The sequence below is a fragment of the Aquarana catesbeiana genome, linkage group LG06 (genome assembly GCF_042186555.1).
Source record: "Aquarana catesbeiana isolate 2022-GZ linkage group LG06, ASM4218655v1, whole genome shotgun sequence".
Classification (NCBI taxonomy): domain Eukaryota; kingdom Metazoa; phylum Chordata; class Amphibia; order Anura; family Ranidae; genus Aquarana; species Aquarana catesbeiana.
The window spans coordinates 12,864,685-13,008,863 of record NC_133329.1 but is presented as its reverse complement, the minus strand read 5'-3'; the positions used below and the strand labels follow the sequence as shown (position 1 = coordinate 13,008,863).

The following is a 144,179-nucleotide window of genomic DNA, read 5'->3' as shown; positions in this document are numbered from 1 at the left end:
CACAGATCCAGATCTCCGAGAAGAACCGCAGGTCTCCTGAGCTACACAATACCGGAGATATTCAGAACCCAGCGAGCTAACATGGCGGCTCCCCTTCCCGCCTCAGCTTCTGCTCCAGAACACAACGGGATTCTACTCACCCCGACCGATCAATCCACCCCACCTGTGGAACACGGACTGGCGTCTCACCGTCAACCTAATCTTCAAGATCTCCAGGCGGTGGCGACCGACATAAAAGACACCCTGTTCTCGGCCATTTCGGATCTGCGCCATGAATTACAGGCCATTGCAAGGAGAATGCACCAGGTTGAAAATGCTACGGCACAACAGCAGACAGCGGTAAAAAAAGATTCATCACAAGGTAGATTCACACACCTTGCAACTTAGAGATCTTCAACGTCATGTTGAAGATCTCGACAATACGGGCCGCAGGCACAATTTACGGGTGAGAGGCCTCCCCGAATCCGTAGAGCAAGACCAGATTCTCCTGGCCATTACGGATCTCTTTAACCGCCTCCTGGATCGGCCCAGACATTCCTCAATTGCTATGGAACGAATTCACAGGGCACTCCGTCCCCGAGGCAGAGACACCGATCCCCCACGGGACATTATATGTCACATCAATGACTTTGCAATCAAAGAAGAAATCCTTAAGAAAGACCGTGATAAGATACATCTGGAACACGAGGGCCACTCTATCTACATTTACCAAGATCTCTCAGCCATCACGCTGAGGCACCGCAAAGATTTACGGCCTCTGCTGGAAGTACTGCGGACCAGAGGGATCTGCTACAGATGGAAATTTCCTTTCGGCCTTCTAGCCTCTCACCAAGGGCACTCTGCACTGCTGAGAGTTCCAGAGGAATTAGTAAACTTTTGCCGTACCTTAGATATCCCGTACGTAGCGGTCCCCAACTGGTATGCGGAGTTCGCAACACCTTCTCGTGCACACCACTCACCGGAGGAAGAACCGATGGAAGCCCTCAACACCAGTTTCCGACGACGACGATCGCCGTCCACTGTCAGACCTAACTCCACCTCAAGGCTCCATCACCCCCCTTCGAGTCCTATGACAGCGCCATTACCTCGGCGGGCATGCAGAGACCACTGAACCACACTGTCGCGGCCCAAGATGTCTACGCAAGATGACAAGCCGACACCATTAACTCTCTATCCTGTCATCCCTCTCCATCTGTGCAAACAGACCCCAGAGCCCTATTCTCTCCACCGATGGATATTACTACGAGACCCAATGCTGTATGTGAACACACCTGACGTTATGAGTGGATGACCACAGTCTTAATCTTGGTCTCTGTAAAACTTGGACGTATAAACACCCGAAGATACCTTGGACTTTATGAAGAGGATGCCACCTTGCTATGGAAGACAAGCAGCTCATATGAGACGTTCTACTCTTATACCCAACTACAGATCACGGCTACGGATAAAGACTGATGCTTAAAAAAAGAAAAAAAAGGAGGAAAAAAAAAAAAGAAGAAACATATCTACAGAACTTCCTCATGCTGAGCTACGTTTTACGGGTAATATGTAATGTTCTTAAGATTATCTAAACTTCCATGATAGAAAAGTTCTCCAGTTATATGACACACGCTAACAATGGTTAGGGGGTTTCAAGATTTTAACACCTCATCACTGGCTTTTACTCCTCTAACTCATGCCATCGTTCTGTATGCTAACACACTATAGCCTATAATATCCTATATAATTTGAACATGTAGCGCCCTCTACTGGCACAGAGGGTACACTAACACTATCTATAGACATCAGACCATATCACTCTCATCACAATACTTACAGAACCACACACTACAATCACAAGCCCCCTTAGGTGGGATGGACAGGATCCCATCACCGTTGTTAGCGTTCTGCCTTATACAATATACCATAAAACACATAAACAATCCATATAGACACATGTATTCAAGCCCGGGGTACTGACATACTCCCACCGAGCTTCTACCTTGGTCCTGCTCATATCTCACACACATTGCATGTTCAAGTTAGGTTATAGGTGACTTTTTGTTCAGAATATAAGCAGTTACTGTCCTGTTGACGATTATTGCAATTTTACTACCACAAGGTTTGCTCTCCAATGAGTTCCTTTTTTTTAATGATTCTAATGATAGACTAGCACTGTTGTTAGCTCTGATAGAGCTAGTTCTCGTTATTATTCTTTATTGTTTTTTGTTTTTTTTTTTATTCGGCATTCAGGTGGATTCCTCATATATCCCCAATACATGCAGCTGCTCGATTCCAACTGTTCTTACCTATAACGGCTACCGATGACGACTCCCTACTAAGCCCTTTAGCTGTGACGTGACAAAAAATTTATCTCACACACTACTTCACTCCCTTCATCACCCTATTATGACAACAACCAAAGTACCCCCTATATACTTACACCACCATGAGCTACGGCTGTTGGTGGGAAGGACCTCAATATTCATTGTTTCTATACTCATCCAATTCTCTCAAGTGACAGACCAACTCTCACACAGTGGATACGTACAACTTTTTAGTTCCTCTTTCATCGAATAAGATAAACTCCACTGACCTATACCGGCACGACTGATATTGTGACCCCACTCACCGAGTTAGGTGATAGGGATCCCGCCTAACGCCGGATCCTTTCCCTCTATCTCCCACATTATACCCACCCCACTCCACTAACCTATTCAGATCCCCTGACCCTCCTAACCGCACTCTCTGCCACAGCTCTTAAAGTACTGACAGATACATTAATATACGCTCAATATGAACGCAGCCTGATACAACCAACCCCCTGGTAAAAATACACCAGAAAAGCGCTCCCAACTCCTCCTAACCATGTTTAGGAATACCCCACGGCATATCACGCAATCAATCCCTTGCACAGATCAAAAGGGGTCTCGATACTTATTGCAAAACGTTGACTCGCTTATGGATAAAGAGGGTAGATACCTCTTTCTGAAGGGCTCACTTCTCAGTAGGAAAGTCACCTTGGCAAATATATATGCACCAAATGCCCGCCAAGTACCGTTCTTCCGAACCATAACTGATATCTTAACAACCTTCCAGGAGGGCACCCTAGTACTTGGAGGTGATTTTAATGCCCCACTCTCTCCAATCCAAGACACATCTACCGGCACCTCATCGCTCCCATATGCAGCCCTAAAGACAATTAAATCTCAACTTCAATGTCTACTACTCCATGACACTTGGCGTACCAGAAATCCTGACGGCAAAGACTATACTTTCTATTCAGTACCTCACAACCGATAGACTCAAGGATAGACTACTTATTCTTGTCACAAACAGACCTACCCATGCTCCATCAAACTTCCATTGATCCAATGTTCATCTCGGACCACCACCCCATTTCCCTGACACTAAAGTTCCCTGATACTTCACCTCGTTCACAAACATGGAGGTTAGATCCATCCTTATTGACAGATCCCACTATTGCTGCAGAAGTTGAACAGCGTCTACAACACTTCTTTCTCGAAAATAAGCCCAGTGATACATCTCCGCTTACTAACTGGGAAGCACATAAAAGTGTAATTAGAGGCACTTTCATAGCGGCAGCTGCCAAACGTAACCGAGAAAGGCGGAAACAATATTCTGACCTAATCAAACGGATCCACAAACTCGAAAGTACACACAAACACACTCAAGCCCTAACCACTATGAAAGATCTGATACAAGCTAGAAAAGATCTGTTAAACCTAATAGATAAGCAAATTCAATGCAACTACATTCTTTCTAAGAAAACATTCTACGATCATGGCAACAAAGCAATAAGCTCTTAGCAAGAGACATACAAACGAAAAAATCTGACATGATGATACATTCCATTACAGATCCATCGGGACACAAACTGACCGCGACCCCAGACATAGCTAAACAATTTGTCAAGTTTTACAATAAATTATCTAACCTCCCTAAATCGGATCCATCTATAGATGGTCCCGCTAGGAAACAAATGATCATTAAATTCTTGGAACAATATGGCCCAACTCGAACTTCGGACTCAATCGCCCAGGACCTAGCCTCCCCTTTAACAACAGAAGAGGTAAACCTGGCACTGAAACAAATGAAAACGAGCAAAAGCCCTGGTCCCGATGGCTTAACTGCCGGATATTACAAAACATACGCAGGAATACTCACCCCTGCTTTTCTGACAGCTTTATTACTCTTTTGGCACTCCCACAGAACCACCACGAGATCTTCTAACTGCTCACATAGCAGTAATTCCAAAACCAGACAAAGACCCTTCCTTAGTTAGCAATTACCGGCCCATCTCGTTACTCAACGTTGACCTTAAATGGTATGCAAAAACCCTAGCAAACCGACTCCTTCCTTTACTACCACAACTTATAGATCTTGACCAAGTTGTCTTTATCCCGGGGAGAGAAGTGAGAGATAACACTCTTAAAGCCATTAATGTCCACCACTGGCTCACGTCTACGCATAATAAAGGATTCATGCTCTTGCTCGATGCGGAGAAGACATTCGACAGGGTGGCCTGGGACTTTATGTCAGAAACTCTAAGGGCTATAGGCCTCCCATCGACAATGCTAAACTTCATATTAGCTCTATACTCAAATCCCACTGCAAGAGTCCGAGTAAATGGACACCTGTCGGATGCCTTCTCCGTGTCGAATGGAACCCGTCAGGGTTGCCCACTCTCCCCTTTAATTTTTATCCTCTCCCTTGAACCGCTATTAAGACGCCTTAGAGCCAATCCGGATATTAAGGGCATAGATATAAAACACCGCACATATAAACTACCAGCCTTTGCAGACGACATTCTCCTCTTTCTTACGGAACCGCTCACGACAATCCCGAACTTACTCAAAGACTTCCGAACCTTTAAAACCCTAACTAATCTGCAAATAAACTTTTCAAAATCGACTGCCCTTAACGTCTCACTTACCCATGAAACATGTCAACAATGCCAGAATAATTTTCCGTTCAAATGGAACAACCGTGCAATTACCTACCTAGGCATTCAATTACCAACTTCCCTAAACGACCTATACTCCCTAAACCATGCTACATTGCTACAAAAAATAATAATTGATTTGAAAAAATGGTCCACTGGGCTTTTTTCATGGTTCGGAAAAATTGCAATCATCAAAATGAATATCCTACCCAGGATCTTATATATCCTACAAACAATCCCAATTAAACTTCCACAAGCCTTCTTCTCTACTTACAGAAAGGCCTGCACAGAATTTATCTGGGGTAAAAAGAGACCGAGACTGGACTTTACGAGACTGACCACTCCTAAACTCCTAGGAGGTTTAGGACTCCCAGACATACGTAAATACCAACAAGCATGTCACCTAGCTAGGATTGTGGATTGGAACATACACTCATAAGCATTGGGTACACTTAGAACAATCTTTATCGAACCTGCCATTGGCACAGCTCCTGTGGATCGACCCCCTGCACATTTCCTCTTAATATAAAACCCACCCACTCATTAATCCAACTCTAGTCTCATTCCGTACGACTTACAACAAATACAAAATTTCTTCACTACATGGTCCTATGACGCCACTTCGCCTAAACCCAGACTTTACACCGGGAATGCACATCTCCTTTTTAGCCGACCACTGGCCCTATCCAACCGTCCGTGCAAAACATTTTTTTCAAGAAGACCACCTTTTAACTCAATCCGCTTTGGCATCTAAAATGAATATAGACACTTTTCCCTTCTGGACATACGTTCAACTGAGACATTTTTTTAACAAACCCAAACCTGACTGGTCTAGATGCACTACCAAGTTCGAAAACTGATGTTTAAGCGAAGAAGCCCAAAGCCACCTCATTTCTCAAATATACATCCTATTATTTACCACCCATACACATACAAAACACTGGACCAATCGAAAGTGGGAACAAGATCTCTCCATAGAACTCACAGATCTAGAATGGGATAAAGTTTATACCCTAATCCACAAAGGTTCGTTGAATGTGCAAATACAGGAAAACGCTTTCAAATTACTTTCCAGACGGTACAGGACACCTAATGTATTGCACCAAATTGATCCAACAATCTCCCAGAACTGTTGGAGATGCAAAACAGAAAAGGGTTCACTCCTACATATTTGGTGGACTTGCTCAGAAATTCAACCGTTCTGGAGAGAAGTCCACAGATTTATACACCAAATAACCACATACTCCCTAGAATTCACACCTGCACAATTTTTGCTTCATCACTCAACAACTCCGATACCTGCCTACTTTCGATCTCTTGCTATGCATTTGGTCAATGCAGCTAAAATGTGTGTCCCTCTCAAATGGCGTTCCACAGATCCGCCAACCATGAAAGACTGGTTTAATCTCATACAAAAAACAAAGGTCATGGAAAACCTCATACATCAAACCAAGGACGCACCAGCTAAGTTCACCAAAACTTGGGCCTGTTGGCTACACTTTGTCACCACTGATCCCTACAAACGAATAATGACCTGAATGCAACACATGAGCTGTGGCTGGACCAAAGCAAATCTGTAACTCTCCCACCCGCATCCCCCTCCTACACCTTCATCCCCCCTCCCCCCCTTCCAATTTTGCACAGATACATAGTATATTCCCCTACCCACGGAATTCAATACTCAACTTACCTCAACACCAACGACCTGATGTGCACTCTCCCCCCACCCACCCACCTTACCTGCCCATCCCGAGGTAATCCCCATTATTCTCTTACACTTGAATTTGTTACCTTTAATACCAAATCATATACCTGATTTAAGAGTCAATCACACGCGAACTGATCATTGCCCTCCTTAGTTACTCTATACCATAAAACATCATATAGGCTTACTCTCGCATAACAGAATAGCAAATATTGACTACAAATTAATATGTATTAATGAATATAAATCGTTACTGTGTACCATTTCACTGCTTTTTCTGTACAATAATCCTTTTTTTCTTCATTTTACTGGCGGCTGCGACCGCACGTATATATTTCCATATGCTTGATTTCACATCTTTTTATTTCTGTTACCTCTGTTCAAAAATTCAATAAAAACTTAAAAAACAAAACAAAAAAAAAAACACCTGAACATATTCAAAAAATACGGGGGTCACACTATATGGTCATATGGTGCTAAGCCCACTTACTGCGACAAAGTACCCCGAATTAGTGGGTCCTACACTAGTAATAGAATGGAAGATCCTTTGTCTAAACCATGGGAGCTAAACTCCTCTATGTGGGAGAACTCGCACGTCCTGTGCACTGGTGGCCACTAAATAAGAAGTAATGAGGAGGGGGAGGGGTGCTCCAGCCCAAAAAACCTGGTTAGGGTCTATTCCAATATACAAGTACATATTTAGGGGGCACACCATACAATGCGTTTAAATTCAAGATGGTGCTGCTATAAGACCCACAAACAGTACAAAATATTTTACAGCGCACACATACAAGAATGACATTTCCTGCAGGGCTAGTTAAAAACACCTGAACATATTCAAAAAATACAGGGGGTTTGGTCACACTATATGGTCATATAGTGCTAAGCCCACTTACTGCGACAAAGTACCCCGAATTAGTGGGGAGTTGTCTCCATAGTCTCATTTGCAAATGCACGGGTGCCACTGTGCTTATCGTGTTCAGAAGGTTAAGGAGAATGAACATCTGTCAGTGAAGGCTTTGTGAGGAGTAGGTATCTATTCAATAACATTTATTTCCTGTCCTTATTCTCTGCATTTAGTTTGTATGAGAGCAAGAGAATTTGCTTGTGGTGCAACTATTTTTGGGGCCAAAGTATATATTCTGCATTGAAACAGTTACTCCAGGTAATGCTTACTGTATGGTACATTAGGCAGGCTGTGAATCTAGCTTAGTAACAATGCTTAGTAAAGGTTGCCCTCTAGTGGCAAAAACTTGTAAGAACTTCCTTGGTTTTTTTTGTTTACAAACTTTTTTATTTGGTACAAAAAAATGTACAAAAAGCTTATGGACATATGCCATAAAAAGTACAATCAAAGTAATTTCTACAAAAAGGAATAACAATATATATTATGTGGTTTTTGAATGGAGTATAAATGTATATATAAATATAGATATTACTATTATACATTAAACTCTATATTAATATAATACTCTTCAGTGAACTTCAGTAAGAACTTCTTTGTAATAAGAAAGAGAAAAATGGAGTACTGTTCGTGATACTTTTTTTATTTGCACTAAAATACAATTTTTCAAGACAAGCTTTCGGGGTGTGTCCCCTTCTTCAAGGTCCAAGCAGTACTGATTCACATTTTTTTTAGCAGAATGTTAAAAAAAAAAAAAAAAAATCTCTGAGGGAAAGGAGAAAATTATATATATATATATATATATATATATATATTATATTTTATAATTTGTTTCTGTATATTTTTTTGTGTTTTTAAGACTTGTTTGTACATTGTTACAGAATAACATTTTGTATTTTATTACTCAAATTTTGTGGTTATATCAGTACCGAGAAAGTCCATTTGATTCCCCCTGGGTGTTTATGTGTATGGGTTAGCTTTGGCAACTACCCCCACATCTTCACCCTCCCCAATCACATACGTCAACCTGGATGATGGTACTCCTTTACTGTTATTATCTGAATGTTACGTGAGGCTATAATCAACGTCTGAATCTATACAAAATTAGAATTTCGGAAGATGGCTTCTGAAATTAGAATTTCGTATAGAATGAATTTGAATTTGAATAGAAAAGATTAGAATAGAAAATAATAGAAAAGAATAGACTAGAAAAACAATAGAACAGAACAGAATAAAATATAATATATATATTATATTTTATTCTATTCTGTTCTATTGTTTTTCTAGTCTATTCTTTTCTGCTCTATTCTAATCTTTTCTATTCAAATTCATTTTATATGAAATTAGAATTTTGGAAGATGGTTATATATATATATATATATATATATATATTTTTTTTTTTTTCTATTCTGTTCTATTGTTTTTTTTTTATTATTTTCTATTCTAATCTAATCTTTTAAATATATATATATATATATAATATATATATATATATATATCCATCTTCTGAAATTGGAATTTGGTACAGAATGAATTTGATTAGACAAGATTAGAATTGAATATATTATATTTTTTTCTGTTCTATTGTTTTTCTATGCTATTCCTTACTATTATTTTCTATTCTATTCTAATCTTTTCTATATTGAATTCAAATTCATTCTGTACCAAATTCCAATTTCGGAAGATGGTGTATAACTATTTTCCAAAATTCATAGAATGAATTTGCATTCAAATAGAAAATATTAGAATAAACTAGAAAATAATAGAAAAGAATAGCATAGAAGAACAATAGAACAGCATAGAAAAAAATATAATATAACATCTTCCAAAATTCGAATTTCGTGTAGAATGAATTCGAATTCAAATAGAAAAGATTAGAATAGAATAGAAAATAATAGAAAAACAATAGAACAGAATAGAATAATATATATATATATATATATATATATATATATATATATATATATATATATATATATATATATATATATATATATATATTATATTATATTATATTTTATTCTGTTCTGTTCTATTGTTTGTCTAGTCTATTCTTTTCTGTTATTTTCTATTCTAATCTTTTCTATTCAAATTCAAATTCATTCTATAGGAAATTCGAACTTCAGAAGCCATCTTCCGAAAATTCAAATTTCGTATAGAATGAATTCAAATTCGAATAGAAAAGTTTGGAATAGAATAGAAAAGAATAGCAAAGAAAAACAATGGAACAGAATAGAAAAAAATATAATATATATATATATATATATATATATATATATATAACCATCTTCAGAAATTGGAATTTGGTACAGAATGAATTCGAATTAGAATAGAAAAGATTAGGATAGAATATATTATATTTTTTTCTAATCTGTTCTATTGTTTTTTTATGCTATTCTTTTATATTTTCTATTCTATTCTAATCTTTTCTATTGGAATTCGATTTCATTCTATACGAATTTCAAATTTTGCAAAATGGTTATATATAGTTTACTTTTTCAAATTCGGTTAAATTTTTTTAGAATGTGGTAGAATTTTTTCGAATTTGATAGTTTTTTTGAATGCGGTAGAATTTTTTCGAATGCGAGCAAATTTTTCGAATTGGAATACGAAACTAAACGAATTACGAAAACGAATGTAACGAATACAACAAATTTAACTAAACAAATTTAGTTAAATAACGAATCAAAACTACACGAAACAAAACAAATTTTTTCATCCTGCACATCTCTGGTTTTGGAGCTTCTATGGTGTATTTGACAAACGTAGGGCAGCCCATTCAAGTGAATGGACTGCCTTATGTGTGAAAAACTAGCTAAAAAAAAAAATGTGCGCAGGAACATGTGTTCCCGCTATGCTAAGTGTGAATGGGGCCTCAGGGGTCCCATAAAGAAATGTCTGGTGCAGGAATGTCTGTCAGGTGGAGGGAGAGGTGTATTCACTGGCTCCTCACTTAGGGTTGCCACCTGTCCAGGATTCACCTGGGCAGTTTGGGTTTTGAATCAAGGGTCCGGGTTTCAGACCATATAAAACCCGGACACAATATTTAGAATGGACTGTGACTCCCCAAGTAATCAAGTACAACAAATTCCAAGTTCACAGGTGTGCACAAAGGGCCCCACCCCCATACACGGACAGGAGAGAGGGCTTGATCTGCTCCTCCCACCCCTACCCCTCTGTCTGCCCACCCACACTCCAATCCCCTAGTGTTCTGTGCCTCAGGAAAGGGATGTGTGGGGCTGGAAGTTTGAAGCTCAGCAACTCAGCTCAGATACATGGTGGAGGGAAGGTGTTGATGCATGAGCCTCCATCCCCGGGTGAGTGAGCTCCCCATCCAATGTATGTAACTGAAGTCCCCCCTCTCCCTCCCTTCTCTCTCCCGCCCTTCTCTCTCCTGCCTCCACGCAAGTGAGTACAAAGGTAAGGGGTGCCCTGTGGACTCTGATGTAAAGGGGGCTTTAAGGACTCCAATTTAAGGAGGAATGCTGGGAACTCTGATGTAAGTTGGAGGTTTGGTGAGCAGTAACTCCTTTACATCGGAGTTCCCCTTTACACCAGAGTCCACCGTGTCCCCCCTTTAAAAAAAAAAGAAGCTGTGCACAGCTAAAGTGTTCGGGTTTGGCTTGCAGAAAAGGTGGCAACCCTACCCTCACTTCATCTTTGCAGTGACAGCCAGTGTCTACCTGAAGCTGCCACCTGGTACATTTGTCCCCACTCTAAATCCTGACCTTTCTGCAGCTTCACCTCCCCACCAGGGCTGTCTTTAAGGCAAGGCAAAAGGGGCAGCTGCCCCGGGGCCAGTCATTGTTGTGGGGCCCAAAGCAGCTGCCCCTTGAACCTACACTGCCTGAAAATAGTTGAAAGTGGATTCGGGAGGGGCCAAGAAAATGTTTGCCCAGGGTCCAATCAATATTAAAGACGGCCCTGCCTCCCCACTCACCCCCTTCCAGCAGGAGCACTACAACATTCAAACCCTGTAGGTTACAATGAACACAGAGCACAGTGTGGAGGTCAGCAGAGCAGAGCTCAGGACTCAGGGAGGAGGGGAGCAGGCAGAGAACCTCTTACCTCCATCTTTCTTCTATTCAAGAGATAACACTGCCGATATCAGGGGAGGGAATGGGGGGGCTTCAGAACCTGGAGGAGAAAGATTTCATGGCAAAGGCAGAGAGAGACTCTGCAGCTGTCCCTGACACACAAGAAGATACAAGAAGAGAGAAGAAAGCCAAGGGAGAAAGTCAGCAGCGCTGCAGGGGATTCCACAGGAGCCACAGGACAATACAGCTGGCTCTCATCTCCTGTAGGTGCTCGGGCCCCTCTTCCGAAGTGACAGAACTCGAGCCCTCTACAGGAGGGCTGGTTGTACTGCCCTATCTGCGGCCCTGACACTGATTATCAGTGCAGTCGATTGACTACATGCTCTGATTAAAGCAAAATTTTCCAACAAGCCTCGATTAATAGATTGACTTCTCACAAATGGGAACAGTCATAGGTGGTCTTCTATGTCCAGCTTTAAAGTGATATTAATCGCTTCCCGACCGCTGCACAATGATATATGTCGGCAGAATGGCACGGTTGGGCAAAAGGGCGTACAGGTACATCCCCTTTAAGAAGCGGTGCTGTGGGCGGCGCACGTGCGCGCCCGCTGTGTTCTCCGTGACCACTGGGTTCCGCGATCATGTCACGGAGAGGTAGAACGGGGAGATGCCTTTGTGAACAAGGCATTTCTCCGTTCTGCCTCGTGACATGACAGAGATCACTACTCTCTGTCAGTGACAGAGAGCAGTGATCGCTGTCATGTGTGTTGAAGCCCCTCCCCACCACAGCTAGAATCACTCCCTAGGACACACTTAACCCCTTCCTCGCCCCCTAGTGTTAACACCTTCACTGCCAGTGTCATTTACACAGTAATCAGTGCATTTTTATAGCACCGATCGCTGTATAAATGACAATGGTCCCAAAATAGTGTCAAAAGTGTCCAATGTGTCCGCCATAATGTCAAAGTCACGATAAAAATCGCTGATCACCGCCATTACTAATTAAAAAAAATGTAAAAAAACAATGCCATAAAACTATCCCCCATTTTGTAGACACTATAAATTTTGCGCAAACCAATCAATATACGCTTATTGCGATTTTTTTTTCAAAATTGCCCCTCTTTTTTTGTTTATAGCACAAAAAATAAAAACCGCAGAGGTGATCAACCACCAAAAGAAAGCTCTATTTGTGGGAAAAAAAGGACGTCAATTTTGTTTGGGTACAACATTGCAAGACCGCGCAATTGTCAGTTAAAGCGACGCAGTGCCGAATCGCAAAAAGTGCTCTGGTCAGGAAGGGGGCAAATCCTTTTGGGGGTGAAGTGGTAAAGGCTATTTTTTTTTAAAACATGCTATACTTACCTGCTCTGTGTAATGGTTTTGTAAAGAGCAGCCCCGATCCTCCTTTTCTCGGGTCGCTCGTCAGCAATCTTAGCCCCTCCCTCCTGCTGTGTGACTGCAGAGCAAGCAGCTTACAATAGGATCACCCAAGCAGGCTTGTTCACGAGCCTCGGCTCTTTGTGTCCAGTCGCACACAGAGCCACGGATCAGCCCTCCCCCTCTCTCTCTTTATTGGCTCACTGGCTGTGATTGACAGCAACAGGAGCCAATGGCTCCCACTGTGGTCTCAGCCAATGAGGAGGGAGAGTACCCGGGGAGCTGAGGCTCTTGTGCACAGTGCTGGAGGAAGATCGGGCTCAGGTAAGTATTAGGGGTACTAGGAGGTACTGCTGCACAGAGGAAGTTTTTTACCTCCATGCAGAGAATCTGTGAAGGTAAAAAGCCTGGAAACTTTACAACCACATTCAAATTTCCATTCCGCCTTAAAATGTTATTAAAGGCAATAAAAAAAAATAAAATAAACATGTTATACTTACCTGCTCTATGTAATGGTTTTGCACAGTGCAGCCCTGATCCTCCTCTTCTTGGGTCCCCCATCAGTGCTCCTGGCTCCTCTCTTCTGCCGAGTGCCCCCACAGCAAGCAGCTTGCTATGGGGATACCTGAGCCGAGCCGCTGCTCTGTGTGTCCATTCAGACACAAAGCCACGGTTTGGCCCCACCCCCTCTCTCCGCATTGACTCACTGGAGCCAAAGGCACTATGCGCTGCCAATGAGGACCCGAGACACTCCTGCAACATACCTGGATTGAGATGGGGCTCAGGTAAGTATTAGGGGGCTGCTACATACAGAAGTTTTTTTTATCTTAATGCATAGAATGCATTAAAGTGGAGTTCCACCCAAAAGTGGAACTTACACTTATCTGATTCCCTCACTTCAGTGCCATACTTGGAACCTTTTGGGGGGAGGGGAGAGCGGATACCTGTTTTTTACAGGTACCCTGTCCCCACTTCCGGGAGACCGGCCACGGCAAATTACGTCAGCAGCTCGATCCGCCTCCTCCTCCCTCCTCCTCCCCTTCTGATGGGCCAGTGAAAGAGTGCACCACGCTTCGTGCATGCATAGTACCAGACCAGCTGATGGAAACATCAACTGTGGTGCCGACATCGCTGGACTCCAGGACGGGTAAGTGTCCTTATGTTAAAAGTCAGCAGCTGCAGTATGTGTAGCTGCTGACTTTTAAAGGTGCAGGCGGAATTTTGCTTTAAGATAAAAAAATGTTCTGACTTTACAACCACTTTAATCTGCCATTGTCACCCACACAAGGTCCTCCACTCCTCCACCCCATGTCCCTCCTTTTCTGGGTTTGATAATGGCCAGTGTTCAAAGACCCTTGGGGAAAATGGGGGGGGAGTGGATGAGCAGTTCAGGCTGAGAATGGGTTTGGCCCCGAACATCGCCTGTTCGGGTGTTTTGCTGAACACCCAAATTTCACCTGCCAAGCGCTGAATAGAAGAAAAAAAAACATTGAAAACAGTGGCAATACAAAAATGTAAAAAAAAATGGCGTGGGGTTCCCCCACAATCCATATCAGGCCCTTTAGGTTTGGTATGGATTTTAAGGGGAACCCCAAGCCAAAATAAAAAATCCACACCAGACTCTTAGGTCTTGTATGGATTTTGAGGGGAACCCCTATGCCAAAATTGAAGAAAGAAAATGGCGTGGGGTCCCCTCCCAAAATCCATACCATACCCTTATCCAAGCATGAGGCCTGGCAGGCTAGGAAAGAGGAGGAGGAACAAGCGAGCAGCCCTCCTTCCTGAACCAAACCAGGCCACACGCCCTTAACATGGGGGGGTACTTTGGGGTGGGGCCCCCCAATGTTGACAGCGACAAGGGCCTCTTCCCCACAACGCTGGGCCTGGTATGGATTTGTGACTGCTCCGGGCACACTCCCTGACATGTTTCATCCCGTCTACAAGGGGTGACCTCTTTGACCAAGTGGGGCAAAACATGTCAGGGGCGTGGCCAGAGCAGCGCTGGCTGAGGCCATAAACAGCCATATCTACATCTGAAGCACTGGGTCGGTTTTGAGCGGCGTCTTACCCCACATATGTCCACACTTCTGAAGTGTCTGATGCCGGCTCCCACTTTCACACTTGTTATCCTCCAACTTTGAGCGGTGCTTCAAGTCTACATGTGGCTACAAAGGTTCTCATTTTTAGTATATGTGTGTTATTATATGTATTTATATGTGTGTTTTTTTTTAATATGTGCATTATGGTGCCATTCAGAATAAATAGCAGTGCACCCCAATACATGTTTATGTCACCATGTTAAGGTAACTGTACCATGAGCCCCCGATCTCACAGAGCAAGCATCAGAAGTTTGACTAAAGCTGACCATGTACATTACAATCTGATTGTACAACCTTCTTAACATTTATTAACACCAAAGCAGTACAAATACCCCCCAAATGACCCCTTTTTATAAAGTAGACAATCCAAGGTATTTAGTAAGAGGCATGGTGAGTTTTTTGAAGTTGTAATTTTTTGTCACAATTTTTTGGAAAATGAAGAGAATTGAAAAAATAATATATACCGGTATATACATTTTTTTCTACATACTGTCACCAGTGCAGTACAGAAGATTTCACATCACTTTCTGTCCCAATGACAAATGTTTTTTGAAAATTTGGGGTTTTTTAGTGAAACAAGGATTGGTGATAAAGCATCAGTGGAAAGGAGAAAAGTTTTTCCCATATTAACTCTTACAGGAGAGAATTTCCCTTCCTAGGGGTATATTCCATCTCACTTCCTGTTGTCTCCTTCCGTTTGCAAGTAGGAGTCGTTTGTAAGTTAGTTGTTTGAAAGTAGGGGCCTGCCCTATATACTCAGCAGAAATTTGGGCCTTAGGTGTTGTTGTGGCCACAACACTGTAAGCCCTCACAGGGCCCTGCTGTGAAATATTAGATCAAGAATTGTAATTACATGCCCCTGTTGAACAGGAGCTGAAAAATTGGCCTTAGACACTGGTGCTGGTGCCACAACACTGCAACCCCTCACAGATACTCTAGTGGGAGCACAGCAACCAACCCTCCTGCAAAGTATTGCATCAAAAATTGTAATTACACGCCCCTATTAAACAGGGGCTGAAAAATTGTGCCTTAGGCACTGGTGGTGGCGCCCAGAACCAAAAATGTTCTTACAAGCTATCAGCGTGATGATTGAGGAGGAAGAGGATAATTACTCAGGGATAGTCACTCAGCATCAGCATAGGCAGTCTTTGAAGGGATCTGAGATTTCAAAAAAAATTATTCGGTTACATCAGCATCAGGTGCTTGATAGCTGGTGGTGATCCAAGACTGATTCATTTTTATGAAGGTCAGTCGATCGACCGAGTCGGTGGACAGACACACCCTGTGATTGGTTACAAAGCCTCCAGCAGCACCGAATGTGCGTTCCGAAAGAACGCTGGATGCAGGACAGGCCAGTAGCTCAATTGCATAAGTGGGGGAAGATGGTAGTGTCGCTGTGATGAAGGGGGGGGAAGCTACAAAGATGACTAAAGTGGCAAAGTGAACTAAAAAAGAAACGGGCCAATGCATGAATGGATCCTACATGCTAAAAGAACATGGTGGGGATGCAGTGCAGTGCAACGTAGCTGATCAACATGACTATAATGTTACAGGCAGACAAAGCCTAATATATAAAGGTAATTGTGAAACAGTAACTGCTTGAAAATAGCAAAGCAAACATGCATATATTAACACAAATAGGATAAATAATGACATAATGCAAAAAAATATATAATGCAAGAAAAATATATGTGGGCTAGTGCCCCATTAGCAAAAACGTGCCAAATCCTGGTGGACTACAAGTGACAAATCCCTAGGACAAACATGAATATTAGTTCTACCATCCAGTCCAAAAAACAAAAACTCGTGATGAGAAACACAAAACAAGTCCAATCGTGAAGGGAAGGGGGATCTTCAGTGGGGACACCTCCGTGTTTGCAAGCCGCTTACCTTACAGCTGTAAGGTGTACAGCCTGTGTTGCAAATGACCCGCAGGTGTAGACGTTCCGTGTATAAGGTAGTGACAATGATGAACATGCCAAGCGAAATATAAAAAAAAAAAATATATACAGCATGTAAAATAACTCTGCAACGACCACAGTGGAGGGGGGGCAAGACACACATGGGAGGAAGTTGCACTCACTTTCATAAAGTGAGTGTGGGCATCAATCCACGAGCTCCGAGCTCGTATGCCTCCAGGGGGTATCACCAATCTGGAATCTGTCCCCGTGCCTGGAAACTGGAATATGTCCCCGTGCCTCTCTCCTCAGTGTTCGTCAGGTAGAGTAGTGATGTACATTGTGAGGGGGAAAGAGACGCACATAGCGTGATCCCATATAAAATGTATATTTATTTGATAAAACAAATCCAATCAACTTACATTTAAAACAATGCTGCAGTGTGTAGTAACTACGAGCGCCGAGCTCGTCTCCTGTTGTTTGTCTTCAGGTAGCTATATTGTAGGTGCAACTGTGCAGGGTACACAGTACATTAACTGTAAATACTGTAAAAACACCTGCTTGCCTGTCAGTATATTAGGAAGAGAATAACAGGAACAGATCTAGCTAAACCGAATACAGTATATATTTATATTTATGGTCATGGCCCTAAGACCGAGACAAATGTGGATCACAAACACGCGACAAGACTCACAACATAAATAGACCTGATGTGTGGCTTTTGGTCATCTGGTAGGTATGGCAAGAAAAGGGGCCATACCCAAGATAAGTAATGGATGATTGTGGAGGAGAATTTGCTGAGAAGTGCTGTAAAAAGGGGAATGGGAGGGAGGGTATCGTGCACTGAAACTGACACAGAGGAAGGGGAAGTGGTCAGCTTAAATACCCTCCGGGCTCCTCCCATAAATTCAGGCCAGCACACTGGCCTTCTAACTTATGGTCGTGGCCCTAAGACCGAGACAAATGTGGATCACATAAACACGCGACAAGACTCACAACATAAATATACCTGAGGTGTGGCTTTTGGTCGTCTGGTAGGTATGGCAAGAAAAGGGGCTAAAAATAACCAGGTAGGGAAGTATCTTTATTGCCTCTAACCTCATTGAGTGAGCTTGGAGAAAGGGCCATCTTGAGGGAATATATATCTGGTAAAGCAGGCAGATTTTCACCTGCCTAGCTTCTTGGTCACATGGTCTGGTACTCCTTGCTGAGATGTGGCTGAGGCTGCGCCGATCCAAAGGAATATCCAGAATACCGCCCGGGGTCTAGTCCTAAGTTGACCAGTAGGACCCAAACATGTTTAATAAACTGATTTCCACTCAGGGGGTTGACCTGAAAAGGCAGTAATGGGCTGGAGACTGGTATTGCACTTGCCAGGGATATGCTTACAGTAACTGTTAAATTTGGTGATGTAGTGACAATTGCAGCAGACTGCGCAGGAAGGACATGACAGGGAGCGACTTGGATCTACCCTTATTAATGATGTCAGCTGTAACCTGGTTGTCTGATCTGTCCACGTGTGGCCCCAGACTTGGGCTGCTGCCGCGATGGGGTACAGCTCGAACAATGACAAAGATCGAGGGAAGCCAGGAATCAGGCAGATTTCCGGGGGCCAAGGTCTGGAAAACCAGTGATGGCTAAAAATTGCAGCAAAGCCAGTGGAGGCTGCAGCATCTGTGACTACCTGGGGCGACTGAGCTGATACTGAGGGAAAAACATTGATATGTCATTCCAGTTGAAGAGGAACTCGTCCCACAAAGCCAAGTCTGCTATTGCTGCTGGGTCTAGTCTGAGGACTTGGTCAGGTCCTGCACTCGGGCAAGAAAGACTAAGAGCCTTGAGATGAACGACCGCCCCTGAGGAATTGTTCTCATAGTGAAATTGAGCATCCCTATCAAGGACTGCAGCTGTCTTTTAGTACATTCCTGTGACTGGTTAAACTCTTGAATGACCAACCTAACACAAGCTAGTTTGTCAGAAGGCAGGCTAGGCTGCATGGCATGCGTATCCAGGACGATGCCTGAGAAACTTATGAAATGTGTTGGGCCTTCCACTATGTGTCCATTGAGATTGTTGAAGACCTCTTAGCTTGTCTAGATCTACCGGGGGGGGTATGTCTAGGTGTTCTATAAGCAGAAAATCGTCCGGATTATGGATAACCCTGTGACATTGGGCCTGGTGTGACAGGTTCAAGTGAGGGATTGGGCGAAACCATCAGCTTTGTGAGCAAAGTGGCGACAAAAGAGTTCCGTGTCTGTGAGGCTCCAGTCAGAGCTTATCTGGAACTGGGCAAGTCTCGCTGCTGCTTTGGCTGAAAAATGGCCGTAGACGGCAAAACCTCCATATTTGTAAGCAAGATCTGTCAAGATCTGTCCCGCTCCTCCCTCCTGCTGAGGGTGGCTGAACAAAGTACATCTCTGAACATCCCGAAGGCCAGGGAGAACTCAGTGGCTGACAGCTTACGACTGAGGCTGGGGTCTCTCGACTTGACAACCACTGAGACATCCCCCCAGGCGTATGATTTGTTGTCATGGACTGAGATGAGCAGGGATGCCAAATGACATCTTTTCCCTCCAATATATCCTCCCTGATGCTGGTCGGGACAAGATGAACGGGGAGGACGATAGGTGCAGAGCCTGGTGTACCTGCAGAAGGAGAAGCTGTCATCGGGACCATGACCAGGTCCGGGAGGGCCATGGATGGGCGAACTTTCAAAGGTGTGACTCTGGTCTGGATGTCCGAACTGTTGCGGCTAAGGGGGAGACCAAAGAGTGCAGCTGGGCCCCGTGGATGGATTGTAGGGATGCCTGTTGGGCCCAGCTGCAGCTGGAGGCGGGAAGAGGAGCCTGAAAAGTTTTGCCTTCCTGGCCGTTAGCAGGAAAGGGAATATCCCTGCGACTCAGCTATGAGTTTGGGGATGTTCCGTCCCCTGAGGGACTGCAGGCAGCCGCACTCTGAGCCGTTTGGGGGGGGGGTAACAGAGGGGCGGGTGTGAAGTCCTCGCTGCCAGAAGACAAAAAGGGGGCTGGGTGCTCATATTTAAGAGGAGTCATAGCCATAGGATAGAGAGCGGAGTGGTAAAGAGAAAACTCAGAGAGGAGGAAAAAGGAAGAAGTACAGAAAAAGGAATGATAGGCATAGACAGGAGCTGACAGAGTTCTGTTGTGCAGAACTTATGTTGAGTGGAAATTTAGAAAACTCAGAAGAGTGCGTGGCGACCGAGGTGGGCCAGGAGGTGACTGGCCAGATAACCGATAGCTCGGGTGCCTGTCTGTGGCAAGCACAAACCTGGAGACCAGAAGCCCGGGGCGTACAGGAGCGAGAAGTAGAAGTCTGGTACGGCCTACGTAGGAATGTTGCGGTCTGTAGGGGGTGACGTGTGCTCGGCCTGCTAACACTTGCCCTGCCATAATTAGCAAGATTGGGAGCCTGATCCCCAGTCAGGCGACCAAGAAAGTCGGGGCGTATTGGACTATTGCGGTACGATACACATGACAAGATAAAGAATATACCAATAATATAAAGATAAAAAAAGTATAATCGATTTTATTGATGCACAAGACAATTCATGGTAATACATTACAACGAAGTAAAAATTGAATAAAAATCAAGAACATTGGGGTCATGATTTTACAGTAAGACAGATCATCTCAGATATCGAATTCCTCGACTAGTTTCGCGGACATAACCGCTTCGTCAGGAGGGGATCTGAAGATGGTAAATTCTGACTAAACAGTCTAAACCTAACAATTGGAAAAGAGTACAGTAAGATTTAACAGAAAAAAATATAGAAATAATGATAAAACTGTGTTACAGCATCAAGGTTAAACCATATAATAAGGATTGCTGGGGGAAGGGACAAATCTGCTTACCCATGTCCCAACAGACCCCAAGCGCAGGGCTCCTCCACCAAGGGTAATCTCCCACGGCGACCCGGGGGAGCTGCAAAGATGACGAGGATTGTATGGATAAATATATTTGTCAATTGGTAGAGTATGTTAAGTTGCCAAAAGGGGGCCAGTGATAGGTAGGGAAGAAATGATGAAAGAATGTAAGTGTAAAGGGTGATGGGATGAATGCATGGTGCACAATTAGGGTGAAAGTAGTGCATAGGAATGGTAAGAAAATAACCAAGGAATTGGGTGGGAAAGTGTAATAGTGTACAATAAGTGAGAGACGGTGAGTGAAAGCAAAAGATCAATTAAAAAAAGAAAAGGTGATGTGTGAGAAGGAAATAAAACCAAGGAAAGGGTGGAAGAAGAGAGGGAGGAAGGGAGGGGAAAAGGAAAAAAAAAAAAAAAAAGGGGGGGAGAAGGGAAAGGGGGGGGGGAGGGGAAGAGGGAAGAAAAGGAAAAGGGGAAGAATCAAGAAGAATAGAGGTGAGGGGGAAGGAAAGCAGAATATAAAATGTGGGGTGTGAAGTAATTGGGGCAATAATACCTGGTGCTAGTATAGCCATATGGAGGTGCCAGGAAAGGCACCCTAAAACAAGCCGGTAACGTGCTGGGCCAGAAAAGAGGTAGTATGCATAGCAGGTAGCGGGCGGAGGCATGATGCAGCGTATTCGCCCCTACCTGGAGTATCTAGAGGGGAGAAGGCAAGGTTAGGGTAGAACCAATGCAGGTGCCCAGGGGTACGGGACTAGGTAAAAAATTAAGATAAGCAAACCCCTCTTACTTACGATGAGCTGGCGATAGTGCACGGACCCCGGAACCAGGAACCGATCGTCAACTAACAGGCAGAGCCTGCTATATGTAGCTCCCAACCTAGTGACGCTGACCACACGCCGGACAGACGCCAACGCGTGACGTCACAGGGTCAGAGGTCCCACACAACGCGCGCGCGCGAGAAGATCGCGCGCACGCGCATGCGCACCTACCCTTAAACGGCCGGGGACGGAGTCCCTACCAGGACAGGTGCAAGCGGGGGGGGGGCGGCCCCGTGTAGGAAACCAACCCCCCCGCCAGGGATCTCACCGGGTCGCCGCAGAGAAGCACAGGGGGAGGGGGCCGCGCACCGGCCTCCTTTTTTTGGAACACAGAGGGGAAGCAGAAAGTCCCAGTAAAACAACACTTGTAAATAGTTAATGAAAACAAATAGTAATAAGGCATAATAAAATGAATAGGAATATAGTAATAAATGACATAATAAACCGTAAAGGGGTAAATTAGGGACTAGTTAAATACCCTAAGGCACTGATGCGGTCACCAACATGGCATAGACCCATTTAAACCTAACTACATAATACAATGTATATAAGTAACGGAGGGCCAAGACAACAACCACATGATTGGGTAAACCATGTGGAAAAATGGGGCGGGTAGCCAATAATTGGTGTCTAGCCGACCTTATGGGTGTCTGTCATGGAGGATTGCATCAGGGATAATTGTAAAAAAATAGTGATATAACGCAAGTAGTAATATATACTGAAAGAGGCCCCCCCAAAAAAAGACAAATAGTCAATGGGGGTGGATTAAAAATGAAGGGTGGGGTAATTGGGGCCAAAGAAGTGGAGGGCAAACCATTAGCCATATCCACTCCAATAGCTCACCAATCACTCCCACTCGACATAAGTGCCGGGTGTGTTATCCACCCAATGTATACAGATAAATGTATGGCCTCTGTGGTAAAATACTGAGGTAAACAAAAATACATGTACCATCATCCAAGAATCAATAATTAGCAAGATTGGGAGCCTGATCCCCAGTCAGGCGACCAAGAAAGTCGGGGCGTATTGGACTATTGCGGTACGATACACATGACAAGATAAAGAATATACCAATAATATAAAGATAAAAAAAGTATAATCGATTTTATTGATGCACAAGACAATTCATGGTAATACATTACAACGAAGTAAAAATTGAATAAAAATCAAGAACATTGGGGTCATGATTTTACAGTAAGACAGATCATCTCAGATATCGAATTCCTCGACTAGTTTCGCGGACATAACCGCTTCGTCAGGAGGGGATCTGAAGATGGTAAATTCTGACTAAACAGTCTAAACCTAACAATTGGAAAAGAGTACAGTAAGATTTAACAGAAAAAAATATAGAAATAATGATAAAACTGTGTTACAGCATCAAGGTTAAACCATATAATAAGGATTGCTGGGGGAAGGGACAAATCTGCTTACCCATGTCCCAACAGACCCCAAGCGCAGGGCTCCTCCACCAAGGGTAATCTCCCACGGCGACCCGGGGGAGCTGCAAAGATGACGAGGATTGTATGGATAAATATATTTGTCAATTGGTAGAGTATGTTAAGTTGCCAAAAGGGGGCCAGTGATAGGTAGGGAAGAAATGATGAAAGAATGTAAGTGTAAAGGGTGATGGGATGAATGCATGGTGCACAATTAGGGTGAAAGTAGTGCATAGGAATGGTAAGAAAATAACCAAGGAATTGGGTGGGAAAGTGTAATAGTGTACAATAAGTGAGAGACGGTGAGTGAAAGCAAAAGATCAATTAAAAAAAGAAAAGGTGATGTGTGAGAAGGAAATAAAACCAAGGAAAGGGTGGAAGAAGAGAGGGAGGAAGGGAGGGGAAAAGGAAAAAAAAAAAAAAAAAAAAAAGGGGGGGAGAAGGGAAAGGGGGGGGGAGGGGAAGAGGGAAGAAAAGGAAAAGGGGAAGAATCAAGAAGAATAGAGGTGAGGGGGAAGGAAAGCAGAATATAAAATGTGGGGTGTGAAGTAATTGGGGCAATAATACCTGGTGCTAGTATAGCCATATGGAGGTGCCAGGAAAGGCACCCTAAAACAAGCCGGTAACGTGCTGGGCCAGAAAAGAGGTAGTATGCATAGCAGGTAGCGGGCGGAGGCATGATGCAGCGTATTCGCCCCTACCTGGAGTATCTAGAGGGGAGAAGGCAAGGTTAGGGTAGAACCAATGCAGGTGCCCAGGGGTACGGGACTAGGTAAAAAATTAAGATAAGCAAACCCCTCTTACTTACGATGAGCTGGCGATAGTGCACGGACCCCGGAACCAGGAACCGATCGTCAACTAAGAGGCAGAGCCTGCTATATGTAGCTCCCAACCTAGTGACGCTGACCACACGCCGGACAGACGCCAACGCGTGACGTCACAGGGTCAGAGGTCCCACACAACGCGCGCGCGCGAGAAGATCGCGCGCACGCGCATGCGCACCTACCCTTAAACGGCCGGGGACGGAGTCCCTACCAGGACAGGTGCAAGCGGGGGGGGGGCGGCCCCGTGTAGGAAACCAACCCCCCCGCCAGGGATCTCACCGGGTCGCCGCAGAGAAGCACAGGGGGAGGGGGCCGCGCACCGGCCTCCTTTTTTTGGAACACAGAGGGGAAGCAGAAAGTCCCAGTAAAACAACACTTGTAAATAGTTAATGAAAACAAATAGTAATAAGGCATAATAAAATGAATAGGAATATAGTAATAAATGACATAATAAACCGTAAAGGGGTAAATTAGGGACTAGTTAAATACCCTAAGGCACTGATGCGGTCACCAACATGGCATAGACCCATTTAAACCTAACTACATAATACAATGTATATAAGTAACGGAGGGCCAAGACAACAACCACATGATTGGGTAAACCATGTGGAAAAATGGGGCGGGTAGCCAATAATTGGTGTCTAGCCGACCTTATGGGTGTCTGTCATGGAGGATTGCATCAGGGATAATTGTAAAAAAATAGTGATATAACGCAAGTAGTAATATATACTGAAAGAGGCCCCCCCAAAAAAGACAAATAGTCAATGGGGGTGGATTAAAAATGAAGGGTGGGGTAATTGGGGCCAAAGAAGTGGAGGGCAAACCATTAGCCATATCCACTCCAATAGCTCACCAATCACTCCCACTCGACATAAGTGCCGGGTGTGTTATCCACCCAATGTATACAGATAAATGTATGGCCTCTGTGGTAAAATACTGAGGTAAACAAAAATACATGTACCATCATCCAAGAATCAATAATTAGCAAGATTGGGAGCCTGATCCCCAGTCAGGCGACCAAGAAAGTCGGGGCGTATTGGACTATTGCGGTACGATACACATGACAAGATAAAGAATATACCAATAATATAAAGATAAAAAAAGTATAATCGATTTTATTGATGCACAAGACAATTCATGGTAATACATTACAACGAAGTAAAAATTGAATAAAAATCAAGAACATTGGGGTCATGATTTTACAGTAAGACAGATCATCTCAGATATCGAATTCCTCGACTAGTTTCGCGGACATAACCGCTTCGTCAGGAGGGGATCTGAAGATGGTAAATTCTGACTAAACAGTCTAAACCTAACAATTGGAAAAGAGTACAGTAAGATTTAACAGAAAAAAATATAGAAATAATGTACTTTCAGTATATATTACTACTTGCGTTATATCACTATTTTTTTACAATTATCCCTGATGCAATCCTCCATGACAGACACCCATAAGGTCGGCTAGACACCAATTATTGGCTACCCGCCCCATTTTTCCACATGGTTTACCCAATCATGTGGTTGTTGTCTTGGCCCTCCGTTACTTATATACATTGTATTATGTAGTTAGGTTTAAATGGGTCTATGCCATGTTGGTGACCGCATCAGTGCCTTAGGGTATTTAACTAGTCCCTAATTTACCCCTTTACGGTTTATTATGTCATTTATTACTATATTCCTATTCATTTTATTATGCCTTATTACTATTTGTTTTCATTAACTATTTACAAGTGTTGTTTTACTGGGACTTTCTGCTTCCCCTCTGTGTTCCAAAAAAAGGAGGCCGGTGCGCGGCCCCCTCCCCCTGTGCTTCTCTGCGGCGACCCGGTGAGATCCCTGGTGGGGGGGTTGGTTTCCTACACGGTGCCGCCCCCCCCCCGCTTGCACCTGTCCTGGTAGGGACTCCGTCCCCGGCCGTTTAAGGGTAGGTGCGCATGCGCGTGCGCGCGATCTTCTCGCGCGCGCGCGTTGTGTGGGACCTCTGACCCTGTGACGTCACGCGTTGGCGTCTGTCCGGCGTGTGGTCAGCGTCACTAGGTTGGGAGCTACATATAGCAGGCTCTGCCTCTTAGTTGACGATCGGTTCCTGGTTCCGGGGTCCGTGCACTATCGCCAGCTCATCGTAAGTAAGAGGGGTTTGCTTATCTTAATTTTTTACCTAGTCCCGTACCCCTGGGCACCTGCATTGGTTCTACCCTAACCTTGCCTTCTCCCCTCTAGATACTCCAGGTAGGGGCGAATACGCTGCATCATGCCTCCGCCCGCTACCTGCTATGCATACTACCTCTTTTCTGGCCCAGCACGTTACCGGCTTGTTTTAGGGTGCCTTTCCTGGCACCTCCATATGGCTATACTAGCACCAGGTATTATTGCCCCAATTACTTCACACCCCACATTTTATATTCTGCTTTCCTTCCCCCTCACCTCTATTCTTCTTGATTCTTCCCCTTTTCCTTTTCTTCCCTCTTCCCCTCCCCCCCCCCCCTTTCCCTTCTCCCCCCCTTTTTTTTTTTTTTTTTTTTTTTCCTTTTCCCCTCCCTTCCTCCCTCTCTTCTTCCACCCTTTCCTTGGTTTTATTTCCTTCTCACACATCACCTTTTCTTTTTTTAATTGATCTTTTGCTTTCACTCACCGTCTCTCACTTATTGTACACTATTACACTTTCCCACCCAATTCCTTGGTTATTTTCTTACCATTCCTATGCACTACTTTCACCCTAATTGTGCACCATGCATTCATCCCATCACCCTTTACACTTACATTCTTTCATCATTTCTTCCCTACCTATCACTGGCCCCCTTTTGGCAACTTAACATACTCTACCAATTGACAAATATATTTATCCATACAATCCTCGTCATCTTTGCAGCTCCCCCGGGTCGCCGTGGGAGATTACCCTTGGTGGAGGAGCCCTGCGCTTGGGGTCTGTTGGGACATGGGTAAGCAGATTTGTCCCTTCCCCCAGCAATCCTTATTATATGGTTTAACCTTGATGCTGTAACACAGTTTTATCATTATTTCTATATTTTTTTCTGTTAAATCTTACTGTACTCTTTTCCAATTGTTAGGTTTAGACTGTTTAGTCAGAATTTACCATCTTCAGATCCCCTCCTGACGAAGCGGTTATGTCCGCGAAACTAGTCGAGGAATTCGATATCTGAGATGATCTGTCTTACTGTAAAATCATGACCCCAATGTTCTTGATTTTTATTCAATTTTTACTTCGTTGTAATGTATTACCATGAATTGTCTTGTGCATCAATAAAATCGATTATACTTTTTTTATCTTTATATTATTGGTATATTCTTTATCTTGTCATGTGTATCGTACCGCAATAGTCCAATACGCCCCGACTTTCTTGGTCGCCTGACTGGGGATCAGGCTCCCAATCTTGCTAATTATTGATTCTTGGATGATGGTACATGTATTTTTGTTTACCTCAGTATTTTACCACAGAGGCCATACATTTACTTGCCCTGCCAGCAAGTCTACTGTTAAGCGACCTTGTCTGCGAGGTGAAGGGTCGCCCTTCGAAAACAGAGTGTCATGTATAGACATATGTGACAGAACTAACGCCTGGAGTTCACGTCCAATGATGTATGTGAAGTAACAGTATAGTGAAAGGGTGCTGCAGAATGATGTGATAGAAAAGCCCATGAACTAGACCCTGACCTAGTAGCGAGGTCCTGGTTATGATCGAAACTCGGTTGACCAGGAACACCTGCAGTAGGGGTGACATGAGTGCAACAAGATTTCTTTACTTTTTTTTTTTTTTTTTCTTCTTTTTTTTATGTGTCCCCCTTGTATGCGACTGGCCCTGGTGAAGATGCAAACATAGCGTTTTTTTTTTTTGTTTGTTTGCTTTTTCTTGTTTGTTTTTTTTTTTACCTGGAAAATAACGTCCAACCTGGTACAGGATGGAACCTGAACTCGACTGACCTGAGGGAGAAAAGATAGACGAAAACAATGAGTGGCTCGTACGAATGCCACTGGAGACGAGTGACCGATTAAGTGCCACTAAAAAATGAAGTGGGCTGTATGAGCACCACTGAGTGTGCTTGCAGGGATTGCAAGGAGTATATGTTGCATGTTTGCAGCGATTGCAAATGGGTATATGCTGAGATGCGTGTTTTGCAGTGATTGCAAAAAAAAGGGTAAATGCTGAACTGCGTGTTTTGTAGCGATTGCAAGGAGTTTATACTTAGATGCGTGTTTTGCAGTGATTGCAAAAATGGGTAAATGCTGAGATGCATGTTTTGCAGCGATTGCAAGTGGGTAAACACTAAGATGCGTGTATTTGCAGCAATTGCAAGGAGTTTATACTGAGATGCATGTTTTGCAGTGATTGTATACGGGTAAATGGTAAGATGCCTGTATTTGTAGCAATTGCAAGGAGTTTGTACTGAGATGCATAATTTTACAGAGATTGCAAAATGGGTATATGCCGAGATGCGTGTTTTTTGCAGCAAATGCAAGGAGTTATGATGAGATGCGTGTCTTGCAGCGATTGCAAGGAGTTTTGATGAGATGCGTGTCTTGCAGCGATTGCAAGGAGTTATGATGAGATGCGTGTCTTGCAGCGATTGCAAGGAGTTATGATGAGATGCGTGTCTTGCAGCGATTGCAAGGAGCTATGATGGGATGCGTGTCTTGCAGTGATTGCAAGGAGCTATGATGGGATGCGTGTCTTGCAGTGATTGCAAGGAGCTATGATGAGATGCGTGTTCTTGCAGTGATTGCAAAATGGGTATATGCTGAGATGCGTGTATTTGCAGCAACTGCAAGGAGTTTGTACTGAGATGCATGTTTTGCAGAGATTTCAAAATGGGTATATGCTGAGATGCGTGTTTTTTGCAGCGATTGCAAGGAGTTATCATGAGATGCGTATCTTGCAGCGATTGCAAGGAGTTTATACTGAGATGCATGTTGCAGCAATTGCAAAAATGGGTAAATGTTGAGATGCGTGATCTTGCAATGATTGCAAGGAGATTATACTGAGATGCATGTTTTTGCAGCGATAGCAAATGGGTAAATGTTGAGATGCGTGTTCTTGCAGCGATTGCAAGGAGTTTATACTGAGATGCATGTTGCAGCGATTGCAAATGGGTAAATGTTGAGATGCGTGTTCTTGCAGCGATTGCAAGGAGTTATGATGAGATGCGTAGATTGCAGCGATTGCAAGAAAGGTCATCTACTGGTAGGCGAAAAAGAAAAGGATAGCAGAAATTGTATATGTAGGAAGGAACTGCGAAGTGGCATACGTAACGAATCGTAGATTTGTTATAGGGACTGTTACGTATTGGTGTGTGGGATACTCGTGACGCGAACCGTTGTGCCGCTTGTGCGACTAGGTTCGGAGTGGACTGTGATGCATGTAACTGCTGAGTTGATGTGAATCGGACAAAAAATAAATAATGAATCGTAGGGTATGGTAAGAACCACTACAAATTGGTGTGCAGGATAAGACCGATGCAAACCGTTGTGCCGCCGAGGCGACTAGGCTTGAATCCGACTGATTCGTATGACATGAAAGCAATACGAAACAGTCAGTAGAAAATTACATAAACAACGAACCATTTGTGGGGTACAACAGGGACTAATAAGAATCAGTGAGCGGGATGCATCCGATGCGAACCGTTGTGCTGCCGATGCGACTAGATTCGAATCGGATTGTAGCAGGTATGCAATATGAATCGGTTGTAAAGAGATGGCACTGATACAAATCGGTTGTAAGATGTATGAAGTGAATCCAATACAAATCGGTTGCAGCGTGTATACCACACCTTACGTCTAAAACCGAACACATACCAACCACCCAGCCCCCCAGGCTAATCAAAGTGCAGACAAGGCCCCATGTGGGTCTAATTACCACCTCAATCAGACACAAAACCCATGCAAATAATACATGCTGATCTCCAAATGGATGAGATGGCAACCCCATAGACAGTGAATCCTATGAGAAAATGAAGCCTGTATCGAGTGATATCAGAGAACCAACGACAATGGCTCAGAGCCTTGGATCTACGAACAAATCGTATGTTTGTGGATAGGATGACAAGCAAGGCAGAGCGAGCCTGCAAATCCACGTTTGCAGGTATAGGAAACATATCCAATGGTAACATTGCATATGAACAAAAAGGTTTGAACCCTACCTGCAACAGCAAGCGAGAACCGCCGACGAAGACGCCGCAACCCACTTGTAATCGAACGCACAGACTTATGAACACAAGGTAAGCTTGGAAGAGTCAGCACGGTGACATGTAGTATCGTGCACTGAAACTGACAAAGAGGAAGGGGAAGTGGTCAGTTTAAATACCCTCCGGGCTCCTCCCATAAATTCAGGCCAGCACACTGGCCTTCTAACATATATATATATATATATATATACACAACACCTAAGATGCATATATATATATATATATATACACAATACACTGTAAGTGCAGCTAACTGACTCAACCTGCCTACTCTATCTAACTTAAAGCGGGGTTCCACCCAAATTTTGAACATTATCTCTATGCATTCTCTTCCTTGCCTAGATGCTGACATGCTGTGTAAAAAAATTTAAATCGCCGTAATTACCTTTTTTTTTCTATTCTTCTTAGCACTTCCTGGTTTTCCTCCCATGGGAGTAGGCGTGTTTCTAGCCTCTCCCAGACCTCCCACAGTCCCCTGGGAGCTAGTCTCAGGCTTCCCAGCATGCATTGTGCAACAGCGTCATCACAACATCTCAGTGAATGCTGGGAGCACAGCATTCACAGCATCCAGGAAATACATGCTTGCGGGCTTCAAATGCCCACAATGAAGATGGAAACCACCTTCAGTGAATTTTATAAGTTATTCTTTACAACGAAATCGGACACAGGTGGACTTATTACACAGAACATGTGAGTAGATAATCATGAGAAGAAAAGTTTGTGAATGAACTCCAAAAAAAAAAACGATAGATAGGTGGACCCCCGCTTTAAATCAAAAGACACTGTCTCTCTGTCTATCTCTCTCCGCCGCCGCAACACACTACACAAGGCTGCCACGCAGGCGGCCTTATATATTGTGGGGCGTGTACTAAACCCCCTGAGCCATAATTGGCCAAAGCCACCCTGGCTTTGGCCAATTACGGCTCTCTGTACATACGATGCTGTGATTGGCCAAGCATGCGGGTCATAGTGCATGCTTGGCCAATCATCAGCTATCAATGCACTGCGATGCCGCAGTGAATTATGGGCCGTGACGCGCCACTCAAATTTGGCACGAACGGTCCATAACATTTGCAATTCGGCGAACGGTTGAACACACGATGTTCAAGTCGAACATGGGTTCGACTCGAACTCAAAGCTCATCCCTACTCTCCACTGTTACTCAGCTGTTGATGATATCCTGCTCGTTAGTCCTGCCTACTTAAGCCGTCCAGTACAGAAGAGCTCTGCCTTCGCCTTGGTCAACATCACAGAAACGATCTCCTGCAATTCTGTTCAAGATTTGCTTTGCTGACATCCCTTCTGGCTCCAGATCCTGCTTGCTGTTCCACTACATTCATCCCTGACTTCTGGCTTGGCTGACTATCCATTCCGGTTACTGAACTGATACTGTCAGGGAAATGGCCGTGTTGTGGGCAATTCCGCCAGTAACTGTCATGGTGGCAGGCGAGTCTAGTGAGCACGCCCTGATCTTGTGGGCACACCCCTCCGGCCTATTTAAACCTGCCACTGACACTTGCAGTTTGCTGGATTATCAAACAGCTCCTGTGTTCCTGTGCCTTGTATACTCTGAAGACCCCTGCTTGACCTCTGCCCGGCTTGACCTGTGTTCCTGTTTATCTCCTCGCTCTGACACCGGCTTGGCTGACTACTCTCCGATCTTCTGCCCTCTGTGTATGACCCGGCTTGTTCCTGTACCTCTCTCGGACTGTCTTTTGGTATCTGACCCCTGGCCTGGCTGCGGGCCCTGTTCCTGTTTTACCCTGCTGCTACCGTTCAAGACTTCTCTCTGCACGGCTGCCACAACGCACTCTAGCTACTTACAGCCAACCAGCCAGCTTGCAGTATCCCTGGCAACCCGTGCACCTCTGTGCATCGCATTCCCTGTACCCACATCCAGGGACGCGCTGCACTCAGCTGCAAGGGGCGCCTTCTCAGCAACCCGGCCTCACACTACAGACTTGACAGATACGTTTGTTCTTTTTACTTTTATTATTAAACAAGTGTGCTTTAACTGTACTTCTGTCTCGGCCTGATTTCATGGTTTCTGACACACTGTGACCAGAGCAATGCAGTGTTACTATAATAATACTGTACTACTCTGGGGAAGTGATTAGGATTTTTTTATTTTTATTTACACATTATGATTTTTTATACCAGTGAAATTCACCGGTATAAGCAACATTTTTTTACAGAATGAAATTGGTTCATCCAGTGTGTTTTGTTGTGATTAGCTGTGATTGGTCACAGCTATTCACATGGTACAGTTGGGCTGTGATTGGCCATATCTGTACCGTGTGATCACCATGACCAATCATAGCTAGCAACACAATTGTACACAAAGGATGGCATGAAAGGAATTGCTAACAATTGTCATGTGATTGTCTGTGATTGGTCACAGTGATTACAGGGTACCGCCAGTGGGCAGGTACATTGATCAGTGTGTGCGATGTCATTTTTAGTCCAAGAAGAAGCAAGCAAAATTGTCGCTCTTTTTTTGTTTCTAGCGCAAAAAAAAAACTTCAGCGGTGATCAAATACCACCAAAAGAAAGCTCTATTTGTGGGGAAAAAAGGACGTCAATTTTGTTTGGGTGCCACGTTGCATGACTGTGCAATTGTCAGTTAAAGAGACGCAGTGCGTAATCACAAAAAATGGCCTGGTCATTAAGAAGGTCAATCCTTCCGGGGCTAAAGTGGTTAAAGAGAAGGGTTTTAAGGGATTGTCTAAAGATAGGTAGATTAGGAGATAGTCAGATTGGGGTAGAGAGTTGCAAAGGATGGGAGAAGCTCGGGAGCCTACGTTTTTTGAGGCTTCTGGCATTGTCTGTTTGGTAGGGTTGTAGGGGTCGGGATCTGATTCTGTGTGTAGTGTGTGTGTAGTGTGTGAGGGGGGGGTGATGAGTCCAGGGAGGATGACAGTGAACTGCTGTAAACAGAAGTGGTCAGGTTGGGGCAGGACAAGGATGATATTTTGTCATAGAGATGATCTGTTGCAGAAAAAAGAAGAGAAGGGATATAATGATACAATGATATAATAATTGAATGACAAAATGATATAATGATGCAATGATATAATGATATAATGATATGATGATACAATGAAATAATGATACAATGATATGATGATATAAGAATTCAATGATACAATGATATAATAATACAATAATACAATGATATAATGATACAATTATACAATGATATAAAAAATACAATGATATAATGATATAATAATACAATGATACAATTATATAATAATACAATGATACAATTATATAATAATACAATGATACAATGATATAATAATACAATGATACAATGAAACAATGATATAATAATACAATTATACAATGATATAATAATACAATGATACAATGATACAATGATACAATAATACAATGATACAATGATACAATTATATAATAATACAATGATATAATAATACAATAATACAATGATATAATGATATAATAATACAATGATATAATAATACAATGATACAATGATATAATAATACAATGATACAATTATATAATAATACAATGATATAATAATACAATAATACAATGATATAATGATATAATAATACAATGATATAATAATACAATGATACAATGAAACAATGATATAATAATACAATTATACAATGATATAATAATACAATGATACAATGATACAATGATACAATGATACAATAATACAATGATACAATGATACAATTATATAATAATACAATGATACAATGATATAATAATACAATGATACAATGATATAATAATACAATAATACAATGATATAATGATATAATAATACAATGATATAATAATACAATGATACAATGATATAATAATACAATGATACAATTATATAATAATACAATGATATAATAATACAATAATACAATGATATAATGATATAATAATACAATGATATAATAATACAATGATACAATGATATAATAATACAATGATACAATTATATAATAATACAATGATATAATAATACAATAATACAATGATATAATGATATAATAATACAATGATATAATAATACAATGATACAATGATATAATAATACAATGATACAATTATATAATAATACAATGATATAATAATACAATAATACAATGATATAATGATATAATAATACAATGATATAATAATACAATGATACAATGATATAATAATACAATGATACAATTATATAATAATACAATGATATAATAATACAATAATACAATGATATAATGATATAATAATACAATGATATAATAATACAATGATACAATGATATAATAATACAATGATACAATTATGCAATGATATATTAATATAATATTACAATGATATAATGATATATTAATACAATAACATAATTAAGCCCCATTCACACGGGGCATATCAGTTCAGCTCAGCGGGGGGGAGGGGGGGTGTCGCTCCATTGATTCCCGCTGAGCAGTCTGATGACAGGTCCGTCTCCGCTCGCTGTGCAGGGACGGACCTGTCAGAGTCCCGCTCTCTTCTATGGGGATATCAGATGAAAACAGATCCGCCTTTCCATTCCCATCAGAAACAATGGAAACAACCACTTTTAGCGCAAAAACATAGCGACTGAGCGTAAGGATGACAGTCTGTAGATGATTGGTCAGTCCATAGGACAGGATGGTGGGGTGATATGATAAAGGCGGCTGCTGTCCTCAGAGAGAGCTAACTCTGTGTGCAGAAAAGAGGAGAGAACTCAGGAAGCGCCACCTAAGTGAAGTATTACAAGACAATTCTAATAGCAAGGTAACTAAAAACACTCTAGACACTTAGGTGGAGCTTCCTGTGTCCTCCCCTCATTCCCATCTGATCCGATCCTCCAGACGATTGGTAAATAGGACCACCATCCATCTGGATTTCATGGACAGGATCGGATTGGATAGCAGTGGATTGCAGCATCCACTGAACTCTGCCACTCCATAGGGGTGAATGGAGGGTCCAATCAGGTCCACCAGAAAAAGGGGACAGGAGGACCTTATCAGAAAGCTTGTGTGAAAGAGGCATATTACAATAAAATAATGATATGATGATATAAGAATTCAATGATATAAGAAAATAAATAATGATACAATTATATAATGATACGATATAATGATATAATAATATAAGGATACAATTATACAATAATATAATATAATAATATAATGATATAATATAATAATATAATGATACAATCATATAATGATATAATGATAAAATGATACAATGATATAATGATACAATGATATAATAATATAATGATACAATGATACAATGATACAATGATATAATGATATGATAATATAATGATATAATTATACAATATAATATAATGATATAATAATATAATAATAAAATGATATAATAATACAATGATACAATGATATAATAATACAATGATATAATAATATATTGATATAATAATATAATGATATAATGATACAATGATATAATACTACAATGATATAATGATATAATGATACAATGATACAATGATACAATGTTGTGTACGCCTTTATTGCAGTGAGCAGTGAGTGTTATCATACTGACACTCCAGATCCTTCTATGGGGGAGGGGCAGACATGACGAAGAATTTATAACTAAAGTAAAAGTGAAAGTAAGTGGAGGAAGAGATCTGTACAGAGGACAGACAGAACAATACAGAGGGGACGGACAGAAGGAAAGATCCCCCCAGACTGAGATGAGTTGGAACATCTTCTCACAGTTTACTCAAAGGTAACACATTGTATCTCCTCTCTGTATTACTGTATATAATGGGAGGGAGGGGGAGGGGGGAAGAAGAGAGGGGGAGGGGAGAGAACTCTGATCAGGCCTGTACACATTGTCAGTGGGAATTTCCTGCCAGCAATTCTGGCTAAAGGCCACAATTTTACTTCCCCCCAGAATAGACCCCCCCCCCCCCCCATACAATCATATGAACTCCTCAGTCCTTGGAAATGTGGGATTCCTCCAGCTGGGTGCTGATTGGTTGTATTTAATGCCGATCGTTCCCCGGGAAAGGAACTCCGGCAGATTGCTGAATGTATAAAGAAATACGATTCTCCCCGGAAGAGTCCACATGACTGTTATACTGGAGGGGGGGAGATTTACTAGAAATGGAGAGTGTAAAATCTTGTGCAGCTCTTCATAGAAACCAATCAGCTTCCAGGTTTTGTTGTCAAAGCTTCACTGAACAAGCTGAATTTTACAGCTGATTGGCTGCCATACATCATCTGCACCAGACGTGATACTCTCTACTTTCAGACCCGTGCAGGTTGCAGGTTGCAGATACATTTTGCATTTTTCAATACAAGTTTTTGATCCATTTAAGGAGGAAGTAACCCTTGATGGGTTTTATTTCCTCTTTTGTTTCCTGCATCTAGCCCATTATGTGCCACTTACCTGCAAACGAACCCCGCGTTGTCCCCGCTGGTGGCCGCGTCCATCTTCACCCCTCTTCCTTCCGGGGCCGAGGACTCCGGCTCTGTGATTGGCCGGAATCACGTGACGTCACTCTTGCGGGAGCCAGCGGTCATGATCGTGCCCTTTCTTCAGTGCCGATGACGTCAGCACAAGTGTATATGGCAAATTTCTCCTAAACGGTGCAGGTTTAGGCGATATTTCCAGTACCTACAGGCACACCTCCCAACATTTTGAGATGAAAATAAGGGACACCTACTACCAAATGTATGTAGGCATAGGACACGCCCCCCCGCCACACCCCCTTAAAGGAGAATTAACCCCCCAAAAAAAGGCACTAAAATCACACTAAAAAAAAAATGCATATATGTGAACCAAGCCTTAGTAAATCAACCCCAGCGCTACATAGACTTCAGACCTGAGTCCTCCCCCGAGGGATCCTTCCCAGGACACAGCTTAGCTCCAAAAATTGCTGATTTTCCACTGCTGATTACTCAGGAAATAGAAAGGGAGGGAGAATGTAGAAGTGATGTCTCTGATGTATCATTATGTATTTTGTAACACAAAAAACAGGATGAAACAGCGCTCACCCCCAATCTTCTGATTGTATATAGGGCAAAATCCAAAAATAATCACACACACCCCCCCCCACACACACACACACACACACACACGATTCAATGGCCATTCAATGTGGAACCAGCTTTTCCTAATTCACTAAGAGATCACTTACTATCCCGTCATTTACTGATTCTCAGTGTGTTTTCATTTTCAATGGCTAAATACTATAACTAATAGAGAGAGATGATCCTGAAGACAGAGTTAAATCCCAATGAAACCCCTCATTGCTATTATCTGTATGGCAGACAGCTACAATGTATTGCAATAGGACTCCTAAATATCACAAAGACAAAAAAAAAGTATAGAAAATAACTGAAAGAATCTTTTTTTTTTGTGTTTTTCCAAAACACTTTTGTTTTTATACCAAATAAAATTTCAAAATATTTTGAAGCGTGACGGATACATATAATATATTTAATTATATGTACTAATTTTAGGTACTTATATAGCGCCGTCAATTTACACAGCATTTATATGCTACAAGGTTTATCACCGTTGCAATGGGTGTGTGTGCAATTTAAAAGTGTGACATGTTTGGTATCTACTGTGTTTCCCCGAAAGTAAGACCTACCCCGAAAATAGGACCTACCCCGATTTTCAAGGAGGGCTGCAATATAAGCCCTACCCCGAAAATCAGCCCTAGTGTGTGTGTGTTTCTGTAATCTAACCTGTAGTCAAATACCTTCGGTATACAGAGCCACTCGGCGCTCAGCTGATCTCCTCCTCTTCCCCTTCCTGTCAGTGGGAGATCTCAGCCCCCCTCCCTCTGCAATGCTGGATCGCGGCGGGCTATGGGAGCGCTGATCTTTTCTTCTCCTGCCTGTCAGTGGGAGATCTCAGCCCCCCTCCCTCTGCAATGCTCTGATCGTGGGAGAGAGCTATGGAAGCACCGAGCGGTGCTGTGAGAAGGTATGTGACACAATTGAACAGAAACACACACCTTTTTCGTTATATTCTACTGTAATAGAAAGGATTCTTGGAGTTTACAACCACTTTTGATTCACTTCAATACTGGGGATTCCTGCCAGGCAGGGAGGGAGAGGGGGCAAGAAGACAGCACATTAAATAGCTAGCCCTACCCCGAAAATAAGCCCCACTGTGTCTTTTTGATTGCCAAAAAATTTCGGGGAAACACGGTATTTACTCGATGTAACATCACATTTTATATTTTGCAAAACAAAAAAAAATGGGTTATATATTGTGTTTTTTTTTTTGCACTAAAGTTCAAAAAAGTGCATTTGAAAGACCGCTGCGCAAATACCGCGTGACATAAAAAATTGCAACAGCGACCATTTTATTCTATAGGGCCTCTGCTTTAAAAATACATATCATGTTTGGGGGTTCTAAGTAACCCCCCCCAAATTGATGGGGACAGATAATGTAAAGGGGAACTCTAATGGGGACTGTTATGCCCCGTACACACGATCGGACATTCCAACAACAAAATCCTAGGATTTTTTCCGACGGATGTTGGCTCAAACTTGTCTTGCAAACACACGGTCACACAAAGTTGTCGGAAAATCCGATTGTTCTGAACGTGGTGACGTAAAACACGTACGTCTGTACTATAAACGGGTAAATAGCCAATAGCTTTCGTCTCTTAATTTATTCTGAGCATGCGTGGCACTTTGTGCGTCGGATTTGTGTACACACGATCAGAAATTCCGACAACGGATTTTGTTGTCGGAAAATTTTATAGCAAGCTCTCAAACTTTGTGTGTCGGAAAATTCAATGGAAAAAGTCTGATGGAGCCCACACACGGTTGGAATTTCCGACAACAAGGTCCTATCACACATTTTCCGTCGGAAAATCCGACCGTGTGTACTGGGCATTAATGTAAGGGTTGTACTCTGATGGGAACAGTTGAAGTAAAGGGGAACTTGATAGGGATTGTTAATGTAAGGGGGTACTCTGATAGGGACAGTTGATGTAAAGGGGAGCTTGATAGGGATTGTTAATGAAAGGGGGTACTCTGATAGGGACAGTTGATAAAAGGGGGCGCTCTGATAGGAAAAATTGATGTAATGGGGCACTCAGATGCATATGTATACGTTGTGGCTTTGAAGTGATTTACCAATGTTATAGTCATAACCCCAGTATTTATTTTTATTCAGCCAGTGGCTGGCTTTCTCATGAAAACAGTCTGAGCGGCTCATTAGCTGCTGGATCGCTTTCAGAAGCGATACCGGTCCTCCTCGTACTTACTGTTTTCACTGGTGTGCCCGAGAAACGATCCTACAGTGCGGCCGGCTGGTCACAGAGAAGAACAGAGACCAGATTGTCCCATGATCACCTCTATGGCCTTGGAGGACCAGAGAAATGTCATGATGCCATTTCTGGTCTAGGGTGGAAGTAAAAAAATGTTTTTAAGCAAAAAGATCAAAAATTATAATTTTTTTAATCTTTTGATTTTAAAGGTAAAAGAGAGATTTGGGGTCTCATTGCTGCGTGGTCCAGTTCTGATGCTCACGTGCCCATTATAAGCACTATGGGCTATGGACACGGGTCAACATGGGCAGCCTGATGGGATTGCAGCTACACAGTCCCATACACAACAAACTGCAATGCTCTGTGTGATCTGACACCTTTCTATCAGAACCAGCATTCACTTTTTTCAGTAATTTAAAATAGCTCTTCTTTTGGATCGGACTACACAGACCAACCTTCCCTCCCCACCTCCATCAATGAGCCTTGTCTGCCCACCTCCATCAATGAGCCTTTCCTCCCACACCCCATCAATAAGCCTCCCCCCACCCCCAACAATATGCCTCCTCCCACATCCATCAATGAGCCTTCCCTCCTCACCTCCATCAATGAGCCTTCCCTCCCCACCCTCATCAATAAGCCTTCCCTCCCCACCTCCATCAATAAGCCTTCCCTCCCCCACCTCCATCAATGACCCTTCCCTCCCCACCTCCATCAATGAGCCTTCCCTCCCCCACCTCCATCAATGACCCTTCCCTCCCCACCTCCATCAATGAGGCCTTCCCTCCCCACCCTCATCGATGAGCCTCCCCTCCCCCACCTCCAAAAATGAGCCTCCTCTCCCCACCTCCATCAATGAGTCTTCCCCCTACCTCCATCAATGAACCTACCCCCACCTCCATCAATGAGCCTTCCTTCCCCACCTCCATCAATGAGCCTTCCCTCCCCACCTCCATGAATAAGCCTCCCCCCCCCACCAAAACACCAATAATAATTGTTTAACCCTTTTGCTGCCAGAGCTGTTGTTGCATTTTTTGCACACATGTTTAAAAGATCATTTTAGGCCTGAAGATTACATAAAAGCCCCCAAACATTATTTATTTTCTGAAAGCAGACACCCTGGAGAATAAAATAGTGGTAGTTCCATTTTTTTAATGTCACAAATGTCTAGGAAATGCATAATTTCAGTGCAAAATACACTAAAGTTAATTTTAAGGCACACAAATGCAATAAATTACCAAAAGATTGTAAAATATAAAAGACGAGGTTTAACACTGTAAATAGATACCCAACATGTCAAACCTTACATTTTCTTGTGCACAGTGGGGAGATGGATGTTGTTGTTCAGGAAGCAACAGCTGGCTCCCGTATCCAAGATGGCGATGCTGGGGATCTGCATTGGTAAGAAGAACTGAGAAGACAGCGCTGGACCTCAGGAACTATTAAGTGTGTGATTTTTCAAGGTCAGCAGCTAAAGTATTAGTGGCTACTGACTTTTAAAAAGCAAACTGTAGTTGTTTCTTCCTTTAAAACAGCAATGAGCAGCATCTGTGTAAATAAGAGAAAAGAATATTATGTTCCTGATTTTATAATACATCAGAATCAATATTAACATTCTTTTTGTGATGGAACAATCTATAGCTAGAATTGCTGCCCAGCTGCTCTGGAATCTCACCAGGAATATAACTGTGTATTTCTTGTATGTATGTCCTCTGTTTTGCTTTCTATGGTTGGTAAACCACTGTGTATTCTGGAATATGCTCTGTCAATAATAATAAAATACATTTATGGTACAGCAGCAAGAAGCATGTGGTGGGGATCACCACCAGGGCACCTAAGAATAGCTTTCGATGGTTTGAGGACTTCATCATGAAGGAAATTCCAGATCACATTGACGTGGTACATTTTCCCATCACCAACAACAACAGACGTGTCTGGATGGAGACCGTGAATGCATGTTCTGTCGTATTTCTCTATCACACCAAGCACCAGGGACGGGTTAATATCACCGATGTGGAGGGAGCTTTATATGAAGAAGAACTTCAATATTTGAATAAAATTCTGGGTAAGGGATACATCTTGTTTAAAGTAGGCTAATTTCCTAAGAAAAACATGGAGACTGCCACTGCTGACTGCTCATTCTGAAAATGCTGGACTTCCCCCGAGTATTTTCCATCACTGACCCAAAAACACATACTCAGATAAGGAGGTCTGGCTTTACCCTGATTATCCAATGTACTTTTTTTGGCCAGTGCCCTTACATCCCCTGTCCCTTTTCTTTCCCTCCTTATCCATTCCCATCTGTTGTCTCAAATTCTCTCCCATCTACTCCTTTCATCTCCTGCCCTCCTCCCTCACTCTCCTTTTTTCTCTTCTAGGTTTTTGATCAGGGTTGGGTCTGTTTTGCTCAGTCTCCTCTCTATTCTTCTCTCCACTCTTCCCCTCCTCTCACTTCCTTTTCAAATCACCTTCTTTCTCCTCTTCTTTCTCACAATTTTTTACCATCCTCTCCTCTCCTTCCTTCTTTTCCTCTCATCTCCTACCCCCCCCCCCCCTCCTTCTTCCCATGCTCTCCTCTTTTCTCTAGTTCATTCTCCTTCTTTTCTGTCTTTACCTCTTCTTCCCTCACTACACACCTCTTCTCATTTCCCTTTTTTATCCTCCTCTCCTTCCCTTCTTTCCCCTTCCCATTTATTACAGCATCTCTCATTTGTTCCTTCTCTCCTTTCCTCTTCTCTTTTTCCCTTGCTCTTCTTTATCATCCTTTTCTCTCCTTCCTTGCTCTTCTTTACCATCCTCTTCTCTCCTTACTTGCTCTTCTTTACCTTCCTCTCTCCTCCCTTCTTCATCTCTCATTTCATCCCCTTCACCCCTATCTTCCCTCTTCCCCCCTCCTTCCCATGCTCTCCTCTTCTCTCTAGTTCCTTCTCCTTCTTTTCTGTCTTTCCCTGTCCTTTCCTCACCACACACCCTTCCCTCTCCTCCTCTCTATTTTTTTTTTTTTTTATTCTCCTCTCTCCTCCCCTGCTCTCCCTTTCCCATCTTGTATCTCTCAATATCTCCTCCTCTTGTCTCCTCCCCTTCTCTCTCCCCCTTTCTTTTCTCCACTCCTAGGTCTTTGGTCAGAGTCAGGTGTTTGAGTTAGGTTGAAGGCTAACTTAAGGATTGTATTAAGTGGCAAAGGTTTATTTTAAGGGTAAGATTAAATGTTGGGGTTTGGGTGAAGAACAGAGACAGATTCCTACATAGACAACACAGGATGTCCTCATTGGCTGCAAAGTTTGTGCATTTTTGTTGGTGGAATAGTCTATTGTGAACTTACAATTTACCTGCTCTGGGTCTATACACCTGGACAACAACTGGTGATGGACTGGTCTTCTGGTCATTGATCTAAGTATACTGAGGCAGAGTGGGTGAAGTTGAACTGCCTACTTCACCTTCTTCACACCTCCAGCCTCATCTTTTCTTTTATGACTATATGGTTCAATCTTGTTAATGGCACTTCAGCTAGTCAGGGGTCAATAGTGAACAGAATGGTGGCAGCACAAGACATAAGGGCAGGAAGCATTGATTCTGGTGAGGGATAGAGTTCAGTTTTGCCGCATACACACGATCGGACTTTCCGCCAATAAAACTGTGGATTTTTGACCGAAGGTTGTTGGCTCAAACTTGTCTTGCATACACACGGTCACACAAATGTTGGCCGACAATTATGAACATGGGAACATGGTGCTATATGAGATGTACGACGAGCCGAGAAAAAGGAAGTTCAATAACCAGTGCGGCTCCTTCTGCTTGATTCTGAACATGCGTGAACTTTTGTGCGTTGGACTTGTGTACACACGATCAGAAATTCCGACAACAAAGTTTTGTTGGTGGAAAAATTGAGAACCTGCTAGCAAACATTTGTTGGCGGAAAGTCAGACAGCAAATGTTCGATGGATCCTACACATGGTCAGACTTTCCGACAACAAGCTCACATCCAACATTTCCGTGGGAAAATCTAACCATGTGTACGCGGCATTATAGGATTTGATAAGAAATAGAGATAGATCTGAGGTCTAGGATATTTTTGGACATGCTTTGTTGTGTTTAGCACTGGAAATTCTGGACTAACATCCCCTTGTGCTGTGTTCCTCTAGGCAGAGAGAAGGTGGTGATTCTGTTGGATGATATGGATGATATCAGTGAAGAAGAGAGAAGGAGAATCCTGAGGACACAGATATCCCTGGACCGTCTGTCCTCTCATCTCATCCTCATTCCTGAAAAAGAAAAATCTGAAACTGCAAGAAGGAAACTAAAAGAATTTCGTACAGCTCTTTCAGAAGGTAAAATGTATATTTCAGTGTGCTGAACAAATAATGGAGCTGACTGATGAAAACTGGAGATACCTTCACATGGTTGTTTTGTCCAGCTCCATAATGGCAGAGATTTTCTAGTCGGAAGTGCTAAAAATTCCTGGTTGTTCAGTGGGGATGAGCGAAGGGTTCAGTCCGAGGACAAGTGTCAGTGACGTCCTTTACCAGATATGATCATGTCCATGTATGGCCGATGACGTCACCCGGTAGATCCTGCCGTCTTGTATATAAAAGTTCTCATTCAACGTGTGGGCGGGGTCATCTGCACTCGTGCTAATGGGGGTACCTTGCATGCAAAGCGTGCTCATCGATGCCCTGGACCAGACAGAGACTGTGGTTATGTGAAAATTCTAACATTAAGGCAGTTCCCCAACTTGGAGATAAGCCTTTACTGTGGGCAGTAAAAATACAGAGTTCCTCTGAAAAGTGCTGCCCCATAACTGTAATTGATGTACGTTGCATTAGGAGGGATGTACTGAGCTTGTGCCTACTCCACCAGTCCAGCGTACCTCTGTTACTTCACTCCCAGTAACAGAACGGGGTCCCGCTGCTTCACCTAATGTGAAGCTTATGTGTGCTCATTAACTTCTTAGCTTCCTATACCTTGTGCCCAGGTCATAAATTTCCATAACGCTAGTCTGATCCCGTTTGCTATGGGAGGTGGACAGCTCAGGAGGGAGTCAAATAGCGACCCCCTAGCTACTGGAGGTACCTGCCACCTTACCATGTACCATGCCTAATAACTGGTTGCTTTGTGTCTTGAACTTGTGCTTGGTTACTCTTTAACAACCACACTCCTCTTCCTCTGTGTCTTGCCGAGTTAACCCTTTTGTAACAGTGTTACTTCATACCCCGTAGTGCATTTACATTTCTGGGTTCTATTGATACGTCAGAACCAACATGCACCCCTTTGGAATAACTTCATACCAGGCTCAGAACAGTTGATGTAACTTTACTTAGAGAAATATGGCATAACAGTTCAACATGAACAACACCCTTTCCCTAAAGGGGGCTAAGAATATGCATGTATCATATATACTAGGGGGCTGGGGGAATCAATGGTGGAGAAGGATCTGGGGTTTTGGTAGATCATAAGCTCAATAATAACATTCAATGCCAAGCTGCGGTTTCCAAAGCGAGCAAAGTCCTTTCTTGTATTAAAGTGGTTGTAAACTCTGTTGCACCACTTGTACCTACAGGTAAGTCAATAATAAGGCTTACCTGTAGGTACCGTGAATATCTCCTAAACCTGCACAGTTTAGGAGATATTCAGTATATACGCTTCTGCTGACGTCATTGGCGCATGCGCACTGAAGAAACGGCCCGCTGGTGCCCTTTCTTTAGGGCCCGTGCCATGACCGTGGAGCCCGCGAGCGTGCGTGGGAGTGACGTCATTGTGGCTCCGGCCGATCACAGCACCGGTGCCCGCGAACCCGGAGGAAGGTCCAGGAAATGTGGACCGCTGCAACAGCTTCAAACTAAGGTAAGTATTTCATAATGAGCTAGTACTAGCTCATTTTGCCTTTGTCTTGCAGGTTTTTTTTTTTTTTGGAGGTTTACAACCTCTTTAAGAGAGGTATGGACTCCAGAGGGAGAGACATCATCTCTACAAATCATTAGTAAGACCTCATCTGGAATATGCAGTTGAGTTTTGGGCTCCAGTTCTCAAAAAGGATATCGGGGAACTGGAGAAAGTGCAGAGAAGGGCAACCAAACTGATAAGAGGCATGGAGGAGCTCAGCTATGAGGAAAGATTAGAGGAACTGAATTTATTTAGAAGAAAGTAAGGGGGGATATGATCTCCATGTATAAATACATAAGGGGGGATATGATCACCATGTATAAATACATAAGGGGGGATATGATCTCCATGTATAAATACATAAGGGGGGATATGATCATCATGTATAAATACATAAGGGGGATATGATCTCCATGTATAATATATATAAGGGGGGGGGGGGATATGATCTCCATGTATAAATACATAAGGGGGGATATGATCACCATGTATAAATACATAAGGGGGGATATGATCTCCATGTATAAATACATAAGGGGGGATATGATCTCCATGTATAAATACATAAGGGGGGATATGATCTCCATGTATAAATACATAAGGGGGGATATGATCTTCATGTATAAATACATAAGGGGGGATATGATCTCCATGTATAAATACATAAGGGGGATATGATCTCCATGTATAAATACATAAGGGGGGGATATGATCACCATGTATAAATACATAAGGGGGGATATGATCACCATGTATAAATACATAAGGGGGGATATGATCTCCATGTATAAATACATAAGGGGGGGTATGATCACCATGTATAAATACATAAGGGGGGATATGATCACCATGTATAAATACATAAGGGGGGATATGATCTCCATGTATAATACATAAGGGGGATATGATCTCCATGTATAAATACATAAGGGGGGATATGATCTCCATGTATAAATACATAAGGGGGATATGATCACTATGTATAAATACATAAGGGGGGGTATGATCACCATGTATAAATACATAAGGGGGGGGGATATGATCACCATGTATAAATACATAAGGGGGGATATGATCACCATGTATAAATACATAAGGGGGGATATGATCTCCATGTATAAATACATAAGGGGGGGATATGATCTCCATGTATAAATACATAAGGGGGGGATATGATCTCCATGTATAAATACATAAGGGGGGGGGTATGATCACCATGTATAAATACATAAGGGGAGGGGATATGATCACAATGTATAAATACATAAGGGGGGGATATGATCTCCATGTATAAATACATAAGGGGGGGGGATATGATCACAATGTATAAATACATAAGGGGGGGGGGATATGATCACAATGTATAAATACATAAGGGGAGATATGATCTCCATGTATAAATACATAAGGGGGGGATATGATCTCCATGTATAAATACATAAGGGGGGATATGATCTCCATGTATAAATACATAAGGGGGATATGATCTCCATGTATAAATACATAAGGGGGATATGATCACCATATATAATACATAAGGGGGGATATGATCTCCATGTATAAATACATAAGGGGGGATATGATCTCCATGTATAAATACATAAGGGGGATATGATCTCCATGTATAAATACATAAGGGGGATATGATCACCATATATAATACATAAGGGGGGATATGATCTCCATGTATAAATACATAAGGGGGGATATGATCTCCATGTATAAATACATAAGGGGGATATGATCTCCATGTATAAATACATAAGGGGGGATATGATCTCCATGTATAAATACATAAGGGGTCCATATAATGAAGTTGGTGTTGAGTTATTCACAAGGTCATCACAGAGGACAAGGGGGCACTTTTTACACCTGGAGGAAAAGAGATTTCATCTCCAAATACGGAAAGGTTTCTTCACAGTAAGAACTGTGAAAATGTGACTAAACTTCCTCCAGAGGTGGTTCTGGCCAACTCAGTAGATTGTTTTTAAAAATGCCTGAATTCTTCCTGAAATGTACATAATATAACTGAATACTAACATTTACCTTATAGGTCAAGTTGATCCAGGTAATAGATTGCCTCTCGGGGGGGGGGGGTCAGGAAGGAATTTTCCCCCCTGCTGGACTAAATTGGATGATGCTTTTCTGGGGGTTTTTCACCTTCTTCTGGATCAACTGTTGGTATAGGATTGGGTATATGGGAATGGGTATCCCCCCCTCCTTTTATTGGTTGAACTAGGTGAACTTTTTTCAACCTAACTATGTAACTATGTACTTATAACTAGAATACTGTAGTTGCCCAGGCATACCTACATGACATGAGAGTCTTTTATGGCATTGTTTATGACTTGGATGTCTCAGAAAACTCTGGTTTCTTCTGCAGCAGCCATGCCCGTGCTTACAGGTGATGCCAAAACTCGCTGGACCCACCAGATCCTGGGCCTTTGCCACCCCCCCTTTTTATAGCACAGGTGGGCCGGCTAGGACCAAAAGCTCAGGAACTGAGCTGGAAACCCTTTCCCAGCCTGGGCCAGCTGCTGGCTTACTAGACTGTATATACTTCAACCTGCCTACAAGTGGTGACAAGAAGACGAGCGGGTCATGTCTTATGACATTTTTTTTCTTTCTTTCCTTGGTCTGCATTTGCAGAAAAACTAATGCTCAGATTAAGGGTCTGGTTTGGATTTTTAGGTGGTCCTCACACATTTTTCTTTTGTTGCATTTACATAGAGACGCAGAGAGGCTTGATGATGACATAACTGGGTTTAAAATAAGATACGTAGTGAAAATGGAAACGATTAAAATAAAAATGTCATAATATAGTACATAATATAATATAATAAAGCTGTACTAGGATATTACAGATACTGAACGTCACATAGTAAAAGTAACATAAACATAGGCGTGCGCAGGGGGTGTGCCAGGTGTGCCTGGGCACACCCTAATCACTATGGGGTTGATTTACTAAAACCAGAGAGTGCTAAATCTGGTGCAGCTGTGCATGTAGCCAATCGGCTACTGACTATGGCTTGTTTAGTTAAGCTTTGGCAAAAAAAAACCTGGAAGCTGATTGGTTTCTATGCAGAGCTGCACCAGATTTTGTACTCTCCAGCTTTAGTAAATCAACCCCTACATGTGGTGCCAATTCCCCCTACTACCCAGGCTCCCCAAGCTCCCCCCCCCCCCCCGCGCTGCAGTGCTGCTGGCTTCCCCCCTCTCCCCCCGGCTGCTGTGGGGTATGCTTTAGGATGGAGAGCGGAGGAGTGGAGAGCGGAGGAAGGGGCTAGTAAATATGTCATTTACCGGCTCCTTCCTATTCTAAATGAACACACTCACTAACGGTATCCATATCTGAAGCATAGTAAACTGTGTTTACTATGCTTCAGTTTGTGAATGAACAGGAAGCCACTCAGCCCAGAGCACTTTCGATTCATTCACTGTCCCGTGCAGCTGAGGCTGCAGAGAAAGGCATGTGTGTTTGAGCTTTGGGGTGCACACCCTAATTCAATGGGCTGCGCACACCTATGAACATAAAGATAAACCAACCTAATTAATTGGTTAAAGCAGGCTTTAAGTACCAATCAGTGAAATACAAGGCCTGCGGAATTAATCCAGCCCTTCAGATCATTTCATGTGGCCCTCACAGCTCTCCTGCAGCTGCGGAACCCCTCGTCTCTGCCCCCCTCCCCCCACTGTCTTAGCAGTCAGCAGCACAGAGGACAGAATTCCTCCTACAGATCCTGTGCTTCTTTGTGCAGCCGCTGAACCCTCTCGCCTCCTCCTCCTACGGTCTCAGCATTCAGCAGACTCCAGCCCTCCTCTGGTCCTCCTACAGACCCTGGACTTTCTGCTTTTTCCAGCTCTGCCCCCAGGTCCTTCCCAGAAGCAGCAACACATGGTAAGGGGAGGGGTTACTGTGATGTAAGAGAAGGTGGGGGACTCTCGACTTCTGATGGTGGTGGTGGTGGGGGGGGGCTGGCTTACTAGACTATATACTTCAACCTGCCTACAAGTGGGTGACAAGAAGACGAGCGGGTCATGTCTTATGACATTTTTTTCTTTCTTTCCTTGGTCTGCATTTGCAGAAAAACTAATGCTCAGATTAAGGGTCTGGTATAGGGGGAGGGGGTGCTCTGGACATCTAGACTTACAGATACAAGCGGCCCAATGAGGGCGACCATAATGCTGATACGGCCCGCAATAAAGTCAAGTTTGACACCCCAGATTTAAAGGGTTGCATAAGTAGAACAATTTAAAAGGGTGTGAAAGTGCATTCTATAAATCATCTCCACCTGGCAAAGAAATGCTTGACTGGTCCAAAATTTTGATCAAGAAAATGGAGAGAACTTCCCCTTACGGGAATTTATTGGCCCAAATGACAATGCGTCAAAAATAAAGTATGAAAAAGTTATACAAAATTGATTGAAATCTAAAACAATGAAAGTGGCTAATAACGTCAAAAGTCAACATGAATAACAAGGGAACATAGGAACATGAAGGCTCTAGAGTGGTCACGGGACTACCGTGATGGGAGTCACCATGGCAGAACATGCAGAACATGCAGACCACACCCACATCTAGGGGTCTGGTTTGAATTCAACTGCATGTTCTGCCATGAGTCACCATGGCAGAACATGAAGACCACACCCACATCTAGGGTGTGGTCTGCATGTTCTGTCATGGTGACTCCCATCACGGTAGTCCCGTGACCGCTCTAGAGCCTTCATGTTCCCACGTTCCCCTTGTTATTCATGTTGACTTTTGATGTTACTAGCCACTTTCATTGTTTTAGATTTCAATCATATTTGTATAACTTTTTCATACTTTATTCTGACGTATTTGTCATTTGGGCCATTAAAGTCCCGTAAGGGGGAGTTCTCTCCATTTTCTAGATTTATTGGGATGTAGGCCCATTCCGTTGTTCCACCATACCACCTCCTACCTTGATAAAATTTTGATTAATGGTCTCCAGCTTTTCAAGCTATAGAAGCAATTTTCAGTTCCTCTTTGATAGCTACAACCCTGCTGCTAGACGAAAAAGTCCAGGTTTCCAGTATGATCTGCAGAGCCGTGAGTAGACACAGATGTATCCATTGTAGCTCAGTAGCATGTTGATGGGGGTGTAAAAGCAGGTTACAGTTTTATCTTTAACAATACAGAACATTGTCCAGTTTTTGTTCTTTGTTGAGATTGCCATGTTATTGATAGCTTTGTGTTTTATCCACATTAGGTGTGAAGACATCTCAGAAGAAGGAGAGCCCTGGATTATTTTCTTCTCTACCTTCTCTACCTTCTCCATTTTCAATATTTTCCAGATCTGTATGTATGAGACTTTACCCTTTTCATTTATGAAGATAATAAGAATAAAGTGTATGGCGATGAAAGGCAGAAATTGCGCAAACCTTTAAGGCTTGCCATCAGTGCTACCGATTCCTGCTAAATACCATCAGGCCCCATTCAGTACAGAAAGTCATGGACATTGCAGTTATTTTTGTTTCTACATTATCCTGGGCTCACACATGTGCATTTATATGCATGTTTTCGAAGCATTTGGTGTGTTCGGGAAGCCAATTCATTTTAGGGTGTCATTAAGGATGGCATTTGTATGAACTGCAGGAACTTGTGCAATTTTATGCACGTTCTTCCCATGCACAGATGTGAATGAGGGCTTAAACAAATCACCATTCATGCCAAGATGGTGCTAAGTCTGATTATCTAGACAAGGGGTCTCCAAACTTTCTAAACAAAGGGCCAGTTTACTGTTCTTCAGACTTTAGAGGGGCCGGACAGTGCTCCATCTTTGTTATTAGTGGGAGGAATAGTGCCCTATTGTGGATATCAGTGGGAGGAATAGTGCCCCATCATTGGTTTCAGTGGGAGGAATAGTGCCCCATCATTGGTGTCAGTGGGAGGAATAGTGCCCCATCATTGGTGTCAGTGGGAGGAATAGTGCCCCATCATTGGTATCAGTGGGAGGAATAGTGCCCCATCATTGGTATCAGTGGGAGGAATAGTGCCCCATCATTGGTTTCAGTGGGAGGAATATTGCCCCATCATTGGTATCAGTGGGAGGAATAGTGCCCCATCATTGGTGTCAGTGGAAGGAATAGTGCCCCATCATTGGTATCAGTGGGAGGAATAGTGCCCCATCATTGGTGTCAGTAGAAGGAATAGTGCCCCATCATTGGTTTCAGTGGGAGGAATAGTGCCCCATCATTGGTATCAGTGGGAGGAATAGTGCCCCATCATTGGTATCAGTGGGAGGAATAGTGCCCCATCATTTTTGGTGTCAGTGGGAGGAATAGTGCCCCATCATTGGTGTCAGTGGGAAGAACAGTGCCCCCAAGTCTCTAAGGAGCCTCCAAGCTCCAGGATTTACTAATCCCGTTTCCTCCCTATGAGATATGCATCCTGGAACCCTTCACCCTGTATGGATAAGAACCCCGGGTGCCACCAGTCTCTTTCTACAATGCGATGTGGCCCTGTCCTGTCACAGCATGTATTGTGGAGATGTACTAAAGATGTTTTTTGTTTTGTTTTTGTTTTTTTGACACTTTTTGGGGAAAAAAAGACACTTTTTTGTTGCTCCATGGGATGAATTGAGGGGTATGGAATTTTGCTCCGTATACAATATACAGCATGGCAAAGTTCACACATAAGATGTACATGCAATGAGGGGGTAAAGTTTGTAGCTTGCATTTAACATAATAATCCACCAAACAGGCAAATAGAATGTTTTAGCCAATTAAGTTAGGGATGTAATCACAACAGTCTTTTTCTATTCCCATACTATGGAGCTAAAGGATATGGGGTGTTTGAGTGACTGGATAGGGTTTTGATGATGACCCATATGGAGGAAGCTGAGCCCTAAAAGTAGACAGAAGGAAATAACTAGTCACCAGTATTTCCCGGGGTCGCTGTGCAGCTTATCCTTTATCCATTATTGATTGAACAACAAAAACAGATAAGATGACAAACATGGCATGTTAAAGCTGAATTCCAGGAATTCATCCACTAAAGTGAAGGCACACTATGAGTTAAGTCCAACGAGGTGCAGGACATATCCCGGACGTCTGCTGGACATCTCTTGAAAGACACTACAGAAACTGAGAGGAGAGAAGCAGACACACAGCAGTTCTTCCCATCCCTCCCCTATGCTGCCCATTCACAGAAGCCTTTGTATTTTGCAAATGTGTTCACATAATATCAAGGCTTCGGTGACTGGGCGGGAAGGGGCAGGCATAGCAGCTGCAGCAACTCTACAGTTGAAGATGCAGAAATCCAAAGGATGCATCTTCGTCTTCCTGGAGTACTATGAACCTGTCAGATATGTATAATAGAGTCAAAGTCCAGAAGATGTCATGCACCTCCTTGGACATAATTCATGGTGTGCCTTCACTTTTTACAAAGGGGATGAAATCCTAGAATTCAGCTATGTACTGAGACCATTAACTTGGAATTCTTGAGTTTCAACCCTCACTTTTGTTGCCTAATCCATAATTCTTTTCTGAATTACATCTAAATTACTTTCTGAAGTACTTACTCATATATGTTTCCTCTACCACACTTGTCGCTTACTCAATAGTGAGCTTGTTCAAATACATATACAACATGCCTTTCATCACTTGAATACCTTCTATTGTTTATTTTTGAAAACATTATACACATAAAATAGAAGACAAATGGTCACTCACAAACCTAGTGAAAGAGAGAGCATCTAGTGAGTTAGTGAGGGTTGGCTTTGTGGTCACTTTCACCGTCAAGATGTGGGGGAGGATCAATGCCAGAAGCTGCTTAAGCCAACATGAATAGATCGAGATGACAGCGGGGAACATAGCAAAATTATGTCACATGGTGGGAGAAGATGAGGGGGCGTGGCTACATGTTTCGAAGCCTATGGCTTTTTTGTCAAGCTTGACGGTGAAGGTGAACAGTGAAGGAGACTTCAAAGCTGACCCTCATGATGTTGCTACATACTCCCTAATCTTTTAGAATGGCGAGTGACCATTTGTCTTCTATTTTATTAAATGCGCTATTAATTCAACATTTAGCTTTGTACCCTCTGGTGCCGGCTTTTCTATTACTTTTTGAGTTCAGGTCCACTTTATGGTGTAGGACAATGAAGTCATAATGCTGCTTTCACACTGATATCAATTATTCCTTAAAGATAATTTAATAAATGTATCCATTTATACTATTCAGACATTAACAACTTTTTTTTCTTTTATAAAGTTAGGTGATACTGGGAATAGCGACTCTAAAAACAATGGGGAGCGTACATGGCATAAAACTGGATTGGCATTGTCACCACCTCCTCCATATCAGATCGGCATCTTCTCGAGGTCGGCAGAAAGTAATTACACCTGGCTTATCAGAAGTCTGAAAGTAGATGATCCCAGGAGACTCCTTGACATCAAATCAGTCTACATAACTAATGATTATGAAACGTTCCGTTCAGGACTGGAAACATGTCAGTTCGCCATTCTGTATCACACAAAAAAGCAAGGACGACTCAACATTACTGATGTTGCAGATTCCTTGTACAATGAAGAGCTCCGGGACATGTCAAATCTCCTCGGTGAGTGCTCATTATCCTAGAAAATATTTCAGTGTGTTTTCACCTCTGAGTCCGCCATGTCTGTCCAACCTTCAAGATCCACCGGTCATTATAGCAGAACTAAAGTGTGTATATGTTTTTATGCCGACATTCTAAAATTGCAAATTCAGAATTGTGCATGCTTCCATACTTGGTAATCTGTGTTGCCTTTTGAAAAGAGGGAAAGATGAGGGCGCTCTGGTGAGGCTGGGTATCTGGTCCTTAGTAGCAGTGGAGAGATGGGGGCGCTCTGGTGAGGCTGGGTATCTGGTCCTTAGTAGCAGTGGAGAGATGAGGGTGCTCTGGTGAGGCTGGGTATCTGGTCCTTAGTAGCAGTGGAGAGATGAGGGTGCTCTGGTGAGGCTGGGTATCTGGTCCTTAGTAGCAGTGGAGAGATGAGGGTGCTCTGGTGAGGCTGGGTATCTGGTCCTTAGTAGCAGTGGAGAGATGGGGGCACTCTGGTGAGGCTGGGTATCTGGTCCTTAGTAGCAGTGGAGAGATGAGGGTGCTCTGGTGAGGCTGGGCATCCGGTCTTTAGTAGTAGTGGAGAGATGAGGGCACTGGTGAGGCTGGGTATCTGGTCCTTTGTAGCAGTGGAGAGATGGGGGCGCTCTGGTGTGGCTGGGCATCCGATCCTTAGTAGCGGTGGAGAGATGAGGGCACTCTGGTGAGGCTGGGTATCTGGTCCTTAGTAGCAGTGGAGAGATGGGGGCGCTCTGGTGAGGCTGGGTATCTGGTCCTTAGTAGCAGTGGAGAGATGAGGGTGCTCTGGTGAGGCTGGGTATCTGGTCCTTAGTAGCAGTGGAGAGATGAGGGCGCTCTGGTGAGGCTGGGTATCTGGTCCTTAGTAGCAGTGGAGAGATGAGGGTGCTCTGGTGAGGCTGGGCATCCGGTCTTTAGTAGCGGTGGAGAGATGAGGGCACTGGTGAGGCTGGGTATCTGGTCCTTTGTAGCAGTGGAGAGATGAGGGCGTTCTGGTGTGGCTGGGCATCCGATCCTTAGTAGCGGTGGAGAGATGAGGGCACTCTGGTGAGGCTGGGTATCTGGTCCTTAGTAGCAGTGGAGAGATGGGGGCGCTCTGGTGAGGCTGGGCATCCGGTCCTTAGTAGCGGTGGAGAGATGGCACTGAAGGCAGCACTTTGTAAAGAAGAAGCAGCTCTGGAGGGTCATAAAGGAGGGGAGAAAGAGGGAGACATCCTGCAGCTGTCAGAGTCCCTGGTGACATGGATTGGCGAGGAGGTGAAGATGTGATGAGGCAGGCCGGGTTCTGGAACCAAGATGGAATGGCCGCTGTAACATCAGGTGAAAGTGGTGGGTGGTAGGGCATTTCCTCACAGGAAGTTCTCTGTAGGGACTTCCTTCATTCTTTGTTAGAAACCCAATGTGTAATGGGTTGATTCTATCCTCTCTAATCCTCGCTCTTCCGCTCTTTTATCAGCCAATTGTTTTACTAAATCCAGCTGTCAATCCAATGAGAAGGGAGAATACAGGACAAGAACGGTTCTGTGCAGGGATGGTCTCTACCCTATATATAACATTCTACCATCAGTAAATATACAGTCTAAATAAGAGTCCCGAGCACACAAGCATCCAAGAGTCCACAATCTTGAAATGATAAAACAAATCTACAGCAGGAAAACACAAAACAGTCAACACGTTTCAGGGGTCAAACTCCTCCTTCTTCAGGGCTGAGGTTTAAATGTGGAAAATAGGAAGGGGAAGCACTCATTTTGCCACATCCGTAAATTAAGGGGAACAGAAGAGGGTACTAATATAGTATCCAAAAAGTCGGACTTTATAGGCATGGAAACAATGGAGAGGGAGGACTCTTAAGATCACATAATCACCTGGGATAATTCATAATGATGTGAAGGTTGAAGAACACCTTCAATCTCTATGACATATTGGGATTGATTTACTCATGGCTTTTTTCTCAAACAATAGGTGCTGGAACTTAACCACGGCCCCACAAATCCCCTCCCCCTACATACACCCTCCAAATCACATCAAATAGTGGGTGTGTTTAGCCAAATTTCACGAAAACAGTAGGAGGGTCTTAAAGGGGTATTAAATACCAGGATTGCATTACATACAGAGGGCAGAGCTGTCACTTGTAAACACAGAAACCAGACTTCTGTGTTTACAAGTGATTGTGGTGAGCAGGCACCAAAGAGTCTGAGCCAAAGGTGGTGGAACTCAGTTCCACCAAGTTCCCCCTGAAAAAAAGCCCTGGAGTTACTAAAGGCAAAAAGATAGATTGATTTTCATAAGGAAATAGAAAACAATCAGAAGTCAATAGCATGCAGCTCAGTTTTAAAAAAAATGGAACACCTGGTCTGGGACATTGGATAGTTCAAGCCCTGGGATATAACAGATGGTAGACTAATAGCTCTGGTTTGGAACTTTCTACAAAACAGGGGCACCCATTGGGAAATGGGGGGGGGGTTACCCAGATTTGAGGATCTCCATATATACAGTCTAAAAAAGGGTGCCAAATAAACGTCATTGAGTTTGAAATCTTTGAATTCAAAAATGTGTTTACAGCAGGAAAACGCCTATTCCAGAGCTTAGTACATTTTTTTAAGGGGAGTTCCACCCAGAATTGTTATTTTTTTATGTAATCCCTTCTTTTACACTGTATTAAAACATTAAATCCATGTCAACGCCCCGTACACACGGTCGGATTTTCCGACGGGAAATGTTCGATGGGAGCTTGTTGTCGGAAATTCCGACCGTGTGTAGGCTCCATCGGACATTTTCCATCGGAAATTCCATCACACAAAATTTGAGAGCTGGTCTTTAAATTTTCCGACAACAAAGTCTGTTGTCATAAATTCCGAGCGTGTATACACAATTCCGACACACAAAGTTCCACGCATCCTCGGAATCAAGCAGAAGAGCCGCACTGGCTATTGAACTTCATTTTTCTCGACTCGTCGTACGTGTTGTACGTCACCGCGTTATTGACGTTCCGAATTTTCGACAAGATTTGTGTGACCGTGTGTATGCAAGACAGGTTTGAGCCAACATCCGTCGGAAAAAATCCATGGATTTTGTTGTCGGAATGTCCGATTGTGTGTACAGGGCATAAGAAGTCGGCAAGCGGACATCTTTATACACCCACCGGGGTCTTGCTTTTCACAGTTATTTTTAACAGTAAGCTCAGCTTATATAGTGAAATACAGTATATATAAGCTGAGTTTACTGTTAAAAATATCTGTGAAAAGCAAGACTCCGGTGGGTGTATAAAGATGTCCAATTGCTGACTTCTAACTCTAGGCTTACTGCGGAAGAGTGTGGGTGTACCAAGATGGCCGCAACGCAATGTCACTTCGGTTGCACATTCTGATGGGTAGCAGCTTAACACGGGCGATGCCTGTTGTCCCCTGGGATTGATGACACGCATATTCCAGGAGACATTGAAAAGCCGGAAATGACGTGCGCGGCCGAGGAGGAGGAAGTAGAAATACTATTAAGAAATACAGCAGTAAGTGTTTAAAAAAAAAAGGATATGCCAAATTGCAATTAATGCACTCTTTACTGCTGCATCATGAAAAGTAAAAAATGTGGGTGGAACGCTTTATTGAGGGTGCATAGGCACCCTGGGGTGCCTTCAGATGTCTTAAGGGGTGCCTTGGCAAATTGCCTAGAGATTGTATACAAGCCAGTGGGTAGATCAAGTCTGGCCTATTATTTACTTAAAGCCACAAGTTTTTATTGTGCACCATTACAGCACAGCACATCATCCTTGTTTGCCCCTCCCCTGCCCCCTCTCCATCAGCACTGGGGTCACGTTAGCTGAGTGAGGGAGAGAAACTGTGGGAGAAGAGAAACATTGGAGTACTGGTCAGTACCAGTGTGAAAAGGTGTGTTTGCTTTGGAAGAATAAATCGCTGCTAATGTTGGATGTCCCACTCATATGGGTGTTGCTACATTATGTAAATGTATTAATTCTTTTTTCAGAAATTTGGAAATTTGAAAATTCGGAAATGCCAAAATTCGGAATTCGGAAATCTGAAAATTCAAATTTCCGAATTTCCGAATTTTCAAATTTCCAAACTTCCGAATTTTCAAATTTGAAAATTTCCGAATTTTCCAATTTCCAAATTTTCCAATTTCCGAAGTTTTCCAATTTCCGAAAATTTTCCAATTTCCAATTTCCAGAATTTCCAATTCGCGAAATTTCCAATTCCCGAAATTCCCTATTCTCCAATTTCTGAAATTTTGAATTTTCAGAAATTCAAAAACTCGGAAATTTGAGAATTCGGAAATTCAAAATTTCGGAAATACAGGAAATTTGGAATTAAACATATTGCACATGTCTACTGTAAACTAATTTTCTTATAAAAAGATTTTAGATTTCTGGATATTTGTTTGGCACCCTATTTTAGACTGCACATATGGGGATTTTTAACTCTGGGTTACCCCCCTTCCCAATGAGGGTCCATTAATAATCTGAATAGCCACTGAAAATATAATTCTGGCGACCCATCCCCACCTTTCTTGATTCCACCCTCTGTTATATCCCAGGGCTAGAACTATCCCAGACCAGGTGTTCCATTTTGTTTAAAATTGAGTCGCATGCTAATGACTTTGTTTGCTATTTCCTTATAAATATAATGAAATCAATTTTTTTTTCTCTATTCCAGGTAGGGAAAATGTGATTGTGGTGGCTGATGACTTGAGCAGCGAGTCTGAAGATAAGGAACGGATACTGAGACACCAGCACAGTATAAAAACCTATGCCGAGGATTTATTCTTATTTACAGAATATAAGAAATACACAGACAGTCTAAAGACAATAAAAGAAATGATACGGAAACGTGAGTTCTCACATAAAATCATTCATACTGTTTATATACAGTGTCCTCCATCCTACTACCAGAATATCTCACCTCCTCTACTCTATGATAATGGAAACAATAGGGATGAATACAGCATTTTCAGCAGGAGCGATTATGATGCAAAATTTAAAATTTTGCATTCTTAAAAATTTGGCCAAAATTAGTCCCTAATTGGTTTGAAAATAAAAACAACTTTCACATTTAGCTTTGTAAATTGTTCTTTATATTTTAGGGGTATTTTTACATATGTTATGTAGTAGACATGTGCACTGCCGAAAAATCTGTTCGTTTTCATTTTCGTTTCATTCATTTTTTGTTTTTTTCGGAATTTTGTAAATTCTTAAATTCGGAAATTCGAAAATCCAAATTTTTGAATTTTCAAGTTTACAAATTTCCCAATTTTCTCATTTCCGTAAATTCGGAATTCGAAAATTCGAAAAATCCAAAACTACGTAACTTTGAAAATGTGAAAATTCGAAAATAAGAAAGAAAACCCGTAAATTCAAAAGAACAAAAATCTGAAAATTTGAAATAATAACTAACAATAACTAACTATTAAATTATAGGTATTGGAATTTCCTTTCAAATTTGGCTGCTAGTGAACGTAACAAATACAAATTTATCTGAAGTTACGAATTATCTGAAATAACTAATGCTGCATCTAAACAAATGGAACGGAACAAATTAATGATAAATATTGATAATAACATTTTTATTATTATTATTGTTATTTATTATTATTAATTCTTTACATTCCATTCGTTTAGCTACGGCATTTGTTATTTCGGATAATTCGCAACTTCGAATAAATTTGTATGTGTTACGTTCACTAACAGCCAAATTTGAAAAGAAATTCCAATACCTATAATTACTAGTTAGTTATTGTTAAGTTATTATTAGTTAGTTATTTTTTCAGATTTTAATTTTTTTCAAATTTTCGGGTTTTTGTTCTTTTGAATCTTCAGATTTTCATTCTTATTTCCAAACTTTGGAATTTCAGAAATTTGAAAATTCGAAATTTCGGCATTTTGGAAATTTGAAAATTTTAAATTTCCGAAATTCAGAATTTTCAAACTTTCAGAAATTCCAAACTTTCGAAAATTGAAATTTCGAAGAATCGGAAATTCGAAAATTCGGAAATTCAAAACTTCAGAAATCTGAAAATTTCAAAACTCGGAAATTCGAAAATTCTGAAATTTCGGAATGAACTAATTTGTCGAAATTCGGTAAAAAAAAATAATTTGGAACTAAACTAATTGCACATGTCTATTATGTAGCACCCTCCTAGTGTAGAGTAGGTTGCTAGGTAAACTTAGTTTGGCTCCCCTATAATCACTGGAGCAGGGGGTTGATTACTTAGGGCTGCTCATTGTTTCACAGCTTGCTGTTCTGTTGCCTCCCCTTTTGGGAAAAAGCCTTTTTCTGGTGTAGAATGATAATGATCCTTGTGCTGAAAGTGAGGTCTGCACTGAACTGATATTTTAGGATGAGGCTGGAAAACCTTGGCAAGTCTGGCAAGAGCCCTGATCTAAGAAAAACAGAACCATTTTGGGATGAATTGCAAAATAGACTGGGGGGCTTACTATCATTGCTCAATATCAATAATACTCTTGTGGTCTAATGGAAGCAAAGCTGGCCAAAAATATAGCATTTAGTGGAAGGGCTTCCCAGAAGAAGAAAAGTCATTATAGCAGCAAAGTAAGGACTTATTAATACCCCAGATCTTAATAATACCCCAGAATGAAGGGGCATGGGGGCATGGGCAGATGCTGGACAAAGGGGTGGATGGTGATGATTAGGGATGAGCTTCGTGTTCGAGTCGAACCCATGTTCGACTCGAACATCGGCTGTTCGATCGTTCGTCGAATTGCGAACGTTATGGGCCGTTCGCGCCAAATTCGTGTGGCGCGTCACGGCCCATAATTCACTGCGGCATCGCAGCGCCGTCAGTAGAGAGAGCCGTAATTGGCCAAAGCCAAGGAGGCTTTGGCCAATTATGGTTTAGGGGATTTAGTACACGCCCCACACTATATAAGGCCGCCTGCACGGCGGCCCTGTGTAGTGTGTGTTCAGGCGTTCATTGAGAGGGAGAGAGAGAGACAGACAGTGACATTTGATTTGAGTTAGATAGATTAGGCAGAACAGTCAGTCAGTTAGCTGCACTTACAGTGTATTGTGTATATATATATGCATCCCAGGTGTTGCATATATATATATATATACACTGTATTCAGTTTAGCTAGATCCGTTCTTGTTATCTTCCTACTGACAGGCAGGCTTGTCTTGTTACAGTATTTACAGCTACCTGAAGAAAATTACTGGTGTTCCTTTGATCCTATTAGTACCACAGTCAGGCAGCTAGACTATTTACAGTTAGTGCAGTGCGTCCTGCTCACAGTGTTCAGCTAAACCTACAAGTTAGTGGGGTGCGTCCACCTCACAGTGTTCAGCTAAACCTACAAGTTAGTGTGGTGCGTCCACCTCACAGTGTTCAGCTAAACCTACAAGTTAGTGCAGTGCGTCCTGCTCACAGTGTTCAGCTAGATCCGTTCCTGTTATCTTCTTACTGACAGGCAGGCTTGTCTTGTTACAGTATATACAGCTACCTGAAGAAAATTGCTGGTGTTCTTTTGATCCTATTTGTACCACAGTCAGGCAGCTAGACTATTTACAGTTAGTGCAGTGCGTCCTGCTCACAGTGTTCAGCTAAACCTACAAGTTAGTGGGGTGCGTCCTGCTCACAGTGTTCAGCTAAACCTACAAGTTAGTGCAGTGCGTCCTGCTCACAGTGTTCAGCTAAACCTACAAGTTAGTGTGGTGCGTTCACCTCACAGTGTTCAGCTAAACCTACACGTTAGTGGGGTGCATCCTGCTCACAGTGTTCAGCTAAACCTACAAGTTAGTGGGGTGCGTCCACCTCACAGTGTTCAGCTAAACCTACAAGTTACTGGGGTGCATCCTGCTCACAGTGTTCAGCTAAACCTACAAGTTAGTGGGGTGCGTCCACCTCACAGTGTTCAGCTAAAGCTACCTGTAGAAGGTTGGTGGTGTTCTCATACTACAGGCAGGCAGTTGATTTTGCTAGCTGCAGTATCAGTACATATATATATATATATATATACATATCCCAGCTTAGTGCAGCTACAGGCCATTAGTATGTCTGGAAGGCCAAGAAGGAGAGGCAGACAGTCACAAGCCAATAAGAGAGGGCAAGCAGGCTCTGTGTCTAGTGCTGGTCGTGGAGACGGTGCATCCTCATCAGCACGTGGCCGTGGGACACGCTTGGGCTTTTTTTCAGCAGCTGGCCGTGTTGAGCCGCAACATGCGGAAGACTTGGTCGAGTGGATGACCAAGCCGTCCACATCCTCCTCATCCTCTCTCACCCATGCCCAGGGTACTTTGTCTGGCAAAGCAGTGGCCTCTTCCCTCGGCTCAATGTCATCAGTGACTCCTTCCCTAGCCCCACCATGTCCTCCTGAGGAGTCCCTCGAACTGTTTGACCACAGTGTTGGGTACATGCTCCAGGAGGATGCCCAGCGTTTGGAAGGCTCTGATGATGATACTGAGCTCGATGAAGGCAGTAACATGAGCACGGACAGAGGGGGTGCCCAAGAAGGACAGCAATCTGGCAGTCATGCTCCCGCTGCTGCAGCATACTGCCAGGTTTGCTCCAGTGATGAGGAGGGAGGGGATGATGAGGTCACTGACTCAACGTGGGTGCCTGATAGGACAGAGGAGGAGGAGGAGGAGGTGGCACATCATAAGGGCAGCACATTGACTGCATCACACCCCAAAGCTCCACATGTGCAGGGCGCTGCAGTCTCTGCGCGTTATTCAAAAAGTTCTTTGGTGTGGGCCTTTTTTGAGACAAGTGCATCAGATCGCACCGCTGCTATTTGCAACATATGTCTCAAGCGTATCTCGCGTGGCCAAAACATCTCCCGCTTGGGTACCACATGCTTGACCAGACATATGTTGACCTGCCATGCAGTTCGTTGGCAAGCGTATCTAAAAGACCCACACCAAAGAACAAAGAGGACCTCTCCTTGCTCCTCATCAGCTGAGATTTCCAACCCCACTATACCTTCAGTCCTCTCTGAGACCTGCAGTGAGAGGAATGAAGGTGTAGAATTAGGTGTGTCACAGCCAAGTACTTGTGGGCAATCTGCTTTTGGTACACCGACGTCAGATTGTACCAGGCAAATTTCCCTGCCCCAGCTGCTGCACCGCCGAAAGAAGTTTGCTCCCAGCCATCCATATGCCCAGCGGTTGAATGCTAGCTTGGCAAAATTGCTAGCACTTCAACTGCTGCCTTTTCAGTTGGTAGACTCTGCCCCCTTCCGTGAGTTTATGAAATGTGCGGTTCCTCAGTGGCAGGTACCCAAACGCCACTTTTTCTCACGGAAGGCGATTCCGGCTCTCTACCGGCATGTGGAAGGCAATGTCCATGCCTCGCTGGACAGGGCGGTCAGCAGTAAGGTGCATATTACCGCTGACTCATGGTCCAGCAGGCATGGACAGGGACGTTACCTAAGTTTTACGGCGCATTGGGTTACTCTGCTGGCAGCTGGGAAGGATGCAGGACAAGGTGCAGTAGTGTTGGAGGTTGTTCTGCCACCACGCCTCCAAAATGCTAATGATTGTGACACACCTCTCTCCTCCACCCCCTCCTCTTCTTCTTCCTCCATGGCCTCTTCCTGTGCTTTGTCCTTGGAACCAGCGGTGCTCCGTAGCCGTTCAAGGGGCTACACAAGTACGCAGGCCAAAAGATGCCATGCGGTGCTTGAGCTGGTGTGCTTGGGGGACAGGAGCCACACTGGGGCAGAGGTTCTGTCAGCTCTGCAGGGGCAGGTTCAGAGGTGGTTGACGCCACGCCAACTTAAGGCAGGAATGGTGTTTTGCGACAATGGCACCAACCTCCTCTCTGCCCTCCGACAGGGACAAATGACCCATGTGCCCTGTTTGGCTCACGTCCTTAACTTGGTGGTGCAGCGGTTCTTGGGCAGGTACCCGGGCTTACAGGATGTCCTGAGGCAGGCCAGGAAAGTCTGTGTGCATTTCCGCTGGTCATATAATGCCAGTGCTCGGCTGACGGACCTCCAAAACGAGTTTAACCTGCCCAAGAACCGCCTAATCTGTGACATGCCCACCAGGTGGAACTCAACGTTGGCCATGCTGCAGCGGCTGCACACGCAGCAGAGGGCCATCAATGAGTACCTGTGCGACTATGGCACCAGGACAGGGTCAGGGGAGCTTGTTTTTTTTCCCCACGCCAGTGGGCCATGATCAGGGATGCATGCACTGTCCTGTCACCATTTGAGGAGGCCACGAGGATGGTGAGCAGTGACAGTGCATGCATCAGTGACACTGTCCCCCTTGTCCACCTGTTGGAGCACACGCTGCATGGAATAATGGACAGGGCACTTGAGGCAGAACAGAGGCAGGAAGAGGAGGACTTCCTTAGCTCTCAATGCCCCCTTTATCCAGACAGTGTTCCTGCGTGCCCGCCGATCACACAGGAAGAGGACGAGGAGGAGGAGGAGGAGGAGGAAGATTGTGTCAGTATGGAGGTGGAGCCTGGCACTCAGCATCAGCAGCAGTCTTTAAGGGATCAGTCCCAAGAAACACATGGACTTGTACGTGGCTGGGAGGAGGTGGCTGCGGACCATGTCGTCCTTAGTGACCCAGAGGACTCCGGACCGAATGCCTCAGCAAACCTACGCTGCATGGCCTCCCTGATCCTGCAAAGCCTGCGTAAGGATCCTCGTATTCGTGGTATCAAGGAGAAGGACCAATACTGGCTGGCAACCCTCCTTGATCCACGTTACAAGGGTAAGGTTGCGGACCTTATCTTGCCATCGCAGAGGGAGCAGAGAATGAAACATCTTCGGGAGGCCTTGCAGAAAGGTCTGTGCAACGCGTTCCCAGAGACTGGGAGGTTACAAACTCCTGTTTCTGGACAACGTGTTGCTGAGGCTTCGGTCAGTCAAAGAAGGAGCGGTGAAGAAGGTGGCCGTCTGACCGATGCGTTCAGACAATTTTTTGGTCCGCAGCCCCAAGGTATGATCGGTTCCAGCAACCATCGCCAGCGTCTGTTTTACATGGTGCAGGAATACCTAGGGGCAAGATCAGACTTGGACACCTTACCCACCGAAAATCCTCTGGGTTACTGGGTCTTGAGGATGGATCACTGGCCAGAGCTTGCACAGTATGCAATTGAGCTACTGGCCTGTCCTGCATCCAGCGTTCTTTCGGAACGCACATTCAGTGCTGCTGGAGGCGTGGTAACCGATCACAGGGTGCGTCTGTCCACCGACTCGGTCGATCGACTGACCTTCATAAAAATGAATCAGTCTTGGATCACCACCAGCTACCAAGCACCTGATGCTGATGTAACCGAATAATTTTTTTTGAAATCTCAGATCCCTTCAAAGACTGCCTATGCTGATGCTGAGTGACTATCCCTGAGTAATTATCCTCTTCCTCCTCAATCATCACGCTGATAGCTTGTAAGAACATTTTTGGTTCTGGGCGCCACCACCAGTGCCTAAGGCACAATTTTTCTGCCCCTTTTTCACAGGGGTGTGTAATTACAATTTTTGATGCAATACTTTGCAGCAGGGCTCGTTCCTGCGTTCCAACTAGAGTGTCTGTGAGGGGTTGCAGTGTTGTGGCACCATCACCAGTGCCTAAGGCCCAATTTTTCTGCCCCTGTTTAACAGGGGCGTGTAATTACAATTTTTGATGCAATACTTTGCAGCAGGGCTCGTTCCTGCGTTCCAACTAAAGTGTCTGTGAGGGGTTGCAGTGTTGTGGCACCAGCACCACCACCACCACAGGCCCAATTTTTCTGCCCCTGTTCAACAGGGGCATGTAATTACAATTCTTGATCTAATATTTCACAGCAGGGCCCATTTCTGCACCCACCAAGAGCGAGTGAGGACTTACAGCGTTGTGGCACCAGCACCACCACCACCACCACGACCACCAAAGGCCCAGTTTTTCTGCCCCTGTTCAACAGGGGCATGTAATTACAATTCTTGATCTAATATTTCACAGCAGGGCCCTGTGAGGGCTTACGTTGTTGTGGCCACAACAACACCTAAGGCCCAAATTTCTGCTGAGTATATAGGGCAGGCCCCTACTTTCAAACATCTAACTTACAAATGACTCCTACTTGCAAACAGAAGGAGACAACAGGAAGTGAGATGAAATCTACCCCTAGGAAGGGAAATTCTCTCCTGTAAGAGTTAATATGGGAAAAACATTTCTCCTTTCCACTGATGCTTTCCAATCCTTGTTCCACAATAAACCCCAAATTCTCAAAAAACATTTGTCATTGGGACAAAAAGTGAGGTGAAATCTTCTAAAGAGGAGGAAAGACAGCAAAACAAATGTCACAGGGATGATAACCCTTCCCTATGTTTTCCAAAAAGCTTAAAAAAGATATTTTGGCTGGAACGAAACACGTTAAAAATGTACCCGTTCAAAATGACAAACAGATTCTACTTAACAACAAACCTACAGTCCCTGTCTTGTTTGCACCGCCTGTATACTGCTGTTCAGAGTATATAGGGCCTGGTTGCCCCACACCTTTCCTTATTTTAATTTGGGTGCGGGGTTCCCCTTAATATCCATACAAGACCCAAAGGGCCTGGTAATGGACTGGGGGGTACCCATGCCGTTTGTCTCACTGATTTTCATCCATATTGCCAGGACTCGACATTACATTAAACCCGCAAGCAGTTTTAAATGAGATTTTTTCCTTTAAAAATGACATTTGGTGCAGGGACTGTTCTAAACATGGGAAACACGCGTCACTTTACAGGCATACTATAGACACCCCCCAGGTACGATATTTAAAGGAATATTTCACTTTTTTTTTTTTTACTTTAAGCATCATTAAAATCACTGCTCCCGAAAAAACGGCCGTTTTTAAAAGTTTTTTTTGCATTGATACATGTCCCCTGGGGTAGGACCCCAAACCCTTTTTAGGACAATACCTTGCAAATTAGCCTTTAAAATGAGCACGTTTGATTTCGAACGTTCGAGTCCCATAGACGTCAATGGGGTTCTAACGTTCGTGCGAACTTTCGGTCCGTTCGCAGGTTCTGGTGCGAACCAAACCGGGGGGTGTTCGGCTCATCCCTAGTGATGATTAGTGGCAACACGGGGGATGGTATGGGCCTGAGCTCAGGGAACGTGTGCCCCAGGGCATTTTAGGTCTTTCGGAAGAAGTGGATGGAAGAGCTGCCCACCCTCCCACCCCCTTTTTTCCTCAGTTATGGTATGTCACAGCTAGCTGCGGTTTCTTGACCTCGCCAGCATTTAAAGTTCCTGTAATGGGCTATGCCATTGATGAAGAAATTGGAAGTAGGCTGTCTGTCCAGCACTTATGGTAAGGACAGGCCCCACTACCCCCTTTTGGAATTGAGTGCTCACATTACAACTGTGACTGGCACTGGTTAAATGTGTTCACATGTTACGTGTTGGAATTTAATAAAGCTGTGGGCCTTGCCCTTTCCAACCTAATGGTTGTAATGCCGCGTACACAGGAGCGGAATTTTCGACAGAAAATGTCCAATGGGAGCTTTTCATCGTATATTCTGACCGTGTGTATGCCCCATATGCCCCATCGGACTTCTTCAGTCGAAAATTCAGACGGACTTAGATAGAGAACATGTTCTATATTTTTCCGATGGAACAAATTACTATCGGAAAAACTGCTCATCTGTATGCTGTTCCGACGTACCAAAAATGACGCATGCTCTGAAGCAAGTACGAGATGGAAGATATTGGCTACTGGCTATTGAACTCCTGTTTTCTAGTCCCGTCGTACGTGTTGTACGTTACTGTGTTCTTGACGGTCGGAATTTGGTGTGACCGTGTGTAGGCAAGACTGCTTGAGCAGAATACCATCGGAACTCCTTCGGAAAAACCTTCAGAGTTTATTCCGACGGTAAAACGGGTCGTGTGTACAGTGCATTAGTGTTTTTTTTAATGGGGTAAATTTCACTTATTACATCTCACTCCTCATATTACACAGTGCTATCCACACTGAAAGCCTTATCTCAAGTGGCATGTGACTGTTTGGAATAAAAAAAACACTTTTCAGGTAACTGCACCAGTTGTCCAATGGAAGAACCACACCGCTCCAGACGAGACAACTGCCCGCACCATCCGATCTCCACAGTAGGTGCTCACCATGGCTTGCCACAGCCATACACCAATTGACTGGACACCACCACTATAAAGCTGCTTAAACTATTTTATTCCATCACCGCTCTTAATGAAGTCCACACACCAATATAACAACAGCTACTCCATGTTTTGTGTTGACGTGCTGTCTTCATTTGGGGCGGTGATGGAATAAAATGGTTTAAGCAGCTTTACAATGGTGCGCCACCAATTCAACTTATTCAACTGCACTAGTTAAACTGAGCAAGGATGTCACGACTTTTGAAGGAGAAAAGGAGAATTAAACGGTAGCTAGATAGCTAGACAGACAGAATTTCCCATCTTTCTTCTTTCTTTTTATTCAGGTCAAGCCAAATACAACGGTCGTGAGAACAGAAAAACACCAGACCAAGGGTCCACCTCGGACTTTTCATCTTCCTGGTCAGACTTCCTTGGCCCTCAGACTTCATTTCAGAAAAGCGACATTACAGAACCACAGTTCAAGAGATCCAAGACATTATGGTTTAGTAAGAATATCAATTCCATAGGACAAATACCTGATCCAAAAGAATATGATAATGAGAATGGTCACACTATAAATAATAGTAAAGGGGAACGTGCACAGGATACCACTGATCCCATATTTAGCACGAAAGGTCAATTACCACCTCCTCCATACCAGATCTGCATCTTCTCGAGGTCATCAGAGAGTAGTTACAAATGGCTTTCTGACAGTCTGAAGGAAGATGAGCACATGACATGGTGTGACATCAAAGCAGTCTGCATAACTAATGATTATAAAACGTTCGGTTCAGGACTGCAAACATGCCGATTCGCCATTCTGTATCACACACTAAAGCATGGAAGACTCAACATTACCAACGTAGAAGATTCCTTGTATGACACAGAGCTCAAGGATATGTCAAATTTCTTCGGTGAGTGCTCATTATCCAAGCAAATATTTAAATGTGTTTTCACCTCGGAGTCCACCATGTCTGTCTAACCTTCAAGATCCACCAGTCATTACAGCAGAACTAAAGTAAAGTATTTATTTTTTATGCCAACACTCCATAATTGCAAGTGCACAATTGTGCATGTTTCCATTAGGCATGTGCACTGCCAAAAATGTGTTTGTTTTCGTTGCATTTATTTATTTATTTTTCATTTTTCGGGTCATTCGTTATGATCGAAATTCAAATTTGGAAATTCAGAAAATAAGAAAAACCGAAAATCTGAAAGAACGAAAATCCGAAAATAAGAATGAAAGTCCGAACATGTGAAAATCCGAAATAATAACTAACTAACTAATAATAACTATAAAATTATAGGTATTGGATTTTCCTTTTAAATTTGGCTGCTAGTGAACGTAACGAATACGAATTTATCCGAAGTTACGGATTATCCGATTATCCGAAATAACGAATGTCGCATCCAAACAAATTGAACAAAAATTAATAGTAATAAATAATAATAATAAAAAAGTTATTGTTTTTATTATTATTTATTATTATTAATTTGTTACGTTCTATTCCATTCGTTTAGATACGGCATTCCTTATTTTGGATAATTTGTAACTTCAGATAAATTCGTATTCGTTACATTCACTAACAGACAAATCTGAAAGGAAATTCCAATACCTATAATTTAATAGTTAGTAATAGTTACTATTAACCACTTCCCACCTGGCCACTGCACATAAACGGCTGGGTGGGCTATCTCTCCTTCTGAGTGGACGTTCAGGAACGTCCCTCAGAAGGAGCGGGATCGCGCGCGCGCGTGCCCGCTCAGCGGCGTGATCCCGATGCGCTCGTGTCACCCGGACACGGCGCATCTCCGATCGGTAGGAGGGCTCTGTGATTGGCCCTCCTGATCACATGACGGCCATGTCGAATCACAGCCGTCATGTGATGTAAACACAGAGCCGGTAGCTAGGCAATCTGCTCTCCTCTCCTCACACGGAAGTTGTCAGTGAGGAGAGGAGAGCGGATCGCTGCAGCCGGCTGGTGATCAGTGAGTATGAGCTGTTTTTTACAGCTTTTTACTCACTGATCACCAGTCTAGTGTCCTGACAATGTAAAGAAAACACAAAGTAAACACACAATGTCCCCAACACACGTCCCCAAAACACATGTCCCCAAAATACATGTCCCCAAAACACATGTCCCCAAAACACATGTCCCCACATAGTAAAAACACCTGTCCCCCACATATGTCCCAGTAAAATCACATGTCCCAATGATTATCTGCACACATATGTCCGTGATCACCTGTGCACATCTGTACATTATCATTTGCGCACATGTGTCCGTGATCACACGAACCAATTATTATACACTTAACGGGATTTTTTTTAACAAAAACATGTAGCAGAATACATTTTGGCTTAAATTTATGACAAAATTCAATTTTATTGGATTTTTATTAAAATAGAAAGAAGAAAATATTGTTTTTTTTCCAAATTTCCGCTCTTTTTTTCGCTTATATCGCAAAAAATAAAAAACGGAGTAATGAATAAATACCACCAAAAGAAAGCTCTATTTGTGTGAACAAAATGATAAAAATTTCATTTGGGTACAACATTGTATGACCGCGCAATTGTCATTGAAATTGTGAGAGCGCTGAAAGCTGAAAATTGGTCTGGGAAGGAGGGGGGCGAAAGTGCCCGGTATTGAAGTGGTTAAGGAAGTGTGTCACTGGCGCAAAAAAAAAATTATATATATATATAATACGTGACTGTATCTTTAAATATCAGATCTGCTGCAGTTATAAATCCCCCACCAATGCTGTGAGGAAGGTAGTATTGTGATAAAAAGTGTAGCTGCGCTGACCCTAAAAAGTGATATATACCTTACCACGTAAACAATTTTATCTATGATTCATGAAAAAAAATTACTAATAAATTCATTCATCAAAACTCAAAATAATGAGAAATAAAAAAATGTCTAGAATGAAAAAAGTCCCAAAAGTCTCAATAGTCCTCTTCACAAACTTTTTATCCCACGTGCACAAATTCAATTTAATTCAAAGAAAAAATAGCAGTGCTAAATTATTATTATGAGTGAACATTAATAATAAATATATTAGTGAGCATAAATGTTAGGGTGTTAAGTGAAACACACTCTATACCGTGAATGACCTTCACCCCTAGGGGTATGATCTAATTTAAATATTAGAATAAAAATAAACACAACAATATTCAAAAAATGTGCAAAAAATAAAGTTCAATTAGGATGAAAAGTGAATCCGTGATGAATCCACCACCGCATCCAAAAGGTGACCACCATGAAAAATGAAGGCTTACAAAACAGCAAGCAAAGGAAGCTTGTGACCTTAACCCGGTCGGGGCCTTTATCCTAAGGCAGGCAGGTAACTCCGAGTGTCAGGCTGGTCTTATGGACAGAGCGGATGTCTCAGGGAAATTCAGCGTACGTCAGATGGTAGGAATGATCCACTAACTTTCTCGGGCCAAAGGCCTCCGACATACCGTCATATAGAACCCAAAAAGGAAAGGCTCGCCATAACGTTATACCATCAGGAAAATTATTAAAAATAAGGATAAATATTGCACTTACAAAAGGCTTTAAAAACAACAGCAAAGGAAGCCGGCCGGCTAAACAGCAAACACCTGTCCAAACAAGACTCTGGTACGCGGTAACTTCAGCACGTCAACCCCTCCCAACGTACGTTTCGTCAACAAATGACATTGTCTAGGGAACAGTAGATGCGCTGACGTACCACGTATTTATAGGGCCAGAGCTAACCAAGCCTCGATGTGAATCGCGGACCGGAAACTCAGGCATAGTCACAGGAAGACCAAAAAGCCAAATCCGCCATATAGACTACTGGCAAAAATCAAATAGGTTGATAAATTGAGGAAATACATAAAATCAGATATTAAAATTAGATATTATAAAAAATAACATCTATTACATGAAGGAGGATGGAAACAATAACTGGGAATAGATGTATAATAGAATACCCCAGGAGGGATATACCCGGATGCACTAATAAATGCAAGTAAATAATAAACAAAAGACCTCAGAACAACAGGGTCAAAGGGTATTTTAAAAAGTAATACCTATCAAAATTTCTCGCTGATATTCCAAATCAATTCAACTCAAGTCACGGATGTGAATTTGTGCACGTGGGATTCGGATAAGAAGTTTGTGAAGAGGACTATTGGGACTATTGTTAACACATCAATTTTCATTCTAGACATTTTTTTATTTCTCATTATTTTGAGTTTTGATGAATGAATTTATTAGTAATTTTTTTCATGAATCACAAATAAAATTGTTCAGGTGGTAATGTATATATATCACTTTTTAGGGTCAGCGCAGCTACACTTTTTATCACAATACTTATTATTGGTTAGTTATTATTTCAGACTTTCAAATTTTTGGGTTTTCGTTCTTTAGAATTTTTTGAATTTCGTTCTTATTTTCGAATTTCCGAATTTGCCTTTTTTTCCGATTTTCGAATTTCGGTATCTTCGAATTTCCGAATTTTTGATTTTTGGATTTTCGAATTCTCGCATTTCCGAATTTCCAAATTTTTGGATTTTCACATTTTTGGAAAAATTAGCTAAAACGGGTTTAATTCTGAATTAACAAATTTGTTGAATTTCGTCGAAAAACTAATTCGGAACGAAACGAATGTCTAGTTTCCATGCTTGCTAATCTGTGTTACCATTTGCATTATCCATATGCAGTTATTCCAAGCTTTAGAGGGGGGAGACAATGATGGTTCTACCATCTGAAGGAAGTGATGTAATCATCTCTGTAAATTATTATTATTAATATTCACGATTTATATAGCTCCAACACTCCAACAGTTTACGCAGCAATTTACAATGTAGAGGGGGGACAACACAATTACAGAACAGTTCAATACAGAAGAGACAGGAGGGTTTGGCTTGTAGAGCTTACATTCTAAAGGGAGAGGGAGGTGGTACAAAAGGTAATAGATGTGAGGAATGATTTGATGGAGGTGACTCGGGGACAGTTGTTAGGTGGGTGTGGGGTAGGCTTCCCTGAATAAGTGAGTTTTCAGGGATCTCCTAAAGGTGGACAGGGTAGGGGCTGATCAGATATACCGAGGCAGGGAATTGCAGAGGATGGGAGAGGCTCTGTGGAGAAGTCCTGAAGGCGAGCATGGGAGGAGGTAACAAGGGAGCTAGAGAGCAGGAGGTCCTAGGAGGAGCGGATGGGGGCGATTTGGGAGATCTCTGCAGATGAGGTTGGTGATGTAGATGGGGGTGATGTTGTGGATGGCCTTGTATGTTATGGTTAGCATTTTGAATCTTATACGGTGGGGGAAGGGAAACGAGTGAAGGCATTGGCGGAGAGGGGCAGCAGTCACGGATCAATTAGTGAGGTGTATTAGTCTAGCAGCAGCATTCATAAGAGACTGGAGGGAGGAGGAGCCTACGTAAGGGTAGACCATTAAGGAGAGAGTTGCTGTAGTCAAGGCGGGAAATAATCAAGGAGTGAATAAGGTGCTTTGTGGTGTCATTAGTCAGGAAAGGTGGAATTCTGGAGATGTTGCGGAGGTTAAGGCGGCAGGATTTAGCCAGTGATTAGATGTGGGGGCTGAAGGAGAGGTCAGATTCAAGGATTACACCCAGGACCCTGGCATGTGTGGAGGGACCAATGGTTGTGCTGTTGATCTGAATGGTAAAGTCATGGTGGGGGACCGGGAAAGAGAAAATATAACAATCTCAGTTTTAGAAAGATTGAGTTTGAGGAAGTGGTGTGACATCCATATCGATATGTCATCCAGCAAGTTTGAGATCCATGAGGAGATAGTGGGGGTGAGTTGAGGAGTGAAGAGATAGATCTGGGTGTCATCGGCATAGAGGTGGTATTGGAAGCCATGGGAGGTTATCAAATGGCCCAGTCTAGAGGTGTAGAGCTAGAATAGGAGGGGCCCAAGGATGGAGCATTGGGGTACCCCAACAGAGAGATAAAGAGGAGTAGAGGAGATGGAGTTGTAAGTGACACTGAACACAGGTGGTCAGGCACTATAGCTGACCCTGTGTTCTTCACCTATAGCAGCCCCCTTTCCCATAAAGCAAGCAGGCCTACTGGTAGTCGGTTGCTTCCAGGTATTATACACAATGCTATAGTGCCTGGCTACCTTGCCAGGGCGGGTGCGGGCTAATCACAGCAAATAGATACTTGAGGTTGGCAGACAGACAGACTGGTCCAATGGCAGTCCAGGTTCAAAGTAGGCAACGCTCAAAGGGTAATCGTGTTCAGATCAGTGGTCAAAAGGAAGGCAGAGCTCAGAAAGTAATCCAAAGTTCAAACCGAGGCTGATAACAGGGAAATCCAAACCAGCAGGCAGGGTGGGGATCAGGCAAAGGCAAAAGTCAAAGTACGGGAACAAGGCAGGGATCTTGAAACAAGCGCTGCAAGCACAAGCATGACACTAAGGACTTGGTAGGCTTTAACCACCTCCTGCCTGCGCTATAGCCGAAAGATGACTACAGCGTGGGCCTTAATTGCCAGGAGGGCGTTCATGTATGTGGCGCGCTCTGTGATCAGTGAGTCAATGAGACTCAGTCCCTTACCACTTGATCAGCTGTCAGCCAATGACAGTTGATCACGTGATGTAAACAGAAGATTGCAATTAGCTTTTTTTTCCTCTTACGCTGACAGCATGAGGAGAAAAAAAAGCAGATTATCGGCTTCTGTCAGAGGGACATCGGTCCCATATACAGAGAGCCACTGCTGTTAAGCAGTGCCCACCAGTGCCACCTGCCAGTGCATATTAGTGCTGCAAATCAGTGCCCACCAATGCCACCTATCAATGCCCACCAGTGCCACCTATCAGTGCCCATCAATGCTGCCAAGCAGTGCCCATCAGTGACACCTTTCAGTGTTGCCTATCAGTGTCACCTATCAGTGTTGCCTATCAGTGCCACATATCAGTGCTCTTCAGTGCCGCCCATCAGTGCCACCCATCAGTGCCCACTAGGGATGAGCCGAACACCCCCCGGTTCGGTTCGCACCAGAACCTGCGAACGGACCGAAAATTTGCACGAACGTTAGAACCCCATTGACGTCTATGGGACTCGAACGTTCGAAATCAAAAGTGCTCATTTTAAAGGCTAATTTGCATGGTATTGTATTAAAAAAGGGTTTGGGGACCCGGGTCCTACCCCAGGGGACATGTATCAATGCAAAAAAAACTTTTAAAAACGGACGTTTTTTCGGGAGCAGTGATTTTAATGATGCTTAAAGTAAAAAAAAAAAAAGTGAAATATTCCTTTAAATATCATACCTGGGGGGTGTCTATAGTATGCCTGTAAAGTGACGCGTGTTTCCCGTGTTTAGAACAGTCCCTGCACCAAATGTCATTTTTAAAGAAAAAAATCTCATTTAAAACTGCTTGCGGGTTTAATGTAATGTCGGGTCCTGGCAATATGGATGAAAATCAGTGGGACAAACGGCATGGGTACCCCCCAGTCCATTACCAGGCCCTTTGGGTCTTGTATGGATATTAAGGGGAACCCCACACCCAAATTAAAATAAGGAAAGGTGTGGGGCCACCAGGCCCTATATACTCTGAACAGCAGTATACAGGCGGTGCAAACAAGACAGGGACTGTAGGTTTGTTGTTAAGTAGAATCTCTTTGTAATTTTGAACGGGTACATTTTTAACGTGTTTAGCTCCAGCCAAAAAATCTTTTTGAAGCTTTTTGGAAAACATAGGGAAGGGTTATCACCCCTGTGACATTTGTTTTGCTGTCTTTCCTCCTCTTCAGAAGATTTCACCTCACTTTTTGTCCCAATGAAAAATGTTTTTTGAAAATTTGGGTTTTTTTGTGGAACAAGGATTGGAAAGCATCAGTGGAAAGGAGAAATGTTTTTCCCATATTAACTCTTACAGGAGAGAATTTCCCTTCCTAGGGGTAGATTTCATCTCACTTCCTGTTGTCTCCTTCCGTTTGCAAGTAGGAGTCGTTTGTAAGTTAGATGTTTGAAAGTAGGGTCCTGCTCTATATACACAACACTGTAAGCCCTCACAGGGCCCTGCTGTGAAATATTAGATCAAGAATTGTAATTACATGCCCCTGTTGAACAGGAGCTGAAAAATTAGGCCTTAGGCACTGGTGCTGGTGCCACAACACTGCAACCCCTCACAGACACTCTAGTTGGAATGCAGGAACGAGCCCTGCTGCAAAGTATTGCATCAAAAATTCTAATTACACGCCCCTGTTAAACAGGGGCAGAAAAATTGGGCCTTAGGCACTGGTGGTGGCGCCCAGAACCAAAAATGTTCTTACAAGCTATCAGCGTGATGATTGAGGAGGAAGAGGATAATTACTCAGGGATAGTCACTCAGCATCAGCATAGGCAGTCTTTGAAGGGATCTGAGATTTCAAAAAAAATTATTCGGTTACATCAGCATCAGGTGCTTGGTAGCTGGTGGTGATCCAAGACTGATTCATTTTTATGAAGGTCAGTCGATCGACCGAGTCGGTGGACAGACGCACCCTGTGATCGGTTACCACGCCTCCAGCAGCACTGAATGTGCGTTCCGAAAGAACGCTGGATGCAGGACAGGCCAGTAGCTCAATTGCATACTGTGCAAGCTCTGGCCAGTGATCCATCCTCAAGACCCAGTAACCCAGAGGATTTTCGGTGGGAAAGGTGTCCAAGTCTGATCTTGCCCCTAGGTATTCCTGCACCATGTAAAACAGACGCTGGCGATGGTTGCTGGAACCGATCATACCTTGGGGCTGCGGACCAAAAAATTGTCTGAACGCATCGGTCAGACGGCCACCTTCTCCACCGCTCCTTCTTTGACTGACCGAAGCCTCAGCAATACATTGTCCAGAAACAGGAGTTTGTGACCTCCCAGTCTCTGGGAACGCGTTGCACAGACCTTTCTGCAAGGCCTCCCGAAGATGTTTCATCCTCTGCTCCCTCTGCGATGGCAAGATAAGGTCCGCAACCTTACCCTTGTAACGTGGATCAGGGAGGGTTGCCAGCCAGTATTGGTCCTTCTCCTTAATACCACGAATACGAGGATCCTTACGCAGGCTTTGCAGGATCAGGGAGGCCATGCAGCGTAGGTTTGCTGAGGCATTCGGTCCGGAGTCCTCTGGGTCACTAAGGACGACATGGTCCGCAGCCACCTCCTCCCAGCCACGTACAAGTCCATGTGTTTCTTGGGACTGATCCCTTAAAGACTGCTGCTAATGCTGAGTGCCAGGCTCCACCTCCATACTGACACAATCTTCCTCCTCCTCCTCCTCCTCCTCTTCCTGTGTGATAGGCGGGCACGCAGGAACACTGTCTGGATAAAGGGGGCCTTGAGAGGTAAGGAAGTCCTCCTCTTCCTGCCTCTGTTCTGCCTCAAGTGCCCTGTCCATTATTCCACGCAGCGTGTGCTCCAACAGGTGGACAAGGGGGAAAGTGTCACTGATGCATGCACTGTCACTGCTCACCATCCTCGTGGCCTCCTCAAATGGTGACAGGACAGTGCATCCCTGATCATGGCCCACTGGCGTGGGGAAAAAAAACCAAGCCATACCCTGTCCTGGTGCCATAGTCGCACAGGTACTCATTGATGGCCCTCTGCTGCGTATGCAGCCGCTGCAGCATGGCCAACGTTGAGTTCCACCTGGTGGGCATGTCACAGATTAGGCGGTTCTTGGGCAGGTTAAACTCCTTTTGGAGGTCCGTCAGCCGAGCACTGGCATTATATGACCGGCGGAAATGCACACAGACTTTCCTGGCCTGCCTCAGAACATCCTGTAAGCCCGGGTACCTGCCCAAGAACCGCTGCACCACCAAGTTAAGGACGTGAGCCAAACAGGGCACATGGGTCATTTGTCCCTGTCGGAGGGCAGAGAGGAGGTTGGTGCCATTGTCGCAAACCATCATTCCTGCCTTAAGTTGGCGTGGCGTCAATCACCTCTGAACCTGCCCCTGCAGAGCTGACAGAACCTCTGCCCCAGTGTGGCTCCTGTCCCCCAAGCACACCAGCTCAAGCACCGCATGGCATCTTTTGGCCTGCGTACTTGCGTAGCCCCTTGAACGGCTACGGAGCACCGCTGGTTCCGAGGACAAAGCACAGGAAGATTCCATGGAGGAAGAAGAAGAGGAGGGGGTGGAGGAGAGAGGTGTGTCACAATCATTAGCATTTTGGAGGCGTGGTGGCGGAACAACCTCCAACACTACTGCACCTTGTCCTGCATTCTTCCCAGCTGCCAGCAGAGTTACCCAATGCGCCGTGAAACTTAGGTAACGTCCCTGTCCATGCCTGCTGGACCATGAGTCAGCGGTAATATGCACCTTACCACTGACCGCCCTGTCCAGCGAGGCATGGACATTGCCTTCCACATGCCGGTAGAGAGCCGGAATCGCCTTCCGTGAGAAAAAGTGGCATTTGGGCACCTGCCACTGAGGAACCGCACATTCCACAAACTCACGGAAGGGGGCAGAGTCTACCAACTGAAAAGGCAGCAGTTGAAGTGCTAGCAATTTTGCCAAGCTAGCATTCAACCGCTGGGCATGTGGATGGCTGGGAGCAAACTTCTTTCAGCGGTGCAGCAGCTGGGGCAGGGAAATTTGCCTGGTACAATCTGACGTCGGTGTACCAAAAGCAGATTGCCCACAAGTACTTGGCTGTGACACACCTAATTCTACACCTTCATTCCTCTCAGTGCAGGTCTCAGAGAGGACTGAAGGTCTAGTGGGGTTGGAAATCTCAGCTGATGAGGAGCAAGGAGAGGTCCTCTTTGTTCTTTGGTGTGGGTCTTTTAGATACGCTTGCCAACGAACTGCATGGCAGGTCAACATATGTCTGGTCAAGCATGTGGTACCCAAGCGGGAGATGTTTTGGCCACGCGAGATACGCTTGAGACATATGTTGCAAATAGCAGCGGTGCGATCTGATGCACTCGTCTCAAAAAAGGCCCACACCAAAGAACTTTTTGAATAACGCCCAGAGACTGCAGCGCCCTGCACATGTGGACTTTGGGGTGTGATGCAGTCAATGTGCTGCCCTTAGGCTGGCCCCTGGAGGGCATCCTGCCTCGTTGGTGATGTGCCGCCTCCTCCTCCTCCTCCTCTCTCCTATCAGGCACCCACATTGAGTCAGTGACCTCATCATCCCCTCCCTCCTCATCACTGGAGCAAACCTGGCAGTATGCTGCAGCAGGGGGAGCATGACTGCCAGATTGCTGTCCTTCTTGGGCACCCCCTCTGTCCGTGCTCATGTTACTGCCTTCATCGAGCTCAGTATCATCATCAGAGCCTTCCAAACGCTGGGCATCCTCCTGGAGCATGTACCCAACACTGTGGTCAAACAGTTCGAGGGACTCCTCAGGAGGACATAGTGGGGCTAGGGAAGGAGTCACTGATAACATTGAGCCGAGGGAAGAGGCCGCTGCTTTGCCAGACAAAGTACCCTGGGCATGGGTGAGAGAGGATGAGGAGGATGAGGACGGCTTGGTCATCCACTCGACCAAGTCTTCCGCATGTTGCGGCTCAACACGGCCAGCTGCCAAAAAAGGGCCAAGCGTGTCCCATGGCCACGTGCTGATGAGGATGCACCGTCTCCACGACCAGCACTAGACATAGAGCCTGCTTGCCCTCTCTTATTGGCTTGTGACTGTCTGCCTCTCCTTCTTGGCCTTCCAGACATACTAATGGCCTGTAGCTGCACTAAGCTGGGATATATATATATATACAGTATATGTACTGATACTGCAGCTAGCAAAATCAACTGCCTGCCTGTAGTATGAGAACACCACCAACCTTCTACAGGTAGCTTTAGCTGAACACTGTGAGGTGGACGCACCCCACTAACTTGTAGGTTTAGCTGAACACTGTGAGCAGGATGCACTGCACTAACTGTAAATAGTCTAGCTGCCTGACTGTGGTACTAATAGGATCAAAAGAACACCAGCAATTTTCTTCAGGTAGCTGTATTTACTGTAACAAGACAAGCCCGCCTGTCAGTAAGAAGATAACAGGAACGGATCTAGCTGAACACTGTGAGCAGGACGCACCCCACTAGCTTGTAGGTTTAGCTGAACACTGTGAGGTGGACGCACCCCACTAACTTGTAGGTTTAGCTGAACACTGTGAGCAGGACACACCCCACTAACTTGTAGGTTTAGCAGAACACTGTGAGCAGGACGCACTGCACTAACTGTAAATAGTCTAGCTGCCTGACTGTGGTACTAATAGGATCAAAAGAACACCAGCAATTTTCTTCAGGTAGCTGTAAATACTGTAACAAGACAAGCCTGCCTGTCAGTAGGAAGATAACAGGAACGGATCTAGCTAAACTGAATACAGTATATATATATATATATATGCAACACCTGGGATGCATATATATACACAATACACCGTAAGTGCAGCTAACTGACTGACTGTCCTGCCTAATCTAGCTAACTCAAATGAAATGACACTGTCTCTCTCTCTCTATCTCTATCTCTCAGCACACTGGAACACACTGCACAGGGCCGCCGTGCAGGCGGCCTTATATAGTGTTGGGCATGTACTAAATCCCCTGAGCCATAATTGGCCAAAGCCTCCTTGGCTTTGGCCAATTACAGCTCTCTGTTCAGGCGGCGCTGTGATTGGCCAAGCATGCGGGTCATAGTGCATGCTTGGCCAATCATCAGCAAGCAATGCACTGCGATGCCGCAGTGAATTATGGGCCGTGACGCGCCACACAAATTTGGCGCGAACGGCCCATATCACTCGCAATTCGGCGAACGACCGAACAGCCAATGTTCGAGTCGAACATGGGTTTGACTCGAACACGAAGCTCATCCCTACTTACAGCGAGTGAAAACTCAAAATTCTGTATCTCAGAAAATTAGAATATTACAGAAGACCAATAAAAAAAAATAATTTTTAATACTGAAATGTTGGCTTAGTGTAAAGTCTGTCCATATACAGTATAGTATGCACTCAATACTTGGTCGGGGCTCATTTGCATGAATTACTGCATCAATGCTTCTCAAGGCTGCAGTTATCCCTGTTGCTTGTGCACCTTTTTCTACCACACTTTTTCTTTCCACTCAACTTCCCATTAATATGCTTGGATACAGCACTCTGTGAACAGCCAGCTTCCTTAGCAATGACCTTTTATGACTTACCCCCTCTTGTGGAGGGTGTCAATGACTGCGTTCAGGTCAACTGTCAAGTCAGTAGTCTTCCCCCAAGATTGAACCTACTGAACCAGACTGAGAGACCACTTACAGGCTCAGGAAACCTTCACAGGTGTTCTGAGTTAATTAGCTGTGACAGAGTGTGACACTACGAGTCTAGAATATTCAACTTTTTCACAATATTCTAAACTTCCAAGATACAGAATTTGGGGTTTTCACTGGCTGTAAGCAATAATCCTCAAAATTAAAAGAAAGAAATGCTTGAAATATATCACTTTGTGTCTTATGCCGCGTAAACACAACCGGACTTTTCAGCATCAAAGGTCCGACAGTCTTTCCGACGGACTTTCGACGGAGTTACGACGGACTTTTGAACGACCGGTCTTGCCCACACACGAACGGACTAAAGTCCCTTCGAAAGTCCGTTCTTTTGAACGTGATGACGTACGAAGGGACTAGAATAAGGAAGTTGATAGCCAGTAGCCAATAGCTGCCCTTGCGTCGTTTTTCGTCCGTCGGACTAGCATACAGACGAACTGATTTTTTGACCGGACTCGAGTCCGTCGGAAAGATTTGAAACATGTTCTAAATCTAAAGTCCGTCTGATTTTTGACAGAAAAGGTCCACTGAAGGTCCGATGAAGCCCACACACGGTCGGATTGTCCGACGGACCAGTCTGGTCGATAAGTCTGCCCGTGTGTACGCGGCATAACACATCTATATAATATATCTGTTTCACTTTTTTAAATTGAATTACTGAAATAAATTAACTTTTTGATGATATTCTATTTTTTGAGCTGCACCTGTAATAAAATCTTTTTTTTGTTCTCTGTTCTAGGGAAAAACAATGTGATTGTGGTAGCTGATGACTTAAAAAGCAGTACGCCAGAAGAAAAGGAACGGATACTGGAACAACAGCCCAGTATTTCTAATTATGCCAAGGATTTGTTCCTATTCACAGAAGGAGACAAACGCACAAGAAATCTGGAGACAATAAAAGAAATTATACAAAGTGAGTTTTCAAATAGAATTGTTCATGCTGATGTATAAAACCAGATATAGTGTCCTCCACCCTACTGCCAGAATATCTCACCTGCTATATGATATTGGAAACAATAATGCCCCATACACAGGATCGGACATTCCAACAACAAAACCGTGGATTTTTTTTCCGACGGATGTTGGCTCAATACTTGTCTTGCATACACACGGTCACACAAATGTTGTCGGAAATTCCGAACGTCAAGAACGTGGTGACATACAACACGTATGACGAGCCGAGAAAAATGAAGTTCAATGGCCAGTGCGGCTCTTCTGCTTGATTCCGAGCATGCGTGGAACTTTGTGCGTCGGAATTGTGTACACACGATCGGAATTTACGACAACGGATTTTGTTGTCGGAAAATTTGAGATCCAGATCTCAAATTTCATGTGACGGAAATTCCGATGGAAAATGTCCGATGGAGCCTACACACGGTCGGAATTTCCGACAACACGCTCCCATCGAACATTTTCTGTCGGAAAATCTGACCGTGTGTACGGGGCATTAGAATGAATGCAGTGATTTCAGCAGGATTGATTATGATACAAGATTTACAATTTTACCTTCATGAAAATTTTGACAAAATTAGACCCAGTTAGTCATATACAATTTTCTTGAAAACAAAAATAACTTTTACATGTTGCTTTGTAAATTGTTCTTTATATTTTGGGGGTATTTCCGATTATGTTATGTAGCATCCTCCTAGTGTAGAGTAGGCTGCTAGGTAAACTAATGCTGCGTACACACGACTGGTTTTCCCGTCGGACTAAACTCTGATGGTTTATCCGACGGAGTTCTGATGGAATTCCGCTGAAACAGTCTTGCGTACACACGATCACACCAAAGTCCGACCGTCCAGAACGCGGTGACGTACAACACGTACGACGGGACTAGAAATAACGAGTAGCCAATAGCTTCCGTCTCGTACTTGCTTCAGAGCATGCATTGTTTCAGGTCAGTCGGAACAGCATACAGACGAGCGGTTTTCCTGATAGGAATAGGTTCCGGCGGAAAGATTTAGAACATGTTCTATTTCTAAGTCCGTCAGAATTTTCAAAAAAAAAAGGTCCGGTGAGGCCCACACACAAGCGGATTATACGATGAAACAATTCCGTCAGACTTTTTCTGTCGGACATTCCGCTCATGTGTACATGGCATTAGTTTGGCTCCCCTGTGGGGCAGGTGTTGATTATTTAGGGCTACTCATTGTTTCAGAGGCTGTTGCTCTATTGCTTTCCCTATCTTCTTGAGGATTCTAGAAACATAGTGGGAGGAAGGACGGGGCATGCAGCCTGAATATTTATGGAAGTATAAAAAAGTGCAAAAACCGTGCTAATGCCAAAATTTGAAGTAATCTTGTGCAGAGCAGCAACTCAACCATGTGATATATTCATAGTGCATACAGATATAAAGAAAACAGAGCCGTGCTTATGCAATACAAAACCAAATGAAATACATTTCAGTGAAATGTAATAAAGTGTGTGAATTATATTCCACGTGAGTAAGTGAAATAAATAGAAATTCTTCTTTAAAAGTTAATTGAGAGAAATCCAACATCAGCAGCAAACCTCCTTGTGTGAAACCTCCACCTCTGATAACAAGAGCGCTTACCAGATCTCATTGACCCTCTATCTTCAGAAAGGTCAATTGAGCAATGATCAGGACCATCAATAGGATCTTACAGGTATTTACTAAGACCCCTTTCACACTGGGGCGCATTGCAGGCGCTACATCGCTAAAAATAGCGCCTGCAAAGCTCCCTAAAAGAGCCGCTGCTGTGTCTCCAGTGTGAAAGCCCCGAGGGCTTTCACGCCGGAGCGGTGTGCTGGCAGGACAGTAAAAAAAGTCCTGCTAGCAGCATCTTTGGAGCGGTGAAGGAGCGGTGTATACACCACTCCTTCACCGCTCCTGCCCATTGAAATCAATGGGGCAGCGCGGCTATACCGCCGGCATAGCGCTGCTGCAGCAGCACTTTGCAGTGGTTTTAACCCTTTCTTGGCCGCTAGCAGGGGGTAAAACCTCCCCGCTAGTGGCCGAATACCGCCGCTAAAATGATGGTAAAGCGGCGCTAAAAATAGGTGAGGTTGAAAAAAGACACAAATCCATCAAGTCCAACATATGTGATACCTTTGTGATATATACTTTTGTCTATGGTGTCTGGTAAGGCTGGTCTGGAGAAAACCAGTGGTTTTACTACCCATAGGCGTGCATCCCTATCTGCAAAATCCCATTGATGGTCTTGATCATTGTTCAATTGATTATTTATGGGACTCTATCCAATCTGTGCCAGTAGGTGGTAAGGAGTCCATAAATAGTCTTAAGGCCTGAGCCAGCAGGGTATGGGGTTCCTTGGTTTAGTCCTGTAGGAGGAGCCGGTGCAGGGGGTCTGCTCCTGGTGCAGGATCTTAGAGGATAGACACTGAGGTCTCAGCTAGGCTTTGAAAATCCATGTCCGGAGGTAAAGTCAGGTCTGGAGAAGCTCACTGGATAAAGCCAAGAGGAAGTTGGTAGTAAAGTAGAGTCCAGCTGTCCAATGGTAGATGACCCCAGTGTTGAAGAATAGTGACTGTGTGTAGCTTTTTAACTCTGGAAGGAGTACAGGTCAACAACAGTATAGAAATCCTGTGGGACATTCATTTTTGTGCAGCACAGTCAAAGTTTGAGCAGTCCTCAAGTTGTTCTGTTTTATAGTTTATTGGGGTATCCCAATCTCCCTATCCCAATTTAAGTTTATTATCCCCCCCCCCAAAAAAAAAAAAAAGAAAAAGAAACCCCTAGGATGTTCTTTGGAGCCAATGGAAGAGTGTAGAAATGTGGTATGCCTGGCTGTGTGTGCTCTAAGGGAGAAATAGGACCAAATCCACCAGTGGCTCCTTAGGGGGTGTGCTACAGTTATTTTACTTTGTCACATGGGTGTGAATCTGGCCTAAATGATTTTCTCAATCCCTCAGGAGCCATATAAAGCCCATTGTACACTTAGCCTTTTTACCATCGGCCGTTCAAAGAAAAACCTAGTGCTTGAACCTAAGGGAGGCATTTTATGGGCTTTCTGGTCATGTGATCACTGTGATTAGCTGTCACAGTGATCACATGATCAATAGGCTTGCCATACCAACTCTTGATTGTCATTGTGTGACCATTAGTCATTGATAGCGTGACCACAGTTCTGGGGGCACGCATATGATCGCAAAACATGAGTAAGGCTAACCTCTGTGCTCCCACATAATGTGTATGGTCAATGAGAAGATGTTAAAAAATACAAAAAGACCACCTTCATAGGTCTGGCCAAAATATTCATAATTAAAAAAAGTATTATATTTCTTCTTGGTCAATATTTTTATTGAGTTTGAAGCACTTTACAAAAGTCAATATACTAACATAATTATTTCAGGTTTCGAGAACACAGGAAGGTGTATGCAATGCTCCAAGAAAAGCTGAAATAACAGGGATCACATTACAGTGCTAATGTGTATAAATGATTTTGGCAGTTATCAAGAGCTATCAAGAGCTAACCTAAACACTGTGACATTCTTGACCGACCTAAGCAACCAAGAACGGAGTCTATAATTTATTATAGTTCTATAAAACATGCACATTTCCTAATGTTTCATCTATTTAAAGCCCCTATATTTAGGAAATAGCCTTTTCCTGTGTGTTGCATGATAATGATCCTCATGCAGGAAGAAGGGTCTGCACTGAATTGATATTTTAAGATGAGGATGGAAAACCATGGCAGGTCTGTATAGAGCCCTGAACCCTATTGGGGTGAACCGCAACACAGACTGGGGGCTCACTATCAGTGTTCAACATCGCTAATAGTCTGCAACCTAGTAGAAGCGAAGGTGGCCAAAAATTTAGCATTTTGTGGAATGGCTTCCCCGAAGAAGAAAAGTCATTATACAGTAGAAGCAAAATGAGAACCAGTTTTTATTAAAGCCCCAGAATGGAGTGCAGGGTTGGTGAGCATGTGCTTTTGAAAATGGGGGTAATACATTAAGTCTTGCTGATTTTCCTTGCATGGACAAAACACAATTTCACTTTATTACAGCCTTCTCCAGCTCATCAGCTTACACAGTGATACCCATACCGCATGCCTGATTTTAACTGGTATGTGACTATTTGGAAAAGAAAACACATTTTGGGTAACTGCACTAGTTGGACTGAGCAATGATTTCACAACCTTTGAAGGGCATATTCTGATTTTTTCAGATAGATAGATAGATAGATAGATAGATAGATAGATAGATAGATAGATAGATAGATAGATAGATAATAGAGGTCATTCTTTTTCCATCTTTCTTCTTTCTTTTTATTCAGGTCAAGCCCAACACAAAGGCCCAAACAAAATACATCGCGTAGCACCTCCCACAGAAAGGGAACTCTTCGAGAAAAATTATGGATCTTCTTTTGAAAGTCATAAGGACATAATAGCACCAAACCAAGTGCCTACCTGGGGCTCTTCGCCTTCCTGTTCAGGTTGGTTATCAGATTATATCTCAGAAAAGCGATTAAGCCAATTCCATGGAAGTATCTACCACTTTTTCTGAAGGTAACTTCCTTATTGCATGTGTTCTGGATTATGAACCAGAGCTGAGAGCTTGAGATGTATGAAAGTTCAATTTTTGGTAAAAAAAACAAAAAAAAAAACAAACAGACTCACAAATGTGTATTGATCACCAGACTGTTTATGACAGGGACATTTACAACAATATCTCATTAGCAGCCTTTTGCGGACTTAAAAGACTCCAAATGGCGGTTTATGACATCTCAGAATTCCTTTATAGCTTATCTGATTTCTGTCAAATGTGTCTTAGGCTGGACAAGCCCCGAGTCTATCTGCCTAGCAAAGATATGAAATTTAAATGTGAAAGATTGTGTTCCCAACTTGTCAATTTTTAGAACTGCTTGCTAATTCTCTCCACATAGTTCTGGGTTTGTCCGACCTCACTGCTCTCACAGGCAATCCAATGTTTTTTGGGAGGATTGGGTGATGTCACTTTGCCCCCTAGGAGAGTTTGGTGCTTGAAATCCTATGGGAACTTCAGCTTGTGTTGTATATAATTCATCTTTTAAATCCATTTGTATTTTGAGAATGATGGGAGAGGAGAACTATGCAAAAAGCAGATGGAAGGTCCACTTTTTTTCCGCAAACATTTTTATTAAAATTTTCACAAATTATACAAACAGTCTCACATACTAAACAACATAGACATAACTTCCTCTGTTATGCCCCGTACACACGGTCGGATTTTCCGACGGAAAATGTGTGATGGGACCTTGTTGTCGAAAATTCCGACCGTGTGTGGGCTCCATCACACATTTTCCATCGGATTTTCCGACACACAAAGTTTGAAAGCAAGATATAAAATTTTCCGACAACAAAATCTGTTGTCGGAAATTCCGATCGTGTGTACACAAATCCGACGCACAAAGTGCCACGTATGCTCAGAATAAATAATCGTGTGTACACAAAGAATAAATAAAGAGATGAAAGCTATTGGCCACTGCCCCGTTTATAGTCCCGACGTACGTGTTTTACGTCACTGCGTTCAGAACGGTCGGATTTTCCGACAACTTTGTGTGACCGTGTGTATGCAAGACAAGTTTGAGCCAACATCCGTGGGAAAAAATGCTAGGATTTTGTTGTCGGAATGTCCGAACAAAGTCCGACCGTGTGTACAGGGCATTAGGGTACATGAATTTTAGGGTTCAAGTAAACAGGAACCAAAATACGTTATTTCCACAAATATGAACAAAATAATCACAAACTAAAATGTGAAGTTCTAAGGCATAGTCTCGATAAGAGAAGCTTTCAGAAGTGTCCCAGACCTTTCTAAGCCACGGAAGGATTGGACACTTCACATATAGGTCTTCCATATACCCTCTGTAAGTGCTATAACATTAGCGAGGAGAGGGAAGGACGTCCGTCTACTAGATCAGCCCTTACTTGCGTAACTTTTTGTCAGATTAAATAAGAAGTAGGAAAGGAAAAGGAAGAGGAAGGAGGAGGAGATTGAAAGGAGAGAGGGGAAAAAGAGAAAGTGGGGAGGGATATACCTGGGGAGGGGGTGGGATCAACACCAGCTACCCCCCAATACGCCCCAATCGGTGTGGGAGATGTTGTGATTCCTCAGACACCTTTCAAGGATTAACTCAGGTTTGGAAGGTCCACTTTAATGTTTTTTTTTTTTTTTTAAGTGTCTGCAGTACGGCTTTGAAGAAGATCTATATTTATATTTACTGTTCTGTCCTCTAAGGGGCCTTGTACATGTAGTACTTTGTTCCATGTTGCTAGGTGCTTCCTAACCTTAGCTATGAGGTCCAAACTGCATCCCCTCCCTCCTGTTGCGATTGATTTGACAACAGCTAGGAGGGAGACGGATGCTTTAGACAAGCATCAGCAATTGTAATGCAGAGGGAGGGGGGAGTGTTAGCCTCTGCTTTCCTCTTGCCATTACTTGTGTCAGAAAAGTGGCAGAGCCCAGACAGCTTGCCGTTATGAAGCGGCCATCTCCTTCCTAGCTGTTGTCAGATTTGAGATGTCAGGAGGGGGTTCAGTTTGGAGCTCATAGATAGGCACTTTGTTTGGCACTCTATTTTAACTTGTGTATATGGGGATTCTCAACTCTGGCTAAGCCTCGCCCAAACAGGTGCCCCTGTTTTGTGGAGTGCTGCCAAACCAGAGTTCTGAGGGTGTACATTCGGGCACAAAATTAAACTTCAGCTTTAACAATAAAGAACAAGCTCAAAACACATTCTCTTCCTACCAAGGAGACATTTGATCCAACCGCCTCCGGGAGTAAAATGCAATGGATCCCCGGTTCCAAGGACTTGGGGCCGTGGCTCCAATATTTCTCTCCTGATGATCACGGCCTTTGGGGCCCAGTTAGCGGGGTGCCGCGGGGGGGGGGGGGCACTCCCTGGGCACAGCATGATTCCCAGAAGGGGTGCCCGGAGGTCTCCTCGACCACCCTTGTTGTTCCCCCCTTATCAACGATAATAGGAGCATTTACGGATTCTCAGGGTGGAGCTATACAGCTTTTTGGTACCATGTTTATTGAATGCATTTTACTGCATTATGAATATGTTTGATACTGTCACACAGCATTAAGTGTATGTACAACTATTTTGTTGTTTTAATATTATTTCACATTTCTGTTTTATGGAAAATTAAAAAAAAAACCTTTTGAAAGTAAAGAACAAAGCTCAATTGTTATTTGTTTGCTGAAGTGGCCATGTTATTGATTGCTCTTTTGTTTGTCCACATTAGGTGCGAGGATATCCCGGTGGGAGGTAAGCCCTGGATTCATTTCTTTTTCCAAAGGATCCGGTTCTGTATGTATCAGACTTAACCCTTTTTATTTTATGAGTCTAAATAGCAATGTGATGAGATTGTGATGAAGAACAGAATTCAGACATTTAAAGCATGACATGAAATCACAGAGGTACCTATCCCTGCTGAATACATTCAGGTCCCATTCAGTACAGAAATTCCAGACAAAAGTGGTCATTCAGGAACATTGCAGACATTTTTATGTTTTTTTTTTTATTTATTTTTTTTTTTTAATATTATCCTGGGTTCCCATATGTGCGGCTGTAGGCTCATTTTGCATGTGTTAGGTGCAGCGTCTTTGCGAAGCCTATTCATTTCAATGGGCTGCCCAACATTCTAATGCCCCGTACACACGGTCGGACATCGATCGGACATTCCGACAACAAAATCCTAGGATTTTTTCCGACGGATGTTGGCTCAAACTTGTCTTGCATACACACGGTCACACAAAGTTGTCGGAAAATTCTGATCGTTCTGAACACGGTGACGTAAAACACGTACGTCGGGACTATAAACGGGGCAGTAGCCAATAGCTTTCATCTCTTTATTTATTCTTTGTGTACACACGATCGGAATTTCCGACAACGGATTTTGTTGTCGGAAAATTTTATATCCTGCTCTCAAACTTTGTGAGTCGGAAAATCCGATGGAAAATGTGTGATGGAGCCCACACAGGGTCAGAAGTTCCGACAACAAGGTCCTCTCACACATTTTCCGTCGGAAAATCTGACCGTGTGTACGGGGCATTACAATTGCAACAATGTTTTTAAAATGTGCCCCATCAAAATGTATGATACTTTGTTATAATGCTTTTGGTGTACTGCGATGCATAAGAGTTAGCTAGGTGCATTGGGGTACCATTAACCACTTCAATGCCGGGTGCTTTCACCCCCTTCCTGCCCAAGCCAGGCCCACTTTCAATAACAATTGCGCAGTCATGCAAAGCTGTACCCATATGACATTTTTATCATTTTTTAAAAGATAGAGCTTTCTTTTGGTGGTATTTAATCACCACTGTTTTTTTTTTAGATTTTGCTAAAATTTTCTAAAAAAATTCCTAAAATGTATTAAAAAAAAGTTTTTCTTAGTTTCAACCCCACTTTTCAAGTCCAGGGCCTCCTCTACATCCCCCAGTCCAGGGCCTCCATTGTACTCCCCTCTTGTCCAGAGCCTCCTCTACACCCCCCAGTCCAGTGCCTCCATTGTACTCTCCTCCTTGTCCAGAGCCTATTCTACACCCTCCAGTCCAGGGCCTCCATTGTACTCTCCTCCTTGTCCAGAGCCTCCTCTACACCCCCCAGTCCAGGGTCTCCTCTGCGCCCCTCCTAGGTAAGGGCCTCCTCTGCACCCACCAGGACCTCCCCTGCATCCCCCAAGTCCTGGGTCTCTTATGCACTCTCCCCAGCCCAGGGCCTCCTCCACACCCCCATCAGCCCAGGGCCCCCACTGCACCCTCCAATCCAGGGTCTCTAATCCCCCTTTCTGGGGCCTCCTCTGCACCCCCTCAGCCCAGGGCCTTCACTGCACCCCCCCAGCCCAGGGACTCCTCTGCACCCCCCCTCAGCCCAGGGCCCCCACTGCACCCTCCAATCCAGGGCCTCCTCTGCACCCCCCCCCTCAGCCCAGGGCCTTCACTGCACCCCCCCAGCCCAGGGCCTCCTTTGCATCCCCCCTCAGCCCAGGGCCTTCACTGCACCCCCCTTAGCCTATTGCCTTCACTGCACCCCCCAGTCCAGGGCCTCCTCTGCACCCCCCTCAGCCCAGGGCCTTCACTGCACCCCCCCAGCCCAGGGCCTCCTCTGCACCCCCCTCAGCCCAGTTCCTTCACTGCACCCCCCTCAGCCCAGGGCCTTCACTGCACCCCCCAGCCCAGGGCCTCCTCTGCACCCCCCTCAGCCCAGGGCCTTCACTGCACCCCCCCAGCCCAGGGCCTCCTCTGCACCCCCCTCAGCCCAGTGCCTTCACTGCACCCCCCTCAGCCCAGGGCCTTCACTGCACCCCCCAGCCCAGGGCCTCCTCTGCACCCCCCTCAGCCCAGGGCCTTCACTGCACCCCCCTCAGCCCAGGGCCTTCACTGCACCCCCCAGCCCAGGGCCTCCTCTGCACCCCCCAGCCCAGGGCCTCCTCTGCACCCCCCAGTCCAGGGCCTCCTCTGCACCCCCCTCAGCCCAGGGCCTTCACTGCACCCCCCAGCCCAGGGCCTCCTTTCCAACTCCCCTCAGCCCAGTGCCTTCACTGCACCCCCCCATCCCAGGGCCTCCTCTGCACCCCCCTCCCAGTCCAGGGCCTTCTTTAAAGCCTCCCCTTCTGTGGGATGCCTCATGCAGAAAATACATAGGCTGTTTGGGCACTGGGCAGGACTAGGAGGAAGACCAGCCTGTCCATTACACTTGATTGGGTGGCAGTGACACCCTTAGAGCAGCGGTTCCTAGTGCAGGTGGGGGCAGCACCCCTGGTGGCACCCCCCCCCAGATGCGTCACCTGGGGCAGGACCCCCCCTGCCCCCCCCTAGTTTGGGCCCTGCCGCTGGCTCCCGCCAATTACACAGGGCACAGACAGAATGGCGGTCTCCCAATGTAAACAAGGCAGATTGTCGTTCTGAGAGAAGGAAAGGTATGGATCCCTTGTTTTCCAAGCAGGAACACAGATCTTTGCCTTCCCCTAGTCAAAGCACCTCCCCCACAGTTAGCAAGTACTCACTAGGATCACATTTAACCCTTTAGTTGACCCTGATGATGTTAAATCTTTCCCAGCCAGTGTCATTAGTACAGTGACAGTGCATATTTTTTAGCAAAAGTTTTAACAAAAAAGAGTCAAAAGGGTCAGTTAAGTGCCCAATTTGTCTCTCGATGTCCGCCGGCGGCTCGCGATCGCCTAGTACAGAGGCAGAACAGGAAACTGCCTTTTGTAAACAAGGCGGATCCTCATTCTGACGGGGGAACATGACAGAGATCGACTGTTCTCAGTGATCTCAGTCATGTCCCAGGCAGCCCCACCCCCCCCTACAGTTAGAACACACTGAGGGAACACACTTAACCCCTTGATCTCCCCCTTCCCTGCCAGTGTAATTTATACATTGATCAGTGCATTTTTATAGCACTGATCAATGTAATAATGCCGCTGGTCCCCAAAAAGTGTCGTTTGGGGTCATATTTGTCCGCCACAATGTCACAGTCTCACTAAAAAAAAAATCACAGATCCATACCCACAGAGAGTTCCCAAAGGGGTGGTGTGTATGGGACCTCTGGGGCCGTCCGATGATCACCTCCCGGGGTCTAGTTCTTCACCTTGCTGTTAATCCCTCAGTTATAGGCTCCCGGACGGTCCTGACCTTATGTATCGAATACACCAATAAATAGTTTATCTTTGAATCTCCCTTGTTCCCCCAAACAATTTTAATGAGCCACTTTATTTCACCTTAATCGAATGCGGTTAAACTGGACTGTTTCACGATTGAATGTATCATATTCATAACCATCTTTACGATGTATGAAAGTTTTGTCCAATAAAAATACTTTAAGGTTAAAATCGCAGATCGCCGCCATTACCAGTAAAAACTATTTAAAAAAAATTAAAATAATAAAAGCCCCTAAATCTATCCCGTAGTTTGGAGACGCGATAACTTTTGCGCAAACCAATCAATATACGCTTATTGCGATTTTTTTTTTTTTTTTTTTTTACCAAAAATATGTGGAAGAATATATATCAGCCTCAACTGATGAAGACATTTTTTTTTTTAAAAATTTGGGGAGATTTATTGTAGCAAAAAGTAAAAAAAAAATTTTTTTTTTTTCTTTCAAAATTGACGCTCTTTGATTGTTTATAGCGCAAAAAATAAAAAACGCAGAGGCGATCAAATACCACCAAAAGAAAGCTCTATTTGTGGGGAAAAAAAGGACGTCAATTTTGTTTTGGGTACGACGTTGCACGACCGCGCAATTGTCAGTTAAAGCGACGCAGTGCCGAATCGCAAAAAATGGCCTGGTCATTAAGGGGGGCAAGTCCTTCCGGGGCTGAAGTGGTTGAGTCTGTTCATCTAGGCAAACCTACAATTGTGTGTCATTTGTAGGTAGGTGCTACCCCACCCCCCCCCCCCACGTCTGCTACCGAGCTGAATCCATTACACAGAGGAGGTAAGTATAAAATCTTAGATATTTTTAAACAATTAAAAACAAAAAAAACAAGACTTTAGTATCACTTTAAGCTTGTCAGCTTGATTTTCTTATCAGGGTTGGAATGAGAGTTTGAGGATTTTGCTCGACAAAAGGAAACGTTATCTCAAACAATAATCCATACTAGAGGTCGACCAATATATCGGCCGATATTTGTCCATTTTTGATAGATCGCCATCGGCTGATTATTATCAAAATTAGGCCGATATTTAACATTACCCGCCGTTCCTCACTCAGCGCGGCGCTTGATGCTTGCCAGAGCCGCCGAGTGTGTGAAGCTGACACCTAACAGAGAGAGGAGAGAGAGGATCTGTCAGAATTGAGGTTGATGTCGGGGGTGGGCGGGACCCGGCCGCTATCAAACACTAGCCAATGGGATGGGATCTGGGCAGGGCGCTACGTGTATGTGGCCCCGCCTCTTTTCTTAAGCAGCCCAATCACTGGCTGCTGTTTGATAGCTCCTGGGTCCTGCCCACCCCCGACATTAATCTCAATTCTGACATCTCTCTGTTGTCAGTTTCACACACAGTTACTCAGTGTGAAACCTGCCAGTGCAAATCAGTGCCATCTGTCAGTGCCACCTGCCACCCAGTGCCACCAACCAGTGCCAACCAGTGCCATGCCAATAGTGCCACCTGCCAGTTCCAAACCGGTGCCACCTGCCAATGCATGCCAGTGCCAACCAGTGCCACCTTCAAGTGCCACTGCCAGCCAGTGCCACCTGCCAATCAGTGCCACCTGTCAATCAGTGCCATGTGCCAATCAGTGCCACGTGCCAGCACCACCTGCCAGTGCCAACCAGTGCCATGTCAGTTCCAAACCAGTGCCACCTTCCAGTGCCAACCAGTGCCACCTTCCAGTGCCAAACAGTGCCACTGCCAGCCAGTGCAAGCCAGTGCCACCTGCCAGTGCCAATCAGTGTCACCTGTCAGTGCCATCTGTCAGTGCCAGCTGCCACCCAGTGCCACCTGCCAGTACTAACCAGTGCCTGCCAGTGCCACCTCCAACCAGTGCCCCGCCAATCAGTGCCACCTGCCAGTGTCATGCCAATCAGTGCAACCTGCCAGTGCCAATAGTGCCACCTGCCAGTTCCAAACCAGTGCCACCTGCCAATGCCTGCCAGTGCCAACCAGTGCCACCTTCCAGTGCCACTGCCAATCAGTGCCACCTGCCAGTGCCAAACAGTGCCACCTTCCAGTGCCAGCCAGTGTCACTGCTAATCAGTGCCACCTGCCAGTGCCACCTGCCACATCCAGTGCCATCTGTACTGAGGACATCAAGTGTGTGGTAGAGTTACAGGAGCAAGCAGGGAGGAGTGGAGTGGGTGAGGTCTTTTTTTTTTTTTAAATCGGCCTAAAATATCGGCCACAAAAATCGGCATCATATATCGGCCATCGGCCGCCCCAATTTCTAAATATCGGTATCGGCATCGGCCAGAGAAAAACCCATATCGGTCGACCTCTAATCCATACTCAATATACAACATTCACACATAAGATGTGAATACAGTGAGTGGGTAAAGTGATAGCTTGTGTTCAACATGATAATCATATAGTTCTAGTATGTTTTAAAGCAAGTTTGAACCTATTAGGTTTAATGATGTAATCACAGTAGTCTTCTTATGTGGGGTTTTTAGGCTCCCTGCACATAGTAACATTCAGTGGAAATCAAACAATATAATTAGCAGAGCCTCATCATGAATGGAAACAATGGGCAACATTATAGTGGACCTACACTATAATGTCAAAAGTATTGGGACGCCTGCCTTTATACACACACACACACACATTAACTTTAATGGTATCCCAGTCTTAGTCCAGAGGGTTCAATATTGAGTTGGCGCACCCTTTGCAGCTATGAGAGCTTCAACTCACTCATCCGTGTCTTTATGGACCTTGCTTTGTGCACTGGTGGGCAGTCATGTTGGAACAGGAAGGGGCCGTCCCCAAACTGTTCCCACAAAGTTGGGAGCATGAAATTGTCCAAAATGTCTTGGTATGCTGACGCCTTAAGAGTTCCCTTCACTGGAACTAAGGGGCCAAGCCCAACCCCTGAAAAACAACCCCCACACCATAATCCCCCCCCTCCCCCCACACCATAATCCCCCTCCACCAAATGATTTGGACCCGTGCACAAAGCAAGGTCCATAAAGACATGGAGGAGCGAGTTTGGGGTGGGGGAACTTGACTGGCCTGCACAGAGTTCTGACCTCAACCTGATAGAACATCTTTCTATCTTTCTCGTACATAACGGGGTGTCCCATGATGTACGAGAAAGAAAAGGATTTTACAGGCTTCCAGACCCACAAAGCCCTCCCCTTTGCCTGTCTTGTGGCCACCCACCCTGAGCATAGTACAAGAGGACATCGATGGCATGCATACCATCAGCAGAGAGCATTAGCTGCTGCAGGAGCCGAGAACAAGTCAAGTGTTTACTCGAGCTTTAGAAGTGACGTCTCTGTCTACCTGATTTGCATCCTGGTCTTGCTGTGAGGACTTTCCGGGTGGCCCCCGGAGTTCCAAGCAGATTCGAGCCTGGAGGATTCCAGTGAGGAGATGTCGCTTTACATGCCCCGAGTGGCATAACGCACATGCGATTCCCTGTCGCTGACATGGGAATCAACGGGATCTGGTAAGAGTTCTCCTACATACCACCCTTTCTACCATCCTTTTTACCATTGCCTCATCCCTTTATCTTGATCGGATTTTCATGAAGTTCAATTTGGGACAACCATCTGAACAACACCAAACTTTGGAGTCCATTCACCTCCCAGGGTTCATTTATGATTGACTTTATTCTTAGCACAGGCCATCAGGCTGATTTTTCTCCAATTATTTTCATTTTCTTCTTTGAAGCACTTATTTTAAATAATTCACTTGCCTCTATTTACTTACACATATATTATGCGCTGCATTTTTTAGGGTATATTTTCATGGTCTTTGTCAGATTGTATGTAGCTGCTCCCTTTTTGTTTTTTTTTTCACGTATTAGCGCAGTGTTTTTTTATGCACTTCTTTCCATGTTCTCTATCTAAGTCCATCTGAATTTCCGACGGAAAAAGTCCAATGGTGCACACACACGATTGGAATATACGATGAAAAACTCCCATCAGACTTTTTCTCACGGACATTCCGCTCATGTGTACAGGACAATGTCATCACGCTGCTTTCAAACTGATATCATTTCTTCTCCAAGTCTGTATTAAGAAGATAATTTAACAATTGTATCCATTTCTATTATTCAAACAATAACTTATTTTTTCCTTTCATCAAGTCAGGTGATGCTGAGCATAATGACACAATAAACAATAGTAAATGGGAACGTTCGAGGCCTCCCGCAGCAGGCTCTACATCGGGCAAACCAAGTAAGCCAAGACAGTCACCACTTCCTCTGTACCGGATCGGCATCTTCTCGAGGTGCGCTGAAAGTAATTACAAATGGCTTTCTGACAGCCTGAAGGAAGATGATCACACGAGATCGCTTGACATCAAACCCGTCTACATAACTAATGATTATGAAACGTTCAGTTCAGGACTGAAGACCTGCCGGTTCGCCATTCTGTATCACACGCAAAAGCACGGAAGACTCAACATCACCGACGTACAAAATTCCTTGTACGATGACGAGCTCAAGGAGATGTCACGTGCCCTCGGTGAGTGCTCATTATCCTAACAAAGATGTTTTCACCTCGGAGTCCACCATGTCTGTCCAACCTTCAAGATCCACCAGTCATTATAGAAGAAAAAAAAGTGTACATATTTTTTAATGCCAACACTCTACGATTACAGGTTCAAAATTGTGCATGCTTCTACACTTGCTAATATGTGTTACCATTTGCATTGTCCATATTTCATACTATCCATACACCATTTTTCTAGTTTTAGAGGGAGGTGATCATTCCTCACAGAAAGTCAATAACGTCAATGACTTCCTTCATCCTTTGTCAGAAACCCCGCATGGAATAGATTCATTTTTTGTTTTTTTTTGTTTAACCGCTTCAGCCCCAGAAGAATTTACCCCCTTCCTGACCAGAGCACTTTTTGCGATTCAGCACTGCGTCGATTTAACTGACAACTGCGCGGTCGTGCGACGTTGCACCCAAACAAAATTGCCGTCCTTTTTTTCCCACAAATAGAGCTTTCTTTCGGTGGTATTTGATCACCTCTGCGGTTTTTATTTTTTGCGCTATAAACAAAAGAGCAACAATTTTGAAAAAAAAAGCAACATTTTTTACTTTTTGCTATAATAAATATCCCACAAAAATATATATAAATAACAAATTTTTTTCCTCAGTTTAGGCCGATATGTATTCTCAAAGAGGGAGTCCACCTAAACCGCAAAAAAAAAAAAAATTAAAAGCCAGCAGCTACAAATACTGCAGCTGCTGACTTTTAATAAATGGCCACTTACCTGTCCCAGGGTCCAGCGATGTCGGCAGGTGACGCCGAGAACCCGTTCAGTTCTCGGCAGCTGCCGCCTCCATCCTAGGTGAGGGAATCAGGAAGTGAAGCATTGCGGCTTCACTTCCCGGTTTCCTACTGCGCATGCGCAAGTCACGCTGCCCATCGTAACTGGTCCCCGCTCTCTCCTGGGAGCTGTGTGTTCCCAGGAGACAGCGCAGACTGACAGGAAGAGGCATAGACTCCCGTGGGAGTCTATGCCGGAAGTGGGTGCAAATACCTGTCTTAGACAGGTATCTGCACCCCCCCTCCCCCCTGAAAGATGCCAAATGTGACACCGGAGGGGGGGAGGGTTCCGAAAAGTGGAAGTTCCATTTTTGTGTGGAACTCCGCTTTAACATATTTTTTGGTAAAAAAAAATCGCAATAAGCTTATATTGATTGGTTTGCGCAAAAGTTATAGCGTCTACAAAATATAGGGGATAGTTTTAAAGCATTTTTATTATTCTTTTTTTTTTAATAGTAATGGCGGTGATCTGCAATTTTTATCATGACTGTGACATTATGGCGGACTGATTACTGTGTAAATGACACTGGCAGGGAAGGGGTTAACCACTAGGGGGCGATGAAGGGGTTAAGTGTGTCCTAGGGAGTGTTTCTAACTGTGGGGGGGATGGGCTTACACTCACATGACAGCGATCACTGCTCCCGATGACAGGGAGTAGTGATCTCTGTCATGTCACAAGGCAGAACGGGGAAACGCCTTGTTTATATAGGCACCACGATCGCGGGACACCGGCAGACATCGAGTCCACGGGTGCCGCGGGCATGGTCACGCTGTATACGCCATGCCCGCTAGCCCCGCCAATTAAAGGGGACGTACAGGTACGCCCATTTGCCCACCGCTGCCATTGTGCCAATGTATATCGGCGCGCAGCAGTCGGCAAGTGGTTAATATTGTTCTTTATTGAAAGTTTGTACAATACAATATGAGTAGCAAAGACTGTATCCCATAATGCCATTCACTCATCAATAAGGGTACAATAGATCCAATAAGGCATTATGAATTTTAGACCATATGTGTATAGTAGGTAGGGAGTAGGGTGGGAAGGTCCAGGGGTGGAGAAGGGTGAAGGAGTGGAGGGGAAAGACAAGGGAGGGGAAAAACCATGAATTTACATAGAATAAAATTAAACTTTTGAATAACATTATATTGGTACCGAGTAACGTAAGAAAATACTCCAACCATCTATGGTATATTAATGGAAGTGATATTAGATAGTAATTGTATTTCTGCTGTCTTTGAGCCAAATAATCCCAATTATTCTGAAATATGGAAGGTCTGCCCTGCAGTTGGGCAAACATTCCCTCGAAGGAAGCATGAGTGTTAATAAGGTCTATCACTGTGAGAAGAGATGGAGCTTGAGTGTTTTTCTATGCTTTCATTAGGCTACTTCTGGCAGCAATTAGAGCATGTGCAGTGAAAATTTTTATTTAAAAGGCCATTTTTCTAGTCCTAAGCCAAAGAGAGCAATCTCCGGAGTTGGAGATTGAGGCATCCCAGGTTACAGAGGATATGAAAGCAAAAACCTCTTTCCAGAACAGGGTGATCTTTGGACAGTACCACCGTATGTGGCCGATAGATCCCAGATGTCCACAGTTTCTCCAGCATAATGGAGAATGGGAAGCAGGGTGTCGTCTGGCTAATATTTGAGGCGTGAGGTACCACCTATGAAACACCTTTTGTGTAGTTTCCCAATGTGAGATGCAGACAGTGGGATATTTTTCTTGGCCAACAGAGGGCTCTCTACCATTGCTGTGTGGTAGGCAATATGTCCAAGTCTTGTTCCCCGGCTATCATGACTGGAAGTTTGTCCGGAAGTGCCTTAGAGCATAGAGAGGTGTAGATCAGCGATATTCCTCCTTTCGACATTCTTTCAGATGTATAAAATGAGTATAAACCCTGTAAGAAAGGAACATCTCCTCTTTTTGAAGATGCCAGAAATTGGTGAATTTGTAAATATTTGTAGAAGTCTTTGTGTGGAATATTGCAGTTCTTGTGCATGTCACAAAATGAACATAGCGTATGTTGTGTGTACATGTGTGTCAGAGTGAGTCCTTGACAGTTCCAGGATGAAGTGTTTAGGTTCGGGATAAGCAAGGGCAGTGAAGTTAGTGGAGTGTTGGAGTCGATTGTGCGTTGATCATGTGCTATTAGTCTGAGGGTAGAAGTCCAGGTGCGGAAGGTGGTCTTGGCGGTGTCCAAGAAGGATCTAGGCGCTTTATGATTTAATGTGATAGTTCCCAGCAGGTCTTGGAGATTAGCATACAGTGCTTGTTGCTCTATGGGTAGCCATCTTTTATCTGCCGATGGAGACCACCAGAATCTTGTTTGGTCTTAAATAACCGCTTTGTAATACGTAGAAAGGTTTGGAGCTCCTAGGCCCGCCTGCAGTGTGGGAGTGTAAAAAGGATAACCTAGTCACTCTTGCTTTTTTTTTGTGCTCCCAAAAAAAGTTGTCAATAATTTTTTTCAGTGTCTTAAGATGGGTGGATAATATGGGTATAGGAAATGCCCACGAAAAATTATAGTACATGAGGCAAGAGGAACATTTTAGTGAGGGCTATTTTTCCTGCCCAAGAAGCTGTGGCTTTGGATTGGTCTTAACAAAGCTCAGAGAGTTTGTTAAGCAAAAGTGAGAAGTTAATCTTGAAAATGTGTGTACCAGGAGACGTCAATTTAATACCAAGGTATGTTAGTTGTGATAAGTGCGCTCAAGAGAAGGAGGTAATCCCAGATATTATTATTATTATTATTATTATTATTATACAGGATTTATATAGCGCCAACAGTTTGCGCAGCACTTTACAACATGAGGGCAGACATTACAGTTACATTACAATTTGATATCAGAGGGCCCTGCTCGTTAGAGCTCACAATCTAAAAAGGGAGGGTCAATTGATACAAAAGGTAATAGCTGTGGGGGGATGAGCTGATGGAGGAAGTAAAACAGTGTTAGTTAGAAGCAGTATAGGCTTCTTTGAAGAGAAGGGTTTTCAGGGATTGCCTAAAGATAGATAAGGATAGGATAGATTAGGGGACAGTCGGACAGATTGGGGTAGGGAGTTCCAAAGAATGGGAGAAGCTCTGGAGAAATCCTGGAGGCGAGTATGGGAGGAGGGGACAAGGGTGCTCGAGAGTAGGAGGTCTTGGGATGACCGAAGAGAGCGGCTTGGTTGGTATTTTAGGGCTAGGTTAGTGATGTAGCTATCTGATATCTGTTTTTGAGTTGTTAAAGGTAATTTCAAGAGGATCATGAATGATTTAGATTCGTTAATCTTATATAGTGATATGGTGCTAAATGTTTTTAGGATGTTTTGAAGTGCTGGCAATGAAGAGAGGGGTTCTGTTAAAGCGATCAAGATGTCATCGGCATATAAACTGAGTTTATGTTCCTTTCTACCCATCTGTATGCCCTCAATCATTTTGCAAGTGCGGATGGACTCTGCTAATGGCTCAATCACCAGGGTAAAAATTAGGGGTGACAATGGGCATCCCTGTCTAGTGCCATTAGTTATCTGAAATGGGTCAGACAAAATGCCAGAAATCCATACTTTGGCACAAGGGACAGAGCATAAGGCCAAAATGGCTTCTCCAAAGGGTCCGGTAAGTCCAAATTTGCTCAATACTCGTCTAAGGCATCCCCAATGTACCCGATCAAACGCCTTCTCCGCATCAAGGGATAACAGCAGAGAAGGCGTTTGATGGTGTGCTGTCCATTAAATCAGATCAATGAATCTTCTTGTGCCATCGGGTGCCTGTCTGCCTCCAATAAAGCCTACTTGGTCTGGGTGTATTAATGATCCTATAAGGGGTTGTAGTCTGGTGGCCAGTACTTTAGCGTACATTTTTATGTCGCTATTTACTAGGGAGATGGGTCTAAAGTTTGCGGGATCTGAAGGTTTTTTCCCAGGTTTTGGAATTGCAACTACAAAGGACTCTAAGGACTCCTTAGGTAAAGATCCTGCTTTGGCTGCTTGGTTGGCTACAGTGCTCCGGCGTGGAGATAGGATATCAGAATATGTTTTAAAGTATTCGTTGGTATAGCCTTCTGGGCCAGGTGATTTATTAGGAGGGAGGTCGTGGATGGCTTTGTGTATTTCGCTGCTCGTAAAAGGTGCAGCTAGAGAGGTCTGTTGAGAAACTGATGGAATAGATTCATTTTTTTCCTCCTTGCTCTTTTAACAGTCAGTTGTTTTACTAAATCCAGCCATCAATCAAATGAGAAGGGAGAACGCGGGACAAGAATGGTTCTGTGCAGGGTTGGTCTCTACCCTTTACTGAATATAAGAGCACCATGACATTCTACCATCACTCAATCCAGTCTAAATGAGAGAACCAAACAAATGTCCATCATTTTTGAAATTATAACATTAGTCTAGAGCAGGAAAACACAAAACAGTCAATCCATTTTGAGGGTCAGATACGCTCCCCCTTTTTCAGAGCTCAGGTTTGACCTAACCACCAGGGATAATTCATAATGGTATGAAGGATGAAAAATGACCTTAATCCCTAGGACATGTGGTGTTCTGACCCACCGAAATATGTTGTATGTTTTGTGCTTTTGTGCTGTGAACTAGTTTTATCAATGATAGAATTTGGATTTTTGGGTGTTTGTTTGGTGCTCACTTTTGGACTGTATATATGGGGATTCTCAACTCTGGGTTATCCCCTTCATTAACAGGTGTCCTTGTTTTGTGGTGAGCTGCCAATCCCTCATTTTTTAGCCCACCATCAATGTCATCCCAGGGCCCAGATCAGGTGTTCCGTTTTTTTTTTTCCTCTAAATTGAGCTTCATGTTAATAACTTTGTTTTTTTACTTCTTTCTAAGTATAATTAAACCTGTTTTTTTTTCTCTATTCCAGGAAAAAAAAATGTGATTGTGGTAGCTGATGACTTGAAGAGCAGGGAGCCTGAAGATAAGGAACGGATACTGGAACACCAGCCCAGTATTCCTACCTATGCCAAGGATTTGTTCATATTCACAGAACATGAAAAATACAGAAAAAATCTAGAGAAAATAAGAAAAATTATACAGAGCAGTGAGTTTTCAGATATAATCACTTATTATTTCTATATTTCTATAATCAAAATACAGTATCCTCCATCCTACTGCCAAAATATCTTATATGCCCTATAATATTGGAAAAAAAAGGAATGGCATAGTGAGATCATTAAAATTGATTTTGTTTTCAAAATTTACAATGGAAATGTTGACAAAATTAGCCCCAATTTGTGATGCCGACCACAATTCACTTTGAATAAACAAAAGCAACTTCCCCATGTTGACACCAACGCATTTTGCCGAATTGAGGTATTGTCCACATTTTCACCCAAACATCATCAAAATCGTCAATTTTGTTAATTTCCTCTAGAAACCTTTCAGTCACCATAAGAACTACTTACAGAGATATACTGTTAGACCGAAGGCATTGAGGAAACCCCTGCAGTGAGTGGAAATTCTTATTGCTGACTTGGCAGTAGAACATTAGGAATTTGGTGATGCCTGCTTTATGGTAGCGGTTTAGGGAAAGGCCTTTTCCCGGGGGTTGAATGATAATGATCCCCGTGCAGAAAGTGAGGTCTGCACTGAATTGATTTTCTAGGATGAGGTTGGAAAACCTTGGCAAGAGCCCTAACCTAAGACCGACAGAACCCCCTTGAATTATGAACTCACTTTCAGTGCTTACAGTGGACCTTCACCCTAATCGTATGCCCCGTACACACGGAAATTCCGCCAGCAAAAGTCGGATGTGAGCTTTTGATCTGAAATTACGACCGTGTGTATGCTCCATCGGACTTTTGCTAGCCAAATTTCTCTAGTTCTATAGTTCTCCATTTTTCCGACGGAAAAAGTTCCTATAGGAAATTCCGATCGTCTGTAGCAATTCCGACTCGCAAAATTCCTACGTATGCTCGGAAACAATTTGACACATGCTCAGAAGCATTGAACTTAATTTTCTCGGCTCGTCATAGTGTTGTACGTCACCGCGTTCTTGACGGTCGAAAGATCAGAGAACTTTTGTGTGACCGTGTGTATGCAAGGGAAGCTTGAGCGGAATTCTGTTGGAAAAAACCATCCAAGGTTTTTCCGACGTAAATTCTGATCGTGTGTACGGGGCATAAGTCATATTTCCATGACTCTCCCCTCCCCCACAATTGGATGTAATTTTTTTTTTTTTGTTACAATTTTTTTTTTTTTGTGCAGCAAAGTAGCACTTCCGCATTTCTCACCTAGGGGAAAATGACGTTTTTGTGGCCGATCTAGAGTAAAACCGAGAACTCAATGCCACTTCAAATATGAAATCGAAACCACGCTAGCAGGTATCATCTCCAACATATGACAGAAAACAAAAATCTAAAAAGAGAATAAGGGGACTTTAAATATATCTTGCATACGCATATTACTTGACGGAAAAAAACATTACATTTTGATAAAAAAAACACTTTTAGTACATATTTACACCTTTTTTGTGTTAACATATTAACATTTAAAAACAATGTCAGAGAAACACTCATACATTTAAAGTTACAATTTTATTATAGACACATCAGCTCTCTCAGCCTACGCGTTTCAAGGGACTTCGACTTCATCAGGATATTAGATATTGCTGTTCTTGTACCGATAAGGTAAAATTGGTACATGTCATCTTATTCTTTTCGTAGCTCTACCTATTATGGGTGGGTTCTTATATACATGGGTTGTAGGTATGGTTGTGGTTTTATTATTATTATTGTAATTTTTTTTTTATTCATATTATGTATCAATGTTTGTTATCTTTTTTTTTATACTGACTATCAGCCTTCTACCATATCTGTACAAGACCATCTATATCTAATATCCTGATGAAGCGGATGTCCCACAAAACACGCAGACTGATAGAACTGATCTTTCTATATTAAATTTGTAACTTTAAATATATGAGTGTTTCTCCGACATTTGTTTTTAAATGTTATATGTGATAAAAGTGTTTTTATCAAAATGTAATGTTTTCCCATCAAGTAACGTGAATACCCCTGGCAAGGTATATTTTAAAGACCCCTTTTTCTCATTTTTGATTTTTGTTAAATGACTTGGGCAGTTGTGCCGAAGGACTTGGGCTCCCAAGTGAGACATGCTACATATCTGTGCATGCACGGGTTCCATGATTATCAGCACAGGCGTGGGTTTCCCCCTTGCCTGTGCAAAGATGGCTAATATGGAAGTCCTTAGTCTTTGTCCATGTGCAGGAAATTTCCTACGAATCCACAGACGTGCCTAATGGCTCTGTTAGGACCTCAAAGATGGGCAGAGCCCTTCAGAAATTGTGTGCATATGCCATTAGGGGGCAGAGCCACTAAAGAGGGGACTGCAGTTCCTCTATAATATCTCTAGAGCTCTTGCAGCCTAATGGAAGAAAAGTGGGCCAATAACATTCCAGCATTGAGTAGAAAGGTGTCCTAGAAGAACAGAAGCTGTTATAGCAGCAAAGTGAGGACCACTTCTTAGTAATACCTAGAATGAAGTATCAGACATGCTAGGGAGTGAAGGGGTGTGAGTATGTTCTGCTGGAGGCTTCCAAGAAGAAGAAAAAATCATTAGGGCAGCAAAATAAGGACTGGTTCTTATATACCCCAGAAAGTGATGACTGATTTCAAATGACATGTGACTGTTTGGAATAAAAACATATTTCAGGTAACTGCACTAGATGGATTGAGCAATGATTTCATAACTTTTGAAGGACATAAGAGAATTAAAGGATAGATAGATAGATAGATAGATAGATAGATAGATAGATAGATAGATAGATAGATAATAGAGGTCATTCTTTTTCCATCTTTCTTCTTTCTTTTTATTCAGGTCAAACCCAACACAAAGGCCCAAACAAAGAACATCACGCAGCACCTCCCACGGAATGGGAACCCTTCGAGAAAAATTATGGATCTTCTTTAGACAGTCATAAGAACATAATAGCACCAAACCAAGTGCCTACCTGGGGCTCTTCACCTTTCTGTTCAGGTTGGTTATCAGATTATATCTCAGAAAAGTGATTAAGCCAATTCAATCGAAGTAAAATGTTATCTGTCAGAATCTACCACTTTTTTCTGATAGATAGATAGATAGATAGATAGATAGATAGATAGATAGATTTGATTTCATTCTTTTCCATCTTTCTTCTTTAATTCAGGTCAAGCCCAACATAACAACTATGGCAGAGAACATGAAGCAGCGTCACACAGAGATGGGGAATCCTCCGTAAGGAATTCTGGATCTTCTGTTGACAGTGCGAAGAACAGAATGGCACCAGACCAAAGGTTCCCCTGGGATTCCTCCCCTTCCTGTTCACCTGTTGGCGGTCAGATTGCCGTTATTGCAGGACCACAATCCAAGAGATCCAAGACATCATCCAACAATTCCGTGGAAGGAAAATGCTATCTTCCAGAAGCTCCCTCTCGTGACTCGCTCAGTGCCCCCAACAAGAAATTGTATGATTTGCAACAGGAAAACCGAGAACTAAGAAAATCCAAGCTCTCCCACGAAGAGAAGATCAAAGAACTAAATACATTAGTCAATTCATTAACCTTGGAGAATAATTGGGTAGCAGAAGAGTTGAAGAAAATAATCCAGGGGGGAGTTGATGAGCATGGGGAGGAGATAGGGGAGAGAATGAAGTTGTTACTACAGAGAGAATCCAATGAAAAAGAGATAGAAATGGACACATGGGCACATGGCCATGCAACTCTACCTCAGGTACAGGAGAGATTTCCAGAGAACGGACATCATTTGAAAGAACATCATCTACAGAAAACAGCAGGTTTAAGTTGTCTCCATAATCAAACGATGAATGAACTACTAACTGGAGTTCAGGAAATTATAAATGAGAAAGATCTCACGATACAGAGGCAGAGCGAGGAGATAAAGACCTATCAATTTTTACTGGAGAAAAATAACTTACAAAAATGCCAGGAATAGTGAAGAGTACAGTAGATGTGATGGGTCACCACCATCCAGAATCTAAACTCCAACCAAACACCCAAATCAAATGCCCATATGGGAGCAGTTTTACCTGCCAAAGTATTTGTATATACTGTATGTCCATCCTGTCCTGATATTTACAAAGCTCAGTCAGAGAGTACAGCCCTGCATGGCAGAGTAGGCGGCCTTATTTTATCTGCTGTAGTTAAACATTAACTCCACTTTTATTGAGAAAAAAAAAAAAACAGTCTCCTTCTGAAGAAATAGTTGCCTGTTTATGATGGCCAATACTAAATGGAAGAGTCTGATTCATTGTAATCACCTGGTGCACTGTCAGTGTTCTGATGAGAAAAGCTACAGCAGGGATATGCATCTAGCGGACCTCCGTCTGTTGCAAAACTACAAGTCCCATCATGGGACTTGTAGTTCTGCAACAGCTGGAGGTCCGCTAATTGTATATCCCTGGGCTACAGGACCCCTTTAAAGTATTTAACGATTTACTAAAGCCTCCATTTTTTTTCTTTCAAATAACAAACATGTTCTACTTACCTCCTCTGTGCAGTTGTTTTTGCATAGAGCAGCCCAGATTCTCCTCTTCCCGGGTCCCCCTGTCGGCGCTCTGGGATCCCCCCCCCACAAGTGCCCCCATAGCAAGCCATTTGCTGTGTGGGCACTTGCATGTGCTTGATCCCGAGCTCCACTCTGTGTGTCCATAAGACACACAAAACTGGGCTTGGCCCTGCCCCCTGCTCCCTCCTCACTGGCTGTGATTGACAGTAGCAGGAGCCAATGGGTCCCACTGCTGTCTGTCAGCCAATGAGGAGGGAGAGACCCGGGAGAGCAGCCACTCTAGTAAGTATTGGAGGGGAGGGGAGCTGCGGAGAGAGCTGCATAATGAAGGTGTTTTACCTTCATGCATAGTGTGCAACCTTCAGCCTTTTACAACCACTTTAAAGAAGATGTATATTATATGAAAAAAAAAAACATTATTACTTACCTCCAAGCAGCAGCATAAGTGTCAAGGTGCAACTTCCCCACATCAGCTCTAAGCATGAGAACTGAGTGATCACATGACCGTTGATTGCTTCGTTCTGGGGTCTTCTTGAGGTGAAGAGCAGTGACTGTCAGTCATCGCTCTTTGCTCGGCTCCTTTAGCGCTCACTGGAGAGCCATGCTGGGGATGGGGCGGGACTGGAGGACTCCAGCCATCAGGCACATGCTGAGAGGCGGAGCCAGCTGACAACCGGGCAGGTTTAGCGCTCACTGGAGAGCCATGCTGGGGATGGGGCGGGACTGGAGGACTCCAGCCATCAGGCACATGCTGAGAGGCGGAGCCAGCTGACAACCGGGCAGGTTTAGCGCTCACTGGAGAGCCATGCTGGGGATGGGGCGGGACTGGAGGACTCCAGCCATCAGGCACATGCTGAGAGGCGGAGCCAGCTGACAACCGGGCAGGTTTAGCGCTCACTGGAGAGCCATGCTGGGGATGGGGCGGGACTGGAGGACTCCAACCATCAGGCACATGCTAAATGGCGGAGCCAGCTGACAACCGGGCAGCAGGGTGGATCCCAAAAACACAAGTGAAGGCGCCAAAAGCTTAGAATCATCAATATCCTAAATACATTTTAAAATCTGATGTTGTAGAGCACACAGTCTGTATTGGTCCATGTAAGTATTTAGTAGTGAATGGGGAGTAAAAACTCCAAAGTACTCAGGGCTGCCATCACATAGGAACAGAAACCAGGTTCCAACAAAATGCAAAAAACAAGGAAAGAGGCGCCTCTAAGTGTAGACATTTTTTTATAACTTTTAATAACGCATTAGATTGGCAACTCACATTTGAGTAGTAAGTAAAAAGCCCATCGGTCCCACTCCCAGCAAAGGGCAAGTCCAAGCAGTGATGATCCTGGTTCCTAAGTCCTTCACAGGCAAACGCTGTCTTCACTGAAACCCCCCCCAGCTGGTGTAGGGAAGCCGGTGTTCTGCCGAGAAAGTTCCCCTTGACAGATAAGGACCCCCCCTCTACTGCGCAGGCGCAGCACTTGCGCAGTAGGAGCCAGTGGAAATAGCCGAATAGAATAGAAATCAGCTGTACACGGCGCCTGTTAGAGGGCCCCTCGCGGGCTCGCTTCGCTCGCCATGCTTCGGGCACGGCCTCGCTTCGCTCGGCACTTTTTTATTCTCCCCCTAGGTCCACTTGGATGGTGGGGCTTGAACCTGGACCCGGGACACAGGCGCCGTGTACAGCTGGTTGAAGTTTTTCAGCTTCGGCTATTTTCGGCGGCTCTGTAGTCGTTCGTACTGCGCAAGCGTTGCGACTGCGCAGTACAGGGGGGTCCTTATCCGCCGGGGGAACTTTCTCGGCAAGACACCAGCTGCTGTGGGGAGACTCAAAGCGAGGCGTGAGGCGCAATAGGAAGGATGGCAACGGAGGATGACGTCACGTGCTATGCGACGCGTTTCGTGAGTGGCATTACGGCAAGCCGCGCTCCTTTCTCAGGCAGACCACATGGAAGGGACCATACAGGGCCATTATATAGAATATACACAGGGAAGGGGGAGGGGAATATTACTCTAGATCTCTATCAAGGTGCAGGGCGGAGCAGAATTTTGTAAAAAAGGAACTATAGTCCAAAACAGATTAACACACAGACACATACAATTCATGAATAATAATACACCTAAATTATAATATGACATGGTAAAAGATCAATCAATAAAATAGTTTATGATAAACTATGATATAGCTTAATAAGAATGAAATAGAAGATAGTTAATCAAATATCTATAAGACCCAATGTTGTTTGGATACTTCCAATAGCCCGTTATCAGCTACCTCTGGGTCACAGGAAAATGAAAGCAAATGGACTCCTGTGACCCACAAGCTCTGGCCATACTTCTCTTTTAAACCATAGAAAGAATCTCACCAAAACTAAACTTCCTATTGCAGGGGATGACCAAAACCTGACTTATATCTCAGTGCAGACTTCTGGGAAAATCAGTGAGCCAATCACACAAGCAGGAAATGATATTTCTAGGGGGCGCTCTGTATACCAGCGGTGTACAGCCCCCAGATTGCCAAAAAATGCGTAGATTTTTTTTTTTTAGAAAATTACAGAATACTTTATTAATCCCAAAAGGGAAATTGGGAAATTGTTGATCTACAGCGGCTGCAGACTGAAAATTGAAAATTAATTTTCGATAACATTAATTTACAATATTGTGTAGCAATTGTGTATATATATATAATTTTTTTCATGAAAGTGAAGTTCCCCTTTAAGGAACACTAATGCCGCGTACACGCGGTCGGATTTTCTGACGGGAAAATGTGCGCTGGGAGCTCGTTGTCGGAAATTCCGCCCGTGTAGTAGGCTCCATCGGACATTCTCCGTCGGAATTTCCGTCGCACAAAATTTGAGATCTGAATCTCAAATTTTCCGACAACAAAATCCGTTGTCGTGAAATTCCGATCGTGTGTGCACGATTCCCACGCACAAAAGTGCCACGCAATGCTCGGAATCAAGCGGAAGAGCCGCACTGGCTATTGAACTTCATTTTTCTCGACTCGACGTACGTGTTGACGTTCAGAATTTCCGACAAGATTTGTGTGACCCGTGTGTATGCAAGACAAGTTTGAGCCGACATCCGTCAGAAAAAAATCCACGGATTTTGTTGTCGGAATGTCCGATCGTGTGTACGTGGCATTAGTCTGAGCTCTGCTGTACAGGCTGCGAAAGGGTGATACTAAGTTATATTCATGTCCTAATGCTGTTTGCATTGATAAATTAATTGCATTAAAAAATAAATGTAATGATTTAGTAAAGATTACAGAGCTGCATTTATTTGTGTCTTTTATATCTGCCTGGAATGTATCTTTAAGACTCTGTATACTCACATAGATATTCTCCTCTTTCATTTTGGGCCATTTATAATGACATTCTTACATGATTGCTGTAAAACATGATAAAGAAGCTTGTAAGGGGGGTTTGTGATTGGCTGAGTATTGGTGCCAAGAGCGCATGTCCCTGCCCGCGTCTTCTTGGAAGAACAACGACCCTCCTCCTGGGCGCTTTAACCACTTTCCTACCCGGCCAGTTCTGACACTTCTCACATACATGTAAAAATCCACATCTGTTTGCTTGAAAATTACTGAGAACCCTCAAAACATATATATATTTTTAGCAGAGGCCCTATAGAATAAAATGGTGGGTGTTGCAATTTTTTACGTCAGACAGTATTTGCTCAGCGGTTTTTCAAGTACATTTTTTCGGGAAAAAATATTTTTTATTTTTAATGAAGTGTTTTTTTTTTTTTGCTTGAAAATTACTAAGAACCCTCAAAACACACACATATATATATATATTCAGCAGAGACCCTATAGAATAAAACGGTGGGTGTTTCAATTTTTATGTCCCACGGTATTTGCTCAGCGTTTTTTTCAAACACATTTTTTGGGGGAAAAAATACATTTTAATGAAGTGTTTTATTTATTTTTTGCTTGAAAATTACTGAGAACCCTCAAAACATATATATATTTTTAGCAGAGGCCCTATAGAATAAAATGGTGGGTGTTGTGATTTGCGATTTTTTTATCTATGAACCCTCAAAACATATATATATATATATATATATATATATATATATATATATATATATATATATATATATATATATATATATTAACAGAGACCCTATAGAATAAAATGGTGGGTGTTTCAATTTTTATGTCCCACGGTATTTGCTCAGCGCTTTTTTCAAACACATTTTTTTGGGGGAAAAAATACATTTTAATGAAGTGTTTTATTTTTTTTTGCTTGAAAATTACTGAGAACCCTCAAAACATATATATATTTTTAGCAGAGGCCCTATAGAATAAAATGGTGGGTGTTGTGATTTGCGATTTTTTTATCTATGAACCCTCAAAACATATATATATATATATATATATATATATATATATTAACAGAGACCCTATAGAATAAAATGGTGGGTGTTTCAATTTTTTTTTATGTCACACGGTATTTGCTTAGCGGTTTTTACAAACACATTTTTTTGGGGGAAAATTTTAATGAAGATGTTTTTTTTTGCTTGAAACACAATTTTTGAGAAAAAGACACATTTTGATGAATTGTTTTTTTTTTTGCTTGAAAATTACTGAGAATCCTCAAAACATATATATATATATATATATGTTTTAACAGAGGCCCTGTAGAATAAAATGGTGGGTGTTTCAATTCTTTATGTCACACGGTATTTGCTCAGCGTTTTTTGAAGGACATTTTTTTGGGAAAAAAATAAATTTTAATCAAGTGTTTTTTTTTTTTTTTGTTTTTTTTGCTTAAAAATTACTTCAAACCCTCAAACATTATATATATTTAGCAGAGGCCCTATAGAATAAAACGATGGGTGTTGCGATTTTTTTATGTCACGCGGTATTAGCACTTTTTTTGGCAAAAATAATAGATTTTAATGAAGTGTTTTTTTTTTTTTTTTTTTGCTTGAAAATTACTTACTGTAGAACCCTCAAACATTATATAATAAAATGGTGGGTGTTGGAATTTTTTATGTCACATGGTATTTGCTTAGCGTTTTTTCAAACACAATTTTTTGGGAAAAAGACACATTTTGTTGAGGTGTTTTTTTTTGTTGCTTGAAAATTACTTAGAACCCTCAAAACATATATATATTTTAACAGAGACCCTATAGAATAAAATGGTGGGTGTTTAAATTTTTTATGTCACGCGGTATTTGCTCAGCGGTTTTTCAAACACATTTTTCTGTGGGAAAAAAAATGTTTAATGAAGTGTTTTTTTTTTTTTGCTTGAAAATTACTAAGAACCCTCAAAACACACACATATATATATATATTCAGCAGAGACCCTATAGAATAAAACGGTGGGTGTTTCAATTTTTATGTCCCACGGTATTTGCTCAGCGCTTTTTTCAAACACATTTTTTTTGGGGAAAAAATACATTTTAATGAAGTGTTTTATTTTTTTTTTGCTTGAAAATTACTGAGAACCCTCAAAACATATATATATTTTTAGCAGAGGCCCTATAGAATAAAATGGTGGGTGTTGTGATTTGCGATTTTTTTATCTATGAACCCTCAAAACATAATATATATATATATATATATATATATATATTAACAGAGACCCTATAGAATAAAATGGTGGGTGTTTCAATTTTTTTTTATGTCACACGGTATTTGCTTAGCGGTTTTTACAAACACATTTTTTTTGGGGGAAAATTTTAATGAAGATGTTTTTTTTTGCTTGAAACACAATTTTTGAGAAAAAGACACATTTTGATGAATTGTTTTTTTTTTTGCTTGAAAATTACTGAGAATCCTCAAAACATATATATATATATATATATATGTTTTAACAGAGACCCTGTAGAATAAAATGGTGGGTGTTTCAATTCTTTATGTCACACGGTATTTGCTCAGCGTTTTTTGAAGGACATTTTTTTGGGAAAAAAATAAATTTTAATCAAGTGTTTTTTTTTTTTTTGTTTTTTTTGCTTAAAAATTACTTCAAACCCTCAAACATTATATATATTTAGCAGAGGCCCTATAGAATAAAACGATGGGTGTTGCGATTTTTTTATGTCACGCGGTATTAGCACTTTTTTTGGCAAAAATAATAGATTTTAATGAAGTGTTTTTTTTTTTTTTTTTTTGCTTGAAAATTACTTACTGTAGAACCCTCAAACATTATATAATAAAATGGTGGGTGTTGGAATTTTTTATGTCACATGGTATTTGCTTAGCGTTTTTTCAAACACAATTTTTTGGGAAAAAGACACATTTTGTTGAGGTGTTTTTTTTTGTTGCTTGAAAATTACTTAGAACCCTCAAAACATATATATATTTTAACAGAGACCCTATAGAATAAAATGGTGGGTGTTTAAATTTTTTATGTCACGCGGTATTTGCTCAGCGGTTTTTCAAACACATTTTTCTGTGGGAAAAAAAATGTTTAATGAAGTGTTTTTTTTTTTTGCTTGAAAATTACTTACTGTGGAACCCTCAAACTTTACATATATATTTAGCAGAGGCCCTATAGAATAAAATGGTGGGTGTTGCAATTTTTTATGTCATGCGTTATTTGCTTAAACACATTTTTTGGGGAAAAATTTTAATGAAGTGTTTTTTTTTTTTTTTGCTTGAAACACAATTTTTGAGAAAAAGACACATTTTAATGAAGTGTTTTTTTTTTTTTTGTTTTGTTTTTATTTTGCTTGAAAATTACTTAGAACCCTCAAACATTATATACTGTATTCCGCAGAGGCCCTATAGGAAAAAAAAATGGGGGGGTGTTGCAATTTTTTATGTCACACGGTATTTGCATGGCAGGTTTTCAAACACCATTTTTTTTTTTTTTTTTTTTTTTTTTAAATACACTTTCGATAACTTTATTGCACAAAAACACAATATAGAATACAATTTTTGGGGTAAAATATTAAAAAAATGGTGTTACTCCAAGTGAATAGATACCTAACATGTCCACTTTAAAATTGCGTACGTCTGTGGAATGGCGCCAAACTAAGGTACCTAAAAATCTCCACAGGCGACACTTTAAATGCCTTTGCAGGTTACCAGTTTAGAGTTACAAAGGAGGTCTGGTGATAGAATTATTGCTCTTGCGATACCTTGCGTTGGCGATACGTCACATGGGTGGTGCAAACACTGTTAACTTATGCATGAATGACCTACGTATATGTTCCCCTTTGTGCGCGAACACGAGGGGGGGGGGGTGCTTTAATTTCTTTTTTATAATGAATATTATTTTTATTTTTTTTACACTGTTTAATTTTTTTATCACTTTTAAAGTAAATGTAATGTAATGTAGACATCATTTCTGACAGTGACAAGTACTCTTTACGGAGAGATCTGGGGCCTATTAGACCCCAGATGTCTCCTCTTCGATTACAAGCATCTGATTACACCAAAAATCGGCATGGTCAGGTGCTTTACCAATTTAAAAATGGTTTTACATCCAGGAAACCTGAAGTGACAAAAATGCTGATCATCGGGGGGGACCTTCCTGCCCTCCTAGACAATCTCTATGGTCAGCTGGCTGGTGATGGTGCCGGCTGCGATCCCAGGTTCCCCGGTGAGTTGGAAGAGCCCGGTAAGGCAATAGAAGGTGGCGGGAGGGTGGTTGCCCCCCCCCCTCCCGCCACCTGTAAAAGCTAATAAGCCACTAAGATAGCTTTTTCAAAAAGTAGAATCGCCGGCCGCACACAAAGGTGCTGTAATGATGCCTGAAGCTGCAGGCATCATCCTGGCATACCCACTGCAACTCAAGGACGTCCATGGACTTTCTTCGGGCGACAAGTGGTTAATCCTCCGCCATCTTGTGCCAATCGTATGTCAGAGGCCTTCCATTCCCACAACATTCCCGGCCAATAACCTTTACATCTCAAGGAAGAATGTGAAAAGTCACATGTGAAAGCAGCACACACCGCATTTCTCTCAAGCCATTTTCCCTTACTCAATCTCTCTCCTCTCCAGGGTCATTGGTACTCACTCAGAGGGCTCTGGCTTGCCTTAGGCTATCTGCGTCCAGTTTACATGAAGTTCCTAAAACAGGGTCACTGCAGTCTGCCTCTGCTTTAGTACACCGCCCCTAGGTCCTCCAGCTTTACTTCAGGGAACACTTGGCCTGGCCAAAAAGGACTTTTGCAACCCCCGCTAGCCTCCTCCACCATAAGAGGCAGGATGACCACAGCCAGCTCTTCCGAGTGCAGGGCTACCTCTCCCTGTCCTCCAGCCCTGTCCAGGGCCTCCACTTACTGACTACATGCGCACACTGGTGCGGTCTCTGGCTCCCATGCCCCAACTGCCTAAGGCTCCTGGCATATATATGGGCACTAACTCACCCATAGCATCACTACAGGGTGGGGAGGGCCTCTAGCTAAAAGGGACCTAGCACCTGATTACACTATTCTCTGTTAGCACACACTATTCTGGGACAGAGCCACCTAGCGGCATACTAGCTAACTGCACCTGCTTACACTCCCCTTGCTTTAAATATGGCACATCCTCATGCCGTGAGGGGAACCCACACATGGGAAGATGGCTTGCATAAACCTTAAAAAAACACAAGTAGAAAAGTGCAAAATAACGAAACAGTGCACGCAATTCAAGGTATAATAGCCCGTATACCTGGCATGTGGCTTGAACGTTACAAACAAATAAACAATTGAGTCATTAGAGTCCAAATGCTTGGCACTACACTTGTTGGATAAATTTAATATAAACGTAACTTGGGCAACATTCCCAACTGGCAGTACCTTAATAGGAACAAACCGTCATACGCAGTATGCAATAGAAAAAGAACATGCTAATAAATGCAGACAGCAAAACCAATAACATGTCAAAACAGACTACAGTAAGTGTAGTATTTGGGGTCTGGGTACTCCCTCCACTCCCCTGGGCCAGAACCTGCAGGACTACACAACAATGTATGTCCTCAGTATTGGGATGATCCACCAGCACCTTGTCCATGTAAATGTGGCGTCCATGGTTCCACTCTTAGTATACTCTGTGGAACTCCATGCAGGTGGTTGTCCTTTCTACAAGCACCCAGTAGCACTTGGGTACCTGTAGATGGTTCCCGGAACATAGAACATATGTGATAAAAAAAAATCAATATAAGTGCCGCGATGTGCTTACCAATCAAAACATAAATGTGAATAGATAACAAAATGCTAAATCAATAGTGTCAACTTATATGATATTCATATAATATCAACTTATTGAGCAAAAAAAAAAAAACATGCAGTTATTGGTGCTAAAATAAAGTCCTCTAATGTGCAGTACATACAGTATATTCCTTGTGAGCCCATCAACAAATCACAATCCAAGAAAAGGAGGACTTCTTGATCCAATTCCTCCATTTGTGCTGCAAAAACAAAACGATGTACCACCCCACTCGTGCTCCCCTCTACCCCCCCCCCCGGTAGATGTATCCTCACCTCGACCTGTGTGACCTCACAATTAAGCTTGGTCAAACACAGCCAGCCCCATGGACACCCCCCTGGTCGCTTGAGGTCACAGGCACCGCCCCCCCCCTTGGTCGGTCAGCCCCGCACTTACCCCATCTAGGTCACCTTCTCCGGTCAACGTCTCCTCCTCTTGGTGGCATACGGCGGCTTCCCCGCTTCTCCTCCCTCCTCCTCCTCGGTGGCCAATAGGATCGCTTCTCCTCTCGGTTAATCGGGTGAGTGGCCTCGGGACCCACTTCCTGAGCCTAATTCGCTATTGTCACGCAACTGGGTGGGCCGGGCCCACCCCACCCTTTTTTTTTTAAGCCTCTGGCTCTAATTATGTGCTTCTAAGAAAAAAACAAAAAACATTGGAATCCATGTGTCTGGCATCCCACATATAGATTAGGGGCTGGGTACATGGATTAGGGGGTGCATTACGGACCACCACTGGTCAAACAGCACTTGTTAGCCTCTCCAGGGCTAAATCAAGTTGATCTAGTTCTCCAGAATCCTGTACTCATTATATATATATATATATATATATATATATATATATATACACACCGGTATATACATATATACACTCCATAAAGTAGCTTTCCCGTCAGTTGATAATATCAGGGTACATATGGGTAAAGAAAGGCTCCAATAGTGCTTATATCATTAAACAGTGACTTTATTAAAACATGTATTAAAAATTGAGTACTCACATATTGGTGGTGCTTCCAGCACACCAGACTTTAACAGACATGTGTGTTACATGTTCCCCCAAAGCCACATACACCGCTATCTCCCCACAGACTACTCTCTCCTCGTAAGGGTCCCTTCACCATCCTCGCCCCTCCCCTACGCGTGTCGACACAGGGTCACGTGTCCTTCCTCAGGGGAAATTCTACTCAGTATTAGAGAAGCTTGAGAGTGAAAGGTGAGTTTCTTCTGCTGGAGATGACAAAAATAAATAACGTCTGTTGATTTTCCTTGCATGGGCAAAACACGGGTCTATTTTAATACATCCGGCTCCTGCCCATCAATTTACACAGTGCCACACCCACTGCAAGTCTGATTTCAATTGACATGTGACTATTTGTAATAAAAAACTAATTTCAGGTAACTGCACCAGATTGAGCAATGATTTAACGTCTGCTGAAGGACATAAGAGAATAAAAACATAGCTAGATAGATAGATTTCATTTTTCCATCTTTCTTCCTTCTTTTTATTCAGGTCAAGCCAAATACCATAGCCCAGACACAGAGCATCAAGCAGCACCTTCCATAGAAAGGGAATCCTCAGTGAAAACTCACGGATATTTTGCTGATGATCATAAGAATAGAATAACATCAGACCAAGTGTCCACCAAGAATTCTTCACCTTCCTGTTCAGGATGTGTTGACGGTCTGATTACATCTCAGAACAGTGATACTGCAGAACCACAACCTAAGAAATCCAGGACATTATCCAGTGAGCGAACCAGTTCCATGGACGAAAAATGTTCCCTTCCAGAAGCTCCCTCTCCTGACCCGCTCAGTGCCCCCAACAAGAAATGGAACGATTCACAACAGGAAAACCGAGAACTAAGGAAAGTGGTGCTCTCCCAAGAAGAGAAGATCAAAGAACTAGAGAACTCACTCAATTTATTGACTTTAGAGAAAAATAGGGCAGTAGAAAAGATGAAGGAAATAATCGAGAGGGAAGAAAGAAACATTGATGGGCATGGGGAGGAGAGAGAGAATTTGCAACAACAGCGAGAAACCAAAGAGGGCGAAATAGGAATGTATGTATTACCCCAGGTGGGAGGGGAAGGGGCACATGGCCATGAGATTCCACCTCAAGGACAGGAGAGATTTCCAGAGAAAGGACATCATTTGAAAGAACATCTGCAGAAAACAGAAGGTTCAAGTTGTCTCAATAATCAGAATGTGAATGAGCTATTAACCAACATTCGGGACATTATAAATGAGAAGGATTGCAAATTGCAGAGGAAGAGTGAGGAGATAAAGAGTTGTCAATATTTACTTAGTAGATGCAAATGCCAGGAGTAGTGAGGAGCATAGTAGATGTGATGGGTCCTCACCATTCCGACTCTGAACTCCAACCAAACACCCAAATCAAATGCCCGTATGGGGGCAGTTTTAATTACAAAATATTTGTATATACTGTATGTCCATCCAGTCCTAATATTTAAAAAAAAAACTCAGTCACACAGTACGGCCCTGTACAACAGAGAGGACACCTTATATTTTTTTTTTTGCTGCAGTTAAACAATAACTACACTTTTCTTTAACAAAAAAAACAAAAAAACAAACAGTCCCCTTCTGAAGAAATAGTTGTCTGTTTATGCAGACTGATTCTAAATGGAAGGGCCTGGTTCATTTCAATCACCCGGTGCGCTCTCAGTGTTCTGATGAGAAAAGCGGCAGGATCCCCTTTAAAGTATTTCAAGGGTTACTAAAGCCTATTTTATTTTCTTTAAAATACCAACCATGTTATACTTACCTGCTCTGTGTAATGGTTTTACACAAAGCAGCACGCGACCCTCCTCTTCTCGGGTCCCATGCCGGCGCCCTGTGCTCCTCCCCCTGATGAGTGCCCCCCATAGAAAGTCGCTTGCTGTGTGACCACTTGTGTGCGCTCAATCCCAAGCCCCGCTATGTGTGTTCATAGAATAAGGTTCGGCCCTGCCCCTGCTCCCGCCTCACGGGCTGTGATTGACAGTAGCAGGAGCCAATGGGAGTCTGTCAGCCAATGAGGTGGGAGAGACCTCAGGAGAGTGGCCACTCTTGCGCACATCACTGGATTGCAATCAAGCTCGAGTGAGTATCTGGGGGGGCTGTGAGGGGAGCTGCACACAGAAGGTTTTATACCATCATGCACAGCATGCGACCTTCAGCCTTTACAATCACTTTAACCAGTTCCAGACTGCCCACCAGGCATTTACTGCGGCAGGGCGGCCCGACTGCACAAAACAACGTACCTGCACGTTGCCACTTCCTCCGGGTCTGGGGCGCCCGCTCCCACTGGACACAGCAGAAGCCAGAGGGTCCAGCGGACACCGATGTTTACTGTTACCCGCTGATCTCCCCCCGAGAGAGGCAGAATAGCGATCTGCCTATGTAAACAAGGCAGATCACCGTTCTGTCAGGGGGGAAGATGGAGATCTTGAGTTTCTGCTAAGAAACACAGATCTCTGTCTTCTCCAGTCAAAGCACCTCCCCCACCCAGTTATTAAGAACTCCCTAGGAACACATTTAACCCTTTGATTGCCCCCTGATGTTAACCCCTTCTCTGCCAGTGCCATTAGTACAGCGACAGTGCATTTATTTTGCATTGATCATTGTATTGGCATCATTGGTCTCCAAAAAGTGTCACTTAGTGTCAGATTTGTCCGCTGCAATGTCTGATAGGTGGCAGTGATGGGCACTTATAGGTGACACCAATGGGTACTGATAGGTGGCACTGATAGGTATCACTGATAGTGGACACCGATGAGCACTGATTGGCAGCACTGGTGGGCACTGATTAGTAGCACTGATGAGCACTGATTGGCAGCACTGGTGGGCCTTGATTAGTAGCACTGATGAGCACTGATTGGCAGCACTGGTGGGCCTTGATTAGTACCACCGATGAGCACTGATTGGCAGCTCTGGTGGGCACTGATTAGTAGCACTGATGAGCACTGATTGGCAGCACTGGTGGGCCTTGATTAGTAGCACTGATGAGCACTGATTGGCAGCACTGGTGGGTCTTGATTAGTAGCACTGATGAGCACTGATTGGCAGCACTGGTGGGTCTTGATTAGTAGCACTGATGAGCACTGATTGGCAGCACTGGTGGGCCTTGATTAGTACCACCGATGAGCACTGATTGGCAGCACTGGTGGGCACTGATTAGTAGCACTGATGAGCACTGATTGGCAGCACTGGTGGGCACTAATTAGTAGCACTGATGAGCATTGATTGGCAGCAGTGGTGGGCACTAATTAGTAGCACTGATGAGCACTGATTGGCAGCACTGGTGAGTACTAATTGGCAGCACTTATGGGCACTGTTGGAGCTGCGCTGATAATCGGGACAGTGCCCTGATTATCAATGTAGACGTCCCTCTCACACAAGCTGGTTACTGGCTCCCCTCTCCTCTCACTGCCAGCGTGCGGAAAGGAATGCCAATAAACGGCTTGTGTTTATATTGTGATTGGCTGTGATTGGACACAGCTGATTATGTAGTAAAGGGCCGCTGTGATTGGCCCATTACCCTGATCTGTGATCAGCTGCACTGGTCGTAATCACAGGAGGACGTCATATGGCGCCCTCCCAGTAAGGGCCGACCGCGCCGTAGCTGCCATTCAGCTATGGTGCAGTCGGGAAGTTGTTAAATTACAATACGTCTTATGATGCAATTGGATGTATATATTATTTTCTTTTTTATTTGCTATATTTTTTTCCATGAACGTGGAGTCACCCTTTAAAGAACCCTTGTCCCTATGTCTGCATGTGACTGGGCAGTGAATGAGAAGAAAAGCAGACTGATGAGTTCATCTCCCTATCGCTCTGCTCTTCCCTCCTAACATCATGCCCCTTCTTACCATATGAGCACTGCGACGCAACTGATTGATTCATTGTGCTGCTTCTCTAATGCCCCTTACACACGATCAGACATTGTTCGGACATTCCGACAACAAAATCCTAGGATTTTTTCAGACAGATGTTGGCTCAAACTTGTCTTGCATACACACGGTCACACAAAGTTGTCTGAAAATCTGATCGTTCTGAACGCGGTGGCGTAAAACACGTATGTCGGGACTATAAACGGGGCAGTAGCCAATAGCTTTCATCTCTTTATTTATTCTGAGCATGCGTGGCACTTTGTGCTTTGGATTTGTGTACACACGATCGGAATTTCCGACAACGGATTCTGTTGTCTGAAAATTTTATAGCAAGCTCTCAAACTTTGTGTGTCGAAAAATTCGATGGAAAAAGTCCGATGGAGCCCACACACGGTCGGAATGTCCGACAACACGCTCCGATCGGACATTTTCAATCGGAAAATCCGACCGTGTGTACGGGGAATTAGTCTGAGCTCTGCTGTACAGTGACTGCAGTAGGTTGATACTACATCATATTCAGATCCTAACAATACTTGTATTAAAAAAAGAAATAAATAAAAACATGTAGTTATTAAAGAAAATGAATAGTAATAATAAAAAAATAATCAGCCCCTGTATACTTACATATATGGTATTGTGTCTTTTATTCTGGGCCATTTATAACAACATTCTTACATGTGTAGCACCCTCTAGGGCAGGGATATACAATTAGCGGACCTTCAGCTGTTGCAGAACTACAAGTCCCATGAGGCATTGTAAGATTCTGACAGCCACAAGCCATGACACCCAGAGGCAGGGGCATGATGGGACTTGTAGTTTTGCAACAGCTGAAGGTCTGCTAATTGCATATCCCTGCTATAGTGTGTGCTAAAAGTAGTAGTTCGTATAGGAAAATTTAGCTTGGCTGAGGGCCAGGCTTGGGTTGTGAATCTGGGTCAGGGTTCAGTGACTCGGGGGCTGGGTGACTCATCTGGCAGCTCTCTCTGGCACTTCCTCCTGGTCTGGTTGTTAGAAACTTCCAGAGCTGGAGGGTGGGAGTAAGGAGGGGCTGTCATGTATATTTATGAGGACCTCGACCAATCCCCATCAAGAGGGGTCTGGAAGGGGGCAGGCCACCTCGTAAATAGACATGAGTCATGCCAGCAAGAAAAGTTGTGTGCTGAGAAGGCTGTTGGAGGCTCCCTAGTCTGGGGGGCTTGACCTCGGGTGCTGGAAGATTCTCCCTAAAACACACAGAAGAAACACTTCTTGGAGGCACGGGAGCAAGGAGAGGACATCAGGAGCAGGTCAGCACGTCTGGGAGATCTCCTGGGAGTCAGCCGGGTGGGCTGGTGAGTGTCAGTCTGGAGGACTGTGGTGGAGAAGTTAGCCTGGAGGGCTGGTGAAACAGGCAGCTGCAGCCAGGTGGGATGGCAGTGCCTGAAGAGGTGGTGCTGGGATTGGTAGCCACAGGTGTAATGCAAGCTGGACACTGAACTTTTTGCTACACAACCAAGGGGCCTCGGGTCCCTGCCTGTAATGGGCCATTGAAAGAAGAAAAATTGCACCTCAAAAGCTCCAGACCTGTTGAAGACTCCCACCCTATACGATCTTGCAGGTGCTCAAATTAGGAAGGAAGGAAAAATCCTGGATGGCTGCACCCCGCTGAAGGCATCTTTATTGAAAGATTAAAATCCAAAAAAGTCATATCTTATGCATAGAAAACAGGGAAGAACAACTAACGCGTTTCACATCACAACAGATGCTTAGTCATAACTATGACTAAGCATCTGTTGTGATGTGAAACGCGTTAGAGGGTCTTCCCTGTTTTCTATGCATAAGATATGACTGTTTTTGGATTTTAATCTTTCAATAAAGATGCCTTCAGCTGTAATGGGCCATTGCGTTAATCTGACTGAGTGACTGTTGGATAATTTACAATGACCCAGTTGGGTTCTGTAAGTGAGTGCTGGAGGAAGAAGTGGAGTGTATATAGAGACTGTATATAGAGATTATATATAGGAAGAGTTGTCCCTGAAGATTGTTCTGAAGTCAAGTGGGCATCCCATATTTTTCTCATCCCTATCCAAGTTCTAATCCCTCAATAAACAAGAAAAAACGAATTCACGGACAGCTTTCTGACTCTGTGGAAATTTGGTGTGCCTGGCCGCTGATTGGCTACAGTGGATGGATTGGAAGCAGCGCAGCCATTGGCTCGCGCTGCTGTCAATCACATCCAATGACACGGAGGCGGGGCCGAGTGATACAGTGAGCGGCTATAGCCGCCGGCTGTATCACGGGAGCGCGCCCGCAAGAACTAACCACCATGCAAGGGAGCTCGCATTAAGGTGTTGAGTCCTTGCGGGGAGGAGCTGAGACAGCCGCCGAGGGACCTCAGAAGAGGAGGATCGGGGCCACTCTGTGCAAAACGAGCTGCACAGTGAAGGTAAGTATAAGTTTGTTATTAAGTATAAGTTTGTTATTAAGAAAAAAAAAAAAAACCTTTACAACCCCTTTAAAGAGGGGTTCCACCCAGGGGGTCCATTAAAAAAAAAAAATAATAAAAGTCAGCAGCTACAAATACTGCAGCTGCTGACTTTTAATTGGACACTTACCTGTCCCTGGGTCCAGCGATGCGGGGGATCGAAGCCCCGCTCGCCCCCCCCCTCCGCTCGTTGGTGCCGGCATTTCAACTGTGGGCACCGGGCTGTGGCTTCACATCCTGGCACCCACTGCTCTTGCGTGAGCGCCGCCGCGCACTGTGATTGGCCACTCAATCACATGGGACCTGTAATGGGTCCCAGATGATTGACAGGAGGGAGGGAGCAGAGCCGAGCCCTTCCTGTGCCTGGGGGGAAGTGATGTCACCAGCCCAGGCAAAGGAAGAGGCAGACTACGAGGGACCCCCTAGCAACAGGCATTTAGAGGTAAGTTAAAAAAAAATATCCAAATTTTTTTTGTTTTTTTTTTTTAGAATTTTTCAGGTATTTTTGTTTTTTTGGGTGGAACCCCACTTTAAATACCAGGATTGCATTACATACAGAGTGCAGAGTTCAGGGGGGTTACACACAGAGTGCAGAGCTGTCACTTGTAAACACAGAAACCAGACTTCTGTGTTTACAAGTGATTGTGGTGAGCAGGCACCAAAGGGGTCTCAGCCGGAGGTGGTGGAACTGAGTTCCACCAAGTTCCCCCTGAAAAAAAGCCCTGCCCTTTGGGCTGTATTCACACCTCAGCGTTTTCAAGCTCGTAAAACGCTCATCTCAAAAGTTCACAAAACGCCCAACAAAGCAAAATCCCATTCATCTCAATGGCCCCTGTTCACATCTGAGCGTTCTGTCACCTGAAGCTCAGAAAAGTACATGAGCTCCTTTCCAGGCTTTTTTACATTGGTGGCCTTTGGACCTCAAAACGCAAGTACAAAAACTCTGCAAAAATGACTGAAAACGATACACTCAGGTGGGAATGCAGCTTTATGTCCCAAGGAAGGAATGTCCACAATAAAAGGATAGGGTTTCTGTGCTTTACTGACGTTACTTTATAGAAGAACTCCAGATTTTCCTCCCCAAAACAACAGATGCATTGTACATGTAAATGAAGCACGACCCCATTGTCATTGTATCTGTATCTGACCTTATTTAGCTGTAAAAAGCAAATTTGTGTGACTGTGATGTCACTTCCTGTCCTGACTGAATTTCAATGTTCTCTGACTTCCTGTTTCCTTCCTTTACCAGTCCTGATACTACATGTCCCATCATGCCTTGAGCCTCTGTAGAATCAGGGCAGACTATGGGAGTCACTTCAGTTCTGGGGAGTAGATGTGGGTGGGTAGGGTTGCCACCTGTCCAGGATTCACCCGGACAGTCCAGGTTTGGAATCATGTGTCCGGGTTTCGAACTGTCTGAAACCCGGACACATTATTTAGACCAGACTATGGCTTCCCAGCAGGGTTGCTGGCTGCAGTTGTCTCAGCTGAGAGTGTCTGTTACTCTCTTTCACACTGCCCAAAGCCCCATCCCCATCCCCCACCCCAAACACACACAGATGATAGAGGAGAGAGGGCTCGATCTGCTCCTCTTCCCCTCACCCCTCTTTGTCTGCCCACACTCCAATCCCCAGCCCTGTGCCTCAGAAAAGAAAAATGGGGGCCGAAAATTTGAAGTCCTGCAACCTCAGATCCATCTGGATGAGAGGTGCTGACTGCCAAGGGATGAGTGAGCTCACCATCCATCCCTGTCTGTGACTGAAGTCTCCCCCTTCTCTCTCTTGCTTTTGAGTAAGTACAGTAAGGTAAATCAGGGTTCTCAGAGCACCCCTTACATCAGAGTTCCCCTTTACACCAGAGGCCACAGTGTTTCCCCTTACATCAGAGTCCTCTCCGTACATCAGAGTTCTCAGTGTTCCCCCTTAGATCAGGGTTTCCAGAGCATCCCTTATGTTAGAGTCCCCAGAGTTCTCCCTTACATCAGAGTCCTCTCCGTACATCAGAGTTCTCACTGTTCCCCCTTAGATCAGGGTTCCCAGAGCATCCCTTATATCAGAGTCCCCAGAGTTCTCCCTTACATAAGAGTCCTCTCCGTACATCAGAGTTCTCACTGTTCCCCCTTAGATCAGGGTTCCCAGAGCATCCCTTATGTTAGAGTCCCCAGAGTTCTCCCTTACATCAGCGTCCTTGCCGTACATCAGAGTTCTCAGAGTTCCCCCTTAGATCAGGGTTCCCAGAGCATCCCTTATGTTAGAGTCCCCAGAGTTCTCCCTTATATCAGCGTCCTCGCCGTACATCAGAGTTCTCCGTGTTCCACCTTAAATCATGGTTCCCAGAGCATCCCTTACATCAGAGTCCCCAGAGTTCTCCCTTACATCAGAGTCCTCTCCGTACATCAGAGTTCTCAGTGTTCCCCCTTAGATCAGGGTTTCCAGAGCATCCCTTACATCAGAGTCCCCAGAGTTCTCCCTTACATCAGAGTCTGCAGAGTCCCCCCTTACAGTGAAAGGGAACTCTGCGAGTTCAAATGTAAAAGGGGAACTCTGTGGACTCTGATGTAAAGGGGAACTCTGTGGACTCTGATGTAAAGGGGGACTCTGTGGACTCTGATGTAAAGGGGAACTCTGTGGAGTCTGATGTAAAGGGGAACTCTGTGGAGTCTGATGTAAAGGGGAACTCTGTGTACTCTGATGTAAAGGGGGACTATGTGGACTTTAATGCAAAGGGGAACTCTGTGTACTCTGATGTAAAGGGGAACTCTGTGGACTCTGATGTAAAGGGGGACTCTGTGTACTCTGATGTAAAGGGGAACTCTGTGTACTCTGATGTAAAGGGGAACTCTGTGTACTCTGATGTAAAGGAGAACTCTGTGGACTCTGATGTAAAGGGGGACTCTGTGGACTCTGATGTAAAGGGGGACTCGGTTGACTCTGATGTAAAGGGGAACTCTGTGGACTCTGATGTAAAGGGGGACTCGGTTGACTCTGATGTAAAGGGGAACTCTGTGGACTCTGATGTAAAGGGGGACTCTGTGGACTCTGATGTAAAGGGGGACTCGGTGGACTCTGATGTAAAGGGGGACTCGGTGGACTCTGATGTAAAGGGGGACTCTGTGGACTCTGATGTAAAGGGGGACTCGGTGGACTCTGATGTAAAGGGGAACTCTGTGGACTCTGATGTAAAGGGGAACTCTTAACTTCATATTATTAGAATTGTTATTTAGTAGCAAAATATATGTATAGTTTATACTATAAAAAAAAATTTCTGTGCGCCGGAAAAGTGTTGGGATTTGACTTGAAGAAAAGGTGGAACCCCTACGGGTGGGTCCACATGCAGATCACTCTTCAGTCTACAAAGCGGGTGTAAATGCATCATTCCTGTCGTGCAGCATGCCAAAGAATAACGGTTTACTGCAAGTCTACAGAGGAAGGGCTATGGGAGGTCATTATGAAGGCGTTTTCTTCATATGTAAATTAATCAGATCACGGGTGGTAACCCCTATCTTCAGAATCCTTGCTGGGTCCTAAAGAAGAACATTCTACGCGGTCAGCAAGAACTCAGCTGGGTCAGGTCTTTGGCTCTCAGCTAAAGAGTTGTCTGAGCTTCTCAAACCTTGAGCCAACACATGGCCTCTTACACTGACAGAAGGAAACCGGTGAATACAGTAAGTGAGGACATTTTACAACCCCTTTATGGACGTGGAACGGGCCCCCTCTGCCCCCTCTGCCCCCCGGCCCCATAGCAGCTACATGGACTTCTGTGGTGAAACTAACATTCCTGATATCAACTTTCTACAGCTCCCTCTCCTCGTGTTCATCTCCATAGCAATATCTCTCAATAATACGTTCAAAAATAATAAGGAAGAATTTACAATCTAAAGATTCAAATACCCCCATAAAAGAGTACAAAGTCCTCCTTAATGACTGTAAACTTGAAAACATTTCCTTGTTATGTCTTACTTTGCAAAACAGTAAAAATCTTCAATAATTGGATCTTTTGCATAATGTTGGTTAATGTATATTTAAAGCTAAAACTTTGCACAAAGAATTCAGATCGGTAAATCCCCTGTCTTCTTCTTCTTCTTTTTTGCAATCTGTTCCTCGTTAGGGAAATCCCCGTTCATGTTCTGTTCTGTAGATACAACAGTTTAGCTGACTCCTCAATTTGTGATCCATGGCCAATCCTTTTCCAACTTCAGTGGTGCCCAGTGTCATTAAACCCACTTCCTGTTGCCCAGGTTGTCATGGACACACCCACTAGGGGAGCATCCTCGTGCTGGCCTGGGCTTAAAGTACTACTGCACTCAACAATGCCCGCACAATACAAAGGGAGTGGTAAGGACTGGCCACCATTGCCACTGGAGGAGACGCAGATGGACCCATGACATCACTGGACCGGCCAGAAGATTGTAGGATTTAGGTATAACTAAAGTGATTTTTTTTTGAGGCCCATGTGGCACTTCCTCCTCAACCAGTTGCCAAGTCAGAGCACTGTCCATTGGGACAACAAGAAGCACATCTAGCCTCAAGGTGGTTCTAACAGCAGACGTTTTTTGTTTTTTTTACCTTAATGCATTCCCCCCAGCTCCTCTTATACTTACCTGAGCCCCATCTCGCTCCAGTGATGTGCATGAGAGCAGAAGCTCTCCCGGGTTTTCTCTCTCCTCATTGGCTCACACAGCAGTGGGAGTCATTGGCTCCTACTGCTGTCACTCGCAGCTAGCGAGCCAATAAGGAGAGAGCACGGGCAGGGCCCAGCCGCGCTTTGTGTGTGAATGACCTGATTGAATGCCCTCATAGAGGTTTGCTATTGGGGGCACTCAGCAGGGGGTGGATCTAGGACCCAAAAAGAAGAGGATTGGGGCTGCTCTGTGCAAAGCTGTTGCTAAGCAAAGCTATGTACAGTATCTCACAAAAGTAAGTACACCCCTCACATTTTTGTAAATCTTTTCTTCTTTCATGTGACAACACTGAAGAAATGACACTTTGCAAGTAGTGAGTGTACAGCTTGTATAACAGTGTAAATTTTCTGTCCCCTCAAAATAACTCAACACACAGCCATTAATGTCTAAACCGCTGGCAACAAAAGTCAGTACACCCCTAAGTGAAAATCTCCAAATTGCGCCCAATTAGCCATTTTCCCTCCCCGGTGTCATGTGACTCATTAATGTTACAAGGTCTCAGGTGTGAATGGGGAGCAGGTGTGTTAAATTTGGTGTTATCGCTCTCACTCTCTCATACTGGTCACTTGAAGTTCAACATGGCACCTCATGGCAAAGAACTCTCTGAGGATCTGAAAAAAAAGAATTGTTGCTCTACATAAAGATGGCCTAGGCTATAAGAAGATTGCCAAGACCCTGAAACTGATCTGCAGCACGGTGGCCAAGACCATACAGCGGTTTAACAGGACAGAACGGGCCTAACCATGGTCGACCAAAGAAGTTGAGGTCACGTGCTCAGCGTCATAACCAGAGGTTGTCTTTGGGAAATAGACGTATGAGTGCTGCCAGCATTGCTGCAGAGGTTGTAGGGGTGGGGGGTCAGCCTGTCAGTGCTCAGACCATACGCCGCACACTGCATCAAATTGGTCTGCATGGCTGTCGTCCCAGAAGGAAGCCTCTTCTAAAGATGATGCACAAGAAAGCCTGCAAACAGTTTGCTGAAGACAAGCAGACTAAGGACATGGATTACTGGAACCATGTCCTGTGGTCTGATGAGACCAAGATAAACGTATTTGGTTCAGATGGTGACAAGCGTGTGTGGAGGCAACCAGGTGAGGAGGACAAAGACAAGTGTGTCTTGTCTACAGTCAAGCATGGTGGTGGGAGTGTCATGGTCTGGGGCTGCATGAGTGCTGCCGGCACTGGGGAGCTACAGATCATTGAGGGAACCATGAATGCCAACATGTACTGTGACATACTGAAGTCGAGCATGATCCCCTCCCTTCAGAGACTGGGCCGCAGGGCAGTATTCCAACATGATAACGACCCCAAACACACCTCCAAGATGACCACTGCCTTGCTAAAGAAGCTGAGGGTAAAGGTGATGGACTGGCCAAGCATGTCTTCAGACCTAAACCCTATTGATCATCTGTGGGACATCCTCAAAAGGAAGGTGGAGGAGCACAAGGTCTCTAACATCCACCAGCTCTGTGATGTCGTCATGGAGGAGGGGAAGAGGACTCCAGTGACAACCTGTGAAGCTCTGGTGACCTCCATGCCCAAGAGTATTAAGGCTGTGCTGGAAAATAATGGTGGTCACACAAACTATTGACACTTTGGGCCAAATTTGGACATTTTCACTTAGGGGTGTACTGACTTTTGTTGCCAGCGGTTTAGACATTAATGGCTGTGTGTTGAGTTATTTTGAGGGGACAGCAAATTTACACTGTTATACAAGCTGTACACTCACTACTTTACATTGTAGACAAGTGTCATTTCTTCAGTGTTGTCACATGAAAAGATAGAAGAAAAGATTTACAGAAATGTGAGGGGTTTTGTGAGATACTGTAAGTGTAACATGTTTTTTTTTTTAATGACAACCTTTAGAATCACTTTATAGTGACCTTAAAGTCTCTTGTTTTTTCTCTTTTTAAACCACTTCCCGCAAACCGATGTACCAGTAGGCTTCACCCTGGTACAGTTTTTTTGAGCTGGTGGTCGGCTATGTGGTGATAATGTCCAATGTGGTTCAGCAGCCGCTTGGCCGTTATCCCAGGCAGTGGGAGGACCACCACCTTCCGCAGGTCCCATCCCACCGGGAGACCCGAACCACCAGTCGGCTGGTTTAAGGACCCGAACGGTGCTTAATTGGCTTTGGGTACCGGGTATCCGATGTAAAAACCCAGAGGCGGCGTCACAACGTCACTTCCGGTTTACTCAGCAGCCAACGGTGCCGATTTATAAAAACCTACTGTATTCAGAACCGCAGATTTTGGCGTTTTGAATACTTGTACGTGCAAAGGAGGGGTTTGGGGTCTTTTAGAGCCCTGATCCCTCCATAAAGAGTACCTGTCACCACCTATTACTGTCACAAGGGATCAGATTTTTTTTTTTTTTTAAAGAGACAGTGTAAAACTTAAAAAAATAAATAAATAAGGGAGGGAGGCTGCTGCACAGAGAAGGTTTTTTTACCTTCAAGCATGTAACAAAAAAACAATTGAGCCTTCACAACCACTTTAAGTACATTTTGGCTTTAACAAAACTTGCACAAGAATTTTGGGAGACTCTGAAGTTGAACCAGAAAGGCAACCAAGAAAAGAGGAGGTAAGTATAGGCTCATTTCAAACTGACTGAGGGGATTCAGTCTGCCATTAGAATAGATGATGGGCCGGTTCCGGCGCTACATGAGGGGGAAGTAGGAACCCTCAGCTCCCGCCACACTCTCCGTCTAAACGGCCATAAAAGTCCAGCAAACTCCTCGGGGAGACCCCCCCTTTACACTGGTGAACAGAGGAGACACATATGGATCACTTTGTGGAGCGATCATATGCACGAGCGGCATCCTCCTCACTGACACAGACAGGAGGGACAGAGAGAGGCGCAGCAAAAATGGCGGCCGTGATCTCTTCAGCGGAACAGCTGCAGCCGCCTCCACTGCCTACACAGCCATCCTCACTGCACCCCTCAGCCCCAGGAACGGTAGCCGCCGACCCTGCCTCTCCTGAAGGCATAGCCCAGGCAGTTGTAGCACTGCTGGGACCTACACTTGCTGCCACAGTAGACACAGCAGTGAACAGAGGGCTGGAGCTGCTCCATGTAGAAGTGCAGGCACAAGCACAGAGGATTACACTCACAGAGGAACGGATCTCCTCTCTGGAAGATGAAGCTGCTGCTACATCTGCTGCAGTAGCACGTATGAGCATTGCACACAGAGAGATTTGGGATAAACTCGACGATCTAGAAAATCATTCGAGACAAAACAATTTAAGGATAATAGGACTCCCTGAATCAATCACTACTCAACATCTAACAAACATATGTGCAAAGATCATCCCCGAACAACTGGGCCTCCGCATACCATGCATAGTGGAAAGAGCGCATCGCATTGGACAATACTCGAAAACCCGCATAAAACCCCGACATGTTATTGTCAAATATTTGAACTATGCAGATAAGAATGCCATTATGCAAAAGTTTCGCCGCTCCCGCTCACTAACAGTGGATGGCGCGAAACTGCTATTGTTCGCGGATTACTCTGTTGAGGTCATGAATAAGCGCAAGGCATTTTCTCCAATATGCTCCATTTTGTACAACGATCAGCTCAGATTCTCCTTGGCCTACCCGGCAACCCTCCGCGTTCAAACACACGATGGGGAACAACTCACTTTCACCACGCCTGATGAAGCGGAAAAATTTGTCTCTACTCTAGGCACGGAAATGGAACATATCAACTCTACAGAGGACTATGCTACAACATCGATGATCCCTCCATCTTCATCCGCTAAGCCCCAACGTAGTCCAACCAAACCCCCATACAAGCGCATTTGTGCTACACAAAAAGAGGATCGTTCGGGACACCGCTGATGACCTACAAGGACCGGATGTTGTTACACTTATCTGGGAGACGGGTAGTATTACTTCCCCCACATGCTCCCTTTCTTCCTTACTTGCGTTTTTTTTACAACTTCTATACTTTATATGCCTAAGCGAACTGCCGCAGTTAGTATTATAACATGCTGCTATGTTTAGGCACGGTTATGTTTGCTCAATGTTTGCTCGGTTAACCATAGATATATGGCTTTGTAAAACTCGCACTGTTTACAGGTTTAGTTGTTTGACCACCACAGAGGCTTCAGTTACAGATCTGCTCCTCTGATTCCCCCTATTTCTAGTTCTAGTTCACAAGATATAGTCCTTTATTGGCGCCTCCCTCCTATGTGAGGAGTCGATACGCTCCATTTAAAACCTCAGTCATTATGACTTGCAATTTATTCACATCTCCTCCCCCATGCCCTTCTACCCCCCTCCCTCTGGCTTAACACCTGCAGCCAAGAGTGGAATGGGAGATTGATGGGAGCCATGAAAAGCAGTCAAACCTCATGTGGAAAAAAGTGAAGCTTATAATATATGTTAAAGGTTTTTCCCATTTAACTCTTGCCAAGCTGTTTTTTTTTTTTTCCATAGCTGTCCATACACCTGTCTGCAGATGATCTAACATGCCTACGTAAATTGTGGGTGGGTACGGTGTATGGATCACCTGCACTTGGCCGCAAAGCGGGTGTGGCTATCCTATTACATAAGAATTTAAAACACACATTAAGGGATGTTAGGAATGACTCGTCAGGCCACAAAATGACCCTACACATGACTTTAGACACCAAACAAGTGGCTATCACTAACATCTATGCTCCTAACTCGCCAGACATCTCTTTTTTCCAAGACATGGTTCAATGGATACTCTCCGCTCCTGACCGCACAAAAGACTGAACCCGCCGAACACATAACTCCACATCGTAAACACCCGACTCTACTCTCCTGGCACAAGCCGTTACTTCCATGCAATATGTAGATACTTGGCGTCTGAACCACCCGACTGATAGGGAGTATACTTTCTTCTCGCCCCCACACAACTCCTTTTCTAGCATCGATTACTTCTTTGCCTCCCCTGCACTAATCAACACCTTATGCGAATCAGAGATTTTAGACGCTAGGATATCTGATCATAACCCCATCTCTATACACATGTCACAGGCCACACCTTCATCTCCTTCGCCCATATGGCGCTTTCCATCTTACTTGATGGACAACAAAGATTTTCGCCACACACTAAACACAGCATGGAACGACTATGTCTCCACTAATGGAGCTCATATTACCGAACCCAATCTCTTTTGGGAAGCTGGCAAAGCCTTCTTAAGAGGGACGATCATTTCCTATGCCACACAATTTAAAAAACACCCTAAACAGCAATACAGACAAGCTAGTGAAGCTCTACGTACAGCCCATGAATGCTTAACTTTAAATCGTACACTTGATAATATCCGAACGTGGAGACAAGCTAAGTGCACGTTTGATCTCTGGGCGGAACAACAGGAGGCGGCTAAAATGGCATTCTCTGAATTGCATTTTCACAGGTATGGCAACAAGGCGGGCAAGCTACTGGCTAAACTATGCGCAGGACCGAGACGACCCACTCGCATCTCTACTTTGAGAATTGCGGATGGATCCCTAACTACATCTACTGATGAAATCAGCAAAATAATCACAAAATTCTACACAGACTTATATGCCGCTGACCAAACTGATCCAGCCGCTACTAAAGCTCTCCTGTCTAAAGTACGTCTACCCAGACTTCAAACTGCACAATTAGAGGCACTCAATGCACCTATCACAACCGACGATATCCGGCGAACGATCAAAACTATGTCATCTAATAAAGCCCCAGGTCCTGGCGGATACACGGCCGAATTTTATAAAACGACCAATGATTTTCTTCCCGACACCCTAAAACATGTATACGCAGCCATGTGGGATGGGGGACCATATCTTCCTACAGGGACGCAAGCCCACATCAAACTGATATCTAAAAAAGGAAAAGACCCCCAACTGCCAGGTTCTTACCGCCCAATCTCCCTAATAAATGTAGATGTCAAAATCCTCTCTAAAATCGTTGCGTCACGCTTGGCCCATCTTCTCCCTTCATTAATACACCCAGCCCAATCAGGATTTGTTTCGGGTCGATCAGCCACTTTAAATATACGAAAAGTGCTAATGGCGTTACAATACGCTACAACACACCCTGATCAAGATGTCGCTATTATATCACTAGATGCCGAAAAAGCTTTCGACAACGATAGTTTGTCCTGGCTGTTTCGAGTATTACAACAGTTTGGCTTCACAGGTCCTATCTTGAGTTTTCTTCAACAAATGTATGCATCTCCAACAGCACGACTTGTCACTCCTGACTTCGTGTCTGACTAGATCCCTCTGACTAAGGAAACGAAACAGGGCTGCCCACTTTCCCCCTTACTTTTTAACTTAGCCATAGAACCACTATCCAGACTACTCAACTCACACGATGGAGTCAGTGGGATCGAAATAGGAGACCAAGTTCTCAGATCTGCTTTGTTTGCAGACGACATACTGTTGTTCTCCACTAATCCTCTTTCAGACTTTGACAGACTACGAGAATTTTTTGCGGCTTTTCGACTGAGCTCGGGCTTTCGAATAAACTTTGACAAAAGCGAAATTCTACCACTACACCCACGATTATCAATTAAGTGGAAACATCTATCACCATTCGCTTTGGCAACCTGATATATCACTTATCTAGGCATACACATAGGGCGTGAACCCTCTTCTCTCTATGTACTTAACTACCCCCCCTTAATAACTAAGATTGTGCAGGAGTTGGAAGCTTGGGCGGCCCTCCCCCTCTCGCTCTTTGGGAGATGCCACTTATTCAAAATGGTGTTGTTTGCACGCTTGCTTTACCCAATGCAGACCATACCTTTATTATTAAAACACTCAGATGTACAGAAAATTCATAAAGCATTAACAGCTTTTATTTGGTCTCGCAAAAAAACACGTATTGCGCTGCAAAAACTATGCCTCCCGAAGACCGAGGGTGGGGCGGGTCTGCCCAATTTACGTTTTTATAATCTTTCTTGTTTGCTTAGGCAGGGTTTGGATTGGCTGAACGGAAAGTCCAAATATTGCAATACTCTCCTTAAAGGTCAGCTGTCCTCCACTCTAATCTCAATGCTCTACCACCTCACCTCAAGTCAAATATACTCATCAGAGATACTATAGTTGCCTGGAGAGAAGTACGAAAATTATTGGGGCTCCCATCTAATATTTCGAGACATTTACCCATTCAAGGAAACCCTATGTTTCTCCCATCCACAATGCACAAAGCATTTGACCAATGGGGATCCAACGGCCTCACGAAAGTAACCTCCATATACCAAGGCACATCGGGAGACTTCAAACCTTTCCGATCACTAGCAAGCGAATTTTCCCTACCATCAGCACACATCTTCTTTTACTATCAATTGATTGATTATTTGAAGTCCTGCTATGGGCCTAGATCTGATCCCTTCCAGAAATCTTTCATAGACACGGTTCTACAGCAAAATGACTACTCCATCACCAATTTATATTCCTACCTCATCCAACATCAATCAGCAAAATACCACCTCAAACCATTTCAAAAATGGTCTGTTATCCTAGGAGATGATGAACTGTCAGAAAAAATACTTGAAGGATACAGGCAAGTCCGCAAACTTACGATATCTGAAACGTGGCGGGAAACCCAATTCAAGATTATACACAGAGCCTACTACCCTTTCTACTTCACCAAGGACAATCCAAGTCAAATGAAATGCCCTTGGTGTTCTGAACCATGCCCCACCTTATTGCACCGTCTTTGGGAATGCACAGCCTTAACCACATTTTGGAATTCTATCTTGGATCACATTGGCAAAATCAGTAAAGCACAAATCCCAAAGGATCAATTATTATGCCTATTTGGATAAACGCCCCAATCATCCCCCCCAACAACCAGAGGACCTATAAATATTCCCCAATGGGCACATCTACTCCTTCTAGTGGCCCGCAGAATGATAATGAAACACTGGATTTTAACGACTCCACCTGCCCTACCCGAAGTGAAAAAATCTATGATGTCACTTTTCTACATGGAACGGCTTGACACCATTACACTGAACTTTCGCTCTACTTCGCGCTTCTTCATGAGATGGCATAAATATATAGAAGCCACGTTAACCCAGACAGCTCTACAGGACGTCATGCGCCCATTCCGATACACGGACTGGTACCTGAAAAGAGATATCTCAAACTCTCTGGGCAACCTTAAAATTCAAATTCCTACTCAGACTGATCCCCCCAACTTCCAACCACCATAATTCTTCACAAGGTCATTACAGCTCCTTGACTTCCATGTCTCCCGTATCTCTGACACTGGTAACTCTCACAGCATACGTTGTTACTGTTAGAGCATAATGCATCCTTATAGGACAGTGTTGTCTGCACTTTGCTTCCACTCCTGAGGTGAGATACAAGCACCCATCGTACTATGAAAAATGCTAGTTAGCTATTATTCTTTAGGTGAAAGTAATCCGCTTGGCATACCCCCTTCCCCCCCTTTTTTTTATTTCTTGTTTACAAGTTAGTTTCTTTTTATTTCTACTTTATATATATTGAGAAATATGCATTTATACGTATGCATATGAGTTTACCTGCCTTGGCATTACTGCACTGTACATGTTTATACTATGTAAACCTCAATAAAACATTTTTCAAAAAAAAAAAAAAAAAAAAAAAAGAATAGATGATGGAGTAGCTCCTATTCTAATCGTGCCACCCATCTTTTGACCGTGACCACCTTGTGGGCTTATAATGTGACACTAAATGATATCCTACCTGTAACATTCTCCACAAACCTTTCCTCTTCCACTCACTTACATTTGTTTGGAATGAGCAGTACATGTTAACTATGGTCACGTGCATTGCACTATGCACACTACAAATCCCATAGACCATAGGCTACAGTGCCTTGTCCCTCGCAAGAGCAAGCAAGAGAGGGTGGCTGCCTTCATACATACAGTAGGACCATGTAGAATGAATGTAGAATGAACGTAGACACCCTCTAACAGGAAGGCGGATCACAGCAGCAAAAGAAAAAAAAAAAAAGGATTTGGAGATTTGGAGATTTGGCTGAGAGCAATAGACAGGACTTTTTTGAGATAAGAATATATACTAGAAAATACCTTTTTTTTTTTTGTGTCACTTTAGTGTCACTTTAATCATTGCTATCCTTACCGCTGGAAACTCCTGCTTTTATTGTAGCTGATATTGTACCATTGTATCCCATGGACTCTGAGCTCAGCAATCTCCACAGCTCTTATCTGTTCTGGGTGTGGAAGAATGCAACTTTTATATTTCTCCAGAAGTGGCAAAACTGAAAGTCCAGAAAGGTACGAAGAGACAACAGCAGCTGTGACTCCGAGAGAGGAGGACAGACAGGGGGACATAGGAAGAAAGACAGGAGGACCAGAAGGAGGATAGACAGGAGGACATAGGAAGAAAGACAGGAGGACAGACAGGGGGACATAGGAAGAAAGACAGGAGGACCAGAAGGAGGATAGACAGGAGGACATAGGAAGAAATACAGGAGAACCAACAGGAGGACAGACAGGAGGACATAGGAAGGAAGACAGGAGGACCAACAGGGGAACAGACAGGAAGACATAAGAAGGAAGACAAGAGGACCAACAGGAGGAAAGATAGTAGGACATAGGAAAAAAGACAAGAGGACCAACAGGAGGACATAGGAAGAGAGACAGGAGTATCAACAGAAAGACAGGCATAGGAAGAACTAGGAACTAGAACTAGGCATAGGAAGAAATAGGAGGACTAACAGACTAGAGGGCATTAGAAAGGGAGACAAGATGACCAGTAAGAGGAGAGACAGAAGGACATAAGAGGAAAGACAAGGGGACAATCAGGAGGACATAGGAAGAAAGGCAGGAGGACAGATATAGTTACATAGATAGTCTGGTTAAAAAAACGACACAAGCCCATCCAGTCCATCCAGTTCAACCAATAAACAGGAAGACCAATTGGAGGACAGATGGATTACATAAAAAACCGGAAACTGAGACACAACAGGTGAGCTGGTCATCATCGTCTTTATTTGTCATTGTTGATATTATTTTAGCAAGCTTCATTTAGGAAAGTTTCCTCCAAGCATTGTGCTAATATCTAATAAATGCATTCCTAAATGCAACTGGTCACGGCAGACACATGTAGGCTGCCATTTCCAACTCTCCTCCTGAGCATTCCAGTTCCCTGGCTGACAAGCCTTGATTTCAGTCGTTGATCCAGAGCAAGTATAGAAAGTGACTTTACTCTGACTCAAGGCAGCCCCTGTGTTCATCTCATGATGGGTTCTCTTCAAAGCTAATCTTCTCAAAATCATGGTGTACCCGGACAATTCTGGGCCACTTGTGCACCTGGACCTTATAGCAGTCATACAGACTTTTTTGGCCATAATTGTGACCTTCATGAGGACCTTTTGTTTTGTGTAACTGCATGATTTATGAATGGAGGATGGGCAGATGATTGATAGGTTTGGGTGGGAAGGACAGGCGCAGTTGGGCATTCTTAATGAGTACCTGTCACAGCTCCCTTAGCTTTATTAACCCCTGCCACAACAGAAGGTTACATCAGCAGGGGTAGATAGCGGGGGCATCAGAGGAGAATTTCTGCTAAACCAGGACACAGCAGCACAAGGGACACATCGCTTTTAAAGTAAGTAATATCCCTTGTGCTGATTTTTTTTAAGTACACTTAGGCTTTAATGTACTGTATAGTCTTTTAGGTCTGCCTGGAGTTAACATTAAAGTGGAGCCCCAGTCCCCCCACCAAAAAATTAAAAATCAGCAGCTACAAATACTGTAGCTGCTGACTTCAACTATTAGGGCACTTACCTGTCCAGGGATCCCCCAGTGTCCTCACCCAAGCTGGTTCTTATATCAGCTCTTGGGTGATGGCGCCGCCATCTTAGGTAAGGGAAACCAGCAATGAAGCCTTATGCCGTGTACACATAGGCAGACTTTTCGTGTGTAGGCAAGTCAGTTCGTTCGAAAGTTCGTCGGAAGTCCGTCAAAAGTCCGACGGTCTTTCAGACGAACTTTCGACGGACTTTTGACGGACTTCCGACGGACTTTCGAACGAACGGACTTGCCTACACACGATCATACCAAAGTCCGACGGATTTTAACGTGATGACGTACAACCGGACTAAAATAAGGAAGTTGATAGCCAGTAGCCAATAGCTGCCCTAGCGTCGGTTTTAGTCCGTCAGACTAGCATACAGACGAGCGGATTTTTCGACCGGACTCGAGTCCGTCGGAAACATTTGAAACATGTTTCAAATCTAAAGTCCGTCTGATTTTTGCCCGAAAAAGTCAGCTGCAGGTCAGATGAAGCCCACACACGGTCAGATTGTCCAACGGATTCGTCCCCTCGGACCAGTCCGGTCAAAAAGTCCGCCCATGTGTGCACGGCATTACAGCTTCACAGCCGATTTTCTACCGTGCATCCATGAATCGCGCTTCACTTTCTCAGTGGGCCGGCTGCGACGACGGCTGAACTTCCAGGTGAGTTCGCCTTGGCGAACTCAGCAGGAAGTAGGAGTGGGTACCTGTCAAAACCAGGTACCCACTCCCCCCCCTCCACAAGGTACCAAATGTGGCACCGGAGGAGGGGAGGAGGCAGACAAGCATAGCTTTTGGGTGGAGCTCCGCTTTAAGAGCTTGTTAGAAATAAGGCAAGACAATTATAGATCAGATAGTAAATACATAAGTAATACACAGCATCTTCAGTTTCGGTGGACTCCCTGTTTTAAGATAAAAATTGCCTCGATGAGAAAACCCGATACGCCTCGTGCTTGGCCTGCATAGGGTCACTTCATCTCTCTAGTCAGAATAAAATGAAGAAATCAAAAGGAGGATGATATAATTAAATTACAGAACATAGTTGTAGAAAGTCCTGGAGTTTCCATCACTGACTCGCCTCATGTCTTATCTTTCTTGAAGAAAGAGGATTATGGTGGGGATCACCACCAGGAGCCCAGCGAACATCATCCAATGGTTGAAGGACTTTCTCACAGAGAAGTTCCAGGATCTCATCCTAGATGTGGAGCATCTTCCCATCACCAACACTAACAGATATGAATGGGAGAATAACGTAAACAAGTATTCTGTTGTCATTCTCTATCACACCCGACACCAGGGACGGGTTAATATCACCGATGTAGATGGAGGAATCTACAACGAGGAACTGAACTTTCTGTGCCATAAGCTAGGTGGGAACTGTTTGTCTTCTCTCTTGACTACTACCAACTTAATCATTTTTATTTCACTTATTTTAACACAAGATAAAAGATAATACAGAGGTTGAAGGTGTTGAATCTTTTTTTAACCGACATGTTATGTAGGGATCTCCTCTTACTAATTTAACTCCCTAACGGCACACATTGCCTGTCTCTTCATGATATGTTCTTAGGTGCCTGGTAAATACGGTAAAAAATATATTTTTTATTTTTATGTGGTGATGTAAAACTAGATATATCTAGTCTTTTCTCAACAAAGGAATACCTGTTTTTCATGCCTTACATCTCCTTTTCTTTAAGATTCTGTAAGCAGGGCCCCTTTACTATTGTCCCTTTGTTTATTGGAATGTGCCATCTTTTTTACTTTTTTTGCAATTTTATCAGATCATAAATTAACATTTATGCCAGTGTTTTATAAAAAAAAAAAAAAAGAGTAATGATAATTATTGAATAATAAAAGGCGTTATATGGTTAAATGTTTGTGAGCACCTGATCACCTATATGTGATTGTTGGACATCCCACTTTCTAATTATGGGCATTAATATGGAGTTGGCTCATTCACTTGGGAGGGTGGGATCTGGGGGCCCCCTTGTTAAAGGGGGCTTCCATATTCCGATAAGCGCCCACCACAGAGCCCCACAACCACAGCACAGGGTTTTTCAGCTGTTGAGTCATCGTTTGTTAAGGATGCTGTGACCGATTTCTGGCCCGCTCCTTAACAACCAGCCTTTCTTCACACAGAATTAGAATCGGTCGATCATTTTTGGACCGATCCGAATTCGACTCGGCTCACAAATTTAGAATTCATTAGAAAATAATAAACAAAACTAAGTTAGTAACATAACTAATCTACATTTTTTTCCGTTCTGCATATGTCTACAAAACATACTGACAATATGGCTGCCTTGAGTCCATCCTTTGATAGAAAGGGGTCTGGATTATCCATCCTTCAAGTCATTGGTTCTTGTGACTCAGCCTAGTAAAGGCTATACAATGCATTATAGATTTTTTTGTGAATCTTGGGGATTTATCACAAACCCATGGTAGCGACAAACCCAAGCCTCATCCTTAGTGGCTAGGTGATTGAGCCAGAAGTTAGGATCTGTGGAAAGTATCTTTTATTTTTTACTGCTAACTTTTTTTTGTTCTTATGTAATTATTTTTATGGAGAAAGAATGGGGGGAGGGGAATAAACATCAACGTTAGTGCAAGGTCCTCTGCATGCAAATTATCTGTTTTAAGGCAACATCGGACCATGTGTACGCTACATCGGACAGACTTTTTCGGTTTTCATCGGACAAATGTTGGCTGTGCGAACAGACAAACTTGGAGGCAACAAATGTCCGACGTCGGCAAGTCCGATCGTGTGTACGCAAAACCATCGGACTTTAGTACAAAGTACAAACACGCATGCTCAGAACCAATGCAAAAGGATTGAACGTCCTCATTTGAAGTGCCGTCAGTACGTTGAAATGTCACTACGTTCGTGTTTGTTGCCTAAAAAAGTCCTGCCATGTGTATGCTCAACAAGTTCACGGCCAACGCCCTTTGTACAGAAATCCACGGGAAAGTTTGTATAAAGTCCGATCGTGTGTATGAGGCTTTACAGTGTATGTAATTTTACAGTGCATTCTTCTCATTCTGTTAGTGTTTGATGTTTTTTTACGTCTATCCCTTCCTGTGTAGGTAGAGAGAAGGTCCTGGTGGTGTTGGATGATATGGAAGATACCAGCGAGGAGGTGAGACAGAGAATCCTGGAGTCTCAGCCCAGCCTGACCCGACTGTCCTCCCATCTCATTCTTCTTCCAGAAATTGGAAAATACGGAGCTGCTTCTAATAAAAGAGAAGAATTTCTTATAGTTTTTGGGGCTGGTAAGGGAGCTGAAAGGGTAGTTGATCCTTGGAATATACTTTCAGCAGAGGTAGCGAGTCAGTCATAAGTATGTGGATTCAAATATGCTTGGGACAAACATAGAGATATCTATACTCAGGCAAAAAAGTTAAAAATAAAAACAAAAACACGTAAAAGAAAAAAAAAACGGGGCATACTTTCTGGACCAATTGGTCTTCTTTCTGCCATCAGTCTTCTACATTGCTCTGCTTCTAAGACAATGCCTATACAAAACCCTATTTAGCTTGCAGGGGTAATGAGGTCCAACCTACTAAGTTATTATGACTCTCTTTTTTTTTAAGACAACCCATCCACTCTGAGTGGTGGTCATCTTCAGTGGGGATGTTTGTAATAAACTACTTTCCTAACTACTATTCTCCGACTGACCTTTGAACCGTGTTTCCCTGAAAATAAGCCCGGGCCTTATATTGATTTTGGCAACAAAAGACCCAGTAGGGCTTATTTTCGGGGTAGGGCTTGTCAGTTAAAAGTTAAAGCGTTAAAGAGATAAAAGTGCCTGTAAAATCCTAAAATACACTGCCTTATAGCACTATACAATGTAAACCGTGCATGTCTCTGCAATCCACCTGTGACAAAAACCGCACCTTCCTACAGCGCCTTCCTTTTCGGCACTTCCATGACCTGCCTAATCGGTCTTCCACCCTCCGAGCACTGCAGAGGGAGGGGGGTCCAAGATCCCCCGCTGACAGCTGGCAGAAGAGGAGGAGAGCAGCGGGGGATCAGCTGAGCACCGAGCTGACCACAGAAACATACACAGTCTAGACCACACAACACTGTAATACAATGCATTTTAGGACTTCACAACCCTTCTAAACTAGGGCTTATTTTCGGGTAAGGCTTATATTGCAACCCTCCCCGAAAATCACAGTAGGGCTTATTTTCGAGGTAGGTATTATTTTCGTGGAAACACGGTAGTACCCTATTCAGTGGTGGCTGGTGCTCAATACTTTGGGGGGGGTGGCAAGGCAAACCAATGTCCCTCCCCCCATGGGAGATGCACGAGATGGCGGCGATCACCCCCCTGAGGTCTTATTTTCGGGGAAACACTGTAGTAACCTATTAAGTGGTGGATGGTGCTCAATACTTTAGGGGGGGTGGCAAGGCAAAGCAATGCCCCCCCCATGGGAGATGCATGGCGGTGATCACCCCCTGAGGTCTTATTTTTGGGGAAACATGGTAGTAACCTATTCCGTGGTGGCTGGTGCTCAATACTTTAGGGGGGGTGGCAAGGCAAACCAATGACCCCCCCACGAGAGATGCACGAGATGGCGGCGATCACCCCCCTGAGGTCTTATTTTTGGGGAAACATGGTAGTAACCTATTCTGTGGCGGCTGG

At 43.8% G+C, this 144,179-nt stretch overlaps 1 protein-coding gene across 1 annotated transcript; it reads left to right on the top strand.

Annotated features, from left to right (window-relative positions):
- The first annotated feature begins 35,729 nt into the window (after window positions 1–35,729).
- On the top strand, window positions 35,730–122,230 carry LOC141148157 (uncharacterized). Its single transcript, XM_073635338.1, has 14 exons — window positions 35,730–35,885; window positions 41,193–41,461; window positions 43,539–43,724; window positions 50,507–50,595; window positions 53,509–53,854; window positions 58,522–58,695; window positions 68,259–68,828; window positions 81,879–82,052; window positions 86,400–86,558; window positions 89,353–89,375; window positions 96,861–97,239; window positions 102,914–103,090; window positions 105,889–106,047; window positions 118,229–122,230. Exons 1-14 carry the CDS (start codon window positions 35,851–35,853, stop codon window positions 119,044–119,046), a joined length of 3,558 nt encoding a protein of 1,185 aa, XP_073491439.1. The 5' UTR covers window positions 35,730–35,850; the 3' UTR covers window positions 119,047–122,230.
- Window positions 122,231–144,179: the final 21,949 nt, after the last annotated feature.

Bases quoted from the DNA above. Each gene is read 5' to 3' on its own strand.
- LOC141148157 (XM_073635338.1), top strand. From the start codon at position 35,851: ATGAGTTGGAACATCTTCTCACAGTTTACTCAAAG. The intron at 89,376-96,860 runs GTAAGCCCTGGA...CCTTTCATCAAG, and splicing joins CGAGGATATCCCGGTGGGAG to TCAGGTGATGCTGAGCATAA. The intron at 97,240-102,913 runs GTGAGTGCTCAT...TCTCTATTCCAG, and splicing joins GGAGATGTCACGTGCCCTCG to GAAAAAAAAATGTGATTGTG.